Genomic DNA, 120,437 nt, shown 5'->3' with positions numbered 1-120,437 from the left:
AGAAGCAAGGACACTCCAGTAACAATGACCACATGTAGGGACCAGATCATGGGCTCCTAAACACTGTTTTCCACAAGAAGGAACCAGGGCCTTTTAGAAAAATGGCTGGTTCCCAGCTGAGGTAAGGAAGGCACAAAATGAACCTGGAGCATCTTATGATCCCAGAAAGTAAGGAAGTGCTTAAACCATGGGCAACACATCAAAAGACCATAGAAACCAGCTTGAAGGAGCTCCCGCTGGCTACACACGGGACAATCTGAGACTGAAAAGAAATCATGATAAGGGATTCTTTTTTTTTTTTTAAGTAAGCGCTATGCCCAACTCAGGCTTGACCTCACGACCAGAGATTGAAAGTCACATCCTCTACTAATTGAAAGTCAGCCAGGCATCCCAAAACAAATAATGATAATAATGAACTTCAACACATTCAATAAAATAGGAATGAACAGGTCTATACTGATATAAAGAAATAATAGGGGGAAAAGAAATGCTTTCTCTTACAGTAGAATCCTACCCAAGCGGGGGATGGCCGAGCTGAGCAGGTTCAGCAGTGGAGGGCGTGGGAGTCTTCACCACCTTGAGCGGAGCTAGTCTTTGGGAGTCTTCCCTGGTCACTGTCATTTCAGCTCTTCCAGTGTGGCCACGAGATGGCAGGGCATCCTGCAATGTTTTGGTCATAGCAATGATCATGATCAAGAGATGAGAAAATGCTTGAAGAATGAGTACAGGGAATAGAGGACCAAGAGCAGGGAGCATGGCAATGCAATGCGAAAAAGAACTTTTTGATCCTGCAGAGGAATCTGAAAAGTTAATTACAGGCATACCTCATTTAAAAACAAAACAACACAAAAAAATGCTGCCCAATAACTGTAGGTGAGATGAAGAATTTAGAAAATCACTGATGTAGGAAAGACATTATTAGGGTTTGAAGCCGACAGCCAAGAAAGAATTCTTGAGATGGCTTTGGTGCAAAAAGGTGGTTGTATTAAAGCTCGGGGACAAGTCCCGTGGGCAGAAAAGAGCGGCACCGTGGTCATGAGGAGTGGCCCGTTATATAATTTCAGGTTGGGAGGAGGTTAGGGAGAGCGTAAGTCTCTAGGGAATTTTGGAAGCAAGGTTTCCAGGACCTTGAGAGGGCCAGCTATTGTCGGGAAAAGGTCATTTATTACCATCTAATAAAACCTTAGTCATGAGACCCTTCAGATGTATATCGGTGGGTTATGTGCCTGGGGAATGATTGCCAACACTTATCTTGGGAGTGGTTTAGAGGTAAAGGAAGTTTCCAAAGGAATTTTTATATGTTAAAGTGGATTTACAGGATCCTGGGGTGGCGGGGGGGGGGGGCGGGGGGTGGTGGTGTCAGGCTAGGATTGCCTTTTGTCCTTAGCAAAGTATTAACATTGAGACAGTTGAGTCCCTAGAGGAAGGTCACTCTGCTTGTTTCAAGAACTTGTCAGTGGGTTCTAGGTAATAAGGAAATTTAATAATTTTTCTTCTACCTTTGTTTCCCACATCAATCACCATTGGACAAACATCATATTTATAGGTTTAAACAAGAATCATTAATGAATGCTACAACTAATAGATTAAAGTTTGATGAGGAATAAGGTATCTACATAGCCTCAAACTCTTTCCCATAAAATACTTACAAATTACAAAAGGAAGGGGTGCCTGGCTGGCTCAGCTGGAAGATCAGGCGACCTTTGATCTTCAGGTCATGAGTTCAAGCCCTGTGTTGGATGTAGAGCTTACTTAAAATAATAATAATAAAATATTTTTTAAAAAGAGAAGAATTAGTAAACTGAGAGATAGATCTAAAGAAATTTTCCAGGATAGATAAACAGAGGTATAAAAATATTTAATTAAGAAAGGTTTAAAAATATAGAAGATGAAATAAAAACATCTAATATAAGCCAAAAGAGTCCTCCCTCCCCCACTAAAAAATAAATTAAAAAAGAGAATGGAATTGAGATAATATTAGAAGAGCTAAAGGCAGACCATTGTTGACATGTGATTGAGATATGAATCTTTTTTATTTACCTATTATTATCTTTTTAAGTATGCTCCAAACCCAACATGGGGCTTGAACTGACGACCCTGAGATTAAGAGTCGCGTGCTCTACTGACTGAGCCAGCTAGGCGCCCCAAGATATGAATCTACAGCACAGGAAGCACAATGTATACTAAGCAGGATAAATAAATAAGAAATCCGCATGAGACACACTGTGGCGAAATGCACACCACCACAGATAAAGATCTTTCAAGCAGCCAGAGAGAAAAATGTAGAACACTTACAAAGGACCTATAATTCAATCAGTAGCCAGCTTTTCTCAACAGCCATAATGGAAGCCAGAAGGCAGTAGAATTGTATCTTCAAAGTGCTGAGAGAGAATGTCAACCTTGACGTCTATAAAAGTAGCAAGAACTGGGTGAACCAATGGCTTTTTCAGATGTCTAGAAACTGAGTTTACTACCAACAGAAATGCACTATAAGGACCTCTAAAGAACGTATTTCTAGAGGAAAGAAAATGGTCCTACCAAAGTCTGAAATGTGAGAAGGAAGCTGAGCCAAAAAAAAAAAAAAATTTGTTGAATGTAAGATAATAGAAAAAATATAAATATATATTGGTCGCTGCCTCCTCCCCCACCCCAACTCAGCCCACTCCTGATACCCAGCCTCTAGAACCCTTGGAATTCCCTGGGTGAAAGGAATGGCTTTTGTTCTAATGCGGTGACTCTAGGTGGACTCCAGGATGGGGGCTGGTCACCAGAGAGACAGAGCCAAGATTAGAAGCTTGGGATTTTTAGCCCCACCCCCTATCCTCCAGAGAGGGGAGAGGGGCTGTAAATGGATTAATGATCATGCTTACGTGATGAAACCCCCAGCAGTATGGTGTTTGGAGAGTCTCCAGGTGGACCAACACATGCATGTATTGGGAGGGTGACTCATCCCAACTCCACAGGGACAGAAGCTCATGCGCTGTGGACCCTCCCAGCCCCCACCCTATTATGTCTTCATCTGGCTGTTCATCCGTATTCTTTTATCATACTCCATAATGAACTGATTAAGTAAGTGCTTCCCGGAATTCTGTGAGCTGCCTTAGCAAATTAGTCAAACCCGAGGAGGGGGTTGTGGGAACTCCGATTTCCTGCCCATCAGTCAGAAGCACAGGTAGACAACCTGCGCTTGCAATTGGCATCTGAAGTGGGGTGGGGGCCAGTCTCATGGGACTGATGTCGTTTTGGAATATAGGTGAGGTCTGGTGGGGTGAGGTCCGGGGCCGACGACCAAGAAAGAATTCTTGAGACATCTTTGGTGCAAAATGGTGGTTTTATTAAAGCTCGGGGACAGGACCCCTGGGCAGAAAGAGCTGCTGCCCAGGGGTTGTGAGGGGTGGCTGATTATATACTTGGGAGTTGGGAGTAGGGAAAAAGGGAGGTTTTCAAAAGAACTTCCGTCTGCTAAAGAGGACCTACAAAATATTGGAGGCCTTGCCATTGTCAATGTTAAGGTTGTTTTTCCCTCTAGCAAGGCAGTAACATGAAGACAGCTGGGAGCTTCCTGGAGGAACGTCACATGTCCCACCCAGGAGTTGGTGGGGGCGGGGGGGGTTGGGGGGGTGTCAGCTTATGCTTTGTCTTCAGCCAGCCTTCTGCTCCCTCATCAGGACTGAGCCCTTAACCTGTGGAATCTGACGTTGTCTCCAGGTGAATAGTGTCAGGATGGAATTAAACTGAGTTAAACTGTCCAGCACCCAGCCGGGTCACAGAATTGTTTGGTGTGAGGAGAAGCCCCACACATTTAGTGACCGCAAGTGTCAGGAGTGAAGTGTTTTGTGTAAAATTAAAGAAACAGGGGTAGACCGGGTTCTTCTGATATAGTAAATATGAAGGAAAACTTAAACAATTTCATGACTATACTAAATCCACTGAACTGTATTCCCTAAAAGATGCAGTGAAATGTTATCTATCTTCCCAGGAAGTAAGGAGAACCTTCAAAAACGCTTGAGTCCATAAGACCCACTCTGATAAAGATGAAAGAATAGGATTCTTCCACCACCTTCACAGGCCACTAAACATATCTAAAAGATTGAACTGGGGGTGCCTGGCTGGCTCAGTCAGTGGAGCATAGGACTCTTGATCACAGGGTTGTGAGTTCAAGCCCCACGTTGGGAGTAGAGATTACTTAAGTAAATAAACTTTTAAAAAAATCTTTGAGGGGCGCCTGGGTGGTTCAGTCGGTTAAGCATCTGCCTTCGGCTCAGGTCATGATCCCGGCGTCCTGGGATCAAGCCCCGCATCGGGCTCCCTGCTCAGCTGGGAGCCTGCTTCTCCCTCACCCTCTGCCTAGGCTCCCCCTGCTTGTGCTTTCTCTCTGTTAAATAAATAAATAAAAACTTAAAAAAAAAAATCCTTGGGTTGCCTGGGTGGCTCAGTTGGTTAAGCATCCAACTCTTGATCTCAGCTCAGTTCTTGATCTCAGGGTCCTGAGTTCAGGCCCCATATTGGGCTCTGCACTGGGCATGGAGCCTACTTAAATTAAAAAAAAAAAAAAATCTTAAAAAAAATAAAAGATTATCCTACATTTCACGTAGGAAGGGGGAAAAAAATAAGCAAAAGCAATGATCATTTACTGTTCATCAGCTACAGTCCTTTGTATGACCTGTGCGTCCAAGGAACACACAAGCCTGTGGGAAGGGGGAATAAGGCACATGCTGCTGAGAAAGGTAACAGGCTTAAGCCTGAAAAAAAGGTGAAGTCTCTTTATCTGGCATTTCTGATGCAATCGTTGAGCAACCTCCTGATGGATCATCAGAAGCATAACTCCGACCTCGCATGAATAACAGACTATTGTAGGGGACCCACCCAAATGTCCTGCCAAGGGCCCATGTGGCCGCGCCCAGGCTGTTGGCTGACATCCGTGCCCTTCTCTGGAGGATTGCCCTTGGCAGATGGGACCCTTTGCTCTGACAAACTTGGGACCCTCCACCCTGCACCCCATTCCTGGAGGCCAGTGCCTCATTAAGGGACTACAAAGTCCTGTCCCCTTGCTTAGGTCAGGACAATTCTGTGGTGTCATCTATGCTTGGGTCCCCACGTCTAGACTTTACCTGAGACCTCATCTTGATTGTACATTTCCTCTCCCCCTTCTGGGTATTTTCTGAAGACCCTCTGTTGATAAACCACGTGCCACCAAATCCCTGCCTCAGGCTCTGCTTCTGGGAAGCCAACCTGAGACAGAGCCCTTTCTGGGCTTGAACCTTGAACCCACACAGCTGATTCTAATTCTGGGGAGAGGGCAACACCTTTAAGCAGAGGTTAGTTTGTTATATCTGGTCTCACAATATTATCCGGTTGCTCTTTCTTGCTATAATGACACTCAACCAGAAATACATTTCAAATTGGCTTTCTTTTTTTTTTTTTTTAAGATTTTATTTATTAGAGAGAGTACATGCATGCAAGAGCAGGGGCAAGGGCAGAGGGAGAGGGAAAGAATCTCAAGCAAACTCCCCGCTGAGTGTGGAGCCCCACCCCGGACGAGTTCATGACCCTGAGATCACCACCTGAGCCAAAATCAGGACTTGGACGCCTCACCAGCTGAGCCACCCAGGTGCTCCTTGAACTGGCTTTCTGGAAAGTCTAGCTCTCTCACAAATTTGAAGTAAAATGTTGACAGGAACATATGGTTCCACGAGAGAAATTGTTGTACTAAATAGCTCCAAGTTCACACTTCTGAACCCTAAGGCCTCTTGCCAGCAGGACTCAAAGCCTCCCCAGGAATGGAGCTGTTTACCAACGGGTGGAGTCACGGTTTGTCCTTTCCAGGGTGCAGCTCACAGTCTTGCACAAATTCCAGTCTCCCTCCTTTCCTGGTCTTTCTGGAGTCCCGGATCAGGTACTCACCCTGTTCCTAACCGCCGCCCCCCCCGCCCCGCCCCGCCCATGGGTAACGCTGTTCCCCCTTTCTCATCTCTCCTCGGGCTCATGTTGCTATGTCAATAGATTTAGGGGATTTGAAAGATGAAGTTGTAACTGTAACACTGCCCACAATTTTCTACTTTGTCCACCTCTGTTGCACCCAGCTGCCACAGAGATCAAGAGAGATTAAGAAGCAGGATGGAGGTTCCTGCTGGTAAAGGAAGGCGTCAGTTTACTGAGGAGAGGATGGCGGCTACTGGGGCTTCTCCCCATGGTGGGCCTCACACACCCTTTGACTTGTATAGAAAGGAAAGGTTCAAGTCAAACACTGGCTTCCCAGGAGAAAAGTACCCCTTACCACACTTGAGGATTTATACTTGTCCACAAAATTGTTTGCAAATCAGTTTATACTAAAACGTGGCAGGCTTGGGGCGCCTGGGGGGCTCAGTCGGTGAAGCGTCTGCCTTCGGCTCAGGTCATGATCTCAGGGTCCTGGGATCGAGCCCTGTGTCAGGCTCCCTGCTCAGCTGGGAGTCTGCTTCTCCCTCTCCCTCTGCTCCCCCAACTCCACCCCCCCACCACCGCTCGTGCTCTCTGTCTCATAATAAAATCTTAACAAAACAAAACAAAACACCATGGCATTCTCTGGATTATCACCTTCTGGGCAGTCACACAGAGCAGTGGTATGCTTGCGCCCTGGGGACCGGGAAACCATAGGCTTCCTTTCTTTCTTTTTTATTTTTCCCCCTGACCCCCTTCACACACACACACACACACACACACACACACACACACACACACATGCACACATGCATGCACACACACACAAAAAGATCTCAAAGCACGTAGCACATGCAGGGTGATGCATGACAGAGTTTCCATCATTAGGTGACGGTAAGTGCAGGGAAAAACATGGCCCCGCATGCCCTTTCATTCCATGTAGGCACCACACTCCTTCCGAATGAAAGACAAACTTGGCAGAGCCAAACCCATGTCATAGACGGGGAATTTCTCGCCCACAGATGCCTGACTGATCTAAGGGTTGTCTTGGGGTATCCCCAAACTGCAGTGACTGTCAGTATCTCAGAGTTAGGGGCTAATGAAATCAGAAAAATCACTTTAGGTGATATGATTTGGGTCTGAAAGAGAGGTTTGGCGAGGAGGCATTTGGGGCGAGGGAATAGGTAGGTTTCTGACTTCAGCGGATACCATTTCGACAAGCAGAGCATCATCCATCACAGCGCCTGGCTGGGTATAGAGACGCAAGTCAGCTCTCGCTGGGGGCCTTTATGAACTTACCAATACACCCACACAGGAGCCTCTTCCCTCTGCCTTCCTGTCTCCCAGCCTCCAGTGCTGGCAACTAGAGAGCACGTTAGCATTGGGTGAACTCTCTCTTCTTTTTAACCTGTTCTCGCCATTGGGAGCTTCTTGGTCCCTGGAATTTCAGAGTGTGGCCAGGAGAGGCCTCCGTGCCTGGCTTTGCAGAGGTAATCCCACCTGGGTGTCTGAGAGTCCTTCTAACCTGCAAACCCAGCTCCCTCAGATCAGGAAATCCTTTACCATTTACCTGTAATGTACATTTTCATTGTCTTTTCTGGGTGTCAGCTTCTCCCCCAGATCTCTCCCCCACCCCAGTCTGCTTTATAATTCACATCCTAAAAACAGGGTTGTTGTTGTTGTTGTTGTTTCCCTGTGTAAATTATTTGGATCTCAACAAAGGCTATCTTCTTTTTTCAGATTGTCTAGTGAATTTTTAAATTTAAAAAAATCATGGGTTTTGTGTTTCGTTTTTAATCTCAGAACTTCTTTTAAGTTGTTTAAAGTTTTTTGTTTGTTTGTTTAAGTTGTTTAAAGTTGTTTAAAACTGTTCTAACAAAACCCCCTGGAAAGGATTTGTGTTACCCTAGAGTTAGAGCTCCCATCAGCCCCTCCCTCTCTCGCTCACTGCGGTGGGTGGCGCTGGTGGTTCAACTTGACCTCCCTCGATTGTGCAATCCTTCTTCTAAATTAGCCCTCTCCTTTGGCTTGCTTAGAGCTCTGTATTTTCTCAGCGACCAGGCCAGGTATCGAGGATCTGAGAAGTGAGGTAAGAACAACAGTTTCCACATTTGTGGGCAAGATGTGAACGAACAGGACACCACAAGCCCTGTCTTGAAGCCCAGGCAGGAAGTGCTCACAGCTCAGGGGCTCTCGGCAGCTCTACCCCAACGGCAGAGCCCTAAGCACAACCCGGCTGCCTGTGAGGCTGCCCTCCAGGCCTTCCAAAATCTGAAGGCTTAAAGGCTTGTAATTTTATGGACCAGTAGTTGGGGCCGGGGTCAGCTTCCCTCTGCTCTGGCCCGGGGTGACCCCTGCAGGTGCAGACATCCAGGGGCTGGACTGGGGTTGTGGTCCATGATGGCCTCCCTCCTGTCTGGGAGGTCATGTCGGCCCTGGCTCCTGGCCAGGTGTCTCCATCCCCTTCCGTGCAGCCTCTCATCCTCGAGGAGGCTACAGCAAGCTCCTGGACGAGGACCCAAGAGCACACGAACAGAACCCGCAAGGTCACTGGAGGCCGATTGTCAGAAGGCACACAGCGTCATTTGGGCCACGTTCAGGTAGTCGAAGAAAGTCACAAGGCCAGTCCAGAGTCAAGGTGTGGAGAAATGGACTTGCGCTCTTATTGGGAGGGGTGTGTGCATTCTCCGATGGCAGGACCTGCGGCGCCTGGTGACGCAGGGTTCGCACGCCTAACACTGCTCTCACTGTCTGGGGCCTGGCGGGATGGGCAGACACAGAGCTTCACCAAGAAGGGCCCAGTCTTTCTCACGGTCTGGTGTCGGTCCCCAACGGTCTGCACGGGGCCGTAACAGCCCACCTTTGTATGGTGCTTCCTCCGTTTCTCGAACTGCACATTTAGTGAGATAGCAATCTTTATTGGGACCATTGTCATTCCCACGTTACAAATGAGGACAATGAGGCATAAGGGAAGAGTTTAGAGGACTTGTCCCAGCCCACACAGCAGCACTGAGATTGTGGCTTTGCAAGCCACCCTGTGGAGCATTCTACTCCATCACCTTCTGAAGGTCCGCCTCCAAGGCACCTGGAGGTATCTTCCTCCTTGGCACTCCTCCCTCCTTCCTTGTCTAATCCCAGGAATTCAGGGGCATAGTGGCTGGAGCATACATCCCTGCCTCTCTCTCTCCCCAGCTGCCACTCTGAAGTCATAGAGCAGCCAGGGAGGCCAGCAGGTGGGGCTTGGCAAGGACATCTGAACCCCAGGGTTCGCTGGGGAAGGAAGCAGCTAAGCATTGGGTTGGTTTCAGGGCTGAGGTGCGGACTGTCACCGGGACTCAGCCACAGGAGACGGGGAAGGCACGTGCAGTTTCGAGGTACTGACTGAAGGCCATTGGTTCACATTTCCCTCACACACACCTATGTATATACACACACACAAAATTTCAGTGTACTCTCATGTATTGAGCCCAGCTATCAGAGGGCACCCTCACCGCAAATACAGCAAAGTCCAGATAGGTGGTCATGTCGCTAGGCAGGTGAGACGGTGGCCAAATCTTGCCACTGGAACTGTCCTTTAGGGACAACTGTGTCTAGGCTACCAGGTATCTGCCAACAGTCCAGTGGACTTTTATATAAATCACATCAGCGGCTAGCTGAGCGCAAGGTGAATTTGGGAGGACAAACTGGGAGTCAGGGAAGTGAGTTAGAAGATAGTTATAATCCCTATGGCTATTGGCCACTTATAGTAGAGGTGGAGAAATGAGCAGATTTGCAAAATATTTAGCATCAAGATGGCAAATGGGTTAGATTTGGATTCCAAACTAATAAAAAAAAAAAAATAGTCACTGTGGAGGCGCCTGGCTGGCTCAGTCGGTACAGCATCCGACTCTTGATCCCAAGGTCGTGAGTTCAAGCTCCACGTTGGACATGGAGCCTACTTAAAAAAAAAAAAGAAAAAAAAGATTAACGATAAAATCATTTTAAGTTCTGTAATTTTAACATTTTTGTTTCCTATTGTTACCAAGACCAATTATAATTGCACAAAATTTTATCAGTTGCACTGTGTGATACAAGTGGGCAAATTAGCTATTGTCAAAACTAGTTTCTCATTTCATATAAAATAACATTTATGTTTTTCAAGAAATTGACATTTTCAAGAGGTTGGAAAAAAAAAAACCTTCCCATTAATAAGCCTATAGAAAAATATAAAAAAAGAAATCTTTTAACTCTTGAAAGGCATTAGGTTCTAATTGTTTGAGTCACAAATGCTAATCCATATTCTGACTGATCCAGAACATCCCAGCTGATATTCAAAATTTGGTCATCAAATGTGTTTTCTTTTCGCAAGCTCAGTTCTACTCAGCTTCAATTCAGTGCATTAATTTGTCTTTTTATAAATACTTGAAATACAACTGGGACAATTTTCATCATGGCTTTTTTTTTTCCATAAAACAGTTAATCATCTAAAAGAGGTTTTGATTGAAATGACAAAACCAGCCTCTGATACATAATTAGAATATCTAATAAATTTTGATTAGAAACTTGCTTGAAATTCATGCCACTTCAGAGACTGAAAAATAAAAATTGATTTTAGTAAAAATGTATTTTTACAAAGACGCTTACACAAGATTGTTTCAGAACACAGAGTACTTCATGTTTTGAAGTGTTTCTGGTTTTATAAAGCCGTAATCCATTCACATCTTAAGTGAAAAGTATGTATATATATTTTTCAAGACTTTAATTCAACTTAATGATGACCTTATGTTTCTCAAAAAAACTAAGGCTATTTCACATGTAGACAAAAGAAAAAATAACTTCTTATTTTAGAAAATTTCAAACATATACAAAAGTAGAAGAGTATAATGAACTCCCACTGCACAGCTTATATGAATAAACATTGATGTAATTATTAATATAATTATCAACTCATAGCCAATCTTCTTCCATCTGAAGCTCCCATGCCTTCCTCACTTACAGCTCAGATTGGATTTTTTTTTTTTTTTTAGATTTTATTTATTTATTTGACAGAGAGAGACAAGCGAGAGAGGGAACACAAGCAGGGGGAGTGGGAGAGGGAGAAGTGGGCTTCCCACTGAGCAGGGAGCCCGATGTGGGACTCGATCCCAGGACCCTGGGATCAGGACCTGAGCCGAAGGCAGATGCTTAACAACTGAGTCACCCAGGCACCCCCAGATTGGATTATTTTAAGCAAATCCCATGCATCATATTGTTCATCTGTAAATACTTCAGTATGTTTTACTAACACATAAGAACTCTTTAAAATCACCACAATACTATTATCACATCTAAAAAAGTGAACAATTCCTTAGATTCATCAAATAATCAGTTTGTATTTCAAATTTCCTTGATTCAACAATAGAATTTTAAGATAACAAATCAACAATGAAGCCAACATTAAGTTAAAAAACACTGCCAGAGGGGTGCCTGGGTGGGGCGGTCAGTGAAGCATCTGGCTCAGGTTGTGATCTCGGGGTGGTGAGATGGAGCCCCATGTCCAGCTCCATGCTCAGCATGGAGTCTGCTCGAGAGTCTCTCCCTCTCCCTTTGCCCCTGACACTCATGCTCTCTCTCTCTCTCTCAAATAAATAAATCTTAAAAAAAAAAAAAATCGGGCTGGGTGGCTCAGTCGTTAAGCATCTGCCTTCGGCTCAGGTCATGATCCCAGGGTCCTGGGATCGAGCCCCACATCGGGCTCCCCGCTCAGGGGAGAGCCTGCTTCTCCCACTCCCCCTGCTTGTGCTCCCTGTCTTGCTGTGTCTCTCTCTGTCAAATAAATAAATAAAATCTTAAAAAAAAAAAAATCATTGCAAGGGGTGCCTGGGTGGCTCAGTCATTAAGTGTCTGCCTTCGGCTCAGGTCATGATCCCAGGACCGTCCTGGGATCAAGCCCAACATTGGGCTCCCTGCTGAGCAGGGAGCATGCTTCTCCCTCTCCCTCTGTCCCTCCGCCTGCTTGTGCTCTTTCTCTCTCTCTCAAAGAAATAAATAAAATATTTTTAAAAATCATTGCAAGATTAGAGACACATACAGACTGAAAGTGAGGGATGGAAAAACATTTGCCATGTAAATGGAAATGAGAAAAATAAGTCAGGCTAGCAATTCTTACACTGGACAAAATAGACTTTTTTTTTTAAGTTTTATTTATTTATTTGATAGAGGGAGAGAGAGCACAGCAGGGGGAGCGGCAGGCAGAGGGAGAGGGAGAAGCAGGCTCCCCACTGAGCAGGGAGCCCGATGCGGGGCTCGATCCCAGGACCCTGGGATCATGACCTGAGCCGAAGGCAGACGCTTTACCCACTGAGCCACTCAGGTGCCCCTCAGACAAAATAGACTTTAAACTGACTGTGTTGGGGCACCTGGGTGGCTCTGTCAGTTGAGGATCTGACTTTTGGTTTTGGCTCAAGTAATGATCTCAGGGTCCTGGGATTGAGCCCCATGTCCAGCTCTGCAGTCAGCAGGGAATCTGCTAGAGATTCTCTCTCTCCCTCTCCTTCTGCTCTCCCCCTGCTCACACGCTCTCTCTCTCTCTCTAAAATGGATAAATAAGTCTTTAAAAAAAAATGAAAATAAGTATAATGAAGACTATAACAAGAGACAAAGAAGGACCTTATATAACAAAAAAAGGATCAACCCAACAAGAGGATGTAACAATTGCAAAAACCATTATAAGAGCCTGACTTCAGGGGTGCCTGGCTGGCTAAGTCCATAGAACATGCAACTCTTGATCTTGGGGTCATGAGTTCAAACCCCACGTTTGGCCTAGAGCTCACTTCAAAAAAAAAAAAAAAAAAAAAAGATGGACTTCAGCATGGCAATATGAGGGACTCCACAGACCCAGTGTCCAGAGAGACAGGTAAAAAGTATAAAAGGGCAACCATTTACAGTATGTAGAAGTGGTCCTAAAGGCATACACAAATGAAGAAACATCTATTCAAGAAAATCCACTAGGATTTTAGAAGAGTGTGTGGTATTTGAGCCCAAACTGTTCTCTCTCTCCCTACCCCTGCTCCAGATTGGTGCAGCCGAGAACCCAGGGCCCCTCTCCCCTCTCAGCTCCCTGTCAGAGGGTTTCTTCCAGGGAGGAACAGGAAGGACATCAGCATCTGTCATCCTGCACCAGCTCCCTGTTGTTGAGACTAAGTTCTGGGTAAGTGTGGCCAAGAGGTGGGGACTCCCTTCTTCTGTTAGGCCCCCACTCATGGAATGGAGGCTGCGTTGAGAGTGGTGTCACGTTGAGCGTTGTCGTCCCTGCCTTGACTCGTTAAGGTGGTGGTTTCACGCCGGGAGAGGCAAGCTGCCTCCCATCCTTCACGTGCTCAACCCCTAAATGTATCACTCAGAGAGAAGCACACCGTTGTTCCCACCCCAGCTCCAGAGCCCTGGCTCAGAGATTTGGCGGGGGGGTGGGGGGGGGGGTGGACAGAAGCAGGCTATAACATACATAGGTCCTAATCACTTCCCAAAGGAACTGACTTTATTTGCAAAGAGGGTGGAGAAGTTCAAGCCTAAGGGTGCTCTCAGAAACAGTGGAGGTTGTGGTGAAGGGAACTGATAGCAGATTGGTAGATTTGATGAAGATCAAGTGTAAGCCAGCGGGTTTGCAGGAGAGAACCAGGGAAAGCGACAGCTGGTAGGAACCCTCCTGAGTAGGAACACTAACTTCAGGTGCTACTCCTTCAGAGGAGAGGGAGTCTATCGAGCAATTTCTGCCCCAGGGCATTATTATAAACCATAGAGCAATCAGAGAGCAATTAATGGAACCGAACAGCTGGATATGGTCAGGGAAAGAGGTGCAGCGAGCCCAGCCCAAGTCGCTGCCAACCTAGGGTGACATACAACCCAAACCACACTTCCCTGCGGGGCAACATCAAAGGTTTAACACTTCGTGGGAGTCGGGGGTGGGAGGCTTCACTAAAATAAGCCAGCCAGTCATTAAACAAGCAAATAACATGCCTGAGATGGGGAGTGGGGGTCCAGTACCCAGAGTTGCTACAATATATTATCTAAAGTGTTCAGTTTCCAACAAAAACGTATGAGACAAGCAAAGAAGCAGGAAAGCAGGACTCTGCTCTCACACTGGAAAAAGGCAGCTGCAGGAACTGCCTGTGGCTGTGGCCAGATGTTGGATTTAACAGACAAAGACCTGAAGTAGCCATGAGGACACGGTCACATTCAGATTCAGAGGCAGATGTAGCAGCATTAGAATGGAAAACGTCTGCTCTCTCGGGAATGATGAAGGCCCCTGGTGGCGTCAACGGGGTGGGGGGGGCGACAGTCTCAGGGGTGCGGTAGGTAGCCACAGAGACAGCATGGACTTGCCCCAGCCAGAGTGGAGCAGGAGGGGGGCTGGAGCTGACCAAGGACCGGGAAATGGCAGGTGTAGAGAGCTCGGCTGAAGCTGAACGCGTCGTGGCACCATTCTACTCTGGAAGGAGGTAATCCCAGCCCCTGTCAGCCAGGCCAGGGTGCAGGCAGCAGGGTGGAGGGCACGCTGCACAGGCAGATCTCAGAGCGTGAATCCAGGTGAGGGTTTTGCTGGGCAGAAAGCCAGGAACACAGGGGAATCGGGGTTATGATGAGACAGTAGCTCAGATGATGACCCCCAGGGGTCATAATCTTTCCTGCCTGGACAGGAAAGAAAGCTTCAGGGCTGACGTGCTGGGAGGCACGCAGGGGCAGAGAGATGGAAGCTGGGTGAGGTTGTAGGTGAGGAATAAGAACACTGGGTGGACAGGGCGCCTGGGTGGCTCAGATGGTTAAGCGTCTGCCTTCGGCTCAGGTCGTGATCTCAGGGTCCTGGCATCGAGCCCCGCATCGGGTTCCCTGCTCAGTGCAGAGCCTGCTTCTCCCTCTGCCTCTGCCATTCCCTCTGCTTGTGCTCTTCTGTCTACCTCTCTGTCAAATAAATAAATAAAATCTTTAAAAAAAAAAAAAAGAACACTGGGTGGACAGATGGGAGGCCTTGGTCTGAGGTATTAAAGGCATAGGAGGTAGACTGGAGTCATTAACACAGGAGGTGGGGGGCCAACTCCCACACAGGAGGAGAACTCCCCCCACACACACACCTTAAGGCTGGAGTCCAGACAGGTGGAGGCTGGGCTGTGGTGGGAGTCAAGCTTATAGGTTTAAAGATGGAAAGTTGAAGAAATGAATAGTTGGCATTGAATGACACTTTAGACCAGACGGACCTAACAGATATATACAGAATATTCCATCCAGAAACAGTGGAATACACATTTTCTTTTCAAGTGCACATGGAACATTCTCCAGGATAGATCACACATTAGGCCACAAAACAAGTCTCAGTAAATTTGAAAAGACTGAAAGAAGAAGGAGGAGGAGGAGGAGGAAGAGGAGGAGGAGGAGAAATTAATAGTGATTCCCTTTTTCTCTATGAAGTAGGAGAGACATTTGGTGAGAGCAAGGGTGGGCGAGGGATTCACAGGCTCAGAGAGAGGGTCTGACGTTTTATTAACCACTGAAGAAAGGGGATAAGGTGCTGATCAAGGGATAAGTGACATCTACAGGGATTTTGAGGACTAAAACCCACAAAGGTGGAAATGAAAGACTTGAAGCCATTGATTCTGAGTAGTGCCCACCAAGAGGGTAGCAAGGTGCAGCTCACCCTGAGGGCAGTCTTGGAGTGAAGGGAAGAACCGTCCCATTGTGAGTGCCCTCCTGTGACCCCCCCTGAGTTGGCCCACATAGGAGGAGGTGAGCCTGAATGACCCATTCCTGCCCAGAGGCGCGGGCCCCAGCTTCTCGGGAAGTCTCGCAGTGGGACAGATACCTGTTGCTGCGCCCAGACTTGCTCGCATACGTGAAGGACAGGTGAGGGCAGAACATTCCTGGAAGGGATGGGGTCCCTTTCATCCTTGAAGTTCCTGACAGCTGGGGGCTGCGGTATTTCACAAGCTTTGGAGGCCTAAGACCCTGGACTGCCTGCTGGAGAATATACCCTCCCACCTACTGCTCACTCCCGCGGAGGGCTCTGCTTCAAGGGCGGGGCGGGGGGGTGTGCAAAGCTGCCCTGCCCTTCTAAGTGACGCCCTACCTGGTGACACCAGAGGCCCTGGCGGCCCAGGACAGTCACCAAACGAGGGGAGGAATGGTCTCAGCTCCCCCCATCCATTCCACCCCGGCGGGAGTCCTACCTACCCCGCCCCTTCCACCTCCAACCCAGGGTCGGCGCCTCCATCCTCCCCGCCCCGCCTCAGCCGTCCTCGAGAACGCGCCCCTCATTTCTGCCGCACTTCTGGAAGGAGCCGAGGTGCCGGGGCCAGACCCACAGGTCCTGAGGGTCCTTCCGAGGGGAGCCTCCCTGCCGCGGCTTTCCCGGCGTCAGGCGTGCGGAAGCGGCGGGCGCGGGCCGGGAGCCAGCAGTGCGCGGCCCACCCGGCAGGTGGCGGCGTCTCCCGGCGCCCCGCCCCCCTCGCCGGCCCCCCGGCCCGCGCGCGCCTGCCCTTGACCGCAGCGGGACAGCGGCCGGCCCAAACCCCGGCTCGCCCAGGTGCCCGGGGCGGAGAGCAGCGCCGGAGGGGCGCGGGCAGCTCCGCGAGCCGGGGGGCGACACGCACGCTCCCGGGGCCCGCCGACGCGGCCCCCGAGGGTGCTGCGAGCCCGGGCAGGAGCGGAGCGGCAGGGCGGGGAGGCGCCGCGGGGGCTGGAGGAGGGCAGGGCTGCAGCCTCGGGGAGGCCGGCCCGGCTCACCCGGGCCTCTGCCCTCCGCCCGGGACGGCGGCGGACCGGGCGCCCGCGGGCCAGGGCTGCATGGGGCTCCCGCGCGGCCGCCTCTTCTGGCTTCTGCTCCTGCTCGCGGCTGCCTGCTCGGGGATCCTCTTCACTCTGTACTCCTCGGCAGTGGGGCCGTACCCGGGGCCCCGGTCCGGAGCCAGGTAGGGGCTGCGGCGCGGTCCGACCGGGGGGTGGCTCAGGAGACGCGCAGGGGACGCGCGGGGCGCCCAGCCCGGGCCCCTCCGTCCACCCGCCGCGTTGGCCTCGCTGGGGTGGCTCGCAGCGGGGACTCGGGCCGCGGCCTTTTGTCCCCAGAGCCTCCACCCGGGCGACCAACCTGCGCTGCCCGGGCCACAGCCTCTGCCGGGGTCCGAGAGGGACCTCGCCCCTTGCGCAGCGGCCACTCGCTCCCCAAAGCCTTGTGGGTTCATTCCCTCCGGCCGTGATTCGAAACACTTTTTCTATTGTCCAGATTTGGCTGGGTCGTCTGAGTCAGATAAAAACAGCCCCGTTTGTGTCAGGTAGGCTCCCTCCCTAACGTCACATTCCTCTGACTCTACTTTTGGGGGAGGGACCCGAGACTCCCGGTTCCAACTTTGCCGGGATCCTCGGCGCGACCGCGGCGGCTCCCCTTTCCCGCTCGCTCGGTCTGCGCCCTCGCCGCGCCCGGCGCCCCGCTCTTGCCCACGCGCTGTTTGCTCTGTTTATTTTGGATCAAGCGCCGTCTGGGCGCGATCCCGCGAAGCGGCGGACTCCCCCCGGGAACAGGGGCAGAGCCTGGGCTCCATCCAAGTTCCCCTTCTCGAGCCTCCTCCGGGCTCCCCTCCCTCCCGCTCGCCCAGCGCACCTTCCTTGCATTTGTGCTCGGCGAGGATAAACCTACGAGCCTGTGTTTGGTGGGTGATGGTGCCAGTTACTGAGGAAGCCTCCGAAGAATTTGGTTTTCTGTCTGGGAGGTGGATCGAGCTGTGCGGGAGTCTGGATTTGGGAGGCCGCGAGGGCCCCCACAGGCTCGCCCACCGGCCTCGGGGCCGCGCTCTCCCTTCAGAGCACTTTCCCACCTGCGCGCCCCTCCCGAAACCTTGCTCCAGGCATAAAGGGATGAAAGGAAAGTCATCTGTTCTCAGGAAACGTGGTCAAAAGGCAGCTAAAGTTGCGAAGCAATACGAAACACCTGCAACTCATTATGAGCCCAGTCCCACTAGAACGAAGGGTGTTCTAGCCGCTGGTACCTGGAATTACTTCACCCCCCTGTAGTCAGAAATTGCGTAAGGTGAGCGACTGAAAATTTGAGGGTGTTAAGAAAGAGAATCCTTTGTGAATTTTATGTAAAGATGTTTTGAAACACATTTCAACATCCTTTGAAAGTATCTAATAAACTTTAAATGTGAGGTTGTTGAACATCCATTATGCCTCAACAAAGTTTTTAAAGGTCTTTCATCTTTTATTTATTTTTTATTTTTTTTTTAAAGATTTTATTTATTTATTTGAGAGAGAGCACATGAGAAGGGGGAGGGTCAGAGGGGGAAGCCGGCTCCCTGCTGAGCAGGGAGCCGGATGCGGGACTTGATCCAGGGACTCCAGGATCATGACCTGAGCCAAAGGCAGTCGCTTAACCAACTGAGCCACCCAGGTGCCCTAAAGATCTTTCATCTTTTAAAAAGCTAGTACAAGCCAAGAACTTGTCCGTTTTCTTGCTGTTCCCCTAATGTTGGCGATGTAGCTGAACCCCGGGGGTTGGCTGGGAGGGCCTCACTGTAAGAGGAGGGTATTTAGTGCCGGGAGAGGTGGGAAACTGGACCGTCTGGAGCAACTGGGAGCAGGCTGTGTGACCGCCCCCCACCACCGCCCACCTGGGGTGGGAAAGCAGATGGCCTGGCTAGCTGGAGAGCCCCGGGAGGGATGAGGGGTGGTGTTGGGACCCGGTCTTAACCGCACCTGACAGCTCTCATTGAAGGCTAGAGAGTGGAACCCAGCCCAGGAATTTACCCATGGCAGAAGAATCTGGGTCAGGAGTTTCCAGGCATTGGGATAGCTAGACTTGTAAAAATAAATAAATAAATAAATAAATCTTTTTCATTGGTGGGGGAGGGGGCAGTGGTGAGGATAGATCTAGGCCACCACTTAGCTGCCGGTATCTGTTGTCAACATTATTTTGTAAAAGAAAGGACATCCGAGGGCCCAGAGTTCCTAAGCATGAGATCGAAATTGAGTAGATTTCTTTTCATGAGAAATGGCAGTTTGGCTTTCCCCGGTTTCAGTCACCCCCAGGCACACCAGGTCTGGGAGCACATCAGCCTCCTCCTGACATAGAGACAGAGGTCGGTAGGAGCCTAATGGTAGTCAACAATGTGGCCACCGCTCCCCTCCGTCTCTTCACCTGGCCTAGTTTGTCATCTCCCACTGTCACAAGAAGGGTGATATTTACCGAGTAAGATATTTACAGAGACCACACTCACGTTATATTGTTACGATCGTCCTATTTTATTATCAGTTATGGTTGTTAATCTCTTACTGTGCCTCATTTATAAATTAAACTTTATCATTCGTATGTATGTAGAGGAAAAAACATAGCTTGTACGGGGTTCGGTACTATCCACAGTTTCACCCACTGCAGGTCTTGGAGCTTACCCAAGCAGAGGGGAGGTCTACGGTGCAGGGTCCTTATTTCTCCTCAGGCCGGTGACACTTCTGGGAGGGGCATAGGTGGACTGGCTCCCTTGCCCACCCGTTCCAGGCTCTCCACGCAGGTGTGTCTAGAAGCCCTGGGATTCCTAAGGAGATCTGGGAGAAGTTACTGAGCACGGAGGGGTGCTCTGGAGATGAGCAGGCCTCCCTGAGGCTGGGGTGTTCAGGACAGCAAAACAGAACTGGGGTGGGGGGCTCTCCAGCCCGTCCCCAAGCTGCCCTGGCCAGCAGCTCCCTCATCTGGTTCTCAAACCTGGTTCACGCTAGAATCACCTGGGGAGGAAGCCTAGACCGGTCAGATCAGAACTACAGGGGTGAGGCCCTGGGCGCAAGGTGTTTTTCAAAAGCTCCCTGGGGATTCTCACCGGCCCTGACTGGGGTCCCAGTTCCTCTTCAAAGGGGGTCCTGTTATGCTGAGGAGAAGAACTACAGGATGGGGGGGGCAGGTGGCCATCCGAGGGGGAAAGAGGGATGCGGGAAGGAATCATCCCTGCTCTTCCCCGGCTGCCCCTCCAGGGTCCTCTGGAAACCTGAAGTGAGGCAGGTCGCACGCTCCCTTGTGGCCCAACTGGCTCAGCACTGTCAGAAGCAAAAAAAAAAAAAAAAAGCAAGTAACAAGAGACCTTTATTTCCTTGCAAACTGCCTCCTGATCCAAAATCTTCCCCACCTGCTTTCTTGTGACTGAGGGGGTGGGGGGAGGCGGGGGTGGGTGGGAGACAGGAGTCTAGGAGAAGCCTGACACCCTTTTGAATAGGCAAAGGCCCCTAGTCCTTCCGTTCTGTTTGCTGTGTCCTCTGATGTAGGGGCCGCCTGGCAGGTGGGAGTAGGGGTGGAGAGTAACATCAGCCCCTTCCCTCCCTCCCGAAGGGACACGGTCATAGAGGTTGTCACAACAAGGTCCTTTCCCTTCTTCCTTTAGGTAACAATAGCTACCATTTAGAGGACGCTTTTTGTATGAGATAATCTTGAGTCTCTATGTGAACCCTTCCAACAACTGGAGATGTGATATGATTAATAATGATAATTAATCACTTGATTATATCTGCGGTCCAGACAGAGACACTGAGGCTCTGAGAAGTAACTTCCCTAGATCACGGGATACAAACCTAGGGAGTGAGGCTTCAGACCCCTGGCCTCCACCGGGAGCCACAGGGCAGGAGCCAGGAACAACGGCAGGACGACCGACCCCAAGAGGAAGGGGGACCACGTCAGTCATCTGGGACCAACCCCTCTGGGGCCTTGGCAGGGAGCTCCCTCAGATGGCGGCAGGGGGCTGGCAAGCTTGCCTAGTGTATGTTTTCATCCTTGAACCAGAGCTCACTGTTCTGTAAACTCCACATTTCTGCCGCTTGCCATGGGATTTCTTGGATTTCTGGGTTTAGAAGGCTGAGCAAAACATACTAATGTGACAATATTTTTGTTCCTAAAGAGGGAGACATGGGCAAAAATCAGAGCCTGGCAAGATCAAAGGAATGCCATCTTTGACTTTGACAGGCTTTGTCAGCCCCTGGAGCTAAGAGTCAGACAGAAGGTTCCGAGGGACAGGTCCGACCCCTGCTTTACTTCTGCTTCTCCCCCAGGAACGCCACATCGTCTCGAGCATTCTTTGGACGCAAGGCATCAAATGCTGGAACAAGAAAGGTACAATGGTCGACTCTTCTGGCAGTCGAGCATCTTCAAGTTAACGGGGAGGAGGGGCCAAAGAAGAGCAAACAAGAACATTCTTGTGAGACTGTTGGGCAGGAGCTCTCTGGACCCTCTAAACATGACATGTCAAGCTGAGCAGCCAGCCAGGCCTGGCCGCCAGGGTTCCCTGCACCCCAGGAGCAGAGAAGGGGTGTAGCCAGGAGAAGAGTTCTTAGGAAGTCTTAACTTTTTTTTTTAAAGATTTTATTTATTTGACAGAGAGATAGCAAGAGCAGGAACACAAGCAGGGGGAGTGGGAGAGGGAGAAGCAGGCCTCCTGCCGAGCAGGGAGCCCGATGCGGGGCTCGATCCCAGGACCCTGGGATCATGACCTGAGCCGAAGGCAGACGCTTAACGACTGAGCCACCCAGGCGCCCTCCCCACTGGGTTTTAAAAAAAGGACTCGAGGTGGCTTTTGGATACACATACCAAGGCAAAAATATAAAATAGAATAAAATGAAGAAATGGCCAAAGGAAAAATAAAGGTAGGAGAATAAGACAATGTCATGTAGAGAAGTGCATGAACGATGGGCCACATCGTTCCCTATTCCCTATCCTATGAATAAGGAATAGGCTATAGATCTGGCTCTGAGCTTCCTGGTGGCCACAGTGAAGAGGGAAATTTGCCATTGTGTCCATGAGGTAATAGCAAGCCAGCTGCCCAAATGAAGTACAGCCTTTCCCAATACAAAGACTGAAGAGTTTTCTCCTGGCACCTCTTAAAGAAGGTCCTGGAAAACATCCCAAAGATGAACTGAAAGGTAGTGAAATTAGTAGTTGGTTCTGCTACAATGCTTGCTTTGAAAATGTGAATTTGTTCCCATAAGATTGGTATCTTAGGAAACAATTTGAGCATAACACAAACTTTTGTTTGCTTATGAGTGACTCTGTCATTGAGAACACTAAGGTTAAATGCAGAGAACTGCACCCAACCGAAGGGAGCCTCGAAGGAATTCACAAAATGTACACACATGCGCCTTTCAGATACGCACTTCATTGTTCTCTAACTCTCTTTGCACTACTTCACAGTAACTCACCAGCTGCCACCCTCCTGAAGCCCACTCACACAGGCAAACGGCAAGTCTTCTCCAAGGTCAAGGGCCATATGTTTAGTAGAACGTGGTAGATCTTAACCACAGGATGTGTGAGACTGTGCCTCCATCTTTGTTAGGCCCCTCGTTTGTCCTATCATCCATCACTGACAAAGCTTTTGAGTGTTGCGCCACTCATCCCATTTCCCCAAAAGCCCTGTGGTTTTGACTGCACCCATTTTGCATAGTGTGGTGGTTTTTAGGCATCCATAGGTAATGTTATAGCAGAAATTACTGCATAGCTCCTTCCTGCATTGGTCAAACCAGCAGTCTTAACAAAGAGCCCCCTTCAGTGGGAAGGGTAGCCCCACCCAGGGCGAGGCAGTGCAGGATTCAGACATTGGGGGTTGCAGGCAAATGGGGTGGGACCCTCTTCAGTACCCTCCCTCAAGGTCCCTGCGCACAGAGGCACTGTATATTTTCCTAGAGCTTCTGAAAGGAATTAGCACAAACTGGGGTGTTGAAAATAAGAGAAATTGATTTTCTCACAGTTCCAGACTCCGGAATCCAAAATCAAAGGGTCAGCAGGGCCACCTTCCTGAAAGTTCCAGGGAAGAATCCTTCCTTGCCTCTTCCAGTTTCTGGTGGCGCCAGAGGTTCTGTGGCTTATGGCCAGGCCACTCCAGTCTCTGTGTGTCTTCACGTGGCTTTATAAGGACTCCAGTCATTGGATGAGGGCCCACCCTAAACTAGTATGACGTCATCCTAATTAATTACATCTGTAAAGACCATATTCCCAAATAAGGTCACATTCTGAGGTTCTGGGCAGACACAAGGGGGCGGGGGGACACTAGTCAACCCAGTACAGGTACCACCTGGACGAAAATGATCATAATCTTTCCAGCAGCCCGTCCCATACAAATCTTACAGTGAGAACAGCCAGAGCTAGGATTTGGATCCAGGCCGACGGATTCCAAAGCCCAGGCTGCAATTCCTCCACCAAAGGGCAGGCGGGTCTTACCCATTTGGTGGGAAAACGCCCCAGGGTTGCTCTAAGTGTGAAGTGAAGGAGTAAGAGGCCAGAGCCACCAGGCCCTGGATAGGTGGCATCCAGGAGAGAGAGGGCTGGACAGGGTAAATCCAGAAAGCTCTCTGACCCCCACCACGCCGCTGTGCCACAAGCCAGCTCAGCTGGCAGGTCTGGGGGTGGACCAAGTCTGGGGGCGAAGGGTAGCTCTTCCAACCAGCCTGCAGGGCCTTCACGCTCCTAGGAAGGTTGCCACCGGCCACAGCCCCCAGCTAAGGGAGCTCGGCACTCTCTATCTCCTGCCCCACAGAGCCCGCGCTGCCGACACTCACTTTATCTGGCCATCCAGAAGCACCCCCACTTCCGTGCCCTGTTCGAGCTCTCCACTCCAGTGCTGCTCTCGGGGGGCCTCTTCACTCAGGAGCTCTGGGACAGACTGAGCCAGCACAAAGCCCCCTATGGCTGGCAGGGGCTCTCCCGCCAAGGTAATTGGAAGTGGCTGCTGCTTGCCGAGCCCTCTGGCCCCAGAGAATCCCTTCCTCCTGCTTTTGGCCCAGGTGCCAGCCCTGCCGTCACAGCACCTTATGGGGACCCCCCCACACACACCCCACCCCCCTGCCCCTTTCTTTCCAGGAAGGTCTCAGGGCTCAGCCCCCCCGCTGTGTGACTCCTGCCGTACCCACCAGCCCCTACAAGCACGAGGGGGTCGGGGGGGGGGCTTGATGTGCCTGCTGACCAGCGCTCACCTCCTGGGGCCAGCGTCCCAAGGCGGCCGAGAACGGGCTGGGGCCCCTCAGCCAGCCTGCCCATGGTTCCCGCTGTGGGAAACCGCCCAGAGCACCCCCCGCCCTTCAATCTGCCTCACATTATTTTACTGTGGAGCATACGGTCTTGAGAGGACTAGTTATTCGAGTTCTTGCGGTGACTGAGGGGACAGCCAAACCCTCCCCGCCCAGTTCAGCCTCATGGCCCCACTGACGTTTTGCTCTCCCCCCGCCCTCTGTGCCTTGGATGGGGCTGGTGTCAGGCCTCTGGCAGGGGGCGTGCCACAAACAGCCCCGGGACAGCCCCGACCCACATGACAGCCCCGCTCATGGCGCCCTGCCTGGTCTGGCACCCACAGCCGTCAACTCCACCCTGAGCCTCCTGAACGGCTCAGAGAGCTCCGAGCTGTTCGCCGCCTCCGGGAAGCCGCTCTCCACGTGCATCCGGTGTGCGGTGGTGGGGAACGGAGGCATCCTGAACGGCTCCCGCCAGGGTCTGAACATCGATGCCCATGACTACGTGTTCAGGTATGCGGCGCAGGAGCCAGGGAGGAGGTGGGAGAGGAGCTGGGAATGGAGCTAGTCCCCAGCCAGCCCCTGGGGGAGCATCCTCTGGGAGGGCCATGGCCGTCGGGACGGGACCCTGAAGATGGGAGTGCGGGTGCCGCGTGCCAGCAGGGAGGGAGCCGCCGGGGCCAGATGTGCCCATTTCACAGGCCATCCCTTGAGGTCTGGAGGAGCAGGGATGGGCTGGATGGGGCACTGGTGCTGCCTTGGGCAAGGGGCACGGTCTGCACAGAGGCCTGGGGGCAGGCGCGGCAGACCCCCGGGGAAGGAAGTACAAACACAGCATGTGTGACCATCGGGACGCTGACGGACCTCTGTTTGGACCAGACTCAACGGTGCTGTGATCAAAGGCTTCGAGAAGGATGTGGGCACCAAGACCTCCTTCTACGGCTTCACTGTGAACACAATGAAGAACTCCCTCATCTCCTACTGGAACTTGGGCTTCACCTCCGTGCCACAAGGCCAGGTGAGGCTTCTGAGGGGCCTGCCACTGTCACTGACGGTCGGTGCCACTGTTCCCGGAGTCCCCTCTGTGAGGCGAACCACAGCGGCCCCAGTCCAGTAGATGGAGAGTTTGTGCCAGGATCCTGGGTACATGTGATGGGGCCACTGAGGAGGGGGATCTGGGCAGGGACACCCCGTGGTTTCTGGCAGCACAGAACTGCTCTGGAGTAGAGCATGAAAGCCTAATATTCACCGGAAGCTTATGGGGTGCCAGGCTCTTTATGGGATGCCATGTCAGCCCCATTTTACTGCTGAGGAGACTAAGGCTGGGTGCCCTTCCTTCAGCAAGGACTCCCCCCTCCCCCCCACCCAGAGCTCACGCTACACACAGGGGAAGGGTACTTAGCGCCTCTTCTGTTCCCGGCAGTAAACATGGTCAGCTGCCTGTTTCCTGATGGCAGCACATCCATCCAAGGCCACCACGCAGCTAAAATCAGCAACCTCCAGGCCCCTCTGACCACACTAGCACTAGGGCTATCTCCCATTTCCCTGAGCTGCGTTCCTGATCCCACAGCAGCCTAGGAGGGAGGCTGAGGCTCAAAGGCATGGAACCGCGTGCCCAGCCAGGGAGCAGGGGAGCCAGAATTCGAGGCCACCCACTGCCTGCGGCTTGTGCAGTCTCACCCAGTTGCGGGAACACTGCTCCTCCCTTCAAGAGCCGTCTGGGTGCCACATAAAGAGGGGAGATCCCAGGATAAGGGCTCTGTGGTGCTCGATAAGACCGGGCCGAGTTTCTGGAAGCTTCCTCCTCTGAGCAGGAAATCCAGGAGTGTCGTAGACACAGCAGGACCTCTCTTAGCTCGTGACAGAACAAAAGAGAGCAGCTTTTATTTCTGGGCACATTACCCGTATGACTTACCACTGCGTTAATAAATTACCCCAGACTTGGTAGCTTTAAACGACAAACATTTATTATCTTACAGTTTCAGGGGGTCAGGAATTCGGGAACAGCTTAGCGCAATGGTCTTGGCTCAGGATCAGCAGGGGCTACGGGCACTTGAAGGCTTAAAGGAGGCCAGAGTCAAGATGGCGCCTCTCTAGGCTACTAGAGTGTCCCCAGGTCATGGCGGCTCACTTCACCCAGCACGAGGGGTCCCAGGGAGCTTTATAGCCTCGTCTCCAAGGTCACACGCCATCCCTTCCTCTTCTTCCTATTCATTAGTCACTCAAGGGGATGGCAAGTAAGCCTCACCTACCAGATTTGTGACCACGCACTGAAACCACCATGGTACCCAGGAGTGGGGGTGACAGGCAGAGAGCAGAAATTCCCCCATCAGGACAGGTGGCGGGACCGGGTGGAGGGCTGAGCAGGCACTGGACACAGTCTTGTTCTGGGGGGGCCGGGGGGGACTGGCTCAGGGTCTCTGTTGCCCCGACAGGACCTGCGCTATATCTTCATCCCCTCTGACATCCGGGACTACGTGATGCTGAGATCGGCCATTCTGGGTGTGCCTGTCCCCGAGGGCCCTGATAAAGGGGACAGGTGAGCAGCAGAGTGGGTGTGGGGTGTGGTAGTGCTGGGACCACTGTCAGGCTGGGAAAATGGGTGAGGACAGCAAGAAAATCCCCAAGAATTCAGTCGACTGTTGGGGAATTACGCTCTTTTTTCCTACCCCCAGAGCAGCCCAGGTAACCCTCCTGGTCCCCAGGAGCCCGCCTGACGAGGTGGGCTGTAGCCCTGAAGGGCCGCTTTTCTGAGTGGAGCAGGTAGGCCTGGCTCCCCAGCTTCGGGCTGCTGGCCCCTACCCCACACAGCCCCCCAGCCGGCAGCACGGCCCCGCTCGTCCACTCCAGACTCAGCTGGCTTGCTGAGCACACTGTCTGGAAGCAGAGTGGGGGGGCCGGTATCCATGGCCCTCATCCCGGTGGGCACCCTCCCAGGACTGTGCCTGTGAAACGGAGAGCAGGTGATGTGGGCCCAGTGTCCTGCAAAGAGAGAACAAAGGGCACTCTGTCTTTTCTCCGCCACCTTCCCGGGCAGTAGGCCCGTGTCCAGCTCTTTTGAACCATGTCCTGGCCTCAGCCGAACCTTCTCCCTGTGGTGCTGAGACAATTTCTTGTCCCAAAGTCGAGTCCTTAGAAATCCATGCCACCTCTGCAGCCACGAAGACCAGCCTTCCTATCTCAGTGCTTCTGGACCATGCCGCCCACCCCCGAAAGAGCAGATTCTGAGGTCCTTAGGGGTTAAGCCCTCAAAGGCCAGGCCCGCTTACTCTGGCCCACCTGCACCCCCCCCTTGTGACGATCCAACAATCACTCGTGACACCGCAGCTGGTCATAAGGGGGGGGCTTTGTGACACAGGTGGGACTGGGCTCTTGGGGGGGCTGGCTCAGGGACATCGATCGGGTGGTCGTAAGCCTCCCCAACACCAATGAGCTCCCCCTCCCATACCCCCAATCCATCCCCTACCCAGTCCCCCTCCCAGTCCCGGTCCAACCATATCGCCTCTTCCAACCAGCAGGCCTATTCCAGCTCTGGTGGCTCAGCCCCTTCTCCATCCCCCACCCGGGGGTCTTCCTCCCGGCCCCCCTCTCACCCTGCCACCCCATCTGCCTCACAGCCCTCTTCCCGGGCTTCGTCCCTGACCCCCAGCCCTCATATCCAACATGTGCCCCGAGGGTCTTCCCAAAACCCCACTCCACCCACCTCCAAATCTCCTTCCCAATCTGGCTTGAAATCCCTCTCTCGAAACTCTTCCCAAACTCCTCCCGTGCCTATCCCCCGGTCCCCTTCCCACAGCCCTGCCACCTCAGCCTCCTACATCGGACCCATTCGGGCCATCCCCTCCTACATCGCCCCCTACGTGCCCCGCTTCCTGAAGGAACCCCCCTTCTTCCAGCCCCCCACCGCACCCCTGCCCCAGAACCAGTGCTTCCCCTGCTCCTTCCCCTGCCCGGCCCGGGAGCCCCCTCCTATCCCGGACTCTCTCTACTTCCCCCTGCTCCCACCTCCTCCCCACCACCCCCGGGTCAACTGCTCCTTCCCGACCCCTCCCGCCCTGTTCACGCCCCCCTCCTCTCTCACCTACACCCTGCCCACTGAGGTCCTGGTGAGCGGAAAGCCCCACGTGGTGCCCACGGTGTTGCCGGCCACCTTCTACACGCCCTTCTCCCGCTACCACCCCCAGCCCCGCCCGCACCGCGCGCGCCCCCGCAGGCCCAGTGCCTTTCCCCTCACCTCGCTCCCCAACTTGCCCTACGACGGCCCGGGCCGCTCTGTCCACTTCTTTCATGGGTCCTAGGCCTCAGACCTATTTCGGACCAGAAGCCTCTGCCAGGAAATTCAAGCTACTACATCCAGACTTCATCAGCTACCTGAGGGAGAGGTAGGTGTGTGTGTGTGGGGGGGGTGGTGCACAAAGAACAGCTCCTCCCTCCATCCCCCCTGCACACCAGCCCATCACTGCAGGTCCTTTATGGCCCAGACACTGTAACCTACAGCGAGAGCTAACCTGTATTGGGCCCAAACACAGGCAGTCCAAGGCGACCACAGGGAGGAACCTGGAAATACCGGCCTGATCTCACCCCTCCTTCCCTCCCTCAGTCCCTCTCCCTCTACCAGTGGTTCCAATGTGTGTGTGGGGGGGGGGGGGGTATCACGTGCCCCTCTGTGGAGACGTTCTGGTTGTCACTAGGTAAGCACCACTACCAGGTAGACACAGGGATGCTGTTGAGCATCATACAACAAAGAATGTTGCCCCTGCAACAAAGAATTATTTGGCCCAAAACGTCAGTAGTGCCATGGCTGAGAAGCCCTGCTGTCACCCCCTGGCTGGCATCCCCAGAGAGCAGGTGGAGAGTGGCGAGTGGATCTGGGGAGGCCGACTGGAGCCGGCACTCACAGCCCCACTCAGCAGAGGAAGAAACAGGCTCGGAGAGGCTAGGCGGTTTGTCTGGCAAAGCTCAGATGTGAATCCGGGCTGAGGTCAGGCCTGTGGCCACCGCACTGTGGCCTCACTTTTGCATTCTGAGAGTGTGTGCACACACTTCTCTCACCAGTGACTCCAGGCCCAGGACCTGGGTGCCCTGCCCCTCATGTCCCTCATAAGGGATTCTTGCTGGGCCGAAGTCTGTGGAAAGAAAGAAACCTAGGTCTCGGGCTAGATAAATAGGCCACCTGTCCCCTGCGCACTGTGGTTACTTAGCCCAGAGGTGAAGGCAGGGTGTTGCAGAGAGGAAAGGGGACTCAGGCTGGGTTCACACTTCTAGAATGGGAGAGGGAAGGATCATACCTGGGGTTCTTCTGCACAGGCCTGCTCCTCTTTCTCACCCCACTCTGTTACCCACACTTGGGCGTTTGCTTCATTTGGGTTTTTTCCTAAATGGGGAATGGACTGCACTAGAAGAGCCAGGAAGTTCTGAACGGTTTTCCAGGCCATCCGAACTGGTGGCTGGAAAGCCGAAGGGCACAACCATCGAGTGAGACCTACACCTCTTTCTTGAGTTTTGATGCCGCTTTTCGTCTCCAGGTTTTTGAAATCAAAGTTGATTAACACAAATTTTGGAAACCTATATATGCCTAGTACTGGGGCCCTCATGCTGCTGACGGCTTTGCACACCTGTGACCAGGTAAGAGGCCTTCCCTTTCGGGAGCCCACAGCAGCAGAGGACAGGTGTGGGTGGAACCTAATCTGATCCATGATAACCCCTACAGGAGGCCTGTCACCCCCAGGCCTGGGACTCGGCCTCTGCCCTCTGGGGAAGGGATTCTCCAGCTGCAGGAGCAAAAGCTGGTCTCTGGAAGGGGCAGGAGGGAGTGCCACTCCTGAGCTACCTCCACATGGGCTACGCAGAGGCCCTTCCAGGACAGGTGCTGGGCCAGCCTTGCCCTCCTCCAGGAGCCACCTGCCCAGGCACCTCTGTCCTTCACCCCTGTGGTATTTAAGGCGCGTGTTATCAAATTGTTCTTATGAAAGCAAAATCGCAAAAGGAGCGGATAAGGACATCCTTCTAGAACTGGGCTGGGCAGCAGGTTTAGCCTTCCACAACCGTTGAAATCACTGCCTGAGACGTCCCCAGTGCCGCCCACATGAGTCCAGCAGAGGTTGAGAAGCACTTTTCAGAGAAGGGCAGTGAGCCACACTAAAGCCAGTACAGAGCTGGAGATCAAGGGCCACTCCACGACACTGTCCTGTTCCTTTTCCCAATTTGTTTAAAGCAGCAGTCTCTTCACTGTGCTCCCATCAGAACGAGCAAGTAGTAATGGGCTTTTGTCTCTGTCTCGAGCTTAACGAAGGAGATCACGAATCACAGACCCGACTCTGAATCCCAGCCTGGCCACTCGCTAGCTCGTGACTGAGGACATGTCCGGTTATCTCTCCGAGCGCTTCCCCACTTGTAAAATGGGGATAATACCTGAGATTATCCTGAGGCTGAGAGAACGTGTACAAGAGCACAGGGCCCGCTGTTAGCTCGAGCTCCAACTATTGTTTATGTGTGTCTTGGACAAGGTGGTGGGGGGGGGGTACCGTGCCTTTCCCAATTCATGTCACTTCACAATTCTGTCTGCACAGAGCTCAGTAAATGCTAATTCAATGACTATCCTTGTCCAGGTTAGTGCCTATGGATTCATCACAAGCAACTACTGGAAATTTTCTGACCACTATTTCGAGCGAATAAAGAAACCACTGATATTCTATGTCAACCACGACCTCTCCCTGGAAGCCACCCTGTGGAAGAACCTGCACAAGGCCGGCATCCTTCAACTGTACCAGCGCTGACCCTGAGGTACCCAAGCCCTTTGCTTTCGCAGAGCCGTGGACCTGTGGCCCCGGCCCCTCACGTGGCCTAAGCGGCCTCCGGTCTTTTCAGCCTCTGAGAAGGGCTCCAGCTCCCCTCCACCCACCCCTTCTTCTCTAGAGAACATTAAGAGGTGGATTTGTGACTCACTGAAGCTTGTTCATTGTGGGACACCCCATTTTGTTCTTGGGTTTCTCCAAGAAAATTCCACTCTGGGTTGGAGACAGACATCCCGACCTTGGATGAAGGGAAAAGACTGCTCTGCTGGATGTTTTAAAACTGAAGGTAACACAAGATGAGATTGTGACCCTCACCAGCGAAGGGCAAACATACTTCGGAGCAGAGGATCTCAAAGCCAGCAGCTGGTACGGAACCTGAGGATGTTGGTGCAGCGACTGCCGACATGTCCACTGACCAGGGTCAAGCAGCAGTAGGCTCACACACTCCACAGCCAGACCCTCCCACGAGCACGTCCAGCTCCCAGCACCTCCACGACGACGGACTCTTAAGACGCGCCTAAACCACCTGAGAACATGACCACTTTCCTCCTCCTGCCCCGTGATAAAGTGGGAGCACAAAAGGCAGAATGTAATTTGAACTAGGTACTTGCATAAATGACAGGATGACCCTTGTGTCTTTTCTGTGTGTTGGGGAGGGGGCTGGGGGTGGTACACCACAGTGTTTAGCATGCAGATCACTCAGAAAATTCAAGAACCATGGGCCAGCCCTGGCAATTTGACAGGGGTCAACTGCACAAAGGGCTGCCAGCCTAAGTCGTAACGGATGGATTACCACCTGGCCACCGGAAAGACGACACGGTCAGGTAATGAACCCTCAGCTTCACATCATGGCTTCAGTAAATCTGGGCTTAGATGATAGGCAGTTTCCTTTTAGACAGAGCACATGGGCCTCTATTGGAAGGGTAAGTCTCAACTAACCAAGTTATCACTATAGGCCTTAAGCCCTGGGATTTACTGGCCTGAGGACTAGTAGCTCGAGTCTGATCTGCTCCACTGTCCAAAGCCTGCCTGAGGGGGCACTGATCACCACTGGCTAATTCACCAAGGCCCAGGACCTGGCCTCTGGCTCCATGGTTTTGGAAGGCAGATCCTATGAGCATGTTTTAGAGGGATGAACTGTCACTGGAATCAAACTACTTTAGAAATTCAGGTATGTGATGATCAAAGACCTGGGCGTTCACGTCAGAGGCAGCTGCTTGGAACCACCACTTCCTGCGGCTGGCGAGCCGTGTAGGCTGGAGGGGAGTAGCAAGCAGGAGGCCAAGGCCTCTCCCTTTAGCTTGGCAACATCGAACTGTCCCTTGATCTCAAAGACAGCAGTGTCCCAAGTATATTTCTCTGGAAAGAATTATTGGCCTGGGAAGAACACCATCAAATGTGGGAAACCTGGTACCAAGTATCAGTCCATTCTGCCACCTGACAGTGACCTTTACTAGTAAAGAAACCCCACTGCCCTGGTAAGCCAGCGTAGCCTAAGTCAGGACGCCTGGCCTCCTTGTATCCAGGACACTTGTCCTTATTCCCGTCACATCTGTAGCTATCAGAACCTAGGTCTATCCGTTACATTTGAGAAATGCTAACGTTATGTTTGTGGGTGGTAACCCATTAAGAGGGGCAGAAAATCAGTTTAGTGGGGAACCTCTAAAACATCTGATTGCATCCTATGAAACTTGGGGGACCTCAGTGGCTCAGTCGGTTAAGTGTCCCACTCTTAGGGAGAGGAAGTAGACTCCCCGCTGAGCACAGGGCCCAGACGTGTCTGACTCGATGTGATTTCAGCTGGTGATCTCAGGATTATGAGATCGAACCCCCCGTTGAGCATGGAGTTTGCTTGTGACTTTCTCTCCCTCTGCCCCTCTTAAAAAAACAAACAGGATTCTGTGAAACCTTCATTTACACAAGAATGTGTTAGCTAAGTCACAGAGTAAAATCCCAGTATGAGGGTCTCAACATGAAATCCATGTTACAAAAATCCATTTTTAAAAACTTTTATTTGTGCTTCAAAATTTAAGCCCAAGATACATTAACTTCACAGGAAATCCACTCTGAGAAACCTCTTTCTAGGCTGAGCACCTGCTTCCCCTCAGTCTCCCCAAAACAGAGCACATACACATTAACCCTTTTCAGTTCACAATCACTGCCCTCTTGCCAGCACACCAGTTACACCCAGATCAGCTAAACTGTGGCATTCTGGATGTTACACCCTGATTTGACTGCCAGCGGGATGAGCTGTCACTCAAATTCTTTGGCTCCTTTTGAAGACCAAGTCCAAAGAATTCTTCAATTATTCTCCCTTTGGGGGATTATTTTGTAGGCATTAACAATTAGCAACAGAGGCCGTGCTGCTCCACCTGGCATCGCCTGTCCTGAGGAGATAACCTGCAAGACCAAAGGAGAGTCATTTGATGGATCAGTCAAGCAGGGGACTCAAAATTGAAAGCCAAAGTGAATGAAGAAAAGGCAATCGTAGCAGCGCTCATTGTAACCAGACATTAGGCCCATGCTGTTGAGGGGACCACCGGGCACAGAACGCTTCAAAGCAGGCTGCCAGGATTCCCAGAAGACCTGAAACTGCAGCCTGCCCTCAGGAGCTAATGCGCAAAGGGAGCAGGGTCTGGCAAGGGGCCAGGGAAGAACCACCACGAAGCACTGGGGACATTCTCATTCAACCCCTTTCTGGAGGTTAAGCTTTTCAAGTCAAACCTAAAGGTCTACCTGAGTCCCGTGGTGCAGTCAAATCTACTCCGCAGGAACAATAAGGCAAGAAGTCGACTTCCCGACTTGCTAAAACATATACTTTTACTGGGGCCAGTTTTCAGGCTTATTAAATCCCACCCCAAATCTAGCTTTCTTGGTAACTGAACAATTATGTGACCTTAAATACAAAAAGCCATACATACCCCCCAATTTCAACAGAAAAAGGCCATCTGCCCACTCTAAGCCTGGCATTTAAATGGGAACAAAGCCAGACACCCTCCCGGCCCAGTATCACTGGGCTACTTTCTTGTTCGCACCACAGCCCCTCAGCCCTCGGCTACCCCAGGAGCAGCCCCATGCCCATCATGTTGTCCAGACCCGATCTCAGCTAACCCTAGCAGAGCTCCCTGGTGTTGTAAACAAAGCACCTGGAAACCAAACCGCTCTGCTGGTGCCATGCCTTCTTTCCTCAATGTCACCATGTGGTGCAGAGGTAGGTCACAGTCCTGCCACAACTGGCAGACTTCCGACATTCCCGTCGGTTTCAAAGACTGCATTCATTTCCTCGAAATATGGGACAAGCACTCTTTCATTCCACAGTAAGAACATGACCCACACCTGGGCTACTTGCCCATTTCTGCCCCTTCTTAGAGCCTGTACCCCAGGAACATCGATCAAGGGGCCTAGAGTGCGACAGGGCAGCCACACCATCAGTTTTCAAGCTGCAGAGGGACGATGCACTCGACTGGGGTCTTCGCAGGGTAGACAATTCCATCTGGAGTCCGTTCAGATTGATCCCTGATAAAGCCTCAACTTTTAAGAGCAAAGAGCCAAACCCCAACGCCTCAGAATAGATGGTTTCCCCTCAGCCGAGATGTTCAGACAGGGATAACTAACCATCATAGGCTTGTGGGGCTTCCTAGGGACACGAAAGATGGAAACAAAGACCACAAGCAACAGAGGAGTCCTTTCACTTACTTCAGGCAAAGCATGTCAGTTCTGTCTCACACACTGCAGACATCTAGCAAAGAAAACAAACCCATGTTAGGGGCGCCTGGGTGGCTCAGTCGGTTAAGCATCTGCCTTCAGCTCAGGTCATGATCCCGGGGTCCTGGGATCGAGCCCCGCATCGGGCTCCCTGCTCCGCGGGAAGCCTGCTTCTCCCTCTCCCACTCCCCCTGCTTGTGTTCCCTCTCTCGCTGTGTCTCTCCCTGTCAAAAAATAAAATCTTAAAAAAACAAAACAAAACAAAACAAAACAAACCCATGTTAAAATCTCCCTGCCACTCAGCACAATCCTAAACCCGAGGCAGGAGCAGCAAAACAAACATCCCATCCAAGTCTACTTGGAAGGGCTCTACTTACATACGAAAGCAAAGTCTCCGCTTCGGGCCCAGGGCACGGGCTAGGCGCTACCACTGCCATCCGCTTCTGCAGGATCCTTTTCCAGCCTCAGAAACCGAGGCTGAGACTGCACCTGGCAAGGAGAAATTGCAAAAGAAAAACCTACTCAAGACATACACAGGTTAACTCTCAAGTAGCTCACACTCAAATCTGGCCTCAATTTTTTTATAAAGCAAACTTGGGAACTGAGTTTCAGACATCCATATTCCACAGAAAGGCCTTTCTTTGCCTTCAGACAGGGATAACTTTAGATCATCATGGACTCAGCTCCCACCAATCCTCCAGCCCACAGGCTGACACTTCTAGCAGAGGCAGACCACTTTTTCCTTACAAAATTCTGCTTTGCTTCCCTCATTAAGAATTCTCAATCTTGTCTACTTTATTTTTTTTTTTTAAAGTTTTTATTTATTTATTTATTTGAGCTCCCTGCTGAGCTGGGAGCCCAATGCGGGACTCGATCCCAGGGCTCTGGGATCATGACCTGAGCCAAAGGCAGTCGCTTAACCAACTGAGCCACCCAGGCGCCCTCTTGTCTACTTTATTAAAACAACTTTCCTTCAAGGTAAAAACTGCTGATACCTAGTGCCCAGATGTACCCAGCATCCCAGACCTGACTCACTGACACTTCCTGCCCCACCCTTTTAAAAGATTTTATTTATTTATATGACAGAGAGAGACACAGCGAGAGAGGGAACACAAGCAGGGGGAGTGGGAGAGGGAGAAGCAGGATTCCCGCTGAGCAGGGAGCCCGATGCGGGGCTCGATCCCAGGACTCTGGAATCATGACCTGAGCCGAAGGCAGACGCTTAACAACTGAGCCACCCAGGCGCCCCTACTTCCTGCCCTTTTAAAGACAGAGTCTACCTTGGCACAAAGTGCCTGATAGCAGAGTATGTGTGGGGTGTATATTCCAGTGTCAGTAAAATGTGCGGTTACTCCTTTGGGACATCCTGTTGAAGGCTAGCTGTACAAAGGGAACCCGCTGCCAGGAGGCACCATCACACAAGGTCATTTCTCTTTCACTCACCTCTGCATACACAATGATCCACAGAGCTAGATCAGTTTTTTTTTAGTAGAGGATTATAGATCTGCCTCCAAGAGCTACTTAAAAATAGCCAGTGCTATAATCTTGTTGTAATAAAAATCCCTGAGCTATAAGTAGATCAGATCATCTAACTGTTCCTATATGACTGCTCTTGGGATGGCCACACAATTCTCAGGCCTCGATCCAGGGTCATTCTCATCCATGGCTGGAGGTGTACTTCTTACACTTTGTAGGCGCCTTGGATATACAGCCAGGTCTGGAAAGCAGTAACCGGATTTTACAAAGAAATAAGGCTCTGGTGGGGTTATCTGGTAACAGGCTGGGACTAGGGCCCAGATCTCTCATGTTAGTCTAATACAAAGTTTCTTTTCTTTTTTAAAGATTTTATTTATTTATTTGACAGAGAGAGAGAGACAGTGAGAGAGGGAACACAAGCAGGGGGACTGGGAGAGGGAGAAGCAGGCTTCCGGCTGAGCAGGGAGCCCGATGTGGGGCTCGATCCCAGGACCCTGGGATCATGACCTGAGCCAAAGACAGACGCTTAACCGACTGAGCCACCCAGGCGCCCCTAATAGAAAGTTTCGATCTCAGCTCTGACATTCTGGGCGGGTAGTTCTCTGTGGTGGGGGCTGTCTCGTGCATTGTAGGATACTGAGCAGCACCCATTAGATCCCAATAGCATGCTCCACCCCAGTGGAGAACAACTGGGCTAATTGTAATTCAATTATTTCTCAACGAAACTGAAAAAAGGTAATAGCCCCCTCACAAAATTTGCCGTTTTTATGGTTCTTTAAAAAACAAGAAACAGGGCGCCTGGGTGGCTCAGTTGGTTAAGCGACTGCCTTCGGCTCAGGTCATGATCCTGGAGTCCCGGGATCGAGTCCCGCATCGGGCTCCCTGCTCAGCAGGGAGTCTGCTTCTCCCTGTGACCCTCCTCCCTCTCATGCTGTCTCTCATTCTCTCTCTCTGAAATAAATTAAAAAAAAAAAAAAAAAAACTTTAAAAAAATAAAAAAAAAAAACAAGAAACAGGTGCGCCTGGGTGCCTCAGTTGTTAAGTGTCTGCCTTCGGCTCAGGTCATGATCCCAGGGTCCTGGGATCGAGCCCTGCATAGGGTTCCCTGCTCAGCGGGGAGCCTGCTTCTCCCTCTCCCACTCCCCCTGCTTGTGTTCCCTCTCTTCCTGTGTCTCTCTCTGTCCAATAAATAAAATCTTTAAAAACAAAACACAAGAAACAGCTGTATTAACTCTAAGCCTCAGTTTGTTTACTCAGTAGCAAAGGAGAAAATATCTACTCCACTTAAGATTGTTTAACAAGTAGTTTGGGAGACTGCTTGGCAAGGAGGCTAGCAGAGCTCCACACTCCTTCCCTTATCTGGGCAGGAACAATCCTGGGAGGCTCACAACCTTGAAATCTAACTAGACACTAAAGGGACGCTAATCTCTGCAACTCTGCCAAAGAGCAAAAAAAAATCTTCCCATTTATAGAATTTTCATCAAAAAAATCCTTACACTCAATATCTTAAGATGATGGTTTTCACCTGACTTTTTTCAGAGTCTACAATCAACACCTTTAATCTCTAAGGGAAATATACTTCATTCTAACAGAACCGATGTCAAGATGTTATCTCAAGATTGGTATTTAAAAAGCTGAGCCTCAAGGCATCAGAACTCTTCACAAAAGATGTCCTTTCAGACAAGGGTAACTTTAAATCATCCATAAATATTTCTAAACCCCAGCCAACCAAAACCCATTTCTTAAGTCTCCCTCCCGTCCCTGTGTGCAGCAACCCTTTTGATTCCAAACAGTGACACCTAGTGGCCCCAAATCACACTGGCACAGGCCCTGCTCATTTCCGGATTTGGGGTCCATTTTTCTCACCCTAACTGGATTTATGCGTCCACGTGTTCATAAAACTGAACTTAAAACCAGAATAAAGTGTGAGGCTGCGGTAGGCGGCGGGCCTTCCACACCCATCCTTACTCATTTCAGGGATGCATTCGTTACTTTTAAGCTTCAACCTGCAGGTCTGCTGCTCACTGTCTCCGCAGACGCCAAAGAAAAGCCTGTGGGGAATGAAAAAATGAGCTTGGAAGGTGGGTTGTAGAATTACGGCTTTCCAAAATCGACAATCCCATTTACGACTGTCTATAGGATTAAATAAAAACTACTGATTAGGGCCGTCCTCAAGGCACTCTAGGAGGGACTTGACTTGGACGTTAACACTCGATGTGAATTAAGAACTGCCACCCGCAGCCTGCCCCGTGGGCGGGCCTCGGAGACCCGCAGGGCACACGGTGGTGGTGCGACGCACGAGGCTGCACAGGCTGGGAGAACCTCTCCCGCCCCAGGAGGGGCCCTTTAACTCCAAAGGAGGGCCTGAGCGCTCTCCCTCCGATCATCAACACTCGCGCCCTTCTGCGTCGTCTGAGCCGGTATTTCCACTAAGCCTCCCAACCACCCTAGAAGGGAGACCGGTTTATCGACACCATCCCGCCTCTGAGGCAGGGGAGGCCGAATGAAGTTGCGCCGGGTCAAGGAAGATCTCGTTTCCCCACCTCCACAGCCTTACCGCAGCCAAAGGCCCGAGAATGCTCGCCCTGTTGGATCCAGCCAGAAGCCGCCATGCCTCCCAGCCACGCGGCCTGCCCCGAAAAGAAGGTGGAGCCGCGCCTGCGCACACGTCCTCTCAGCAGTCTCGCGAGAGCTCGCGCGATGTTGAGAAAGGGCTCAGGGGAAATGTAGTCCAAACAACCGCCGATGGGGGCGGCCGCATTCTCAGCGGGACTCTGGACGTGGGGGTAAGATGGTGGCCGCCACCAGGGACAGTAGAGACCCCGGGGTGGGAGGCCTGATCTTGGAAGAAAACGAAGATGGACGGTTGCTTCAGCTACAGTCATTTATCTACTGAGTCCACAGATTGTCCCTGGCCGAGACTGGGGTGGCGCAGAAAGTTCAAGGGGGCCTCACGAGGGGAACGGATGAGGAAACCGAGGCCCGGCCGGATTGCATTCTTAATCGCTCTGCGGATTTCACTTGGGGCGGGGAGGGGTCATCTGGGTGGTGGGTTGCATTAGAGAAGGGGCGGCAGATTCCCGGGGGACTGTAGGGTGTCCTGCTCCGCTGCCCTTCAAGTTGGGGTGAGGGCGGGGAGGCCCGGGCGGCAGGGGGCGCCCGCGAGCGGCGGCTCCGAAAGACCCTGAGCCCCACCCGCCGGGCGGCTTTAATTCCACAAGGGAAAAAAAACCAGAGAAGAGCAGGGGTGGTGTGTAGCAGCCACCGCCCCTTCTGACCGTTATTCTTTTCTTTTCTTTTTTTTTAAGATTTTATTTATTTATTTGAGAGAGAGAGAATGAGAGAGACAGCACATGAGAGGGGGTAGGGTCAGAGGGAGAAGCAGACCCCCCGCCGAGCAGGGAGCCCGATGTGGGACTCCAGGATCATGACCTGAGCCGAAGGCAGTCGCTCAACCAACTGAGCCACCCAGGCGCCCCTGACCGTTATTCTTAACACTCATTAGTCAGAACCAGAATTTACACCTATTTGGAAATTAGTTTAAATTTGCAAGACCGGGAAGCCTTTTCTGCATTAGCCTCCCCCCTTTCTCATCAACCTTTTAGCGATGATCTCAGTGGCATTGAGTCTGGATTGTTATTCTGTATGTGGCCATAGGTCGCACGTGTTTATTATCAAGTTGCCACATTTGTTTATGTTTACCTATTTGACTGTAAGCTCTTAAGGCAGGGGATGTCTGTCTCTCTTTTTTTAGATTTATTTATTTATTTGAGAGAGAGAGCGCGCACGCACAGAGGAGGGAATCTCAGACTCCCCATAATCCCACCCCAGGGCTCCATCCCACCACCCTGAGATCATGACCTGAGGGGAAACCAAGAGTCCCTCGCTTAACCGACTGAGCCACCCAGCCGCCCCAGGAAACATCTCTTTTAGTTATTTTTATTTTCTTTTTAATTTCGTCACAGTGCCTGGTTGGTATTTCGCTGCCTCTGCTCACAGAACATACTCAACAGGTAATCATGGGCTCACTTAGCAGTAACTTCTATGTTGTAAAATTGGCCCATAAGTTTCCCTGTCTTACCCTTGAAGATACTGTTTTGTATAATACCGAAAGGGGGAATGGGTTCTCTCCCTGTACACTAGGAGAGGGTGTTTTTGTTTTTTTAAGATTTTATTTATTTAAGAGAGAGAGGGAGGGCACTGAGGGAGAGGGAGAGGTAGAAGCAGACTCTCCACTGAACAGGGAGCCCCATGCGGGATTGGATCCCAGGACCCTGAGATCATGACTGACGCAGGCACCCTTGGAGAGGGAGTTTTGTTTTTGTTTTTGTTTTTAAGATTTTATTTATTTTTCTGATAGAGAGACCGCAAGAGAGGGAACACAAGCAGGGAGAGAGGGAGAGGGAGAAGCAGGCCTCCCTCTGAGCAGGGAGCCCGATGCGGGGCTCGATCCCAAGACCCTGGGATCATGACCTGAGCCAAAGGCAGACACTTAACGACTGAGCCACCCAGGTGCCCCTGGAGAGGGAGTTTTAAGTGTGGAAGTTCCAAACACTGCAGGTCTGCAGGCGAGCGACCTGCTGCCGGTGAACAATAGCCAGAGTGGATACCTCGTGGCACTTACACTATGTTACTCCTGGAGCACTAGACGTGCACTGATTTCTTTAATGTGCACCATCACTACCCCTGTTTCACGGATGAGGGAATGCAAGCATTGAGCGATGAAGTAACTTGCCCAAATTCACACAACTGGTAATTGCTGGAGTCGGGGTTTGAGCCCTGCATGTAGAGTCCGTGCTTTCACCACTAAGTTGTACTGCACCAGGTGTATCTATACATCAGTCTTATTATAGGGCTTCTGGTTGTGGGGGAGAGGAGCAAAGAGGGGTTTTGTGTGTTTGCAGGGGTTGTTAGGGATGAAATTACTGGGGGGAATGATGGGCACCTGTTCCACAGTTTTTGAGCCACTTTATGGCAGGAAGGGTAAGGAGGAGAGGCTGCAGGGGCTGATGGGTGCTAGACCGTGGGGCTCTGGGCTCTAGCAAGGCAGTCTTGAGTCCCGGACTGGTTGCCGCCTAGTGTGTCCATAGTGTAGCTTTCACACCCGACAGGACACTTAGCGGAAGAGCAGCAGGCTCACAGCGGATGGGGTGTCCCGGGCGGCTGGGCAGTGGCCAAGAGGCCAGAGCAAAATGCAGTGAGAGGACTTGTGACTGCGCACCTGTTGGGCACGCTGCCTGGACAGGCCAGAAATCCGTGGGAAAGACCGGGGGGCTCAGGCGGCTAAGCATCTGCCTTCGGCTCCAGTCATGATCCCAGGCTCCTGGGATGGAGCCCCAAATTGGGCTCCTTGCTCAGCGGAGAGTCTGCTTCTCCCTCTCCCTCTGCCCCTCCCCTCCTGCTCCTGTGCTCGCGTGCGCGCGCTCTCTCTCTCCCTCAAATCAATCAATCAATAAATAAACATCTTAAAAAGAAATCAGTGGGAAAGACAACAAAGAATGCATCAGATTTCTGAATGAGCAGGCAGGGGTTCAGAGCTGTCGAGACCAAAGTGTTAGATGTTGTGATTTCTTTTTTTTTTTCTTTTTCTTTTTTTAAGTAGGATCTACACCCAGCACGGGGTTTGAACTCAGGACCCTGAGATTGAGTCGTGTGCTCCACTAACTAAGCCAGCCAGGCGCCCCGAGGTCTGAGATTCTTGAGTTTTATGTGCGGTGGAATTATGATGCAGCCGTTATCCAAGGCTAGTGTGGATCTGTAGTTACTGATATGGACAGAGTCACACAGTCCAGTGCTCAGTGACAGAAGCAGAACACGAGCGGAGCAGGGCCAAAGTCCTCGGTGCAGTGCAAGGGCCTTGGCTCAACAGAGGTGAGATCTAGTCAGTTGGCCTTCTGTGCTCGGGTGATGAGCTCACTGGGTTCCATTCACTGATAGGATTTCAGAGATGGTATCCGAAACCCACATTAATAGGAAGCCGAGTCTTTGGAATATTGAGGTTAATTTCTTAACCTGGAAAGGAAGCTCTACTATCATTAGTAAGAACAGGAAGGTGGATAGGTATGTCCCAAGCAGTTGGCTGCTTATGTCGGGAGCAGCTGACCGGTGATTCACAGGACGTTCATCTGCGTGGCAGCCCACAGCGGTTCTTCCTCCATCTCACAAGCGGAACAAAGCTACTGGCTGTCTTTGTGCTTCGGTGGAGACGGGCTCCTCCCCAGCCCTAAGGGCGTATCTTGATGAGTTGGCACCAGACCCTTACATAAATCTATTCCTTCTGCCAGGAATTCAGAAAAGGGTGTGTGATGCAATTATGCCAAGTTTGGGGAAGTGTTCTTGTTTTTAAAAACAACAGCCTCTCTTCCGGCTTTGGGACGCTGTGAAGATAGGATGCTTGACGCTGTGGCAGCCTTCTTGCATCCGTGAGGCTTGTTCCAAAGCCAGAGCCGAAAGTCTGACGTGGCAGAGCAGAAACAAAGAACAAAGAGTCTTCATGATGAACTGCCGAAATACCAGTCCTAGAGCCCCGTACCTTCAGACCTTTGTTTTGACTCAGAGACACATATTTTAACATTTTAATATTTCTGAATGCGAGGAGCATCTTACAAGCAATGACATGTTAGTTTCAGTGAAACACAGAATCAGAGTTTTTCACATTTATTTATTTTGGGGGGAGGAGCAGAAGGAGAGGGAGAGAGAATCCCAAGCAGACTCCCCGCTGAGCACAGACCCCCCCCCACACACACACACACACAACGCAGGGCGCAGTCTCATGACCCTGAGATCATGACCTGAGCCAAAACCAAGAGTCGGGCGCTTCACCTACTGCGCCACCCAGATGTCCCAGAATGGGAGATTTAAAAAAGAAATCTCCTTACTGTTTGAGCCACCCTAAGTTGGGTGTTCTGTTAGAGTCACAATCGTCCTAAATGATACGATCCACATGTCCCAAATCTTTTTCGTTTTATTATAATTCTCTGAAAGAACAGGTCATGGCAAAATAAAAGGAATGAGCTGACACGTGCATGTCCCCTTTCTGAAAACACAAAAGCTACTGTCTATTGAGTGTTTGCTCTGGGCCAGGCTCTGCTCGAAGCACCTTTTAAGAAGCCAACATATTGAGGCCAGACTGGCATACAAAAACTATACATGCTTAACACCTCAGACTTGATGGGTCTGAACACATTGCATGTACTGTCCCTTCATTCTCCCATCTGCCCTCTTATGATCACCCCCCTTTTGCAACCAAAGAAGCCAAAGGGCAGAAAGGTGAAAGTGATCAGTAAGTGGGAGCGTTGAGATCAGACCTCAGACAGTCCAGCCTCAAAGCCTGTGATCCTCACCGCTGTGCGGAGTTTCCCGGAAGAACACAGGATGACAGTGGGACACATTTTGCTTCACTCCAGTGGCCTGACTTCAGCCAGCCAGAAAGCCCAGCATAAAAGCACAGGGTTTTTTTTTGTTCCCGCCTGGGATTTCTGAAGATCATGAAAGCGTGCCACAGATTGTGTTCAGCAGAAATCTGGGACTGTGGACCACAGCTTTAACCTCCTGCAGGGGGAGAAATGTCGCAAGGCGTATCCCATTCACTGAGAAGAGGCGACCTTGGCATGGCAGTGGGTTGTTTCCTGTGTTTGCTAAGAGCACACACATCACTTGTCTGCTCAGCAGAGCTGTTGCCTCTCGTAAAATTATTGCTTAATGGGTTCTTAACAAATAAGCGAATGAGAAGAACATGTAATATCCTGTTGACCTCTTCTGCTCATCTTGGGACACGTCTCTCCATTCCCAGGAATCCTGCCTTCTCACGAGTGTTGCTCAGCCTTTGTTTATATTGTTTGTTCCCTTTGCCTCGAAACTTCCTTCCCCTCATCCTCTCCTCTGCTGAGCAAATTCCAGCTCCTGTGTCAATACTTCCTCCGCAAAGTCTCACCTGAGAAGCTGCAGCGGTCCCGAGCTCTCTGCTGGGTGTTCTGCCGCAGGCTGGTGAAATCTATGCTCCTCGCCCACGCGGGCTCGGAGCCGTCCCAGCCCTCTGATTCTAGCTCAGTAACCCCGCGTGAACCACTGCCCATCCGTCTCAGCCTCTTTTCTCATCTGGACGTTTAGCACAGTGCACACACAAGCACCTCCACGGGCCGGGCGTGAGGGAGCGCGTCACGAACAGAACCCTTGTTATTTGAGCACACTTCTTAGGATACTCACTGTCATGATTATCTGTTTTCACATCTGGCTTTTCCACTAGACTGTGAGCAAGACAAGGATCAGGTCTTCATTCTTGTTGTTTTTTTTAAACTCTTTTAAGTCATCTTTATTGAGGTATAATTTACATACAATAAAATGCATGCATTTAAAATGTACGATTCAATCATCCAATCAGCCGTACACCCGTATAACCATAACCCCAGTCAGGATTTAGAACATCTCCAGCACCCTGAAGGGCACCTTCCTGCTATTTCACAGTGTCCCTATCTAGCCCTGGCACCAGACAACCACTGATCTGCTTTCTGCCATTCCAGATTAGTTCTGCCTGTTCTAGAATCTCCTATACTTGGATTCATACAGTAGGTGCTCTTTGGGGTCTGGCTTCTCTCAGTGCCCCGTGTTATGACTCATATCGTGGCTCATTTCCTTTTTATTGCTGAGTAGTATTCCATTGTGTGAATACACTGCCCCCTTTCCTATCCGTTCACCTGTTGAAGGATATTTGGGTTGTTTCCAGTTTGAAGCTATTATTAATAACACTGCTCTGAACATCTCTTTGTGTGGACCAGGTTCATTCCTCTCGGATAACTTCCTAAGAAACTGCCAAACTGGTTTCCCAGCAATGTATTAGTACAGGATTACGGTCGTTCACCAACATCTATCATGGTCTTTTAGCCATTCTGGTGAGTGTGCAGTAGTATCTCATAGTGGTTTTTTTTTTTTTTTTTTAAAAGATTTTATTTATTTATTTGACAGAGAGAGACACAGCGAGAGAGGGAATACAAGCAGGGGGAATGGGAGAGGGAGAAGCAGGCCTCCCGCGGAGCAGGGAGCCCGATGCGGGGCTCGATCCCAGGACCCTGGGATCATGACCTGAGCCGAAGGCAGACGCTTAACGACTGAGCCACCCAGGCGCCCCTCTCATAGTGGTTTTAATTTGCATTTCCTTGATGACTTATGATGTTGTGTATCTTTTTATGTGTTTACTGGCCATATGTATACTTTCTTGTGAAGTGTCTATTAAACCCTCCCCCTTTTTGGGGGCTGTCTTCTTATTATTGAGTTGTAAAAGTTCTTTATATATTCTGGATACGGGTCCTTTCTCAGATTTTTGCTTGGCAAATATTCTGGGCTTTCCAAGAATTTCGATAAAGTTCAACTTATCTTTTTCTTTTATGGTTAGTGCTTTTTGTATTCTCTCAAAAGGACTTTTCTTTTTCCATTGGATCACCTCCGTGGTGTCTGTTTTGGCGATCCCACTGATCTGTGTGTATACCCTTAGGAACAGCACGCTGTCCTGAGCTCTGCTCTTGTCTCCTCACCAGAACGAGACCACTGCAGTCTGCTGGGGCTCCCCTCCCCACGCCACAGACAGGGACCTGGGTGAGGCAGACACTGCGGCGGCCATGTGGTCACCATCCTGTGTGGTGCCCGCTATCAAGTGTCAGGTGCTTCTGTTCGGCCATGTTTTCTAGCTCTTTGTGGCAGGAAGCCTTGCTTCATTTCTGCACCCACGAGGCCCAGCATACAGGTGCTCCATCCACGCGTGCTGAGGGGGCGAGTCATTGTCAGCACCTCCAAACACGGTCCATTGTAGCCTGTTCTGACTGGGAGAATCTGGAAGTGGTCCATCCCCTTCATTTTACCAGACGGTTCTTCTTCTGAGGGTAGTCAGGGGTCCCTCCCATCCTCAGCATCAGACCACTTGGGTTCCACACTGCCTGTTAAATGGGGAGACTGAGGTCCAGAGAAGGAAAGCTCATGTGACCAGACAGCAGCCAAGCCAGCACACCTGGGCTTCCTCAGCCAGGTTCTTCCTGTTGTCCCCCCTGGCAGGTCGGGCACCATCCCTTTCGTCACGGTCTGACTCCAGCACCTAGCACAGGGTGTGTACGTCGCAGGCTCCCGATACACGCTTCTTAAATAAATGACCAAGAAGAAATAAAATCATTTCTTTGAATGCTCCGTTCACCTGGCCTCTGCAAACGGTATTAAACCTGTGTGTGCCCGTGTGTGTGTGTGCGCGCGGGCACGTGCATTTGCACGGACACGGGACCGGCCATTCCCATCCAGGTTCAGAGGCCATAATCTATCAGAAAATCTTTTTTTTTTTTTTTTTTTTTCTGGTTTTAATTTTCTCAGCCACCCTCTCAGCTTAATCCCCGCTAGGGGGCATGTGTATCCCACAGAGAGGGTCCGTAATCCCCAGGTATAAGGGCTGGTTTCCAGCTGAAGTCAGCGGGTCCCTCTTGAAGCCATCTCCTTGAAACCGCACACCCTCCCCTGCAAAACAAACAACAAAGCCTTCCTCCTCAAGCTCCCCCATCTCAGGGTGGGCTGCTGGCTACCATCCTCTCCTACCCCCAGGGCTCTGCAACAGAGCCGTAGTGGCAATGAGTGACAAGCTCGATCATGTCTGTCGTCCTGGCTAGGGGCCACTGCTTCCTCCCTGAGGGCCGTGACAGGTCCTGGAAAGGCAGCTCTCCTCACTCCCCTCAGTTGGCAGGCCAGGACTGGCCTTACGGGGCCCAGAGTCTGGCCCAGCCTCAAATGATGAGTTTCTGCAGAGTGAGCAGTGGGAATATCACTGGGCGGGGTCCACAGCTCTCTTTCCCTGTGCCCTGGGGGACAGGTCACACCCAGGACGTCCTCGAGCCCCAGCTCAAGACTTGAGTCAGTGCTCTGTGCCCCAACACCTTCCCAGGCTTTGGCATCACATTGCCCGGGCACACATCCTGGCTTCACTACTCGCTGTGAGTGACCTTGAGCAAGCTCTGTGAACTTCACTTCCCTTATTGGGTAAATGAGGATTACAACAGTTCCTGCCCCATAAATGAGACAATGCATATAAATAAAGCACTTGGCACAGCGCCTAGCACAGAAGAAGTGTTTGAGACACATTAGCCATTATTAATAATATTATTAGTATCATTATATTACTATAAACCTTAGCCATTTCCCTTCTTTCGAGGCTCACAAAGAAGCATTACTTCCCTCTAGCTCAAGGTCTTGGGCTTCTTCCTAACTGAGGTCCTGTAAAGGGTCCCTGGGAACCCGTGGGACCAGTCCTTATGCCACCGTGCCCGCCTCAGATCAGGTGCCACGCCCACCTTGTCTTGGACCAGGGCCTCTGCTGGATGCCCTCGCCCAGAACCATCCTGCCCGCATCCACACAACCACACGTTTGGGACGGGCGGGGTACTCCCCGTGGCAGCATCTGCTCCCTAGGGTGACACAGGACAGCAGCAACTGATGCAGCTGCTATGTCTGCTTCCCACCCCCGCCACCTCATTAGCTCTCCGGTCATGTCCCAGTCTCCAGGAGCGACAGGCAGCAGCCCCGAGAGTCTCAGCCACAAAGGTAGCCAACAACAAACAGCACCTCCCTGCTCCCGCCCTGCCGCGCAGAGCAGCCTTTTCCCTGCCATTCAGGTTCCAACCGGCAGAGAGATTAGAGATTAGCATTCAGGTGGAGGGTGGAAAAGCATCAGGGCCATCACCTCCTGTCTTCTCTAGGAGCTGAGATCCATGCGGGGAAGCAGAGCCCGTTGCAGGGAAGGTGTCCGGGTCAGACCTCCCACTGGAGGTTGGGACAGGGTTCCAGGCACCCAGCAGTGCTCCCTGGTCCAGTCTGCCTGGCTGCCGGGTCCTACCGGGTGCCCCTGTGCTGGGCCGGGCTCGGGCTTGTTTCCAGAACTGCCCATGGCCCCGCTGTTGAGTATGTGCAAAGACAGGGCAGGAAGGGCCATGGGGTGAGGAGGCGAAGGACTAGCTGTTCTGAACCTACCACTGTTGCAAACTGACCTGTTGTTCAGTAGTTAACACCGTTCCCCGGGCTCAGATATATTGAACACTTACTAAGTGCGCTAAGCACTTTAGACACGTCATCTAATTTAACCCTTACAAGAACTCTGAGACAAGTTTACCGTTACCCTCCTCTTAGGAGAAACCCCAGGCAGGGGTGTTCAGCAACCCACCCCAGGCCACAGAACTGAGAAGAGACGGTGGAGTCAGGATTCAAATCCGGTGCCCTGAGTCCGGACTCCTCGCTCTTAGATTCTACATTGATATTTCATGAGAGCCAGCACCCCCCCCCCCGCCAGGGGGGGCGCCAGCTCTCAGCCTCAGCGCTGTCTCTCCGGTTGCCCTTAATCCCTTCCCTCCTATTATGGTCAGTCTGCCAAGCCCCTGGGCTTTCCTGCTCCCATTCCCAAGCAGCAGCTCTTTCCAAGGAAATGGCGGGGGGGGGGAAGGAGGCAGCCTCTTGGGGACACTGGGCCCGCCCCCTGCAACAGGAGATAGTGGGCTGAGGAAGGAGCGCCCCGGGGCCGGGCAGCCTTCTCTAGAGGAGCGCTCGGCTGAGGGTGGCCCCTTCCTGCAGCGGGAAAGGGGCAGCAAATGTGCAAGTTGTGCAGAGAGCCCAGGGGTGGGAGAGCCCTGGGGAATAAGAGGGAGCGTGGGCTGGGCGTGTGGGGAAGGTGTAAACACAATCTGCTCCCACCGAAGCCAGCCTGCTCCCTGGGGGAGAGGGCCCCTCCCTCCCGGCCCACATGGCACCCCAGCTGCCAGGGCCCGGGCAGGCGCCAAGGCCAGCCAACACACTCCCCCCATCCCCTCGCCTTCCCTCCCTTCATCTGGGACCCATGCCTGGAGGAGCCACCATCCCCTGAGCAGGCTCCTAGAACAGTGCTGCGAAGGGGTGTCGCTTTGTGGAGGTGTGTCTGGGCCGCCAGCCAGCCCCTGTCCAGCCAGGTGACCTTGGCCTGACAATTCCTCAGACTAGTGCAAGGAGACAGGCCACCTGGAAACGGTGGAGAGCAGAGCCATGGCTGAAGTGACAGGAACATGGCAAATAAGATTAGAGGATGAATACACAGGTAGGGCTCAGGGACGCAGACTGGGGCCCCAGGAACAGTGCCCTCTGGCCCTCAACCTGACAGCCCTGTCACCAGGAAGACCGCTGCCTGGAGGAGAAAGACAAGCTGACAGGAGCTGAGACAGGTGGTCACGAACTCCTGGCCCGGGTCAACTGCGCAGTGGGGCTCTGTTGTGGTTCCAGCCCAGAGCTCCTTCCCCTGGTGGGACCCTTCCCCTGCCTCTGCCCCGCCCTACTTCTAGAAGCTTCCACAGCACTGCCAGGCTCCCTGCAGGATCAGCAGCCCCTCCCCCATGGCTTCAGTGTGGGTCCCCTCTGTCTGTGGCATCTCACCCTTTCCTTCCCTCCTTCAGATGTGGAGTCACGGCGACAGAGGGGCTTCTGTCTAGAGAACTCCCCATCTCCTGCCTCCTGATGGCAGGGGCCAGCCAGACGGAGACTTCTCTGCCCGCCCACCCGCCTGCCTGCCCGCCCACCATGGGGGCTGGATGGCAAGGAAGGGGGGTGCACGTGCGGGAGGGGGTGGGGGGTGCTTTGCAAGATGAATGGCTTCCAGACAGTCGGGAGCAGCTCCCTGCAGGTCTGTGCCTGGATCCCAGGGAGCAGAAGCGGAAATCTGCTTTGATCTCTGCTCTGGATCGGGCAGGATTGTGAAGAGAGAAATGGCAGAGCAGCTGGGGGCAAAGGAGGCCGCCGCGGTGCTGAGCAGTCAGCGGATTGACAAAAACAAGTGTCATGCTTCTTCCCTTCCCACAAGCTACTGGCCCTTTGGAACACACGCACGCATGCACACACGCGTGCCCGGAAGACACATTCGGAGCACAGCTGAGTGATGCCTCGCTCCAGCTGCAGGCAGACATGTCACAGATCCAACTGGCAGTTCTTGCAGATAATTTCAGCAGAGCGGCCAGTGACAGGGTGCGTCCTGGGGACCGGGGAAGGGAAGTGCCACAGGAAGTGCGTGCCACCCGAGCAAACTGATGCCATGCAGCCTTGGACCACAAGCGTTGGGGCTGCCAGGCCAGGGGAACCCCTTTTCACAGAGCAGTTGCAAACTTCCAGGTGGTTTCAGAGACGACTGGGCCCTGGTGGCTAAGAGCGCGGGTGGCTCTGCAGCCTCCATATGAGGCTGGGGGGGTCCCCCATTAACTAGCTAGACGACACTGGACAAGTTCGTTAGCCTCTCTGTGTTTCCTCATTTCCAAAATGTGGACAATAACATGCCCAGGCTCCTTGGGTTATTGCAAGGATTAAGTTAGGGAATGAATGAGAAGACCTATCAGCGATCCTTTGGCTCTGGGGCTCCCTGCTCCCCGTCTGCTCCTCCTCTAGCCGCCCCAGAGTAGACCCCGCCGAGCCCCGCTCTGGGCCGACCTCAGACGGTCCTCAGGACCTCAGAGGAAGGGAGCCCAGCCCAGAGCAATGAGCGTCTCTGCCCCTCCTGCCGGCCCCAGCCAGGCCTTGCCTCAGGAGTCCCACCACCAGCACCGGGGGCAAAGTGAGGACAGGTCCAGGGGCTCAAAGGGAGGGGTCTACCTTCTTGATGGCTGCTTTTTCCCATTCTCCTGCTTCCTGTTGCTGCTTCCACCACAGCATCCTTTGTGGGTGGGGAGCAAGCCAGGACTTGAACTAATACAGAAAACCAAACCAGATTAGCACTTCCTCCCATGCCAAGGCAGAGGCTTGCATTGCAGAATGGATATTCCAGAGCACCTCCTCTCCCTTAGAAGTCCGCTGGCACTGCCCTCAGGCCCCCCGCATGACCTCCACCTCATCCCCAGCCCTAGAAAATGCTGTTGAGATCACATGTCGTTCCCTTAAAGCCCTTGCCTCGCGGTCTGGACCATAACAGGCTCAAGGTAGGAGCTGATGAGAGTCCACCCGCCTTATGCTCACCCTCCACCGATGACCACAGAGCTGGAGGTGGCCTGCTCTGCTCCCACACGGCCAGACTTGCAGAGTCTTCCTTCCTGGTCCCCAGCCCAGCCCTCTCCCCTCCAAGGCTCGCAGGCCTGCCCTACCTGCTTCTGCCCCTGATCTCAGTCCCTGGGGCCGAGCTCCGCCTGAAGAGGTGACGACTTACTTCAGAGACTCTTTCTCCCTAAACAGAAAAGCATGGGAGTCAGAGGATTGAGGGGGATGTCCTTCCCGTGTTTCCAGACTTCCTCTCCCTTCCGCCCCAGGCCTAGCAAGTCACCCCACTATGGAGGGTTAGGAGCAGCCGGGAAATCAGCTGGAATTTGTGACTGTGGAATTGGAGAGCAGAAATTTCCCTCAGGCCAGCCCTTGAAGGCAGGAGGTGTTAGGTGTTAGGGCGATTTTTCCAGTTAACTGGGTCCCGAGGAGTTAACAGGAAACTGCTTCCTTCTGGCTAGACCACAAGAGGCCAGGCCAGATAGTCCAGATTCAGCTCTCTCCTCCTGACAGGGGGTCCGGGCCTATTTCGTGTGGAAGAGACAGACTGCCTGAAGTCAGGGACCCGTCTGTCCCCATTGGCCACAAATCGGATGGATGACCTTAAGCAAGTAACTTACACCTCCCCGTCCCTCAGTTTCTTCCACCATTAATGAGAGATAGAAACGCTTGTCTTGCCAACCCTCTGGGACTGTTACAACCTCCAAGTGAGTTAATATATGAGAGACCTCAGGGGAAGACTAGAACCCTGATCAAGAGCCAGGTAACAGCAGGAGAATAGCCAGCTACTTCATGCCAAGTGCTTTACCATGATCTCAATTTGAACCTCACCAACACCCCACACCATTCTGTTATTAATCCCAGTTTGTATATAAATAAAAAGGTCACGTAACTTTCCCTGAGTCTCTCAGTCAGTAAGCAGAGAGTCAGGATGTGGACTCTGGCTACACACCTCCAGACCCAAACTCAACCTGGAGGACCAGTCATTTGAGGGCCTGCTCTGTGTGAGGCCTGGGGCTCACCATTTCACCTAGGTCAGCCCATTTCACCAGTAGGGCTACTTGGGCACTTTCGTGACCATCTCAGCTAGCCTAGATGCCAAGGAAGGGCATCACAGAAATGCCTGTTTCCGGCACGTCCCCAGGGCTGCCCGGTGGGCCTTCTGACAGGGCCTGGAGGGATCCCAGCACCGAGGAGGAATTAGGGGCCACACACAGACAGAGACTCCCATTCTTGTGGCTCGCCAGTCTCTGTGTGGCTGAGGGGCACTGCAGGTGGGTCCCACACCCCAAAAGAAGGAGACACTGGGGTGCCCCGGCAGGCAGGCATGCTGACTGCTCAGTCATCCGAGCCCTGTGGGGAGACTCCCTCCGGCCAGGGGCCCTGGAGCCCAAGGGCATCCTGTTCTTTGTTTCACTAGGAGTGGGAGAAGGCTCGTAGATCTTTTGCCGGAGAGAATGTCACTCCACACAGGACTCCCACACTAGGTGGGCCCACAGGCACGAAAGAACATGCAAAACACTATGTTCTTAATAAATAATTGTCGATTTTTCCAGATTTTGTTGGGCACAGGAGCCCCTATCATCTAAGGACCCTGATGACCCAGGGAAGGAAAAATCCAGAAGTTCCCAAAACTTCACCCCTCGTAAAGGCCACATGGTTCCAGCCTAGGGAAGAGTTAACTTTCTGGCCACTGGAGACAGCGTCCAGCCCGCAGGAGCTGCCCAGCCAATGGCACTCCGTGCTGATGATGTCATGCTCCTCCTGCGCCTCCTATTGGGGACTGGACAGCCAATCCTGCTCGCGGCTCGGGCAGAGGAGCCGGGGAGGCTGAGCGGGGGCAGCCGGGGAGGGGGAGGGGGAGGGGAAGGCGAGCCGAGCCGCCAGAGCTGCTTCTGCCCCATCCCTCTCTCCAGTCCCCCTGCGCCTTCCGATAGGACCCTGGGGACCACCCCACACTCGGACAAACAAGGCAGAGCAGCTTTGGTCCAGAGGAGAGGCTGGGGGCTCCCACTGCCACCTAGAGAAAACATTCAGCCTGCCCACCGGGCACACAGGGAACAGGGTGGCTGGGGCGAGGGGCCAGGCTCCAGCGCGCACGCACACACTCCTACACCTCCCCAAGCACGGACAGGGACAGGGAAAGCGGCAGCTTTCTTGGACGCACCCTCCCTCCTCCACCCCCGACTCTCTTCTGCCTTACCTGCCTGAGGACCGGAGGTCTGTTTCCAATCTGCTGCCCATAACGGCCCCGTCTACTCCTCTGGGCTCTCTGTGGGCGGGAGGAACAGGCAGGAAGAGCTGTGGGCAGCGCCCAGGCCCAGACCCCCCTCTCCTGCAGGACCTAGCCACAGTGGGCTGCGGGGCTGGGGGCTTCAGCCAGAGTCTTTGAAGAGGTGCAAACTCTCCCTGCTCTGAGGGGAAGCCTCTCAGGGACTCCCTGCAAATCCACCCCCCACCCCAAAGCCTCCCAGGAGGTCCAGGTAGCTCAGGCCCACCTTCAACTTGGCTCTGGCCCGGCACAGTAGTTCCCCCCCCCCCCCCGCCCCCCGCTCCCCACCCAAGCCCGTGGCCCAGTCAGTTTCTCACGGTTGGACCCGGTTGGCGAATCGGCGGCGCCAGAGCATGGCCAAGGTGCTGAGCAGGAAGAGGGTGGTGCACATGGCTCAGCAGCCCCATCCCCTCCCAGACAAGGTCTGTAGAAGAAGGCCAAAATGGCCCTGCCCGCTCTCACAAGCCACTGCTGTCCGTCCTGAGGTTCCTGCCTGCACTGGATTAGGAAGCTCAAGCTGATTATTGGAGTCAGCAGATCCGACCTTGTGCAGACTGATTAACCTCACTCGGCCCAGGTTGTCTGCCGCAGTGGCAGGGTAAATCAAGCTGTCCGTTCTGGATGTCGATGTGACTGAGACCTGGGCCCAACCCTCAAGGGGCTTCTAGTCTAGACACATGCCCTGGCCAGTTACATAAATGAGCACAATAGAGAGATGTAGGTGATGGAAGGCACCTGCAGAGCTTCAGGGAATGCCCAGTTGGAAGAGGAGCTGGGGGCATCAGAATTTGCAGGTTCTCAAGGAAGGTTGGGCCCCCCGGCTGGAAGATTCTGCTGGGGGCTGCAGACATGAAAGCACAGGGCATGTTCCAGCAACTGGAAGTTGAGTGTCAGCAGAACAATGATGTCATGGGGAGGCATCGGGAGGGGAGGAAGGGAGAAGAATATTAGATGATGAAGCCAGAAAGACAAGGGAAGCCAGGGAGTGAAGGGCTGGCTAAGCGGTTCAGTTCTCCCCTCTGGACAATCCTCTCCAAATGTTACTGATGACATACCCCCTTCCTTAAAAGACGGAATTTAAGTATGCATTGTGAAATAGGTATATGTATCCACTTAGACATTATATACTATACTACTGGGCAAATACAGTCCTGCACCACGAACACACATAAGACTTGTAAAGGATGAGATGAAACTAAATAGAAATAAGATTTCTCCTGCTCACTTTCCCAGTGGAAACCTCCTGGGCAGCTGCTTGGAAGGGCACCACACTGGCATTGGGTGTCCTCTCAGAGGGCTTCAGGGAGGTGGCCAGGTGCAGAGTGCTCTGTCCTGGCCTAGGCAGCCTGTGGAGCAGACATGGGTCTGAGCATCCACCCTCTTCCATCCCTTTCCAAAATCCCCAGAAGAAGGCACTAGATTTTCCTTCCCTCAAATGAGATGGAAGCAGTGTCAAAGAGGCTCCTGCCCAGGATTCCAGGGAGGTACCTGAACCCTGAGCTCCAGGGAGGGCCAGAGCTGGGGCTCCAGCTGGGCTCTCTACTTTGAAATATGATTTTCAACATACCTAAACCAAAGCTGAAGAGGAGAGCCAACCTCTTCTAATACTCACAGTGGGACCCAAAGTCTTGAGAAGGGTGGGGTCACCAGGGAGCGTTCGGGGGAACTGGACATTGGCCTCGGGCTGGGGCTGGGAGTCAGAGGTGGGACCCGGCCGTCCCAGGTCTGAACAGTTACTTGCAGGGTGGGGACCCTCTGGCTCTGAGGCCCAGCCCCCACCTCCGGTCCTGTGGCGCTTACACCTCGCAGAGCAGGACCACCAAGACAAGGATTTGTCTCCTCCATTCGCAGAACCGCTGCCTAGTCTCAGCCTTGGCAGCTGAGATGTCTCCAGGGCCTGGGCCTCCCCAAGATTTCTTGAACCTTCCCCCCAGTACCTCCTTGACCGGCCGGCTGCCTTTCTTGTGGACTTTCCTCCACCAGGGCCGGAATTCGGGGTAGCGCCTGTTTTTTGCTTGCGTGTGTCATTAATAAACCACTCAGGGACTTTTTTTTCCGACGCCATGTGCACGCACAGGGTGGGCGGGGGTGGTTGCTGGCCGGAAGGAAAGGGGACCGCAGGCCTCCCGCGCTGAAGTTCGACAGCCGTCCCCCATCCCCGCAGCGGGGGATTCCAATACGGAATTGGAGCAGGGAAGGGACCCCAGTCCTAAACCCTCCGGAGCCTGGGGTCGGGAGCTCTGGGAGGGGCGCCGCGGCCCCCAGTGGCCGGCTAGGGAGAAGCCGGAGTGAGCGTGAGCTCAGCTGGGACCCCCGCGCCGCCGGAGGGGCTGCGTCCGCCCCCTCGGGGGGGGGCGGCCACGCCGCAAACGCCTGGGAGTGTTTGACTTTGAGTCAGTTCCCCGCCGCGTGAAGGGTGCACACTCGCGCCCGGCCCGACACCGCCCGCAGCGTGAGCCGGGACACCGTGCCCCCCGACCCGCGCCCGCCCGGGGCGCACTCCTGCGCGGCCGGCACAGCCCGGCGCCGCGTGACCGTCCCCTCCCCCCGAGGCCCCCCCAGCACTCCCACCACACCTACGCCCCAGCCCCGCCCGGCGGTCAAGGTCCGCGGTGGCCTCGCGGGCGCCCGCCGCGTCGCCCCCACCCCACCCAGCCTTCACCTTGCCGGAATTGGCTCACCGACGCGGGGTTGGGGGTTTGGAGCGGCTTTATTTTTTTTAACATTTTTCCAGCAGACCACATCCCCGCCCCCCGCTCGCGGTCCCCCGCCCCCCGCACATATACCCTGCACACACACACACACACACACACACACACACACCCGGCGCGCACAGACACGCTCCCTCCCTCCGGCGCGCTCTACCCCTCACTCGCCAGCCCGCCCGCCGCGCACGCAGCCGGCCCCGGCTCCCCGCGCCCGGCGCCCCGCGCCCCGCCGCCGCCGAGCGAAGCCGGGCTGGGCTTGGAGCTGCTCATGGAGAAAGTGCCGGGCGAGATGGAGATTGAGCGCAGGGAGCGGAGCGAGGAGCTGTCCGAGGCGGAGAGGAAGGCGGTGCAGGCTACGTGGGCCCGGCTCTATGCCAACTGCGAGGACGTGGGGGTGGCCATCCTGGTGAGGTAGGTGTCACTCCGGCCCGGCCGAGGCCGGGGGAGGGAGGGCGGCAGCGGCTCCGGGCAGGGGCGGGTTCGGCCCGGGTCCGAGCTCCGGCGCCACCTCTCCAGCTGAAATTGGGGCCGGGCCTGCCCGGGTGCGGGCAGCGTGGGGCGCCTTGGGGTGGGCGAAGCCCTGGCTGAGCCGGTCCTGGCTCTGGGCGTGGGGCTAGGAACTAAGAGCCAGACGCAGGAGGAGGACACCTCGGTCCCTCTCCTCTCCCCGGCCTCAGAACTCCTGGCTGGGCCAGGCATGCCTTCTTCATCAGCGACCCCAACCACCCAACCCAGCTCCCACAGACACACATTTCGATTTGTGTGCTTCAGCTGGGGACTCCCCATTTTAGAGGCAGGAAGACTGAGGCTCAGCCAAGCAGAGGGACAAAGAGGAGCAGACCCCTCTCCAGCTCAGCCCCTTTCTGTGTTCACAGCCTCTTGGAAGGACAGAGCAAAGAGCCAGAGAATAGAGGTCAGAAGGAGTAGGACACTAGGGTCCGGCTTCCCCAGCTGGCCCCTTCCTGCCCCTAGGGGGTGGGCGGACAGGGAGCTCCCAGGTGAGGCACAGGTGAGTGGAGAAGTGAAGGGTCCCTAGGGTACCGTGCCTGCTGAGCTGAGGAGGGAAAGGAAGAAGTGTCAGGAGTCAGGACCCCACCCTGGAATGACCACTTGAGGAGGAAAGGCCGTGTGTCTTGGGCTCAGGGGTTACTCAGGTACCACAAGCCCCCAAAGTAACACTTATTTGCACACCACACACTGGTGGACACATACCGTTGCTCTATAGTTAATGTCCCCACCCCACACAAGCTAGTAACAGACTACAGCCACGGAATGATGCTCTCTTCCCACACATGCTGGTCCCTGGGGCCCCAGACCCACATTCACCCTCAACCCTCTGTCCGAGGCAGAGGGAAACGGCCAGATCTGGGACAGAGCAGGGCAGCCTTATTCTTTGGAGATGGGGTGAGCCCTTGTTTGTGGAAGGGAGAGTTGAAATGCATGCCTGTCTCCCAGTCCTGGCCCCTGGCTCTGGGTTCTCTGTCTCCCTGACTCTCTCTGCCTTCTGCCTCCCCTAAGCCTGAGACCTACCCAGCTCCATATCGATATGCCCTGATTCCAACTTGGAAACAAATTTTGGAGGAAGAAGAGCAAGAGGCACTCTTGAGTTGGAGGAGAATTCCTGAGGAAGGCAGCTCTTTGGGCAGCCCCGAGACCCAGAAACATGGCGGGGGGGTGATGGTGGGGAGGCTACAAGGGGGTTTCAGATCCCGAAGCCATCGGACATTCTGAGACACAGACCTACACGCGGGAGCACCCACACAAGCACACGGTGGGTAGTGGAGTCACAGATGTGCCAGACTGCTGCCCCGGAGGGCGGCTCTTCGCTGTGTGTGTCGGCTCACGCGAGCCCACCAGGCCTTAGGATGCACCCCGGTGTGCACATGGGTCACCAAGAGGAAAGGAGGTGGAGTCCTTAGGGCCTTGGAGATTTGCTGTCCCGACACCCTGCCATTTGCCAGGGAGGACGTGGAGGGGACGTGTCCAAGGTGCAGCTCCTGGGGTACCACCCAGCCTCCCCGGGGAATGGGGGTGCAGAGGAAGGAACTGAACACTACGGCCAGGGCTCTTTCTTGAGAGTCTAATATTCTGACAAGATCTTTCTCTCTATGCCCCTGCAGTTCCCCATTCCTGAATCTTAGGGAGGCTGGGTTTGGGTGGGTGGGGCGGGGTGGGGGGGCATTTACCAATGTGCTCAGTGCTCAGTGAAGGTCCACAATTCATCTGAGAAGGCCTGAGATAGCAGTTAGATCTAGCCTGCTGGTCAGCCCAGGCCACACTCCACCTGACCCACCTCTGTGTTGATGGGAGCCCAGCGCTGGCTCAGCAACTCCCTGCCAGACCCAGGCCCCACCAGCCTGCCCCTCCTGGGTCTCTTCCTGCTCCCTGCCCCCTGACCTGCCAGGTGGGGGAGGCTTGGTTAAAGGGAGGAAAGGGCAAGATCGATAAGCTTCTCGGGTGTCCCAAAGGCCCCTCCCCAGATCCCGTGCACCTCAGTTCTGTCACACCCCGCTCCCCAATTTCACACATATCCACAGGGACAGGCCCCAGTGAGAGCCTGAGACACTAGTCCTCCGGCCCATTGCTCTCGGGTCCTCCCTCCCTGCTGGGCTAAAGCCAGCCGCACCCCCGTGCTCTACTTCCCCCCCACCCAGGAGTTCGCAGCCAGGAAGGTGGTGGCAGTGCTGGAGAAGCTGTCTTTGGGTCTGAGCCAGACCCCACACCTGCACTCCAACTGAGAGGGAACACCCATGCTCTGGGAAGCCTCCCCTCCCGGTTGTAACTCTGCCGCCTTCCCCTCCTCGCACTCAGACGAGCCTATTTCAGGCTCTGCTGGAAGCCCAGATGCCTCTGGGAGCTGAGAAACTCCCCAAGGCTGGCTGCTGAGGTTTCTCCCCGGCTGACAGCACAGGCCTGGACTGGGAGGGTCGAGAGAGTGCCTGCGGAGGGGCCGGGGATAGAGGCCAGGATGAGGGAGCAGAGCATGCGGCCCCAGACTCCCCTGGTGCAGCAGTCGGGCTCCCTGGGACCGTCACTCCTCAGGGCCATCACCTGGCCCCGGGGTGTTGGGGCAGGAGACTCACTGGGTCCCAGGCCCCTGTCTCCCTGGCATAGCAGTCTCTCCGAGGCAGGATGGGGTGGGTAGGGTCTCTCCTTCCTGGCCCTGCCACCCACTTTGCTGGGCAACCTGGGGCATCGATTCCTACAGCAGAACATGGGGATAAAAACAGTGCCAAGGTCAGGAGGCTATTGCAGGATTAATGAAACAATCTAGTAAGTGCTCAGTAAGTCTTCCCTGTTAGCTCCTCATCAGTAAAATGAATATAATGCCTGCTTGGTGGTGGCAATTAAATTAAAGAACAGGTGGAGATGTTTTGCACGTGGCAACACACCAGGCAAACAGCGATCATTATCTTTATGGCAATGTGAAATGCCCACAGCCTAAGATACTCATTTAAGTCCAGATTGGGTTCTTCACATTTGTCCTTCATGCAGTGCCTCTCCAGAAAAATCCACTGTCTTTTCAGACTCATTGCCTCATTTGTCCTCACCAGTATATCTGTGAAGTATCGGGCGGGAGGAACTCCTCTCACACTTGTGCAGACAAGAGGTTGTGAAGTGGTTTGCCCAAGGTCACCCTTGGTCTCCACATGGGCCGTGTCCTAGTCACTCCCCCTGCCAGCAAGCAGCTTTGTCCCCTGAAGGGATGGCCCCAGCCAGATGCTCTTTCTGCATCTGTTCCAGCTCTCTGGCCAAAGGGCTGATTTGGCAGATTATCAGCTTTCTCTGATCACAAAAGGGGACACTTCAGAGTTGTGACACCACCGGACAAAACAGGTTGTCCCAAGACATTCCCTACACGTTCAGAAGTTCTGATCGAGTCTCCGCGTGTACCTCCCCCAACGTCCAGCTCTGGCTGGGAGAGGGGATGCAGAGGTCGTCGGTGTCATCCTGCAGACCACAGGGCCCTGGGCTGAGGTGATGGGTCAGAGGGTGTGTGAGAGCCACAGGCCCTGCCCTTGGGTTGTGGGACCCAGTCCAACAGGCAGAAAGGGAAGAAGCCGTAGAAGGTGTCGGGAGAACCCCTAATGGCCTTAAGGGGAAAACAGTCACCCTGGGCAAGCCCGGGCACTTGGGGGAGGCCAGTCCAACGTGAGAAAGAGTGAGGAAGACATCTCACCTACGGTGTGGAAAGGCTGGCCGGCCCAAGGAGTGCTTTACCAGCAGCTGGAGGGGGCTGGAGGAAGGTGGCTGAGTTGGGACAGTTTGTCGGAAGCCTGGAATCCCAGGTTAAGGATTTTGACTCTGTCCAGTAGGCAATGGGGAGCCACTGAGTGTTTTTTTGTTTTTTTTGTTGTTTTCACTGAATGTTTTTGAGCACGAGAGTGACCTAACAAAAGTGATATTTGGGGCGGGGGGGGGGGGAATTAGACAATCTCAGGTAAACTGGAGAGGCAGGGAGAGAGCTAAAAAGACCTGGGATCTGCCACAGGATGTGCTGAGGCTTCTTGGAGAAGCATGATGTGCAGATGTAAAGTAATGACGGAACCACACTAGGAGGGTAAGACTAGGCCGTAGCTCTAATTAAATTAGCCAATCAATATGTGCTACTGGCTGAGGAGGAAAGCAGGTCGTGAGGAGGGAACAGACGAGCTGGCAGGAGGACTGAGTCGCATTTCTTCCCTCCGTGGACTGGGTGACCTGAGCTAGGTCACTCGGGCTTTACTTTGTCTGCAAAGAGAGCTCTAACTTGATCGCAATAAAGGCTGGCATTTACTGAGCACGCCGCATTCACACTGTGCTGAGGACTCCACCCGTGGTTTCTCAGTTCATCCTCATAGCAAGCCAGGAACAACGATGCCCATTGCATGGATGAGGACACTGAGCCTCAGAAAAGTAAAGTCACTTGCCCAAGGTCACGCTGGCCCGAGATTCCAGAACTAGAGCTCTTACCCTCTCTGCTGGGACTGGAGCCAGCCTTGAAGGGTGTGTCGGGTTTGGAAAGGAGGCCAGAGCAAGAAAGACAGAGGCTTGGGGGACAGAGCTGACAGTATGCAAGTCTGGCGGATGGAAATGGCCAGGACCTGGGGGAGGGGGTTGGGGGAGGTGCACGTACACCAGCCCGGCCAGAGGGAGGGTCTGCACCTGAGGGACAGCTACACAAGGTGGTGAAAACACTTTCGGGTCCTGCCCCTCCTACCCCGCACCCCCATCATCTTGGCCACCTCGGGGTGGGGCCATGGCAGCCCCTACTTCAGCGCTCACCCCCCCTCCCGCCAGGTTCTTTGTGAACTTCCCGTCGGCCAAGCAGTACTTCAGCCAGTTCAAGCACATGACCGAGCCCCTGGAGATGGAGAAGAGCCCCCAGCTGCGGAAACACGCCTGCCGGGTCATGGGGGCCCTCAACACCGTGGTGGAAAACCTGCACGACCCCGAGAAGGTATCCTCTGTGCTCGCCCTTGTGGGCAAAGCCCACGCCCTCAAGCACAAGGTGGAGCCCATGTACTTCAAGGTACGTGGCTAGGTGGGCGTGGCCAGTGCACCACCCAACCTGCTCTGCTCTGGGAGCTCCTGGGGCAACAGCCGGGGACCACTGGACAGCCCAGCCTCTTCCCCCAGCGTGGCTGTGACAGGGAGGGGCGGCAGGATCGGGTCTCAAAGGTGCCTGGCTCCCAAGCTGCCAGGCTGTCGTGTCGTCAATGATCCCCTTGGCCAAACTCTGGATAGAAGGGGTGCTGGGGTTCCTGGGGGCTTGGGGGGGTGCAGCGCACCCAGGCACTTACTTTCCCCTCCTCCCTTTGCTCCCAGATCCTCTCTGGGGTGATTCTGGAGGTGATCGCCGAGGAATTTGCCAATGACTTCCCACCGGAGACGCAGAGAGCCTGGGCCAAGCTGCGTGGCCTCATCTACAGCCACGTGACCGCTGCCTACAAGGAAGTGGGCTGGGTGCAGCAGGTCCCCAATGCCACCATGTGAGGAGGGTTGAGGGTGGGCCGCCTCCCTGCCGTGTCCTCCCCTGCCCCCTGATCTCCCATCTCTCCTGGGCACAGGAGCTGACTGCTGGGGCAGGGACACTTCCGGGACGCTGGGTCTGGGGTCTGACACATTTAAGAACAGGCACGATGGGAGAGGGCTCGGCCCCTACCACGGGCCGGTCGGAGCAGTGAGCCCTGAACAAATTCTCCTTCTCTAGGACAAGAGAGCACTCGGAGACCCCCAAGACCAAGGCCGCCCAGGGCAGCTCTAAAAGGTTCCTGGCGGGAAGGCTAGCTCATCGGGCCCAGAGGCAGGCCAGGCTAAGTCCGACCACTTCCTCCCTGGCTACCAATCACATGGGGCTGTTTTTCAGCTCATGCTGACCAGTGCTCCGTCCTGCCTCTGCCTCGGTAGGGCTGGAGCCATGAGAATCACGAGGATGTGTGCACACAGACGCACATGCCCAAGCCCACGAGGGGCCTGCGAGGGTATCACCACCACGCGTACCGTCAGCAGTGTTTACTTGTAGGCTGACCCTGGAGGCCAGGTTCCCAGTTCTGGGGTGAGGGCCGGGGAGATGGGCTTGAGGAGGGTGGCCAGCCTCAGTGACTCCAGCTGACTCGGGGCAGGAGGGGAGGGCTGGCCCCCAGACATGGTGGCTGGGAACACTCCGGCCTGCCTGGGCCCCCAAGGGGCAGGCAGCTCTGGGAGCTCAATGGAGGGGCGGAGGCAGAGCTGGAGTAGGAAGGAGGGAGAGGAGCGTAGGCGGGAATGGGAAGCAGGGGTCAGCCAGCGGCCCAGGACACGCGTTGTAGAGAAACATTCCCAGCAGTTTCCCATGGAAAAGGCGCGTCTCCTCCCTGGGCTCCAAGCTGGCCCACGGAGCTTGCCGGGACCTCCTGCTCACAAGGCCTCCAGGCCCAGCTCTGGAGGAGGTCCCCTGAGGGCGACCTTGGGAGGCCAGGCCTCCTGACCTTCCTGCTGCTGACCACACCGGCCCCAGCTTGCTCCGGCTCCCTTCCCCCACGGCGGCACCACCCCAGGAGAGTAGAAACCTCAGGAACTTCTGGCTACAGCCAGGGAGCGACTCCAGATGTGCACAGCTGGGCCCTGGCCTACCCCAGATCCCCGGGGGGGGGGGGGGGGGACGGACGGGAAGCCGGCAGAAGATCTTTACCTGCCAGAGGAGGGGCTGGTAGAGCCCGAAGAGCGGCCGGAAGCAGACAGAGGGGCCAGGGAGGGTCTGTGGGGGGAAGGGGCTTGCCCTCCCACGCCTCTCCCCAGGCCGGCTCAGCTCCAGCTGCCAGAGATGAGTTTGTTTACAGCCAGGAGACAACACTTCCTGCTTCTAGAGAAAAGGGCTTTTTTACAGGGGCCTAGAGGAACTGGAGAGGGAGAAGGAGAGAGCTGGCCAGCGTGAGTCCCAGTGAATCAGAAACACATGGACGGCGTTTCCCGACACGAAGCCCTGTCCCCTCCCCTGTCTTGCCCCAGCTGGACCCGTGGGACTTACATCTCACCAAATCCCAAACATTAAGAAACCACCAGAATCTCAGTCTGCCCATTTCTGCTCCTCGTGGAGTGAATGGATGGGCTGTTGTGGGGACTGGCTGGAGCCCTGCATCCATCTGGGCCTGGGCACCTCAAATTTGTGTCTCCCCCCGCACCCACCAGCCGTGAAGTCGTGGGGATTGTCCCCTCGTCCCTTTGCACTTTCACCCCCCCTACCCCGGTCTCCTGAGGGCACGGGTATGGGCCCCGAGAAGGCGTGTCTCCTTGGGCGTGGGGCCTACAGACCCAACCTACTGCTAAGGTCCAAATGGGTTCAGATGGTGGGAGGGAGTTACAGAGCAGAGTTCTAGAAGGCCTCGGTCCAGCTTCTCTTATCAGGGAAGCAGTGGTGGGCCAGATGCCACTGTTTATTGAACTGTCTCTGCTTAAGGGTGTGTGTGCATTTTTTTTTGTGGGTGGGGGAGTCAGGACGTTGGGGGGCATGGTGATGAGTGCAAAAGGGCTGCGTGTGCAGAGAATGCCTATGGGTCACAAGAAGGGTACCCAGACAGGCCAACCAGAGAGGACACGGGTCTCAGAATTAACAGGAGAGGAGCTGATGTTTGAAAGGTTCTTTGTGGTTTGTGAAATGTGTTCACACAGTTGATGTTACTCCATTCTCATAGAGGTAAGCACGGCAGACGTTATTCACATGTTGGAGAGAAAGATCTGGGGTTCAGGTGGGCCACCTGATTTGTCTGAGGTCACGCAGCAAGTTTCTGGCCAAAGGGGGCTAGAACTCGGGTCTGGCGGGTTGCTTCCAGCTGCAGCGGGCTGGGTGTCCCGGCAGATCGTGTCCTGCCTTGCCGTCGTCCCCTGACCCCTCTCCCCTGACCCCCTTATTCCCTGGCCCCACTCCGTGCCCCTTGTAACCTCTTATCTCCATCTCCTATCTCATCCACAGCCCACCAGCCACGCTGCCCTCTTCGGGGCCATAGGACCCCCTCTTTCCTCCCCCTCCCAGGCAGCACCTTGAGCAGAAGGCCGAGTTCTGAAGACCCTCCTTGACCCTCCATTCCTGGGTGCCAAGGAAGCTGGAGGAATCCCTGACTCATCTTCCCGGAAAGAGGCAGCCTCTGTTGTGGCCACAGTTCCCACTGGAGCCGCCGGGAGGTGGCGCTGGCTGTGGGGATGCGGACCCCAGCTCAGCGGCCTGTGGGGGTGGGGGACGCTTCCTCCCTGAAGAGCTGGGCCCACTCTTCTTAGCTTTTCTACTCTCTGTCAGAGACCTAGCTGAGCAGCTGACAGGGGTCTGGGGCAGGTCTGAGTCTCTCCGGGAATAAGGCAGCCCCGTTTCTATCTGCCCGACCAGCATGCAGGTCCCCACATCACCTATCTAGAGCATCATGCACACTCATCTACCATATATACAGATATATTCTATATACAATCTCTATATAAAATATATATATATACATACATATCTATACTGTGTATCTACGGGGCCCAGAGGCACATGTGAAGCCTTGGTTTTGCCCATCTGCGTGTGGGGCAGGGAGGGGTCCTGGTCATGCCTCTGGGCAGAGGACAGAGTGTTCTGGCAGAGACGGGGGTCCCATCTCAGCACAGAGAGAATCTACGCCTGTGGGTAGGGTGGGGGTGACCCAAGGGCCTGGGTGGGCAGGGTGGGGGTGACCCAGCTGGCCAGCAGAGTCCAGCCCTTTCTCCAACCAGCTCCGCACATTCCTGCTTTCCACTTCTAGGTAAAAAGGATTTGGCTTTCCCCCTCTCCCCCTGCCCCAGAAAGGATGTGGCTCCCTGACTTGCTCCAGCATGGGCAAGGGCAGACCGAGGGGCCAGCAGTGTGGGACAGGAGGACCCCCCACCGGGGGAGGGGCCCTGGTGCAGAAACCTCGAATGCCAGCCCCATCTGCCTTTGCTGCTAGGAGCCCAGCGGGAGTGGGGCTCCACGCTGCTGTCAGTGATGACAGGCCAGATGCCTCTGTCCCATCCTGCAGCTCTGCGGGCCGAGGGCCTTCCCTCCCTGCCCCCTGGCTGCTGGCTGCCAGTCAGTCCTGTCCACCCATCGGGGTCAGAGTTGCTGGGGAACCCCCCGTGTGTGCCCCTCGGTCACGTGTGCCATCCGCAAGGATGTCTGGTTACTGTGGCTTCTGTGCCGTGTCCCCTCCTGTCCCATCCTCATGCAGCCACGCGTGTAACTGCCTGTCCTTTTGTAGTTTCTGATGTTTGTAACCAGACCCAGCCGTGTCATTAAACAGACTCCCTCTTCCCGCGTCTGCGCCACTCATTCTGTCTTTTCCTGCCCACTGCCACTCGCCTCTGCCTCCGCTCCTTAGCTCGGGGCTCAGGCCTTTTCTTGAGAGCCACCCAAGGGCCCCCTCCCCTGTGCCTCAGCCGTGGGTCCGCGGAGTTGGGGCTCACACCCGGGGTGGACGCCCCGAACCGTGTAATCAGAAGCACGGGCTGGAGACTGGAAGCGGGGCTGTGGAGGGCCAGGAAGGGTGTCTGTGCTTGTTTTTAAAAAGTCGAGGGGCTTTTAATCTTTTGTTCTGGAAATCTCCTCCCTGGGAGAGAGCCAAGGATTGGGCCCCCACCTGCCCAAGGTGAGCACTGCGCATCCCACACGGAGGGGGGGGGGGTGGGTGGGGGGGGGTGCAGGGAACAAAGTTCCCAGAAGTGCCGGCCGAGGGTGTTTGAGAAAGGAAGTCTGCTTATACCATCTGAAACCTCTAGCACCTTCCCTGAGCTCTCAGCTCCCAGACCCCCTTCCCAAGCCCTGGATCCCGCACCCCACAGCCTCAGGCCGGCCTGTCCCGCCCCACGCATGATGGAGGCAACCGCCAGAGCATCAACTCCCCAAGGAGGGACCAAGAGGTCACCCCCCCTGGGTGGGCTGCAGGAGAAGCAGGAAGCAGCCTCCAGCCACCCTTGGGAGGGCTCCTGGCTGCCAGGGAAGATTCAACTGACGTTCAGGAAGTCTTGTCTCCCAGACCGTGAACTCCTCGAATGCAGGCTACACCTTCATCTTCTGGGCCTGGCACAGCAGAGGTGCTCAATAGAAGTCCAAAGAGTAAATGAATACCACTCATAGAAAGCAAGACCAGTGCATGGGGCCAAGAGTGAGCTGTGTGAATGAGGCAGAAGTGTGGGGTGGAGAGGGCAGCAATGGGCAAGGCCTTTCCAGGGAGGCAGTGCTGCAGGGCAGGGTGCTGCACTCTGGAGCCAGACTGCTCCTAATGCTGTGTGGCTTTGGGCAAGTCACTTAGCCTTTCTGAGCTGCATGGTCACCTCTGATTTAAAATAGGAGTGAAAAATAAAATAAAATAGGAGTGCACAAGGCCGGTTCCTGGAGGAGGAGGATGTAAGCCAGCCACAGTACTGGGGACGTGGGCATGCTCAGGACAGGGTGACTTGACCATCAGACCATCGGAAGCAGCAAATGGAAGGAGGAGAGAGGGTGGGCTGGCCAAGACCAGTCTTGAGAGGAAAGGGGAAGGCAGTGAATAAAGGAGGGAAATCGCAGGAAGCAGGGCAAAGGACAGGGAGATCCTGGGCTTGATGGCCCCTGGTGAGCTCAGGCTGAACCGGAGCCAGAGGGCTGGGGACAGCGGGAGCTGTGAGAGGAAAGGGGGCCTCTGTGCGCAGGGTGGGGAAGAGCCTCTGGGAAGAAAGACTCCCCTCCTTCACTTCAGTTGGCATAAGTGGGAAGGAGCCTCTGAACCAGGCAAAACTGGAATCATTCAGGAATGTGGCCCTTGAGAAAGTTTATCCCCTCTCCCCACCCCCTTGACATGGGACACAGGCAATTAGCGACTCCCCCTAGACCTGGGCTAGAGATGCTGCTGCGTAGGGGTGGGGTGGGGGAGGGACAAGTCCAACCATGGCCAGCTGGGCAGGGCCGGGGTGCCCCCAGTAGGCTGTCCCCTGGGTAGGGGAGCCAGGTCTGGGCTTTTGTGCTCTATACTCAGGGATAGCCTTGTCGCTTAAGAGCTAAGCAACTGGGCCAGCTCCCCCTGGCTTGCTCAGGCTGTGAGTGATGGGGTGACAGGAAGGGGGGTTGCCCAGGCTGCAGCTCCTTCCCCACCAAGCGGTCCTGGCCACGCAGCCCCACAGCGCCCCCTGCTGGCCGCTGGGCGGGACCCTCACTGGGAGGCCGCGACCTTCCCTTCCTACTTCCCTTACCTGTGGGCCCACCTTCCTCCCTCGCTTTAAAAGACGTATCCTGAGGCACAAAGGAAAAATGTGAACCCCCATACCTATTTATGAAGATATCCTCCCATATTCTGAGCCAGGTGGAAAAAGTTAATAAATGCTCTATTAAAAAACAGACGAGAGATAAAGCACCCCGGGTGCCCAGATTGTTGGCTCTTCTTTGTCAACACCTACAAACTCACTCATTTCTGGTGGCTCCGGGTGTCCCTCAGCTTGTGGCCACACGGCCTTCTGTGTGTCGGCCTAAACCCAAGATGATCTCATCTCGAGATCTTTAACATCTGCAAAGGCCGTTTCTCCAATAAGGCAGGTTCCCGGGCTCCATGAATCTGGAGGCCTCCACTTAGCCCGCTATACCCGTAAGGGGAGGAAAGAGCAAGGGAACAAGCAGGGACCCACCTGCTCCTCCTCCTATAAGCCAGACACTTGCGGGGCCCTGCAGGTCTGGCCGGGCCCTGCTCCAGGAATTGTCCATCCTGGCAGGGAGGAAGAACTTGGTAATGAATGTGTGAACAGTGGGGTAATTTCAGACCAGTGAGGACAGAGTCTTGGGGGCAGGAGGGAGCTCCTCTAGAAAGGCCTCACCTATTTTCCTCCAACACCCTCAGAAATGCACCTCATAACCCCATTTTATGACCCATTTTATAACAGGATGCAGTTAACAACTTGCCCACAGTCACAGGGCAAAGCAGGAACCCCAGGCTGACCCCAAAGTCTGAGCACCGCCCCCCCACCCCAACTCCCATCATTAGCAGAGAGATGCAGAGTGAAGCACCCAGAGCAGAAAAAAAAAACCCATCACCCCTGGCCTGGCCTCCTAGCCACTCTCCTGCTTTCATAGTCTGTCTCCACTCAGCACCGGGCAATGCTTTCTCCAGTCTTGTCGGCCCCAGTGCAGACCTTCCAACGGCTGCCAGGTCCCAGATAGCCCTCTGGGGTCTAGAAGGCCCTATAAAAGGAGTAGCTAATAACAGGGGAGGTTAATGAAGTCAAGAAGGGATCTGGGATCTGAGACTGTTGGGAGAGGTGGGACGGCCCCACACAGAGCTTCAGAGAGACAATGTGTCCACAGACCTAATGTTCTGTTTCTCATTCCTGAACCAAGATCTGGGCTGATGGTGGGGGCCCAGGTGTTCCAAGCTCGGGAGGAGCGGCGGGATCCAGACCGTGCATTTACTTCTACATCCCCTTGGATCATGGAAAAGACTTTGGGAGCCTGAGGGAGCAAAGCTCCTCCAAAGAGCTTTTGTGGGGCACCTGGGTGTCTCAGTCGGTTAAGCGTCTGCCTTTGGTTCAGGCCATGATCCCAGGGTCCTGGGACTGAGCCCCGAGTCAGGCTCCCTGCTAGGTGGGAAGCCTGCTTCTCCTTCTCCTTCTGCCCCTCGCTCGTGCTCTCTCCCATATAAATAAACAAAATCTTAAAAAGAAAAGAAAAGAAAAACAACAGCTTTTGCATTTCTCCAAACAGAGGGAGGGGCCACCGTTTCAGACTGGCATCAGGAGACTCTTGCTGGGGGCGCCTGGGTGGCTCAGTCGTTAAGCGTCTGCCTTCAGCTCAGGTCATGATCCCAGGGTCCTGGGTTCGAGCCCCACATCCGGCTCCCTGCTCAGCAGGGGAGTCTGCTTCTCCCTCTCCCTCCCTCCCCGCTTGTTCTCTCTCTCTCTGTCTCTCAAATAAATAAATAAAATCTTAAAAAAAAAAAAAGAAATTCAGACATATACAGAAAGCATTTGGAGAATGCCTGGTGTTCATGGGGCATCTTGAAACAATTTATGCAAATGGAGTCCTAAGAAATAACGGCGGACACATATATGGCATATCTCCTCTGCTCACGTACACACTCCATTGTCCCATTGGTTCGCTTACAAAATACAAGCTCAAAGATAAGAGTATTAGACAAATAGACAGCAGAGCGTTAAATCTGGTACAGACCCCTTCCGGGGCACCTGGCTGGCTCTGTTGGTTGAACACGCAACTCTTGGTCTCAGGGTTATAAGTTCAAGTCCCACGCCAGGTGTAGAGATGACTTAAAAATTAAAAAATAAAATAAACAAAATAAAAAGAGCCCTTCTGAGCACAGGGCTCTGTGCTGCTGTCCAGGTCACGTGCCCATGAAGCTGGCCCTGCCTCTGGACAACAGCCTCTGGACAATAGCCACTGGGGGACCGAACCCACCAATGAGCTTGGAAGTGGATCGTCCCCTAGCCAGGCTTGAGATGCCCACAGGCCCCGCTAACACTTGGATGATAGCCTCACAAGATACCCTGAGCCAAAGAACCCAGCTGAGCCACACCTGGGCTCCTGAGCCACAGAAACTGTGAGATAATAGTGTGTGTTGTTTTAAGCAGCTAAGGCTGGGGGGACTTGCTAGGGCAGCTGATACCTTTCTGTAAAGCAGAGCTTTCCTTCCCCCAAAGTGGGGCTATTTGGTTACTTTGAAACACTGTTCCTACTGAAAAGATAGATGGATAGATGCTTGAGATTTTCCCTTTATTCACTTTTTTTTTAGTCATCTCTCCACCCAGCGTGGTGCTTGAACTCACAACCCCGAGACCAAGAGTCACACGTTCTACAGACCGAGCCAGTCAGGCGCCCCAACACCAGTTTTCAAAGTAAGATATTGGTTTAGTAAATGCCCCACTGGGGGGTCCCAAGAGTTTCTCTGATTTCTTCTGTTGAAGTTTCTTAGGAACACACAACTTTTCACGATTCCCGTGCATTTCAATCATCTACGATCGTTTTTCTTTTCTTTTCTTTTTAAAGATTTATTTATTTATTTGAGAGAGAGAGAGAGCATGAGCAGAGGAAGGGGCAGAGGGAGAGGGAGAGAGAATTTCCAGCAGACTCCCCACTAAGCTTGGAGTCAGACTCGGGGCTCAATCCCACAACCCCAAGATCATGACCTTAGCCAAAATCAAGAGTCGGATGCCCAACCACCCAGGCACCCCTACAATCATTTTTCTTTTTGATGTTCAGATTGTTCCAGTTTGGCCAGTGGGAGTCCCTTCCAGCTGGTTCCTGGGTCCTTCTTGCATGATGCCATTAATCTTTGAAGGCTTCCTTGCTCTCTGCCACAAACAAGGTATCTCAGGCTCCCCAGGCACTTTCTCCTGCCCCAGACCCTCAGCCCGCCGTTTCTCAGGGGAGCCCTGATTCCTTTGGTGGTGCCTTCTATTCAGACACTGAGATCTGGATGCTAGGGGTCATCATACTTACAATTTGCCTTTCCCCCCAATTATTAGTGGGCTTGGGCATCGGGTATATTCACTGACAATTTTCACTTATTCTTTGAATTACCTGTTCTTATTCTTTATCCAATATTCCTCTTATGTTGTAATTTTTAAAAAGATTTTATTTTTAGGGGCGCCTGGTGGCTCAGTCGGTTAAGCATCTGCCTTTGGCTCAGGTCATGATCCCAGGGTCCTCGGATCTTAAAAAAAAAAAAAAATTTTTTTTTAAGTAATCTCTACACCAAATATGGGACTCGAACTCATAACCTGAGATCAAGAGTCGCACGCTCCCCTGACTGAGCCAGCCAGGTGCCCCTCTTATTTTGTAATTTTAAAATTGATGTGTAGGACCTCTTTTTTAGTTTCTAGATATTGATCCTTTATCAGTTACAACCATCGGAAGTACTTTCTCCCATTGCGTGGCTTCTCATTTTATCAAGGGCATCTGTTATGGCACAGAAGTCTACAGCTTTTATGTCATCAGATCCGTCAATCTTTTTGTTTATGGCTTCTGGGTGGGGCTCCTAAGGGGGGAAGTCTTCCTAGGGAGGCCTCAGCTCCTCAAGGTTAGCTAAATTGCCTAATGTAAGTCATCAAACAGCTAGTTAGTGGGTATACTGGAGTATCTGTCACCAAAGCCAGTGTCCCCCCAACCCACGGCCCTCCCAGGGTGACTGCAGCCTCCAAGGTGAGGGAGGGAAGATGCAGCAGCGACCCGGGGTCTGCAGGATGAGCCCAGCCAGGATACGGAAGGTAATGTGGGCTCTGGAATAACATTCAAAGTCCGTTCCCAAAGGCCAGTCAAAATGACCAGATCTGGGATGAGACTAGGATGCCTCAGAGGAGGGCTGATAAAGGACTGAGAACAGCACGTGCAAGGACCAGACTGCTGGGAGAGAGGCAGAGATTTCAAGGTCACCAGGGGGGAGGAGACAGCACCCCAAAGAAACAGAGCTGAAAAGCATCTCGGGGCCCCAGGAGTCTGACCACATCAGCCTCTGGACACTGGACGCCCCAGTGTTTCACCTGGGTGGCAGGCAGCTCTTAAAATACCTGGTGCACCCTAATAGAGAGAGGGTCACTGGTGCCCCTTCCTGGGCATGACCTTCTGAAAGGAGGGCAGGATGGCAGAGAGAAGTTACATAGGCTTTTGCAGCTTACTAACGCCGATAAGCCCTCTGAAGAGCGAGCCTGTGGCCTTAATGCCTGTCGTATTTAGGTGGGGCTGCCAGGTTTTCTGGTGAGAAAGCAGGTGGAGGGAGTAAAGATGAATCATGCCTTCTCCAGGTTCCCTAGACCACGTGGGGCTCCTTGGTGCAGCACCCCTCATCGCCACTAGGTGGCGACTTTGCACCATCAATACTAACGGCCAGGGCCCAGCAAGATACTGGCTCCCTTCTCCGAAAAATCCCTCAACTTCACCCCGCCCAAGCTCTCTTTCTTGACTTTGCCCCCCTAGAGCCCGTGGGTGGGGGGATAAGCCCAGAACATAAATGGAGAGGACATCTGAGGTCCTGGGTCAGCCAAATTCTGGGTAGAGGGGATGCCTTTCTGATCCTCTTCTCCGCTCAGGTCCCCCAGCCTCTTTCCCCATCCCTTTGACCTGGACCTTTTTTTTTTTTTTTTTTAAGATTTTATTTATTTATTTGACACAGAGAGAGATAGCGAGAGCAAGAACACAAGCAGGGGGAGTGGGAGAGGGAGAAGCAGGCTTCCTGCCGAGCAGGGAGCCCGATGTGGGACTTGATCCCAGGACCCTGGGATCATGACCTGAGCCAAAGGCAGATGCTTAACGACTGAGCCACCCAGGCGCCCTGACCTGGACCTTTGCAGTAGCCTCTTCACTAGCCTTGCTACCTTTGCCAAACCTGTCTGTCCTAAGCACAGCCAGAATGCCCCTTCTGAAATACGGGTATGGTCCAGGGTGGCTGGAAAGAACATGGGCCTTGGCACCGTACACAGCTCGGCTCTCTACCGGCTGTGTGGCCCTGGGCACAGCGCTAAACCTCTCTGAACCTTGACAAGAAAGTCAGCATCTCGTCATTCAATAGGGCTTCATTACGTGTTCTACATTTCTTTGAATCTCAGCTAACAAAGAGACCCCTAGTATTTTACTCCCCTGGACAAACACAGGGACATCCTTCAAAGGTGTATCATCAGAACCTTTCTGAGTTCGCCAACTTATGACTTCAGGGTCCCCTTGCCCTTTTCTTCTGGGGGTCACAATGTCTCACCTTCTTGATCTGAATGTCACGAGGGGGTCTCAGGATTGCTCAGACACGAAAGAAAGCCTATATTATTCTCATGTGTCAGGGAGCTGGTGGCTGTTTGCTCCCTTCCCCAGCCTTCCCGCAAATCAGTGCTTACAAGGGACAAAGTGTTCTCATTTTAAAACTCTTGAGTGTGTGGTCTTTATTCCACAAAGCCTGTTTCCTCATCTGTAACGCTTGGTTTGCCTACCCTGCAGGATTGCTGTCAAGATTAAAAATGTAACCATGTCTATGAAAGCAATTTTCAAAGAGTAAAATATGAGATGCAATGTTCCAATTTAAAAACTCCCCACTGCTTACAGAAAAATAAAAGCACCTCTCCTGACCTAGCAGAGCTTCCAGCGTACACCTCCTGCCTCCCCACACTTGTTGCCTGTCAGCCTCCCCGCACGTCCTGGGATGCCAGAACCCCCCCCAGCTATAACCAGGGGCCCCTCGTTCCTGTGTCTTTGTTCTTGTTCTTCCCACCAGCAATTCCTTTCCTCATCCTTCCCTGTCAAGATCCTCCTGACACCTTTAGGCTAATTTTGTTTAAAGATTTTATTTATTTATTTGAGAGAGAGAGGAAGAGAGAGCACAAGGCGGGGGGGGGGGTGCAGAGGGAAAAGCAGACTCCTCACTGAGCAGGGAGCCCGATGTGGGACTCGATCCCAGGACCCTGGGATCACGACCTGAGCTGAAGGCAGATGCTTCACCCGACTGAGCCACCCAGGCATCCCCCTTTAGGCTAATTTTAGAAAAAGTTTAGACTGTGTTTTCTGTAAGCGATAAAAGTAATACACGCACATGGTATGCGATGAAAAGCAAGTGTCTGTCCCGCTTCTCTCCACTACCCTCCCACGCAGGGTCACCCCACACATGCACTTCCAGAATGTGTTTGTGGATCTACCGGCAAATACATGGATGTTCTCTTTAAACGTAGGTAGATGGAGTTACGTTAACATGCACCTTGCTCTTTTTCACTTCATGTATCCTGGATGTATTCCTCATCAGCACACAGAGTTGCCTAACTGCTTTTAACAGCTGTGTAACATGACCGCAAACTATACCCCTGGTCTATTGGACGCCCTTCTGCCCTCCGGCTGCACAGGTGTCTGGAGTTGCAGCCAAGGCCCCGCTCAGCCTCCCTGCACCTACATCGCTGGGCGGGGTGCTCTGTTTCTAGGGGGCAAATCCCTGACGGCTATCAGCACCATGAGTCCCTCTCCCCCTGGGGGCTCCTACAGTTTCCCTGGTGTTCCTGGGCTGACCCCATGGCTCAGGTATCTGGACCATTTGCTAGAGTCTAAAGTCAGATTGTGAGACTTGGCTCAAACCCCAGCTTCTCCACTTCATCTCCCTCTGCCTCAGTCTTCTCATCCCTAAAATGGAGAGGATCACAGTGGTACTACTTCTGACTTGTCACAAGAGTTGAGATAACACATTACAGCCCTTCGATCAGGCTGCCCTCATCCTTCCTCTTATAGCCCCTGTGTATTTCCACCTCCGTGCTACCGAGCCCCAGCTCTTCGCACACAGGCCCTGGTCTTGTTCCTCTCTGTGCCCACGGCCCCCAGGCATGTGGTGGGTGCACAATAATCCGCCCATGCATTTGCTACCGGGGATCAACCCTCCAGCTTTGGCCCTTTCCCCACCCCCAACGCTTGGGGGATGGGGACGAGGAAGGATGCCTTTCCTCTGGATAATCCCCAGCAGTCAGGAGCCCCTCCTCCTCTTTTCACTTCTTAACCTCCCACCCCCATCCCACTTAGGAGCTCTGTAAGGGGCCAGGCTGTCCCCTGAGACCAACAGGACTGCCCGATTCTGGTCCCATAGGTCCAGGCCCCTTCCCCCCCAGCAGAGTCTCCCTTCAAACTCTGCTCCTCCAGGCAAAGCTGGTAGGGCAAGATAAGCGCCTCCAGGGCTGAGAAAGGGGCCTGCAGACCTTGGAGTTCCTCCCAGCTCCCCTGGCCACAGTTTTGTCTAGGCCGAAGGAGGAGGCTAGGCCAAGTCCTCTTCCTGCTGAGGAGGAAGAAGCGTCCACCGGGGGAGCCAGACTCGGGCCAAGGGGCCAGGAGAGTGGAAGGACAGAGCGGCCCAGTGCTCGCAGGGGTTAGCGAACACTACACCCAGCCCGCACCCAGCCCGCACCCCACCCTGGAGGGAGTTGGGCGGGTCCTGTCAATGCCTTTAGGAAGGGGGAGGCTCACCAATTTTGGCCCTGGCCACAGGGCTGTTGCAGGTGGGACCCCACAAGTATGGGTGCCCAGGGGGCGAGGGAGAGCAACCCCAGGGGAGCCGCTGAGCTAGGGAGAGGCTGGGCCACAGGGAGATCAGGAATCAGAGGCCAGCTTCTCTGGGCTGAGAGGGAGTAGAAATTGGCTCAGAATTGATGAGAAATGGGGTCCTAGTGTGACAATAGGAACAGTAGTATCGACAGTAACCATAGCACATGCCAGGTGCCCCTCCCCTCCCCCCGGGGGGGGGGGCTCTTCTTACAAGAGGCAGGGCCTATCATGACCCCCATTTACAGAGGAGGAAGCCGAGGCTCAGGGAGGTTGCAGGATTTGTCCAAGGCCACACAGATAGCAGGAGGCAGGGTCAGGATCTGAACTTAGGTCCTCTGGCTGTCGGCCCCCACCCTTATGATAATAACCCCACTAGTTAACACTTGGTGGTGCAGCCTTTCACAGGTTCTGTTCGCTGCATCCCCACTGCCAACCACGTGAGAAGGCCAGGAAGGCTTTGCAATTTCTCAAATTAAGAACAGGGTCAGAGGGGCTAGGGCCTGGGCCGAAGCCACCCTGTCCTCGAGGCTGGGCCCACCTAATCTCCAGATCCTGAGCGCTTTCCTCCCCTGCTGCAGGTGCCCGCGTGAGCCAAGGTTCTGCCCCATCAGGAAGGTTGTGTGTCGCCGGGCCAGAGACAACGTGAGTTTTCACTGGGTGGCCCTAAAGGAGATTGCTGTGACTCCTCCAGAGACCCCGGCCACCCACGCAGGCACCCAGCGCGGGCTTCTCCCAGGGACCAGCACTCCTGCCCCTGGCGGCGGGCGGATGGGAGCGGGGGAAATTGAGCAAGACCCGGCCTAGGAGGGCGCCTCCGCCCCCAGGAGAATGAGGAGGGCCGAGATCAGAGGCTTCCCCGAGGCGGGAGCTGCAGCGGGATTTGGAGTAACTGAGATGCTCCAAATGCTTTACAACGAAAAGGTAAAGGGCTAAAGGCTCGAGGAACAGGCCCACTTGGCCTTAGAACGAGGGAGCTGGCGGGAGCGGATGGGAGGTGGTCGTCGTTGGAGTGACTTTTCTCGCGGGGTGGGGGGGTGACGTGATGGCAGTGCAGACCTAGATCATGCGCTTTGTCCGGGAAGGAGAGGACGGCGCCCGGAAGAGACCAGCTCAGGCGGAAAAGAGGGTTCTGCCCAGACGGGGACCCCCCCCTCCCCAGGGGCGGAACACCCAGCAACCCGCGCAAGTCCAGGGCGCCGCGGGGCTGGCCGCAGCGTCCCGCACCAACCTGAGCCCTGGCCCCGCCCCTCGCCCCGGCCCCGCCCCCAGGCCCGCCCCCGCCCCAGCCGGCCGGCCCCGCTCCGCCCCCTCGGCCCGCGCGCAGGTAGGGAAGAGGCGGAGCGCCGGGGCCCCGCCCCCAGGAGCCACCGCCCAGTCGCTGGCCCGCGCCGCTCGGAGCTGCGTCCAGGGGACGTGGGGCCGCAGGGAGGTGAGCGGGGGCAAAGGGCGGAGCCCGGCACGCGGCGGCCGGGCCGCAGGCGCCGTAGGGGTCCGCGGGGTCGGGCCCGAGCCTCGCCCGGGGCGGCAGTGCGCGGCCCGCGAGGGTGCCCGCCCTGCCGGAGCGCTCGGGCCCCACGTGGGGCGCGCCGGAGGCCAGAGGTCGGGGCTGCACCGGGTCTGCCGGTCCCTGGGGCGCGGCTGGGACAAGACGCCGAAGGGGTCCCCTGGCCACGGGTCACCAGATGTGGGAAGGGCACGACGATTGGGCAGAAGTTTAAGGCTCCGGGAGGAAGAGAGGGGACTGGCAGGGGACAGGACCGCGCGGCCCCGCCTTCCTCCCAGAAACGCCTGGAACGCAGACCCTTCCCTCCCCTTTCAACTCCGAAGCGAAGTTTGTGCTTTCAGCCTCGCCAGGGTGGAAACCGGTGCGAGGGAGTGGAGTCACAGCAAGGCTAGATCGAAGCTCAGAGATTGGACCCAGAAGTCCTGACTTCTGGACTGTGAGGGGCTTGGGAAGGTTGGCCCCCGCTGATGTTCCTCCAGGGCCTTGGGTTAGGTTAGGGTTAGAAAGGGTTGTGTCTGCTAGACGCACCCTCCCATCCCAGGGCAGAGGGGAAGCCGAGGTCTCAGCCCCTGCCTAACCGGGTGAGTCTAAGCGGAGAGAGCCGAAGGGTTGGAGCTCCTGAGAGGGTGTGTCTGAGTGGGGGAAGGCTTGCCCAAGACCCCACATGTGCACTGGCTGCTGGCTCCCAAGTGGCTAGATTTAGGGCCCCGTTGTTGGTGACATTGGCTGTTAAAAAGGCTGAGCCCAGCATCTGTGTTCCTGTTCACTCTTTAGGTAGTGCAGAGGGAAGAGTGGAGAGTGAAGCTTGTTTTAGAGCAGTAGGAGGTTCTCAAGCAGGGCACTGATTTTTGGTGCCAGGAGATATTTGACAATGGAGACATTTTGGTTGTCACAACTCAGGAGAAGGAGGGGAGTGCTGTTGTTATTGGCATCTAGTGGGTCCAGGCCAGGGATGCTGCTAAAACATCTTACAGCACGCAGGACAGCTTCCCACCAGAAAGAATTACGCGGCTCAAAATGTCGGTGCTGTGCTGAGGTTCAAAGACCCTGGAGCCGCATCTGCTCCATCAGGTTACTTCTCATTGACTTCCCCTGCTTGCCTCAGTTTCCCCAGGAGTTAGGGGAGGAACAAAATAAGCTTAAATGAGATAAGAGGTGTGAGGACAGTTATTCCCCTAGCAACAGGCTTCCTTTGGTGCCATAAAACTGCCTCTTCCCTGCTCAAACCACAGTCTCTGCAGAGAGCGGGTCTGGGTGCTGTGGGGGAGGAGCTGAGTCCCAGGGGCTGGGAACAGGGCCCTCTCACAGCTCAGTCCTGGAGTGCCTCACCCCTAAGGCAGCCTCCCATGCAGGGTGAGCCAGGGCAGCCCTGGAGCTCAAATATCCCCCTGGGCGGGGGAGGAAGGGGGGAGCTCTGTTCTCATAGATTTTCCCAAAGCTGGATTGCTGAGACAGGCATGGACGCCTGGCGCCATGTGACCTGCTGGAATTTTCCCTTCTAAACTGACACCTAACTCTTCCAGTTATGTACACCAGGAAAATAACATCCAAGGACTAACAGGCTTCTAATTCCCTGTGGCTCCCCCAATCTACTTCCCTCCTGCAAAAAAAAAAAAGAAAGAAAGAAAGAAAGGTCCTCTGTGGCTGTGGGAACCTGGGTTAGACAAGAGGCCCCAGGGTGGGCCCCGCTGCTGGCAGTGCGAGGCACCCCGTGCTCCTGGTGTTAGCCAAGTGCCAGGCCAGGGGGACCCCGGTAGGGACGACTCCGGTTTGAGTTGGGCTCAGGAACGTTGGCCCAGCTCTCGGGGGATGGGGGTGAGGGGGCTGTTCTAGAGAGGTGGGATGGAGTGAAGCAGCTGTCCGTCCCCAGGAGCCCAGGCCACCCGCTGCCCTCCCTTCCTGTTTTCTGACAGTGTCCGTTGCTCCCATCCTGTTCACTTCTGGACCCCGGCCTCCTGGCCTGGGAACGATAGCAGGACAGAAGGAGAGCAGGTGGTAGTTTCTGGTTGGTTTTTCTGGTTTTGTTTTTGTTTGCTTTTAACTTGAAAGGGCTGGAGTGACACTCCCGTCTTTTTGTCGAACAGAAAACTGTAATAGTGGCCCGTCTTCAGTGTGTCTGTCATAGCACAGAACAGCAGAGGCTGATACTGAACCTGGGCTGTCACTCCCGGGCCCGTCCCCAAAGCCTCGTGCCTACCTGCTGCTGAGCCACTCCTATCTGGCTCGCTCATGTGCGAGCTACAGCTGTACGTGGTGTAAGATACACACACAGCCCAGGAGGGGACTTCTGTTCCTCTCGCAGGAGGGATTAGTCACACCACAAATACAGCATGGAGGCCCCTGGGGTCTGGGTCTGGCTCTTCCTCAGTGGTAGTGTTTTTACTGGTGGCCAGACTCTTCACAGCGTTCCTGTCAACTTGCAATAAACCATGCTAGATGAGAGAGCAGATAAGGGCAGGAAGAAGTCAAGGGGGTGTGTCCGTGCATGCACGTACCTGTTCGAGTCCAGGTGACTTGAACGAGGGTGCCTGGCTGGCTCAGGAGGGCATGTGACTCGATCTTGGGGTCATAAGTTTGAGCCCCATATTGGGTATACAGATTACTGAAATAAGACTTAACAAAAAAAAAATCCTGAAACAAAAACAGGTGACTTGAATGAGCCACCTGGCACTTCTGTTTGGTTCAGAATGAGCGGTGGCAGGATTGGGGTGGCCCCAGCCTCCTGCCTGCCCCATGGTGCAGCATCTGGGGAGATGAACTCTCTGGGCTGCCTCCCCCAGCTCCACACGTCCCCTCGGGTCTGAACCACCCACTTTGGAGCAGTCTTCAGTGTTGTCCTGGCCACCCCTGGGGATTTCCAGAGTGAGCTCACACAATTGCTCCCAGTTTCCTATCCAGCTGAGCCAGGCTGGGGGAGGACTGGCGGGGTCATCAGGGCCCGCTGGGAGTGTGTAGGCTCGCCTCACGCATGGTGGCTAGGTTGGGGAGGTGCCCAGGCCAGGCCAGCTCTCGGGATAGAGGCCAGGGGGAGTTGCCCCACCTGCCCCATCACTGGGGGAAAACAAGGGCTTTTCCCCCACAGCCCATAAAGTTACTGTTGCTTCCCTATGGGAGTGAGATCTGAGTGTAAAGAAAAATTCATCCTCTCATCTTCGGGGAAGCACGAGAGCCACAGTGTTCACATTCCGTCATTGTGTAAACTTATCCAGGGACCCAGACACAAGTCATTTGTTTGCAGTTCAAAAGCTGCCAGAGGCATGTTGTGGGGGTGGGGTGCCAGGAGAGTGGTTGCAGCTAAGTGGGCAGTGCCAGGCAGGGATGCTGGCCAGGAGGGTGGGAGGACGGTAGGAGGGTGATGCCCAGCGTGGGGAGCCAAGGAGCGAGGCCCAGAAGCTGGCAGCCACGGTGGCCCGTGAGGTAGTGGTCAGTAGCATGAGGGTCACTTGTGGTCCGGGCTTCAGTCTCCTCAGCTATACTGTGGGGTAGTGTAGTCCACCAGGACTGGTTGCTGTGAGGATTCCAGGGGTGATGCATGGGAAGTCTTGGGCCCGGAGTCTGAGGTAGGAGCCGTCGGGCCTGGGGTTAGGAGCGTGTCTGTGTGCCCTTGGCACAGGCTCGTGACGATGACAGGGGCCTTGCCTCGTGGGCCGTTGGGAGGGCTAGCTAAGAGCATGTCGGAGAATAGCAGTGCTATAATTACTCCGCAGAAGTGGCCCGGTCTGGGGTGGGGAGCCCCGCTCCGCGGAGGCTGAGGGGACGGAGGGTGGGCTTGGACGTGGGAGGGGAGCCTCAGGCCGGGACGTGCTGGCTCCTCCCAGCCAGGGCTTCTCCCTGTCTGCCTGCATGTGGGTCATGATGAGGGGGTGAGGGGGTCATGGAGGCGGTGACCCTCAGCTCTGCTCCCTCTGGCCGGGCTCGCAGGGCCAGGAACAGGGTAAGCCTTTCAGGGCGTTGGGCATCATCAGGTGGTCCTGCCCCTGATCCAGCCAGAAGCCTCTCTTCCCTCTCCAGATGGCCCTCCCCAGGTCAGGCCTGCAGGGTGACCTGCAGAATGCCTGGAACAGGAGGTGGGGACCCCACTGTGGGATGGGGCAGGAGCAGGACTTGGCATTGAAATATGGCCTGAGCCCTTGCTCCTTGTCGGCCACTGGTGATAGATCTGGACAGAGAGCGTGAGAGAAGGTTTGAGAAAGCCCTTTGATAAGCTGAGAGGGACTACCTAAGTGCCAGGTGATGTCATTTCTGCCTAGGGGACTGGGAGGCGCTCAGGAGTCTCAGAGGCCCACACCTAAACTCACCCCCAGCACCTCGGTCACCACCCCAGGCCCATATTTTGGCCGCTTTGCCTCTCCAGGTACGGGGTGGCAGAAGGCACCCCCCCCAACAATGAGACCTGGGACAGGTGACTTTTGACGTGTCTGAGCCTCAATTTTCCCACCTGTCAAATAGAGATCTGTATCTCTGGGGCTCTTGGCTCAGATAGACTAAGTGCGCAGTGGTCAACCAGGAATAAAAGAAGCCACCAATTAGTAGCCGTTGATTGTGCGCCAGGCCCTGTACATTCATAATCTCATGTCATCTCTGCTGGATCGGCAGGTTTGGGGGGACATCACCCCATTTCACAGCAGAGGAAACCGAGGCTCCGAAGTGGTAACTTGCCCAAAGTCTCCCAGCAGGTAAGTGGCCAAGCCAGGGTTTGAGTCCTCGCAGCCCTCCTTATTCCTCAACGACAGAATCCGTGCTGCCCCAAAATGAGGCAGGGGGCTGTGGTGAGTAGGGATTTACAAAGCCCTACACCCCCAGTCTTAATGGCCTGGATGGGCCCATGTCCAAGTGCCCTGAAGCCCAGTCGTCATTGGCGCCGGGGCCAGCCTCTTCTGGGGAAGCAGCAAGCTCCGGGGCAGGGTTCTGGGAAGTCAGGTTTATTAGCTCCTTAATGACTGTTTACAAGCTGAAAATTGTTTGCCTGGCATGATCCCTCCCAGCTGTGGGGCCAGCCTGGGCCTCCAGAAGTGAGGGGCACCCAGAGCCCCAGCCTGAGTGGATCAAGATGAGGGACTCAGGGCAGCCCAGGGCCTGACTTCTGGCTGAGTGACCCTGACCAGGTGCTTACCTCTCCATAAGCTATGGTAAGGCTTTGTCCCTCAGCTGCGTGTGCACCCAGGGTGAGCCCCAGCTAATGGTGACAAAGCCACCCAGATTTTAGACTCCTGGGGGGCTACTTAGCATCCTTTAGCATAAACAGACTAGGGTCAGAGATGTTAAGTGGCTTGCCTAAGAGTTCACAGCATTTAGGGTTGGGCCCAAGACCCGGTTCCCTCAGCTGGACAGTGTTTTCACTGTCTGGAGCCAGGCCACAAGGAGCCCGGTGGATATTAGGTGGACCCCACCCTTGCAAGCCCAAGACAGAGCCCTGCTCTGTGCACTGAGTGTGGTCATGTCTGGAAACAGCCTGTCACCCCTCGGTGTCAGGGAGCTTCCAGCAGGAGTGAAGTGGGCCTCCCCTGCTCCCCAACCCATGTTGTACCCCATCCTTTCCCTAACCACCGAGCACGTGCTAGGCCTCTGCCACCACCAAGGACCAGTGAAAAAACCCAGTTCGCAGGGGCTGCTCAGTTGGAAGAGCATGTGGCTCTTAATCTCAGGGTTGTGAGTTCCAGCCCCACGTTGGGTGCAGAGATTACCAAAAAAATAAATAAACTTGGAAAAAAAAAACAACAGACAATTCCCAGTACCTCAAGATCTTGAGAGGCAAACCCTCTTGCATGTTTGGAGCAAAGCCCCTGGCGTCAAGCTCAGGTCGACATGGTGTCCAATGGCGCATTCTCCCTCTCCAGGAGCCCTCCTGTGCCCTGGTATCAGACCCAGAAAGGACGAGGGCCTTCTGGACCCCCAGTGCCGCCCCTGACTCCTCCCCTTCACAGCAATGCTCAGGGAGCAGCAGAACTGGGACAGAACGTGTCTCCTTCCCAGAGGAGGCTGGGCTGTTGGGCAGGGCCCCCTGGGACCAGCCCCTGTGCTCCATTCCCTCTCTTGTCCCCAAGCTGCAGTTGGCCCCCAGGCTCTGGGAGCTGCTGCTTTCCTGGGGTGTGGGAGGGCGCCTGCATCCCTGCTCAGCCGCTATCCCCTTGTGTGCTTCTACGGGCAGTTTCTGGAGTCCAGAAAGTTCCAGAGAGCCCTTGGGGAGGGCACCTAGGAGGGCAGGATCCAGCACTGTGCCCAGCTGGGAACACCTGGTGGCATTTAGTGCTGCCTGCCCCTGCATCCCAGCTCAGCCAGCTTCCCGGACCAAGGGCCCCCTCAGAGGATGGGGCATTCACGTCTCTGCCTGCCCCCCTGGCGTGTGGTCCCAAGAAAGCCTGATGGGTGGGACAAAGTGGTGTTGGGGTCTGCACCACTCTAAGAACTTGGCACCCCCCCACCCCCACTCCCACAAGCTCCTACCCTGGGCCTGGAGCCCAGCACCCACTTCCCGTGTCTGTGGTCGGCGTGCCACCCAAGCACCGTAACTGGGTCACAGGGAGTCCAGAACCTGGGGTCTGGTGGGGAAAAGCCAGTGGGTCATCAAGCCCCTGAACCTGCTCCCCTCTCCCCATTCTTTATCTTCTGAACTGAGTTTGAGCAAAGCCTTTTAAGGTGTCGGGGGTGGAGAAATAGGGGCTCTCCCTGTGGGAGGGGCGCAAACCCACAGGTGCTTTCAGCTTTTCTCTCCGTCGAGCTGACGCGCAGCCTCCCAGCACAGCAGTGCAGCCGTGTCCGTGGACTGGCATCTCTGGGGAAGTGGGCACTCGCTGGGAGGGAAGGAGAGGGACGGGGCGACTTGCTGGCTTCTCTAACCCTGACCAGCAAGCGAGTTAGAGTTCATAGCCTCCGAGGGGGACACCGTGTCCCCTTCCCTTTCTGTCTCTGCATTCTCTCTTCCTAAGTCCTGTCCCCACACCCTCGGTGTCTGCTGGGCACTTCCCAGCCCTTTGCTCCGGCCCCGCTCTTGGCAGAGCAGGGAGGTGTTGGGGTGAGTCACGGGCCATGGGGAGACCAGGTTAGATGACAGCCTTTACATAAGCTGCCCCTTCCGGGTCTCGAGGGGAGCTGGAGCAACTTCCCCGAGGTCAGCAGAACTCGGGGCTTTGCTGGGGTTTGCACAGTGTGTGAGGGCCAGCTTCCTCTCTGCAGCTTTCTAAAAACGCCCCAGTTCCCAGAAGGCTGTGGGGAGGGACCAGCCAGTTTCAGTTTCTGTGGCAGGGAAGCAGGGGAGAGAGGCCACTTCCTTGCGCCTGGCTGTCACCCCGTCATCCTGTGATTCATCAGGGGACAGACAGGTTCCCAGCAGCCCCGGGCCATCTTCCTTCCCTCTGCACTGCCCACTCACCCACAGCTCCAAGCCCAGGCCAGGGGGCGGTTTATTTCCTCGGTCCAGGGGACCTGTGCGCTCCCCCACCCCCCACCCCGGGAGGTCCCGTTCACTTCCCGATGGAATCTAGTGGTTGGGAGTGGTCTGCCTCTTTCCTCTGCTGGAGGGGATGCTTGTTACCCCTTGTCCAAGGGTCCCTTCCTTCCTTTTGTCCCCAGTTCTGGCCCTGATGTCAGGAGTCTCCTGTTCCCGTCTGGAGCTGCACCTGCTGCTCACTCCCTGCCCTGGTTCATGAGGGTCCTCAGAGCCTGGGGATTGCGGAGACCCCATCGCCACCAGCAAGACCAGGGAAGCCTTCAGAAGCCTGCTGGTGTGCGCTGGTGGCCTGCAGGTGGGGAGGGAGAGAAGGGATTGGAGCCAGACCCCTGGGGGCAGGGGGGGAGGGGACAGCCGGCCCATGCAGGCTTGAGGGGAGGGGTGCTCCCCTGGGCACGCCCAGGTAGAGCTCCGTCGGGGGACCTCTCTGGCCGAGGCCTTGCTTGCCGTGGCTTTGTCTGTCGGGATAGGGCTTGGCTGGCAGTGCCCGGCCCCACCCTTTGTGGGGAAACCAGATTCTCTGGCGGCATCAGTGAGTGCTTTCCGAGTCTGCCTTTCTGTCATATGTGCCTGATCCAGGCTGCTGTCAGCCAGATTACACCACTGGGGGTGGGGGTACAGAAATGTCAACCCGTAGGATGATTTGAACTCTGCACTTCACTTTTTCTTTGAATCTGCCCCACCCACACCCCATGATGGACCTCACCCTAAGTCCCCTTCCTTTACCCAGGCCCAGCTCCTCTGGGCTGGGGCGGAAGGCCCCACTGAGGCCTTGGGCAGGTGGCATTGGCCTTGCTGGGTGGGGCAGCCTCTCAGACCTTCCACACAAGCCCCCCACCCCTCCCCAGCCCACAGGTTGGGTGCTGCGGTAGCCCTGGGGTCTTAGAGAGAGCAGCGGATGTGACTGTGGGCAAGGAGGAAGCCTTGTCCCAGGATGTCACAATTTCCTCTGCAATGAGCAAGCATTTCTGGGGCGTGGGAGATATGTGTTGGGCGGGGTGCTCCCAAAGCTCCAGTACTTTTTTCCAACTGGGTTCCTCCATGCCCTAGACTTGGGTTCAGTGCCCCCCCCGTACTGCCAACCCTACCCTCTGCCCCCCACCACCCCAAGGAAGGAACTGGGCTTCTGGTACACCTGTCCACCATTTCTGTACAAGTTGGGGGCAGTCTCAGGAGCAGGCTGTCCCCTCCTTGGTGGAGAGGGGCTGTGGGAAAGTGGTGTTTTGTGCTGAACTGTGGGCCTCGTGGGTGTCAGAGCTGGGCCATCACCTTGTCCAACTCCCTTGCTTAACAGAGAAGGAAACTGAGGCCAGGGGGTAAAGCTAGCTACAGGCCAGGACTCAGCATTGCCCATGAAGATGGTGAAAATAGCTCTCTTGGATACCACGCTCCTCCCCAGGAAGGTGTGCCCCCAGCCCTGCCTCTGCTCTCCAGGGCCCAGCCACTTCTCCCTGTGGCCCCCAGAAGTGCCCTGGGGCCGGTCCAGTCTCCCCAGTGTCAGGATGTTGGCAGAGATGGCAGCAACACAATGGGGGGCTCTGGGCCGGGGGGCCCAGCCCGGGTGCTATGGCTTTGGGATGGAAGGGCAGGCCGGGGGGCCCGGGCTGTGCTGTGGGGAGAGGGGAACAGGAGGTCCAGTGGGGGCTCATCCTGGGACTGCATCTGCCGTCCTCGGGCCACAGCAGGGCAGAGGGCACTTCGTGGAGCCTTCCAGAGTGGGCCACTCCCTTCCTGGGCTGAGTGTAGGATTGGGGGGATAGTTTTAGTCCAGGGTCCATGTGGACTGACCATCTGCAACCATGCATATGCCCCCCCCCCCACCTGCCTCCCATCCTGTTAGCCATTAGTGGGAACTATCTGTGCCAGACTGGGTGCTGCTCGGGTAGGGGACCCCTACACACAGGCAGGTGTCTGCACTATGCTAGAGGAGGCAGGTGAGAAAGTGGTTGATTCTGTCTGGTGGTGACAGGGCAGACTTCCTGGAGGAGGTGACATTTCACCTGCCATTGCCCAGGCGGATGAGGGGGAGGCTAGTGTGCCAGGTGCAAGGCCTCCAATGAGGAAGTGGGGGCCAGGGGACCTGCAGGGCATGTGTGTCTGCTGGGGGTGGAGTCAGGTTCTGAAGGGCACTGGGTGCTTCCTGTGGGAAAGTGTGATCAGCGCGGAGTTCCAGAAGGAGCCTACGTGCTTGGTGACCTCACCCAAGCTCGGACTCCGCAGCTCTACCGTCCCAGCCTTCCTCCACCGCCTGCCTCCTTCCCTTCCTGGTGCAGGACAGCACCTGCCTGGTGCCCTCTCACTGCACCCTGATCCCTAAGGAGACCAAACGAGAACTTTCCATCCAGGGGCCCCAGGGGAGGCTGTTGTCTTGGAGCTGTCCCCAGAGTAGAGGCAGGCCCATCTGCCCGTGATCTCTGAGGGGCCTTGTCACCCACTGCCGGTCTGCCCTGAGGTGTGAGGTCAGGACTCCCAGCACTTTGGGATAGAAGGAAGGATGCCTGAGTTTGCTGGGCAAACCCTGAAGCAGAAAGCGTCCTGGGCCCCCAGCTCTGCCTCAGATCCCCCCTCGGGCACCCCCTCCCCAGCTGGAGTCCCTCTCTCCTGTGGCTGGAAGACTTTGCCGCCCCTGTGAAATCAGAGGGAGGGCACAGACCTGCCCCACGGCAGCCCCCCAGACCCCTCTGGGTAACCCCAGGCCTCTGAGGAACAGAGTTTGCAAAGTGCTCTTGAGTAAAACTAAGTTTCCCTCCGGACTGGACTCTACTGTGTCACCCTGATAGGGGGCTGTCCAGCCCCCAGTGTGCCCCGTAGCTTTGGTGGGGGGGGGAGGGGTGGCTCCCGTTTCCTGACGAGATCCATCTGCTCCCCTTCCGAGCTGTGTGAGCGTGGGCAAGTTCCTTAACCCCCTGAGCCTCCCTCCATTCCCATCCACAAAATGAGAGCAGTGGTAGATGTCTACTGTGAAAGGTGTTTTGAGGACAAAGTAGGATAATGCACGTGAAGGGCCAGGCCTGGCGCACCTGGAGATGTGACCTGCCCTGCCCCGGGTTCTGCTCGAGGAGGGTCTGCTGCAGGGTTCCTCTGTGCAGGACTTCCTAACGAGGAATGCCGCAGTTATTCACTCTTAAATGCTTACCTTTATGTTGTGTGGATTTGACCTCAATAAATTATTTAAAGAGCTAATACAACAACAAAGAAACATTTCTAAATCATTTGAACGCTGCCTTAAATATCTGCCTTACTCTATTCGAAAGGAAATCTTAATCAGAAGACAGCCAACACTTTGTTTTTTTTTTGTTTTTTTTTTTTTTTTTTTTTTTTAAGATTTTATTTATTTGACAGAGAGACACAGCGAGAAAGGGAACACAAGCAGGGGGAATGGGAGAGGGAGAAGCAGGCTTCCCGCGGAGCAGGGAGCCCGATGTAGGGCTCGATCCCAGGACCCTGGGATCATGACCTGAGCTGAAGGCAGACGCTTAACGACTGAGCCACCCAGGCGCCCCAACACTTTGTTTTTAAGTTAAATGTTTCTCATGAAGTTAGGTTAACACAGAAAAAAAAAAAAAAAGTAGAGACCGTCCTGATTTGGGGTTCCCAGCCCAGAGTGGGGGTCTGCAGGTGGTTTTTTAGGTAAATGCTCTGAGGCTAGAGCCCCTGGCTGCCTGGCAGTCTGAGTGCCCAGCCCGTCAACAAGGGGTCCTTACTCCGGGTGGGGAGAACAGATCTCTTAATCCCTCACCCATGAAGCTGGTGGAATTATCCCCATTTTGTAGATGCAGAGACTGAGGTCAGGAAGATTGAAAGGGGCATTGTTCCCAACACGCCTGCTTGAGCCTGCCCTTCCTTCTCTATAGGCTGTGCGCACCAAGGGAGCAGCCCTGTTTGGCCTAGAAGCCTCTATCTTGGCATCTGTCCACCTCTGCACGGAGCTGAAGCTTGACCGACCCCAGAGCATCTGTGTAGAGTGAGGGAAGGAATAGAACATGCTCTGAAGACCTCTGCAACAAGCCCCAGGAAGCAGTGAGCTCAGTCCAAACTCGGAAGGTAGGACGCCAGGTAGCCGGGTGGGCTGGACCCAAGGCACAAGCCGCTTCGCTTGCTTGCTGGTTTTTCATCCAATATGTACCGATACTAGCTGTGGGCCAGTACTGCGCTGGAGGTGGAGATGCAGCAGTGACTAAGGCAGAGAGAGGAAGATGAGCAGGGTAAAGCGATGGAGAACCTTGTAGCAGGAGCAGGGAAGCTGCTTCGGGCAGTCAGGGAGGGCTCCTCGGAGGAGGTGGCACCCAAGCTGGAACCGGAATGATAGGAAGGAGCTACCTGCTCCACCGTGTGATGATCTGATACGGGGATGGAGAGACGAACACAGGCAGAGGCTTAATGTTTATGGAGCACCTGCCTGAGACTTTTTTAACAGCTTCATGGAGCTGTAATTCACATTTAATCCACATAAACCATATCCATTTAAAGCGTACGACTCAGTGGTTTTTGGTATATGCACAGGTCTGTGCAATCATCAGCACGGGCAGCTTCAGAACGTTTCCATCACTTCAGAATGAGACCCACCCTTTAGCTGCTGTCCCCCCAACCCCCTGCCTGTCTCAGACTTCCGTATGAATGGACTCCTAGAACATGTGGTCTTTTGTGTCTGGCTTCTTTCGCTTTGCATAACATCCTTAAGGTTCAGCCACGCTGGACCCCACGTCAGTGTTTCACTCCTGTTTGTGGCTGCCTCATAATCCCATCATGTGGATGGAACACATTTTGTTTCTCCGTTGGTCTGTCGATGGGCCTTTGGGTTGTTGCCACCTTTTGGTTCTCATGAACATGCTACTGTGAACATTCTAGAACAAGTTTCTGTGTGCACACACTGCCCGAGTGTGCATCATGCATGCTCTCATTTAATGCTCAGGGCGCCTCTCTTGGGGGAGGTCTTTCCCCCGTTACAAGGTGAGGATGTGGGTGACTCGTGGTCAAGTGCAGGTCAAGGCCAGACCACCCAGCTGCAGTGTGCTTTTGACCATGACCCCTCAGCACCTCCTAGCAGAGCTTAGCAGGTGCTAGACAATGAGGGGCCTAGAGTGGCCGAGTCAGGGGCAAGGAGGACACAAAGCCACTCGGGGCCCAGAGGCCCCAGTGAGAAGCGTGGACATTAAGTGAGAACGGGAAATCCTGGGACAGTGTTGAGCAGAGAGTGACGTGGTGTGATTGGTGCTTTTAAAAGGTGATGTCTTTGCTGCGTGGCAGATGGTCACGAGGGTGGGGGCTCGAGGGGCAGCAGGTGGAGTGGTCAGGAGGCCGCTATGATCCCTCAGGTGAGAGAGGTGGCTCCCGGGGGCCGGGGTGGAGGGGACCGATGGCCTCGGGCCGCACGTGCCTGCTCTGTCACCCTTCCAGCACATGTTGGTCCCACTCGCCCTTACCTGGAGGGCTCCCGTGTGACTCGCCACGGGTCTACGCACACCCGGGGTCAGCACTGTGTCAGCAGACAGATGTGGAGTCCCTGGCCTTATGCTAGGGGAAGAGAAACCGAACTCGCTCCAGCAGCTTTGGGAAGTAGGGAGAGGATTTTAGGCAGAGAAAGAGCAGAGTGAGTGAGGAAGGGAGGAGAATAGAACAGGCAGAGTGTTGATTCTGGTGGAATCAGAGGGCAAGTGGGAGTCGGTGGGGGGGGCGCCGAGCAAGTGTGGACAAGCCCCAGATTTGGGCAGGGGCGGGGAGGGGGGGTAAATTGCCACCTCCTCTTGGCAGGGCCATTTCACAGGATCCACTGAAATTCAAGATGTACTTACTCTTCAACCCAGCAGTTCCACTTCTAGAAGTTTGTCTTGGGATACCGCTGGGACATGCACATGGTCTAGGCAAGCGTGTCAGTTAACACTGGACAGGAGTCCCTGAAAACACCCTAAACAGCCATCAGTCTGGCATTAATTAAATCTTGGTGCATTCCACTCAAGGAAATCTTTGCGGTCATCAAGAAAGATAAGGTAGGGGCGCCTGGGCGGCTCAGTCGGTTGAGCATCCGACTCTTGATCTCGGCTCAGGTCTTGACCTCAGTCAGGGTCGTGAGTTCAGGCCCCACATTGGGCTCCACGCTGGATGTGGAGCCTACTTAAAATAAAAAAAGATAAGGTAGATCTGTCTGTATGCATTGATGTGCACCCTACGGATGAAAAGGTATGGTGTGAGCGTGTAAAATTTTAAGTACGTGTATCCTTTTCCAGGTGCAAAGAGGCTCTTACGTGGAAGACAGGGTGACAAGCAGACTTTGAGTTCACTCTCTGCTTTATAATCACTGGAGTCTTTTTTGTGTTTTTACAATGAGTATATGCCACTTTTATCATTGGGATTAACATTTTTCCTCCATGAAAAGAAAAGAGTACCAAACAGGTGGCAGTTTCAGTTACCTTTGAAAAAGGAACCAGGCAGCCCAGGGGACAGGAACCAGCATGGTGGCTTTCCCATCTGTCTGGTAATGAGGCTGAGCCACCAACCGCTTCCTCTCTAGAAACCCAGGGACGGCTACTAGGAGAACCACCTGCTGCCTGCCCAACTGTGGACCTCTTGTTTGCGGCTAGGGCACTGGGTTACCCTGGAGCCGCCTTGTCCTCCCCCAAGCCCTGCCCCAAGGTCAAAGAATCTGCCCTCTGACCCCTGGCCTACCTTGACCAGGCTGACAAGGCGGCCAAGGTCACTGCAGCTCTGTCCTTTGCCCTCCGGCTCCTCTCTGGGTGTGGTCCTTGCCTGAAGCTGAGAGACCACCAATGGAAGGAGGTGGAAAGGTGGGTATTCCCCAGGCCCCTGTGGGCCTGGATTGCAAACAAAGGACAGAACTAGACCTACTTGCCTTACCCCACCCAGTTCAGGTTCAGTCTCTGCCCCGTGGTTTGGAACCCAGCGTTAGGCTTGACTGACTTCCTGCAGGTTGTTCTGAGCCCGGGCCGCCCGCCCTGGCACCAGGGCCCCCAGGTCCCTTCCTGTCTTGCCACCTGTCGACACACTCATGCCCCCTCTCCCCGTTTCCATTCCAGCCGCCCTGCCCCTGGCCCACCATGGCCTCCGCTGACAAGAATGGCGAGAGCGTCTCCTCTGTGTCCAGCAGCCGCTTGCAGAGCCGGAAGCCGCCCAACCTGTCCATCACCATCCCGCCACCCGAGACCCCGGCCCCTGGCGAGCAGACCAGCATGCTGCCCCAGGTAAGGGGGCAGCCTGGAGGCTCGCTGGGGAGCGACAGCTGTGCACACACCGTTTGGGCGGGGGAGGCCCCCACTGCCTGTGTCACCCCTCACTTGGGCCTGCACCCCCTCTTCCCCGGCCCCAGATGTCACAGGGAGTGGGCCCTGAGCGCAGGAGCCGCGTCTCCCGGTGGTCGGTGGACGGGGAGACCAGAAGCACAGTCCTCAAGAGAGGCTCCCCGGTTCCACCAGGACCGGCTGTTTGCATTTCCCGCCCGGGGCCCCCCGAGGGGCTGTCAGACTTGGGGGAAGAGACCCCACGTGCTGGGCATCAGCAGCCTGACCCCTGTGGAGAATGGGAATGAAGACAGGCTGGACCAGCGCTCCATAAAGAGCTCATTGAGAGTGTCCTGGGGCATAAAAGGGGTCCTGTGTTGGTGCCACCCACTCACCCCGGGGGCCATTTTGCGTACAGAGGGGGGAGTGGGGGGGAGGGGAGCACTGTGTAGGGAGCTGGGAAATCATGCTAGGGTTCATTGAAGAGTGTGAAGGATGGTGACTTTACTGTCGGAAGGAAAGCAGCTCAGGCGTGTACATTAGGGGTGAGGTGCATTCTCAGGGTTCTGGCGCAGGGAGCCAAAGAAGAGCGAGCCCGGGATCTGGGCTCCACCAAGTCCCAGCCCGTCCTCCCGCCCTGCCTCCCGCAGAGGCCCAGGAACCCAGCCTATGTGAAGAGCGTCAGCCTCCAGGAGCCACGGGGACGGTGGCAGGAGGGCAGCTCGGAGAAGCGCCTTGGCTTCCGCCGCCAGGCCTCCCTGTCCCAGAGCATTCGCAAGTGAGCACCCTTCCCGCCCCCGCCCCCCCAGCAGCCCTGGGGACTTTCGCTGGGCCTGGCCCTGTGTCCCCTTCCTAGGAGTAGGCAGGCCTTCGTGAGCAGCACTCCCCGCAGGGCTGGAACGTGCATGTTCCGGGGGGTGGGATTTGAGGCCCAAGGGGGACGTGTGCCTTGTAGAAAGTCACAGTGTGGAGGCTGGGGGGTTCAAGGTCAAGGAGCGGGGGCTGCAGAGGAGGCCCTGGCCAGCCCAGCTTCAGCCCCAGACTCTGTTCCTCCCCTCTCGTCTGGTCATTGGGTACCTACCCGGGGGCAAAAGGGGGAGCCGATCTGCCCCTTGCGCTGGGTGCACGCATGCGCTGTAACCTCCCATGCCCTCCCCTGCACACACCTCCCGTCACCCCCGCGTGCCCTCCCCTGCACACACCTCCCGTCACCCCCGCGTCCCCTCCCCTGCACACACCTCCCGTCACCCCCGCCCGAGCGCGGTCCCTGTCCCGCCGCCCCCGCCGCCATGGCGGTGGGCGCGCGGCCACGGCTCTGTGTGCGCTCCTCAGGGGCACGGCCCAGTGGTTCGGGGTCAGCGGCGACTGGGAGCTGAAGCGACAGCACTGGCAGCGCAGGACTTTGCACCACTGCAGCGTGCGCTACGGCCGCCTCAAGGCCTCATGCCAGCGCGACCTGGAGCTCCCCAGCCAGGAGGTGCCTTCCTTCCAGGGCACCGAGTCTCCGAAACCCTGCAAGATGCCCAAGGTGGGCTCCCCCGGGGCGGGGGGGCGGCAGGTGACTTAGCCCCGGCCCGGTCGGCTCTGCTCACTCCCCCCTCCCTCCCTCCAGATTGTGGATCCCCTGGCCCGCGGACGGGCGTTCCGCCACCCGGATGAGGTGGACAGGCCCCATGCCCCACACCCACCCCTGACCCCAGGGGTCCTGTCCCTCACCTCCTTCACCAGTGTCCGCTCCGGCTATTCCCACCTGCCCCGCCGCAAGAGGATGTCTGTGGCCCACATGAGCTTTCAGGCTGCCGCCGCCCTCCTCAAGGTAAAGATGCCTCCCCGCCTCTGCCCAGCCCCCGCCATCCCTCCCTCCCTCTCTCCAGAGCACCCCTCGAGAGCTCACCCAGGTACGTCCTTCTGTGCCAAGGGTGGTGGATGCACCGGGTTACCTGGCAGAGAGGGGGGCCCTGCAGCTCAGGAGCCCGGCCCACGTCCTTCCAGCCCCAGTTCTCCATAGTTTGGGAAGCCGGTTTCTGCACTGACACGAGCTGGGAAAGTAGGACACGTGCAGGCACCACCCTTCACCCAAGTTCACTCAGCGCCTGTGTTGTGTTGGGCCCGGGGACTGCAGAGGGAAACGAACCAGTGTCACTGCTCTGGAAGGGCTCCCAGCCCTGGGCGGGCCGATGTCACTACTCAGTGTGATGAGTGCTGGGGCCCACACAGGAGAGGGGCTGATGTCAGGACAGGCACTTGGGCTGAGCCCAGAAAAATAAGGAGAAGCTTCCCAGGAAAGGAAGGCAAGGAACAGTATTCTCAGCAGAGGGAAGGGCCTATGCAAAGGCCTGGAGGTAGAGGGGGCGTGGCACATCAGGGGAAGAGCACGTGGTTTGATGTGGTTTTAGTGAGGGGTGCTTTATAGGAGGAGTAGCCGCAGATTGGGGTCAAAGAGGCAGACAGGGGCCTGCTGTGCTGTGCCAGGAAGCTGCGGCTGGGGGAAATGGCCCGAGTTTGGGGAGTAAGGGTGCAGAACGAGTGGTGGGGAGCTAGCTGCCCCAGCCAGAGGGCAGGAGGTCAGCAGCGTGAGGATAACCGAAAATCTTGAGAAGAGCCATGGGTTCGGGGCTGCGGAAGCTTTCTGGCCTTTTTCCGCAGACACTCGGTGCTCTGGGCAGGGTCCCATCTCCCAAGGTGCTGCCCCGGGAGGAGGGGCTTGACAGTTCCTTTGGAGGGGGTGGGGGGTAGAGGCACCTGCCCCAGGCCTGACGCCGGGCCCTGCCCTGCCCTCTCCAGGGGCGCTCCGTGCTGGACGCCACGGGACAGCGGTGCCATGTGCTCAAACGTAGCTTCGCCTACCCCAGCTTCCTGGACGAGGACGTGGTGGACGGAGCAGACACATTTGACTCCTCGTTTTTTAGTAAGGCAAGCATGGGGTGTGGGCCTCAGGGACTGGGTACGGGGTGGCCTGGGAGTTAGGAGAGGAGACCCGGCCCTGATCATGCTCTGCCAGGAGCCCCTGAGGGATCCAAAGGCCCACTGGTGGGCTGGGACGTGGCACCTCGTGGAACTCCTGGGCGCCTGTCTTCCTGCTGGGGACCCGGCAGGGCAGGGTGCCAGCCGGGAAAGCCACCGTCAGGGCTGACAGGCACGTGCCTTCCATTTCCCTCCCAGAGAGCCTGTCTAGCTTTGTTCTGTCCTTGAATTGAGGTGCTGGGAGCAGTATGGACAGTGACTGCTCACACTGTCTTTTTCTGTGTCCCCCACTCCACCCCACCCCAGGAAGAAATGAGCTCCATGCCCGACGACGTGTTTGAGTCTCCCCCACTCTCGGCCAGCTACTTCCGGGGGATCCCGCGCTCGGCCTCCCCGGTCTCTCCCGATGAGACGCAGACCCCTCTGTGAGTTCTGGGCACCCTTCCTCCGGGTGCGGGGGGGCGGCACAGCGGGGGAGTCCGTCCCGAGCCCCGTCCTGGGGTGCGTGGGGGGGTGGGCAGCGGGCTGAGGGCCGTCCCCCACCAGGAAGGAGCACGGCCGCGCCCCGGTCACGGCGGTCCGGCGCGGCAAGCGCATCGCCTCCAAGGTGAAGCACTTCGCGTTCGACCGGCAGAAGCGGCACTACGGCCTGGGCGTGGTGGGCACCTGGCTGAACCGCACTTACCGCCGCAGCATCAGCAGCACGGTGCAGCGCCAGCTGGAGAGCTTCGACGGCCACCGGTGAGGCTGCTGCGCCGGCCCGGCGGCCCGGGGGCCCCGCTCTCGGGAGCCCCTCGGCTGGAGGCAGAGGGGAGAAGGGCCGAGAACCAGACCCCCAGGACCCTCTCCTGCGGCACCCCCTTTATTCAGCGGGCGTTTAGTGAGCAGCTCGTGCGGGAGAGGAGAGCGGGGACAAGTCCTCAGGGTGGCCCCATGGGACACAGCCCCACGAGCATGCGTGTCGCCTGGGAAGGGTCCTCGGCGCTTGCTGCCTCTTCACCCTCCCGGCTCTCTTGGCCTGTGTCCTTAGCCCAGCTCCCAACAGCGGTCAACAAGCCTTCCTTGAGCGCCAGCACACAGGCCCTGGAACAGCTCCAACAGGAGGGACAGGGAGGGCAGGGTGGGCCGGAGGGACAGTTAGAAGCTCTATGAGTGAGGGGACCGTGGGGGGAAACCAGAGGACTGGGGAGGGGCAGTTCTCACAGTGTGCCCCAGGCGGCGACCCGATCGACATCAAACCCAAAATCAAAAAACGAATGACAAGTGTAGCAAGTGTCCCAGGAGGACAGAGAGTGAGTGGATGGCTGGTGGGGAGGGCTGCGGTCAGCACGAGCAGGAGTTAGCCGGGCAGAGAGAGATGTGAAGAGCGTCTCTGGCAAAGGAAATGCCGTGTGCAAAGGCCCTGGGGCTGCAGGGATCATGGTTTGTTCTAGGAGCTGTAAGAAGAGAAGGTGGGTGGGCGCATTAAGGCCCTCAGGAGGGGGTGACATTAGACTTTATTGCAAGGGGAGCAGGAAGCTGTCTCAGGGCGTAAGCTGCGAGAGAGATCTGTGAAGGTGCATTTACAAAGTCACTGTGGTGAAGGACGAGTTGGAGGGGAATACAAGGGGAGGGGAGAGAGCAAGTGAGAGCTGATGGGGGCTGGGCTCAGCAGGTGAGGGTTGGGATGTGGGTTCAGCTGGGCTGACCCAGGGCCTCTGTCCCCAGGCCCTACTTCACCTACTGGCTGACCTTCGTCCACATCATCATCACACTGCTGGTGATTTGCACATATGGTATCGCACCCGCGGGCTTTGCCCAGCACGTCACCACCCAGCTGGTGAGTCAGGCTAAGGAAGGGGTGCTCCCCTCTGGGGGCCCCAGCCTCTCCTGAGAGGCATCAGCATCATCGGCCGCGGAGTCCCTCCCTTGGCCACAACCTGGCCCATGCGGGAGGTGCTCCGGGCTCACCATAGCTTTACCTCTCAGCCCCACTCTGGGGGCCATACCCTGGGATGGGGAAACCCCTGAACCCCCTACCCTCTGCCCCTGCACCAGGTGCTGAGGAACAAAGGTGTGTATGAGAGCGTGAAGTACATCCAGCAAGAGAACTTCTGGATCGGCCCCAGCTCGGTGAGGGGCCCAGGGGGATGGGACAGCATCTCAGCAGGGAACCCTGGGGCCCTGTCGCCCCCAGCTGGGCAGGGGTCAGCTGGCCCAGGAGCCCCTCTTATCGGGGGACCTTCAGGGGAAACTCAAGAGAGTGGCCAGCTCTGGACCCAGGCTCGCTCTTTCCCCTCCCCCAGATTGATTTGATCCACCTGGGAGCCAAGTTCTCCCCCTGCATCCGGAAGGACCGGCAGATCGAGCAGCTGGTGCTTCGGGAGCGAGACCTAGAGCGGGACTCGGGCTGCTGTGTCCAAAACGACCACTCGGGCTGCATCCAGACCCAGCGGAAGGACTGCTCGGTGGGGCCAGGCCCCCTAGCCCCTGCCAGCCCCACTCTGGTCCTGTGCACCATCTTCACTTGCCCCAGCATAGGGGAGGGGCCCTCAAGGACAGTGACCGCATCCCCTCCCTCCTTCCTGGCCCCATACAGGGAGAGTGCGAACCTTCGCAGCCCCGGAGGAGTGAAGGAAGTGATGTTCCCAGGTCTTGGGAACGTCAGCCAGGGGTGGAGGTCTGGGAGATGAGCCTGAGCCCTGGAGACCAGGGGAAGAGCCCCCGTCCAGAGGGTCCCTTGCCGACTCTAATGGGGATGGTGTTATCCCAGTCGCAACCAACCCTCCTCTATCCTCCAGGAGACTTTGGCCACTTTTGTCAAGTGGCAGGATGATACGGGGCCCCCCATGGACAAGTCTGATCTGGGCCAGAAGCGGACATCAGGGGCAGTGTGCCACCAAGACCCCAGGTCCAGTCTCAGGGTGGCCCAGCTGGGCTGTGAGAAGATGGGATTGAGTGTCCTGTCTGTGCTTCCCCCTGGGGATGTCAGCGGGTGGGTGTGGCAGGCTGGGGGGGGGCACAGCTCCTCATTTTGCCCCTTCTGACCTCTGCCTCCAGAACCTGTGAGGAACCAGCCTCGAGTGGCGCCCACATCTGGCCTGATGACATCACCAAGTGGCCAGTGAGTGTCTGGGGTGGAGAATGGTCTAGGAAAGGCAGGGAGAGGGTGAGGGTGCCGCCGCTGCAGGGGCCCAACCCAGTGTGGGCGTGTCGTCCCCCCCCGCAGATCTGCACCGAGCAGGCCAAGAGTAACCGAACCGGCTTCCTACACATGGATTGCCAGATCAAGGGCCGCCCCTGCTGCATTGGCACCAAGGGCAGGTAAGCCAGCTCCTTGTTGCCACCTGCCACGCGGGCTGGTGTCCTCCCTCCCCCACTCTGGGGTCGCCCGTGGTGTGAGCAGGATGAAGGGGAGCCTGCCCCAGAGCTCGGGTCCCCACAGAGGGGCGCCCCTCCTGCCAGTGGGCAGGGGTACTCGGGGCTCTGATGTATCCCCTTGCCTCCCTGTCCCCCCAGCTGTGAGATCACCACCCGGGAGTACTGTGAATTCATGCATGGCTATTTCCACGAAGAGGCAACACTCTGCTCCCAGGTGAGGCAGGGCGTGCGGGGGCCCTGAGGGTGAGCAGGTGAGCCCGGCAGCGTGCTGGAGCCGGCCTCATGCCTCCCCTCCTGCAGCAGGTGTCTGGCTCTGCACACACACCCCCCCCGCCACATCGGGGCCAGCTGGGTCACAGGCACTGACTGCCCCGTGCTTGCCCTCAGGTGCACTGCTTGGACAAGGTGTGTGGGCTGCTGCCCTTCCTCAACCCCGAGGTCCCAGATCAGTTCTACAGGCTCTGGCTGTCTCTGTTCCTCCACGCAGGGTAACAGGCCCCTCGCTGCCCGCCCCTCCCCCCCACGCCCCTCTGCTGCCTGCCCCCCGCCCCTGGGCCCGTGGAGGAGGACTCCTGGCTGGCAGCCGGGGGCAGATATGGGACGGCTGACGCCTGCTGTGCCCCCCTCCCCAGCGTGGTGCACTGCCTCGTGTCCGTGGTCTTCCAGATGACCATCCTTCGGGACCTGGAGAAGCTGGCCGGCTGGCACCGCATCTCCATCATTTTCATCCTCAGTGGCATCACCGGCAACCTCGCCAGCGCCATCTTCCTCCCGTACCGGGCGGAGGTAGGGACTCGGGGGACGGGGCAGGGAGGAGGGCCAGCTTTGCTGCTTCCCACCCCTTCCCGCCCAGAGCCGCCAGAGGGACACACGGCCCCGCCCGGGCCAGGCTCGACAGCAGATGGACAGCTAAGCTGTGGGCTTATTAGCTGATCCCCTAATCCCTGGGAGCAAGGAAACAGCGATGCTTCTGCGTCATGCTCAGGCATCACCTCCAGAAAGACTTCCCCAGACCCTGTCCCTCCCTTTGTTCCCCTTCTCTGCTTCATTTCTCTTCGTGACCGTGACCCTTGCCTGCCTACCTGCAAGTCACATAGCTGTGGGTTGAGCTGCATGAAATCTCCAGGGTGCAAACATTCATGACCCACAGAAACAGTGACAGTTTTTCCATTGATTCGACCCCATGCCCTTGGCTTGTTCGGTGTCTGTCCATCCTGCCGTACGCTGCCTGGCGTAGGCCTGTCTGTCCTGCTTACTGCACAGACTAAACACTGGGCACGTAGTTGGTCCTCAGTGTTTGCAGAAAGGGTGGGTGCCACAGGCCCCACTTTGGTCCGGGAGCCTCAGCTGCCGGGTCCCCACCCCTGGGAGAGCCCGCCCGTAGGAGGACCCGGCTGCGCCCCGGCTTCGCACCTGGCACCCCGGGCTGACGCCGCTCCCCGCCCCGCCCCAGGTGGGCCCAGCAGGTTCGCAGTTTGGCCTCCTCGCCTGCCTCTTCGTGGAGCTCTTCCAGAGCTGGCAGCTGCTGGAGCGGCCCTGGAAGGCCTTCCTGAACCTGTCGGCCATCGTGCTCTTCCTGTTCATCTGCGGCCTCCTGCCCTGGATCGACAACATTGCCCACATCTTCGGCTTCCTCAGCGGCCTGCTGCTGGCCTTCGCCTTCCTGCCCTACATCACCTTCGGCACTAGCGACAAGTACCGCAAGCGGGCCCTCATCCTGGTGTCGCTGCTGGTCTTCGCCGGCCTCTTCGCCTCTCTGGTCATCTGGCTGTACGTCTACCCCATCAACTGGCCCTGGATCGAGTACCTCACCTGCTTCCCCTTCACCAGCCGCTTCTGCGAGAAGTACGAGCTGGACCAGGTGCTGCACTGACCCCCGCCAGGCAGGCCTGGACGGGCTGCCTGTCTGCAGAGCGCCCCAGCCCGCGCTCCAGAGACCCGCCGCCGGGGGCCCCGGCCCTCCCCCCACCAGCCACACTGACCCCGCGGTGACAGTCACAAAGGCGAGGTCCTTGGGGGAGTGAGGCCCCCCTTCCTCAGTCTGGGGGGCCCTCCGAGCGTGTGCTTCTCCACAGCGCCGGGACTCAGACCCTGCCTTCCTGCTGCTCCCCTGCCGGCAGGACCCCTGCCGAGGGGTGGGCTTCTCTCCTTCCCAAGGTCCCCGGCTTTGCCGATCTCCCCACTCAGCCCCAGCTGGGGCCTGCCCCCCCCCACCCCATTACTGTGGCCGTGCCCTTACTGGGACGTGGCCAGGGTTCCCACCAGGTTCCCACCCCTGCCTCACTGAGGCCTCCCCTCCCTGCCCTATTAGCCCGTGCCCCTTATCCAGCAGTGGCCTGGTGAGCCTGCCCTTAATGCTCCTGGACCAGACGTGTGGGAAAGGCTTTGCCGTGGCCTGGGGCAGAGAAAGAGCATGGAGACGCAGCAAGGCTGGGAAGCTGAGAGCCTCCACTTGATGGTCGCAAACAGAGGCTGTCCCCTCTCTGTCTGTCCTGGCCCTCCTTCTGAGTCAGTGTTCTGCCTTGTGGGGCTGGCTGAGAAGGCCGGCCCTACCCCACTCTGCCTCACTCCTGCCCAAGTGGGGGTGGGGGCTGGGCCACCTCAAGGACCTGCTCCCAGGGGTTGCCCAAGGCTCAGCCAGGCCCATTTTTTACTGGTTTATATTATGGTTCTAATTTTTAAAAGTAACGCTAACTTTATATGGATGATGTCTCGAATGTATTAAATGATATTCTCTAAAAGTATCATTTTTTGACCTGAGAGGCTCTGGCAGAGTGAAAGCTGGGACTTTTTTTTTTGTTGGTGGGGGGTCAGCCATGAGCTCAAGGGCAGGGCCTTGGCCCAAAGGGACGGTGGAAAACTTGTGGGGCATTTGGTTGGACCGGAAGCCAGGTTTGGGGTCCCATGGAAAGCCTCAGGGGGTCCCTTGAGAGGGCCGGGTCAAATCCTTGGACCCCAGGGGCAGTGAGGGGCTGGCTTTCCCGGCAGAGACGGCGGAGGGGGAAGGCACAGACCTCATCCCTTCACTGTGCCTCGCCCGCAACCCTCACCCCACACAAGAAGCCACAGGAGGTTATGCGGTACAACTATTTTATTAGAGGGAAGAGGACCCAGGGTGTCCGAGGCAAGGGGTGGGGGCACATGGGGGGAGCTGGGAGGTAGCCCCTGCACTTCCCTGCTCCCAGCTACCCCCCATTCTGGGGCTGAGGACGAGAAGGGAAATCCCTGAGGCTGGGGAGAATAAGGGCCTGAGCACCAGGCAGCTCGCATGAGGCGAGGAGGCTGCCTGCCCAGAGGGTCCACCGGCTCCTGAGAACGACGGGGTCACCGAGGCGGGTCGCAGGACACCTCCTGCCGCCCCCAGTTACCAACCCAGCCCCGCCTCTGGCACGGTTGGGCATCCAGCTGGGCTGGGGAGAGAAGGGGACTCCGGGGCCGGGTGGCTGTGGGCACCGTGGGGACGGCCGGCGTCAGCAGCCGCTGTTCCGACGCAGGGATCCGTGGCCTTGCGTGGAGCACTGGAGCTCCATGAAGGTGAGCGAGCCCAGGGTGATGGCGCACGGGCCCGTAAGGCGGAAGCCGAGCCTCTGGTAGAAGGGCACCAGCCCGTCCTCACACATGAGCACGGCCCGGCGCGCCGCTCGCTGGCCGCCCACGTGCCGTAGGTAGCGCCGCACGAGCGTGGAGCCCTTGCCCTGCCGCCGGCAAGCGCGGTGCACGGCCAGCACGCGCAGGTGGACCGTGTGGCCCCCGGGCCGGTGCAGCATCAGTGCCTCCTGGACACAAGCGGGGCTGTGAGTCCAGGTCCTGCTCCGCCCGGACCTGCCTCCCAAACCACCCCCCGCCGGCCAAGAGCAAGTGTCTCCTGAGTGCCTGCAGCCGGGGCTCCCTTCCCAGCCGCGGAGGGCCCCAAATTGGGAACTCTACCCTCCACCCCATGGGGGACCCTTCATGAAGGCCTTTGAGCCCCAAAGAGGTGAGTCCTTTTGACCCGGGAGAGGACCAGAGGAAGAAACTCCAGCCCCTGGCCTCCTCTGCCTCCATCTGAGCAGGAGAAGCCAGGGCCTGGGGGTGACAGCCCCCCTTCCAGAGGCTTTCCAGCGGCCGAGCGTCCCAGCCCCAGCCTGCCCTCACCTGAGTGAGTCTCTCCTGGTCCCAAAGTGAGCCGATGATGAAGGCCACGAGGCAGCCCTCCTGGAACCAGCCCAGGGACAGCTCTGGACACAGGGTCAGGAAGTGCTTGACCTCATCCAGATACAAGGGGCAGATGCCCAAGACAGAGATGAAGGCTGCAGGAGGAGGCGCGGCAGGTGACTCAGTGGTCACCACGCCACATGCCACTGGCCACCGCACACCAAGCATCTGCTCAGAAGCCCAGGTGGGGTCTCCCACCCCCCCACACACCCGCCCTCGCCCACAAGAAAACGGGATTCAGGGCTGTTCCCATCCCCGCTTTCCTGACCACGCATGCATGCGCGCACACAGAAATACACCTCCGATCTGATCCTCTGGGGACCCAGCCACCAAGGACAGGGGCTCCTCCCCACAGGGCAGCTGCGAGGCCCGCTCACCTTCGCGCTCGATCTCAAACACGCTGGCAGCGTCCTCCAGAGTGAGGCAGCGGAATTCACTGGCGGGAAGCGTGTGGCGCCGCCGTTGCTGGTGGCTTGGGGCCTCTGGGATCCCAGGCTGCAGGTCCAAGACCTTGGGCTCCAGGTCGTCAGTGCTCTGTGTGGACATCTTGGCTGCTGGTGCCTCCTTGGGATGCCCCAACTTCAGAAGCGGCCTTCGTCGCCTAAAAGGGCCCTCCCAGCACCTATTGGAGAGGAGTGAGGGTCAGGGGTATGGTCCTCAACTCCAATAGGGGCAGGCCAGGGTGACGGTGCACCTTGCCGCTTTTGTAAGCGAGTCCCAGTGCGGATTCTGGGGGCTGTAAATGTTGGTGCCGTCTCCCCATCTCTCCCTCTCAGCCAGAAGTACCCGCAGAACAGCCCTTCCAAACCTCCAGATCCTGGCCTCACTGCCCTCCAGGTACATCTAAGTCCCAAGAGGCAGTGGGAGGGGTGGGCAGGGCCCCATGGAGCCCAAGGCACCGCCCGAGGTTGGAGGGGTGACCACCGACCACGTCTAGCACAGCGATGAGTGGGGTGGGTCGGTCTGACTCACCTGCCCAGAAGGGGACTTGCCAGTTCTTTGGGTGTAGGACGCTAAGGCTTCAGCTTTTTAGGCAGCGTCAGCTGTAGGCCCTGGAGAAAAAGACCCTTAATCAAAGTGGGTCCTCAAGGAGCCTTCACGTTTACTCAGATGGCCTCAGACTGGACCACGCACACATGAGGGCATCGGGAGGATCGGGGGAGTCTGAGGAGGTAGGGAGGAGCGGGCCAGGAGGGCATCTGACTATGTCCCTACGGCACTTTGTATCTCCCATGATGCTCTTGCAGATTCTTCCATATTTGCCTTGCCCTCCCTCCTCCACTTTTTCTCCCTATGCCCAGAAGCCCCAAGCAGAGTAGCTCCTGTTCCTAAAGGCCGGGAGCCAGGGGTGGGAGGGTGGGATGGGGGGGCCCACGTACCAGGACTCTGAGCAGGGGCCCAATGTTCCCACCGCAGAGCCACTCACGCTGGAGGTAGTCTGCAGGCGTGGGAGCCAGGGAAGCCTGGGACTCCGGGCTGCGTGGCTGTTGCAGTGGCTGTCGCTGGGGGACATGTGATGTGCTCCCAGATTTATAACCCCCGCCCCGCCTCCATGTTACGCCAGCAGGACAAAACCAGCAGGCCGTGACCCTGCCTGCTGAGGGTCAAACATCGGTGTGACACACTGGATGCGCAGGGGATTAAGTGATTGATTGAGGGCCCAGAATCCGGGGGAAGAGCACAGGGCTAAACCTCAGGGGTCCAGCTCTAATCCCTGTTCCGGCTTTGCCTGACTGGGCCGGGCATTTACCCTTTGTGCTCCGGACGCTTGGACACGCTCAGCTTGGAGTGTCCTTCCAGCCCCTGTAGCCCAAGAGTGCTACCATTTGCAGCCCTTGCTATGGGCTGAGCCTCAGGAAAGAATATCCTTTAACCCACATGAGAGCCCAGTGAATATTAACCCCATTTTACAGAGGACACCGAGGCTCAGAGAGGCTGAATTACCTGCTTAGAGCCTCCCAGCAAGTCGTAGCGGGGCAGGAGAGGCAACCGCATGTATGTCTCCAAGCATCACGCTGTTCCCACCAGGGCTGTTAGGCCCCGTGGATTTTCCAAATGGCCGGGACACGTCTTCACAGTTCTACCAATCATCAGACTGTATCCTCAAGTCAGGGTCTACCAAAGCAGGGGGGAGCCAGTGAGTGACCCTTCGGCCTTGGGAGGGGATGCCCAAATCTGGCTCTTAGGATGTGTCGTCTACTGGAGCCAGAGAGACTGGAGAGGCAGGCAGTATTCGGACCTTGCTGTGTAGATGGAGGCAAGCCCCTGATCACCAGACAAACCCCTCTACACCCTGCCCTCATAAATTACCTCCTCCATGGATGCAACCAAGCATACCTCTTTCCAGAGCGCTCTGGAGAAAATCCCCAGATCCAGAAGTGAGAGTCAAATCCTCCTGCGTACCAGCTGGTTCCCTGTAGCAAAATCCAACCCAAACAAGCAAGAGGTCCTTAGCAACTCACACCCTGCTCCCATCCCCCTGGTACCCTGCCTAGTCTCCCACACCTGCCATTACCCTGAGGTACTTAAATAACCCCAAGGGAGTGTGGCTGCCACTTTGGAAGACTTCGAAGCACCCGCTAAAGCTGGACTCATGCCCTGGACCAGCAATCCCCACTCAAACACCAATAGAGCTAGAAGGTTCCCCAAATGGAAACAGCCCAAATGACCATTGGCGGTAAGGGACTATGGACTAGACACAAAATGGAGGATCATCCAGCTGTGAGAGCAAACGACCATGAGGACACATGGCACAGGGAATGAAAGAAGCCCCCAGACAAGAGCGGTTCTGAGTCCATGGATTCTGTTCTATGTGTTGGAGGCAGTAGCTGCCCAAGGGGGGCTTCTGGGGTGCCGGTAATATAACATTCCGTTCTTTTTTTTTTTTAAAGATTTTATTTATTCACTTGAGAGACAGAGAGAGCTTGAGCAGGGGGAGAGGCAGAGGGAGAGGGAGAGGCAGACTCCCCGATGAGCAGGGAGCCCAACGTGGGGCTCAATCCCACGACCCTGAGATCATGACCTGAACCAAAACCAAGAGTCAGATGTTTAACCGATTGAGCCACCCAGGCACCCCAAAAATACAATCTTAAAAAAAAAAAAGTCAAACACCAACAACGAGAGTGACTGCATGTGTTTCTAGTCCCAGCCTTGCTGAGTGATAATCTGCTAAGGCATTTCAGAGCACTAACTGGGTCCTGACACCAGGGCATCCTCCCCCAGGGGCTGTCATCAAATTCATCTGACCAACAGAGTGGCCTCAGGAGATGTACCTTGTGAATGAGGTTGCCAGATTTAGCAAATAAAAATGCAGGAAGCCCCGTGAAATTCAAATTTCAGGTAAACAATTTTTTTTTTTAAGATTTTATTTTTAAGGGGCGCCTGGGTGGCTCAGTTGGTTAAGCGACTGCCTTCGGCTCAGGTCGTGATCCTGGAGTCCCTGGATCGAGTCCCGCATCGGGCTCCCTGCTCGGCAGGGAGTCTGCTTCTCCCTCTGACCCTCCCCCCTCTCATGTGCTCTCTCTCATTCTCTCTCTCTCAAATAAATAAATAAAATCTTATAAAAAAAAAAAAAGATTTTATTTTTAAGTAATCTCTACACCCAACGTGGGGCTCAAACTCACCACCCTGAGATCAAGAGTTGCATGCTCCACAGACTGAGACAGCCAGGCAACCCACAAATAATTTTTTAAGTATAAGTCTGTCCCATGTGATATTTGGGGCATACTTTTACTAAAAAATTGTTTATCCAAAATTCTGTTTTCTACCTCAAACTAATGCAACATTATATGTCAACTTTATTTAAATTAAAAGAGAAATTTTTAGGGGCGCCTGGCTGGCTCAGTCAGTAGAGTATGTGATTCTTGATCTCTGGGTCATGAGTTCGAGCTCCACGTCGGTGTGGAGTTTATTTAAAAAAAAAAAAAGAAGTGCACATTCTCTGAGCTGTAATTTGGCATCCTATTTGTCTTTCTTGTGGGGAAAGAGTGTGCCCAGCTAGACATGTGCATAGAGCAGGGGTTCAAACCTTTGTACCCCTTTGCAAGTGGAGTCTTCGGCGGAACTCTAGCATGTAAAACAGACCAAGAGCCCCCCTCCCCCCGCCCCCCCACCTCCCACCCCCCGGGCTGGAACTCCTGCCAATGACATGAAGACTCTGCCAAGATGAGGTTGGAACAATATGGGTCCCACCAGGGGCCCCTGGAGAGAAATGGACTTCCCTCAGAGGCGCAGACTCATCTTAGAGCGCCTGTGCCCCGTGTGGCCCTTGGAACACCATCCCCATGGGCAGGTCCTGAGGCTGTGCCAGGCTCAGGGGGGCAGAGAAGAGTACCATCTATCTGAGAGGCATCACAGGGGACATTGCAGACGCTCCCACAGCAGAACCAGAGGTGAGCTGTGTATCTGATAGAGAGTCAGTGTAACCCATTGTCCCGCGTGGGGACCATTGGCTCGGGGTGCTTTTCATCAGGCCCCCTATTGATAAAGTTTTGCTCTTTATGCCAGTCTTCTCCTTCCAGCACCAGCTCCCTGGAAAGGGTCCTGTAATAACCACTGCTCCCCAGCTCTGATTCTGCCCATTGGCCTCCATACCACACTTCTTCTCCCGGCACCGCTCCCCTTAGGGGTGCTACCCTCACTCCCTCCATCCTGGCCTCCCAGTCCACCAGACAGGTCCACGCGCGACTGAATGACAGCTGTGGGCTGGGCTCCAGTTCTCTCCCACAAGGCTCTTTGGTCCCAAGCAAACCACAGGCTGTGGCTTGGCTCCTGCTTCAGGGCTCCAGAACATTCTATGAGAGTTTGGAGCCAGGTTGTGCAAGGCACACAGAGATCCCCTCCAGAGGGCCGTGATACCTAACTCCCCACCTGTCCCGGCACAGCCTCACCTCTGAGCCGGCCGAGCCCCTATCCCACTGACGATCTGAAGCAGCAAGGATGACGGGCACAGAGGTGGCTGTCCTCATGATCGAGTAGACAACGGAGGTCTCGGTATAGGAAGAGTGTTCTGAGGGGCTGCATGTTGCCACAGGGAAGCTAAGGGATGTCTATTCTTCGGAGCGGGAGCAGCCTCATGGTGACAGAGCAGAGGTCATCTGTTAAAGATACACTGACCCTTTGGCATGGCTGGGGCAGCCCCCATGTTCTCCCTCCCTCCCCCACTCCCCCGCCACCACCACTGGCCCCCAGCCTGCAGCAACTCTGACAAACTGCAGAGCCTGGCCCCGCGTGGCCATGAGCATCCCTCCGGGCCCAGGACCTCCGGGAGCCCCTGCTTCTCTCTCCTTCTTCCCTCAGCGTGACAACTGCCCGGTTTCCACTGCAGGGCCCAGGGGAGTCCACCTGGAGGAGACTGAGAGGTGGGCCCCCTGAGAGACGGGGCCCAGAGACACTCTGATGATGTTTCTGAGACCCCAACTTCCCACACAGAGCCACTGGAAGGCCATAACGGGCAGGGAAGGCAGCTCTCTGTTACGGCGTCTGCTCGACCAGTTGCATTTTTTGGTGGTTTTGAGGGTGGTTTCTTTCTCTCAACTCCTTCCCTGGACCTAAGGTCTGCCCTGTACACCTGGCACTGAGCACATTTTGCCTAATTGTATTTACCTTTTCAACCTTCGTCTCTTACAGGCAGGTTCCCCAGGAAACAGAAAGCGAGATGGAGGACTGCGTGCAGGAGGTTCACCAGGGAGCAGGGGAAGCAGCCTTGGGCAGAGGGAGAAGGCAGTCACGTGGATGTGGTTGCCACAGAGGCCTCAGCCCATCTTGTGGGAGCTCAGGAGCCAAGAAGCCCTTCAGAGACACCCAGCCTGAGGCAGGGGGCAGACCCTTCCGCCCTGCGTTGACCTTGGTGAGGCAGCTTCCTGAGCAGAGGGCAATCCTGCCAGCCAAGGGGTGGGTGCTCTGGATCACTCTCGCCAAGCTGCAAAGAGCTGCCCTAGCAGAATGCTAGCACCAACTTCCGGGGGCCTTGCCAGGGTGATAAATCCTGTGGCGGGGAAGAGGGTTCCCAGAACAACACTCTTGTCCAACTTAATGTTCTGCCTCTCTCGACCCAGTATCCTTGACTCCAGTCCCACATTCTCCCAGCTCCTGTCAGCACCGTTGGCCAGGACCTGCAGTCCTTTCCCGATACAGCCTTTTTCTCCCTTTCGGTGGCCCAGCATGCACTACCAGCCGAGTTAAGTTGTGATTTAGACCCAGCTATTGATCTGGGGCAAAGAGGGGAGATGGCATAGATCCTTGGGGTGGGGGCAGGGGGAGGGTTGGCACTTGTCTCACAAGGAAGAGTTTTGTCTTCCAGCAAGGAGAAAGCACTAACCTGTCACAGGCACGAGAGGGCCACATAGGAGGGGGCCACAGCTGTGAGGGTCCAGAAGGCTCAAGGAGAACCTGGCGCTTTGAGATTTTTGAGTCCAGTGACCCAGATCTCCCCAGATGTCTCAGAGTTCCCCCTCTTCCCAATTAGGGTCCTCCTTGACATAGCTGACTCACTAAGGTTGGGGATTCAACCTCTTTTAGGGCCCTGCTTCCCCTATTAAGTCCAGAACCTGACTCTCTATTTGTCTCTGGTCCCTGACTTCAGGAGATAAGTTTCATTACATGCTGCCAAGGAGACCCTCTGGCTTTTATACTGAGCCTTCGAGTGGTGACCCATCACCCGCAGCTTTTCGCTGTCTTTCTCCAGTGTGACTGCCCCCAACAATAGTCATGAGGTCCCATGGTCCTTATAATGATTGCTCTCCCATACACCTGAGATTATTCACCACTACCGCAGTTCCTTCCACGGGTTCACTGCCCACAAAAGTTGTAATGATTGCACCACTGTAGTGTGCTAGGGCCCAGAATATTACACCTCCCACTACTGGTGGGGATCCTCATTAACAGGCAGGTGATCCAGCTCTAGAATCCCATTTAGAGTCTGTTTCCTAACACCACACTTAGCACCAATGGTGATGGGTCAGATTCCCCAGGAAATAGACTTAAAGACTCAGATCTGCATGAAGACATTTACTGGAAGTGCCATCAGGGAGCAAGGTCAGCAGAGGTGGGCAGAGGACGTTAAACTGTAAAGAGCCAGTTCCAGTGGAGACCTCAGCTGATCGCAGAAGCTCTGAAGCTGGGGTGCCCCTTCCCAGGTATCCTGAATGGAGGTGAGAGGGCCAGGCTTTGTTCCTCCTTAAGGACAGTCATTGGAGAGGTGAGGCACCTTCTTTCAGCCAAGGGCAATCCCTGGAAAGGTACCAAAGCTGCGAGGCTCAGCAGCTAGTGCCGGGCAGCTGGGGAAGGGCCCCTGGGATCGGGACGTGGACTCGGGCTGTGCACACAGTATCCACTGACGCCCATCTCCCAAACAGGCTTTATAAACGCCTGGAAAACAGAGACCATATTGAAAGTGGGGCATGTGCCCCCCCCCCCCCAGAGTAGCTATCAACTAGGTCTTGATTCTTCTGTTGAGAAGGATAGCATTTAGCTTCTTGACTTCCTGTGGATTTATTTTGAAGCCTCATTTGCGTAAATAGGCTGGCTTCACTGCATGGCTGAGTGGAGCCCTGTCCTTATTTGGGGTTCAATATCTGACATATGACACAGGCTGTTTCCTCAGGAACCTTCCAGACCTTTCTGGAACGAAGGTGTCAAAGGCAGGGAGGGATCGCCACCTCCTGGAGAAAGAAGGGACCTACGGCTCCCTGAGCATCGGGAGCCCTGCGGTCCGAAAGGTCATGTGAGCCCATAATGTGATTTTCGTTTTATAGTAACCACATTAAAAAGAGCCAAAAGAAACAGGTGAACTTGATTTTAATAATATATTTTATTTAACCTAATACATACAAAGTACTGACATTTCAACAAGTAATCAATATAAAATTATTAAGAAGATATTTTAGATTCAGAGGGGAAAAAATAACAACCCACAGGTATTACCAGGTAAGTGGGAGAAATAATCAGGGGAACGGGGTGCTTGGAGGACGTCATAGATAAGAAGGCCCGATCTGGGTTTTGTGAGATGAAAAGGAGTTCTTTTGGTAAAAACAGGAGTTGAAATCGAGGCATAAAAACTTACAGGCAGATGGTGAACAAGGGAAAAGACACCAGGCACCAAAAATTGGGGTCCTGAAGGAAGCGGCCAAGGCTGGAGCACGGAGCATGTGTGCAGGGCACAGAGTTGGCACACAGGGTTAGAGGTAGGTAGAGAAGATAATTCCGGAAGGGCTACCGTGTCATTCTCTGCCGGACCAGGAGAGCCCCAGAGACATGGTAAGCCAAGAAGCTGGATGATCCTGTTTGCATTTTCAATGTCCCCGGGAACAAGGTGGTGGATGGATTAGGCGGCGGCGGGGGTAGGGGAAGGAGGCTCCAGCCCTGGTGTGCGCGAGAGATGGGGATGAACTCATACCAGCAGGTAATGTTTATCAGGCCCCACCACCTGAAGAGGCCCTACACAAAGCACCATATATTGACCGTGCCAGTTACATTGTCAACAGCCCTAGGAAGTAGGTACTATTATTACTCCTATTTCACAGAAAGGAAACTGAGTCTCAGGGAAGTGAAATAGCTTACCCAAGGTCACATAGTGAGTCAACGGTATCTATCACAGGCCTCAAACCCAGGTCCATTGATTCTGGAACCCCACTCTTAGCCACAGCACCACGGCGCCACGGCACCACCCTATCTCCCCGTGGAGCGGCCCCCAGGGGAGCCGCTCTGGACCTGAGGGGGCTGGAAAGAGGGTAGAGGGGCCATGACCTGGGCTTTGATCGCATGTGGCACTTCAGATCAAGGATTAACCCTCAGGTGGCCAGCTTGGTACCCAGGGAAGTGATGCTGCCATCAACCTGGATGAGGAGTCTGGGAGAAGACACGGGTTTGGGGGAAATGGGTTTGTGACATCTGGCTGGCCATCCAGGAAGTATCCATGAGTTGGTGCTGAGGGGAAGGCCCTGGCGATCTGGGACTTGGTGGTGAAGAGTGGGAATGGTGGAGTGACTGCAGCCCCACTGTTCTTCAAGCTGGCCCGGGGGATGTGCTGTCCCTGGCCCCTGTACCCAAAGGAAGGAGGGAAACAGAGTACACCTGCCAAACCTGGGCTCTCACTTACTGTTCAACCTTTTCACTGGTGCCCCCGGCACAAACTAGTTTGCCCCGTGGATTGCAACCATTCCTGAGTCAGGAGTGAGAATGGCTCAGGGCCGGCCCATCTGGGTCCTAATCCTGACCGTACTGCAGGGTGATCTTGGGCAAATCCCACGGTTCTCCCAGGGCATCAACACAAAAAGGGGTAAGGCTCCAGGGGTAAGAAGGACCCGTTTATTTCCAAAAGCCCATGATTCTTGAGCAGCCACCAGCTGGAGCCTCAGGCAGAGGCATTTCTCCAAGTAGGCTAGCGACGGCCCCCCAGGGTAGGTCCCCTCCCACTCCACCTTCCTAGCTGAAGACCCCGGTGCTGAGGCACCCTAGAGCCTGCAAGCAGGCACTTCAGGGTAGAAGGAGTTCTCTGGGCCCATCTGGATTCTTTTGCACAGGGAAGTTTGGAGAAGCCAAGCGGGCTGGGGCTCCCCCATGAGGCAGTGTGAGGCCCTGAGGCCCAAGCACACTTCTTAAACCAGTGGCCGTTTAAGATAGGGATAAGACAGGGCCTGCTTCCCAGAGATCAGCAGCCCTCCCTGCTCCTCCTGTACCCTGCCAGCCCCTTAGCAAGGGGAGTGGCCAGACTGGCTCAGTTTCTGGCAGGCATATCTGTAAATAAGCAAAATTCCCCGGAGAAGAATCTCTATTCTCCAAGGAGGGCTGGGTGTTGGGGCCACGAGAGGAGGGGTTTCTCCACTGGGGAATGAAGGTGTTTTTTTTTTTTCATTCAGCAATTATGAAACTATAAACTGAGCCAATGCTCCCATCCCAGCTCACCCCACTCACCAGCTTGGGTGTGCAGACTGTGGTTGGGGGCTCGGGGACTGGGAAGGGGTCAAACCTTGACTGGAGCATCTCAGGTCTGAGTGAGGTGGGGAGGAACGTACTGAGCCTTCTTCTAAAAGGACTCTGATACAGCTCAAACTGGGGGCGACAAAAAAGGCTGAGAGATAGCAGGGGCAGCTCCTTGGGTGTATAGGGGGAGGACGGGAAACTGACCAAATGGAGGGACAGGAATCTCAGGCCTTTGACCCCCCCCCCCCCAGGTATGGTACATCACTGAGCAGCCAGTCTGTACCAGGCACTGTACTAGGCACTGGGGCAACACCCATACCTAAGACACGACCCACACGCTCAAAAGGGGTTTAGTTAGTAAGGGAGAGATCAGCATTTGGAACCGAGGGCTCTTACCTACAACCTAGCAGCTTCCTGGGGGAGGGGGCAGCCCAGCGTGGGCATGAACCTTCACAAAAGGGGGGCTCATACTTGTTCTCTCACAGAGGACTAATCTATGTAAAGGTGGATAATCTATGTAAAGCACTTAGTATAGTACCTGGTATTAAGTTACAGCTCAATAACTGGTAGCTATTATTAGCCATTATTACAAGAAGCCACAGAATAAACATGGCACGTCTTCCTGGACTGTGCCAATTTTACTCAACGATCAGGGAGGAGGCATTTTGTATTAAAACGAACACACACATAAGCTGGAGTACAGTGCAAAACCCACTTGGATTTTTGACATCAACGATTTGGGGCCCGCGTTGCCCTGCCCCTTCACCCTACTTGCTCGCCCCCTCCCCCATCCCCTGACAGACCCAGGGACTAGAAAAGCCCCTGCACTTGGACTCAGGAAAACTGGATTCCAACTTGCTCTGCAGATTACTATGTTGTGAGCTTAGGCTCTGAATTCCTGGACCCTGTTTCCTCATTGATAAAATGGGGTTACGTACTCCTATATCCAGGGGAGCCTGGCTGGCTCAGGCTCAGTCGGTGTAGCCTGTGACTCCTGATCTTGGGGTCATGAGTTCAAGCCCCAGGCAGGGCCTAGAGCTTACTTCAAAAACAAAAACAAACAAAAAAACGTACACCTATATCCACAATTGGGATAACAAGATAATATATGTGAATGTGTCTGGCACAGCACCTGGTCAATAATAGGTGCTCAATAAATGTTAGGTTATCAGGGGACTAAGGAGACAGGGCTAAGGGAACCGAAGCTACTACATTATTGCTGTTAAGCCTGCCAGGTCTTTATCGGGGAGGGAGTGGGGAACGGAGTCCTCCCAGCAGTGATTCCAGACGGCCACTCTTCACAGTGGTCTGGGATGGAAAGGCCGTGGTTCGTGAGCCCAGCTTTGCCCCTAAATTGTATCCTAATTCCCCTTCAGGTCATTTAGCCACCGTTTTTTTCTATACCTTAGTATGTGAGTTTTCTTTTTTTTTTTTTAAAGAACACGTATCTTTTCTTTTTTTTTTTTTTTAAGATTTTTATTTATTTGCGAGAGAGAATGAGAGACAGAGAGCATGAGAGGGAGGGGGGTCAGAGGGAGAAGCAGACTCCCTGCTGAGCAGGGAGCCTGATGCGGGACTCGATCCCGGGACTCCAGGATCACGACCTGAGCCGAAGGCAGTCGCTTAACCAACTGAGCCACCCAGGCGCCCAGTATGTGAGTTTTCTAAGATCTGGGTCCATTGACAACCACCCCAACCCCAATATTACATCAGTATTCTCGAAGTGCTTGGCTCAGGACACATTGTATACTCGGGCTGCCATCAGTGCTTCATGCATGTTCTTAGGATTTTTCCAGGAGTATAGTTCTATAGCCTTGGCAGTCTGTAAAATACTCAAAGAACAGGGATCCTGCCTTTTAAAAAGAACCCAAATACTGTAATATTGAACCATCCTACCAATCTATCTTTAATGGTCTTGCAGGAAAATGTGGAAAAAAATGATTTGACTGAGAAAGGTTAGGACCATAGCCTAAGTATTCTTAATTGCCTTCTAACAACCCATTATGAATTTGAGGGGTGCTTGGGTGGCTCAGTCGTTGAGCATCTGCCTTCGGCTCTGGTCATGATCCTAGGATTCTGGGATTGAGCCCCGCTTAGGCAGGCTCCCTGCTCAGCGGGAAGCCTGCTTCTCCCTCTCCCCTCCCCCTGCTTGTGTTCCCTCTCTCCTGTGTCTCTCTGTGTCAAATAAATAAATAAAATCTTTTTTAAAAAAAACAAACCCATTGCGAATCTGTCCTCTGAGAATGTTATCTAAATCTTTTGGAACTTACTTAAGGGACACATTAGTATAATTACTTTTTATATTTTAAAATAGCAATATGGAGCAAACCGTAAGTATAACAGTTCTGTCTGTCTAAAATTTTAGTCTAGGAAGGGCGGGTTGAAATATTATAGTAATGGTTAAGCTTTTTGGAGGGAAATGTATGTCAGGCACTGTTCTGCTTCCTTCAATCCTCCCAGTTGCCATTTGAGATGCCAATGGTATTATAACCCCAATTTTACCGATGAGAAAATTAAGGTGAAAAGAAGTTTATCCGCTTACCTACCTTTATAAGATTAGTAAGTGGCAGCAACAACCATGGCTCCCACTGCTAACTACCTCACCATCCCACCTCTTGCCATGTATACTAAGCCTCATGGAGCTTTGAGCCCCTCTAGATGGTTTTAAAGCCAAACGATAGAGGCCACTAATGCTTATCTTTCTGATCTTTCTCTGGACCTCCTTCACCAACCCCATGACCCATCCCTGAGGGGTCATGACCTTCCAAGCTTTGCATGTGATTTCCTAATACAATACACTCTAGATGCGCTCTTTCTCTGTATCTTTTATAGCCTTGCTTACAAGCTGCCTTGGAGTTGCTTTTTAGCTATTTATTATGTATATGTTTTGTCTCTCCAACTAGGCTGTAAACACCTAGAGGACAGGGACGGTATCTTGCTCTTTCTTACCCCTCCCAGTGCGTAGGACTAGGCTGGAGACGCCAAGGAGGCTCATTAAATGTTGTTGACAGTCCCCGGACCATCCTTCGCCCCACCTCGGCCACTCCCCTTTTCCTCGGTGCCCATTGCACTTCCTCCTCCCGGGTCCCCACCCAGTCCCGCTCCCCTAACTTTTACCCCCTCTGGCCCCGCCCCTCCCTCGCGAAGTCCACCGTCCCCCCCACCCCCCCACCCCCGTCCCCTGCAGCATCTCCAGCGTCCCCCAGCGACGAGGCAAGAGCTCCTAGCAACCGCATCTCGGTTCCTTGACGACGGCGGCACGCAGGGCCACGTCAGCGCGCCGTGGCCCCGCCCCCGCGCCGGCTGGCCCCGCCTCCCCGTGCCGCGTTCGCCGCCGCCGCCGCCACCGCCGCCGCCGCCACCGCCAGCACCGCCACCGCCGCCGCCCGAGACTCGCGCAGAGCAGTTATGGCGGATCCCGCAGCGCCCGCGCCCGCAGCTCCGGCTCCCGCCCAGGCCCCGGACGCGGCCCCGACCCCGGACGCGGCCCCCGCCCTGGCGCCCGGCCCGGACTCGGCCTCCGGGCCGTCCTCGGACTCCGGCCCCGAAGCCGGCTCGCAGCGGCTGCTGTTCTCTCACGACCTGGTGTCGGGCCGTTACCGCGGCTCGGTGCACTTCGGGCTGGTGCGCCTCATCCACGGCGAGGACTCGGACTCGGAGGGCGAGGAGGAGGGCCGCGGGAGCTCGGGCTGCTCCGAGGCGGGGGGCGCGGGCCACGAGGAGGGCCGGGCCAGCCCGCTGCGCCGCGGCTACGTGCGCGTCCAGTGGTACCCGGAGGGAGTCAAGCAGCACGTGAAGGAGACCAAGGTGCGGCGGGCCGGGGCCGGGGCGGGGGCCGGGGCGGGGGCCGACGCGGGGACGGAGTTGCTGCCCGAGCCCTAGGCCGGGGAGGGGAGGCGCGCGAGGCGCTGGCCGGAATGGTGCAGCTGCAGTGGGCCGAGGCGAGAGGACGAGCCTCCGCCGGGGGGACGCTCCGGTGCAAAGTCATTGCACCAGCCCCGGGCCGCCGGGCCCCGGGCTTCCCCACGCGAAGGGACTTCCGAGCCTTGCGGTGCTGTGGTGTCGGCCTCGAGATTCTGTACGTGGACCCACTACCGTGGGGGACTCCTCAGGCTCTGGGGCACGCTCGGCATTACACCAGTGCGGCGTTTCGCTGACCCCCGAGGAGCTACATACTGCATTGTGCATCCAGGAAGGGAGGCCGTGCCGGGTCCGTGCGGGAAGGGTGGTGGGCGTTCCAAAACAAGGATAGAGGTGAAAATCTCAGACGGCATAAAAACCCAGGAAGTTCCCTAGATGACAGAATGCGTTATAATGGGTAAAGAAACCCGACCCCCTCCCCCCGCCCTTTTTTTTTTTTTTTTTTTTTTTTTTTACCTTGTTGCCTTGTTTTAATTGCTGCGGGGAACTTTGTGAGTAAAATCATTAACGATCAGAGCCGTGGTATTAATAGTACGGGGTGGGGGGGATGTGACAGCTGCGACTGGGATTGATGACTCCCAAGTGCAGTTGGACTTCTTGAAGAAAAAAAAAAATACTGTGGAACCATGGATGGACAAGAGCCACCCATTTGGAAACCCAAGGTTTTTTCCTGACCTGAGGCTGTCAGGCAAACATCAGACTCCCTTACGCTGTTGGGGTGAGGCTGGTGAATATTGCAGTTTTACAGACAAAGGGGTTTATCATCTTAAACCTGAAACCTTGAACCAAGGTTGGTTTGGTGGCTTCTTCTGTCTTGTTCTCCTGAGTGTGAATTCCTATCAGTGATTCACACACGCACGCACACACCCCTGTATCTTTCACACCTTCCTCGTCTCCTCCTCCTTCTCCCCTTGAAGAAAACATTTCTAAGCAGGAATCGGGCCTGGGCTGTTGACAGGTCTGATTTCAGGGGAGGGCACTTGAGAAGTTAATCTGGGTTTCTCACACACTGGGAGAAAAGGCCACAGAGGAATAGGGCTTGCCACGCTACAAAGGGGGTTTGTGATAACAGCTCTTGGCAGGGGAAGAGGCCCCACTCCCAGGAAGAGCCTGTGATCCACTTCCTAGTGGCACGAGTGACTTGATAGCAGCAGGGTCTTTCTCCTTCCAGTGTGCACACATCCACAGACACAGAAATCCGCATACAGGACCCCTGGCTTCCCCTCAGAGAAATGCAGATCAGGCATTAGCCGCTCTGACTCGGGAAGAAATTTTAAGTTCGTTTGCAAAAGTATGTGGAAAATTGTACCTTTTATAGTGGAATGCTTGTTAAAAATTACCACTGGTGTTGTTACGTCGGAAAGAGAAGATTTTTGCTCTTTATACAGTGTTTCTACATTGTCTTAACTAACGAATGGCTGCTGATGTCTTCCTGTGGGTTTTTGAAAAATGTTTTTCCCTAAACCATCTTCTCTAGAGGTTGGTGACTCTTGAAATGCAACTCATTTCACTGTGTCATGGCCTCCTGCCCTGGGACTGGGCGGGCAGGCCAAGCTCCACTACCGGGAGCTGCCATGTTTATCAGTTGTTGTTTCTGTTCATCTTGACTTTGGTGGTTAACTTTATTTACAGTTATGTTCTGTCTGCCTCCTCCCGCCGTGTGTAATTATACCAAGTTTGACTTAAAATACCTATCTAGGAATTAAATAGAAAACAAGTTTAAGGCACCAGCTTGGATACATTTTGAAGCTGCCCTCTTGTGATTTGCGTTGAAGTTGTTGAAATCCATTGTGGCTCCAGTGGTGGTGTTTTCTTTGCCACGAGTGTCTGAGCTTCTGAGCTTAGCAAAAGCTAAAGGGCATAGGAACTGTAGGAAGCGGTGGCGTGTAGTGTCCATTTGTGGATGGCAAGACCTGGTTCTTGTAGGAATGAAGAGTAGGTTTGTTTGGGGGCTTGGGGGGTTGTATACCTGATAGGTAGCTGTAGGTCACCATGAACCCTAGGCACAGATGACCCCAACTAGGGTGCTGGGTGGGACCTTGCAGTCTAGGAAGTGGTAGGAAGATTTTTTTTCTTCTCATCTCTCACCCCTTATAAATCCGTGGAGGTGACAGTGTGCTGTAAAGGAGAGACCGTTGGCTGAGCATTTAGGTTCTGATTCCTACTCCATCACTAATTTGGTTATGAGATTTGAGAACCCAGTTACTGATAGAATAGGGTGGTGACAGTATTGAGAAACATACTTCTTTTTAGGGCTGCCACCTATTGGAATTTTTTTTAATGGTACCCTTTTAATGTGGAGTGTTTAGTAGGCTGTGGAGTATTTTTGTAGTTTTCAGGTTAATTTGTTGGGCAATGAGTAAAGGCTTAATACTAGTCTCTTAAGTTTTAATGAACAAATTCATAAAGAGATGAAGAGGCTGGCCAACAAGGTCTACCCCCTCCTGGCCACTTCAATGAAAATTATCAACAGAAACAAAATAAGTAGGGGCGCCTGGGTGGCTCAGTAGGTTAAGCGTCTGCCTTCAGCTCAGGTAATGATCCCAGGGTCGGGATCGAGCCTCGAATCTGGCTCTCTGCTTAGTGGGGAAACTGCTTCTCCCTCTGCCGCTCCCTCCTGCTTGTGCTCGCTCCATGTCTCTCTCTGTCAAATAAATAAATAAAATCTTAAAAAAAAAAAAAAAAGAAATAGCTCTTCCTTGAAACTGCAGAATTTATGGTCCAGTTCCTGAAGCTTCCAGCAGCCAAAGTCAAGCTTCTTTAGGACTTAAAACAAGCACGTACCTTGTGCTCCTTCCTTTCCTCAATCTCCTGTCCCCTTCATCTGACTTACCCACTTGTAACTTTTCCCATTTGCCCAGAGATCTTCTATATGACTTACCCTTTCCCTCTCAGTGGCCATCCTTGAGTAACATTTTGGAATATAGCCAAATGCCGCCAGTCTCTTTGCCTTCTTGAGCGCTGGCTAGACATGGTGGGTCCTTCCGGTCTCCACCTGTCATGGTTGGACAGAATGGCCCCTGTTAGGAAGAGAACAGACTGCTGTTTGTCAGTCCAAGTTTGGGGGCTTCCTGTTTATGCTTTAGTTTCCCCATCTCTTGTGTGCTGTCTTTTGCTTAAAGTTGCCACAACATCCAGAGTCTCTCCTGATTTGAGATTTAATGTCTTTAAGTTAAAGCTGTGTCTGTGATCACTCTGCTTTTCTAAGGCTCTGTGTGTGTGTGTAGCATCCTTCATGACAGGTCCCTTAGGAATTGGCTTTTCAGTTTATTTTTGGCTTCTACTCAGGCCAACATTTCCCTGGGGAAAACTATTTAGATGTAGCATCATAGCATGTGAAGGTTGCTTGCTTCACTTGTCCAGGTGCTGGACTCATTAAAAGCAATTGTTCTTAGTGATGTAATAGGAAGAAATTATGTAAGGTTAACCAAGATGCAGGACTGAGTGCATCTAATTGCATTTTATTCAGATAGGATCACAGCACTTGCAGACTGGCACAGCTGTTCTGTGATTTTATTCTTTGTCCTTTGGTTCCCCCTTTCTAACTCCTGGGACTCAGTGCCTTGATTATGTCTCTGTCTGACTTGCCGCTTCACTCAAGGGCACTTTCACCAGATGAGGGATGTGTGTTTGTGTCCTGTGATTGGAAGTCAAAACCCCTGGGTGCTCTTCCCAGCCGTCACCTACTCTGAATCACCTTGGCCTAGTCACTGCCTCATTTTTCTCACTGCAATAAAAGACAAGATCTGTCTTTCTAGCCCCTGAAACGAGCCTGAACCAGAAGCGTAGCTGGGTGGTATGGCCACTTGGCTATTAGCCGCCACCATCCTGAGGTCCATCAGACAGAGCCAGCCCCACCCCTTCAGGAGATCACTTCTGTGCATCACAGAGAGCCACACCAGCCCCACCCCTTCAGGAGATCACTTCTGTGCATCACGGAAAGCCACACCAGCCCCACCCCTTCAGGAGATCACTTCTGTGCATCACGGAGAGCCACACCAGCCCCACCCCTTCAGGAGATCACTTCTGTGCATCACAGAGAGCCACACCAGGCCCACCCCTTCAGGAGATCACTTCTGTGCATCACGGAAAGCCACACCAGCCCCACCCCTTCAGGAGATCACTTCTGTGCATCACGGAGAGTCACACCAGCCCCACCCCTTCAGGAGATCACTTCTGTGCATCACGGAGAGCCACGCCAGCCCCACCCCTTCAGGAGATCACTTCTGTGCATCACGGAGAGCCACGCCAGCCCCACCCCTTCAGGAGATCACTTCTGTGCATCACGGAGAGCCACGCCAGCCCCACCCCTTCAGGAGATCACTTCTGTGCATCACGGAGAGCCACACCAGCCCCACCCCTTCAGGAGATCACTTCTCTGCGTCACAGAGAGCCACGCCAGCCCCACCCCTTCAGGAGATCACTTCTGTGCATCACAGAGAGCCACGCCAGCCTCACCCCTTCAGGAGATCACTTCTGTGCATCACAGGGGGCCATGCCAGCCCCACCCCTTCAGGAGATCACTTCTGTGCATCACGGAGAGCCACGCCTCCAGAGGCAAAAGATGCCCCAGCGGGGTTTGTTTCAGTGG

The 120,437-nt window shown here is 55.0% G+C and overlaps 7 protein-coding genes, 2 long non-coding RNA genes and 1 other non-coding gene across 18 annotated transcripts in view; 7 read left to right on the top strand and 3 right to left on the bottom strand.

The window, feature by feature from the left end:
• The first annotated feature begins 16,597 nt into the window (after window positions 1–16,597).
• ST6GALNAC2 (ST6 N-acetylgalactosaminide alpha-2,6-sialyltransferase 2) lies at window positions 16,598–31,309 on the top strand. Its single transcript, XM_036088748.2, has 9 exons — window positions 16,598–16,835; window positions 20,944–21,004; window positions 23,418–23,592; window positions 24,231–24,399; window positions 24,766–24,904; window positions 26,322–26,425; window positions 28,185–28,268; window positions 29,412–29,511; window positions 30,495–31,309. Exons 1-9 carry the CDS (start codon window positions 16,711–16,713, stop codon window positions 30,660–30,662), a joined length of 1,125 nt encoding a protein of 374 aa, XP_035944641.2. The 5' UTR covers window positions 16,598–16,710; the 3' UTR covers window positions 30,663–31,309.
• Window positions 17,229–20,026, top strand: LOC144380897 (uncharacterized). The gene is made up of 3 exons (XR_013445221.1): window positions 17,229–17,947; window positions 19,292–19,424; window positions 19,879–20,026. It is a non-coding gene; the product is annotated as an uncharacterized LOC144380897 (long non-coding RNA).
• On the top strand, window positions 26,432–28,184 carry LOC144380896 (testis-specific serine/proline-rich protein). The gene has a single exon (XM_078066144.1). It carries the CDS (start codon window positions 27,315–27,317, stop codon window positions 28,182–28,184), a length of 870 nt encoding a protein of 289 aa, XP_077922270.1. The 5' UTR covers window positions 26,432–27,314.
• A 1,366-nt stretch (window positions 31,310–32,675) lies between the features above and the next one.
• Window positions 32,676–55,053, bottom strand: LOC118533426 (photoreceptor disk component PRCD). Its single transcript, XM_078066146.1, has 8 exons — window positions 53,445–55,053; window positions 53,059–53,127; window positions 50,963–51,042; window positions 38,419–42,315; window positions 37,830–37,912; window positions 34,763–34,874; window positions 34,377–34,419; window positions 32,676–33,080 (listed from the first exon to the last, which is right to left on the bottom strand). Exons 1-3 carry the CDS (start codon window positions 53,516–53,518, stop codon window positions 51,021–51,023), a joined length of 165 nt encoding a protein of 54 aa, XP_077922272.1. The 5' UTR covers window positions 53,519–55,053; the 3' UTR covers window positions 32,676–33,080; window positions 34,377–34,419; window positions 34,763–34,874; window positions 37,830–37,912; window positions 38,419–42,315; window positions 50,963–51,020.
• Window positions 34,987–35,068, bottom strand: LOC118533433 (small nucleolar RNA R38). Its single transcript, XR_004916229.1, has one exon. It is a non-coding gene; the product is annotated as a small nucleolar RNA R38 (small nucleolar RNA).
• Window positions 38,552–45,121, top strand: LOC144380898 (uncharacterized). Its single transcript, XR_013445222.1, has 3 exons — window positions 38,552–38,647; window positions 39,827–39,874; window positions 44,636–45,121. It is a non-coding gene; the product is annotated as an uncharacterized LOC144380898 (long non-coding RNA).
• Window positions 55,054–55,927: 874 nt separating the features above from the next.
• On the top strand, window positions 55,928–65,591 carry CYGB (cytoglobin). Of its 2 annotated transcripts, XM_078066145.1 has the most exons (5): window positions 55,928–56,246; window positions 61,116–61,347; window positions 61,644–61,807; window positions 62,029–62,085; window positions 64,267–65,591. In XM_078066145.1, exons 1-5 carry the CDS (start codon window positions 56,104–56,106, stop codon window positions 64,298–64,300), a joined length of 630 nt encoding a protein of 209 aa, XP_077922271.1. In that variant the 5' UTR covers window positions 55,928–56,103; the 3' UTR covers window positions 64,301–65,591. The 2 variants fall into 2 exon arrangements, with proteins under 2 accessions (XP_077922271.1, XP_035944408.1); XM_036088515.2 differs by lacking the exon at window positions 62,029–62,085 and having other exon boundaries at window positions 55,934–56,246.
• An 11,045-nt stretch (window positions 65,592–76,636) lies between these two features.
• RHBDF2 (rhomboid 5 homolog 2) lies at window positions 76,637–100,554 on the top strand. Of its 7 annotated transcripts, XM_078066140.1 has the most exons (21): window positions 76,648–76,732; window positions 81,404–81,483; window positions 84,377–84,549; window positions 88,109–88,298; window positions 91,286–91,450; window positions 92,062–92,264; window positions 92,819–93,014; window positions 93,099–93,302; window positions 94,271–94,399; window positions 94,757–94,875; window positions 94,997–95,191; window positions 96,158–96,269; window positions 96,488–96,562; window positions 96,736–96,897; window positions 97,231–97,340; window positions 97,490–97,553; window positions 97,659–97,753; window positions 97,949–98,024; window positions 98,198–98,298; window positions 98,443–98,596; window positions 99,264–100,554. In XM_078066140.1, exons 5-21 carry the CDS (start codon window positions 91,307–91,309, stop codon window positions 99,681–99,683), a joined length of 2,559 nt encoding a protein of 852 aa, XP_077922266.1. In that variant the 5' UTR covers window positions 76,648–76,732; window positions 81,404–81,483; window positions 84,377–84,549; window positions 88,109–88,298; window positions 91,286–91,306; the 3' UTR covers window positions 99,684–100,554. The 7 variants fall into 7 exon arrangements, with proteins under 7 accessions (XP_077922267.1, XP_077922266.1, XP_035944413.1 ...); XM_036088520.2 differs by lacking the exon at window positions 84,377–84,549 and having other exon boundaries at window positions 92,137–92,264; XM_078066138.1 differs by lacking the exon at window positions 84,377–84,549.
• Window positions 100,555–100,883: 329 nt separating this feature from the next.
• AANAT (aralkylamine N-acetyltransferase) lies at window positions 100,884–107,692 on the bottom strand. Its single transcript, XM_036088597.2, has 8 exons — window positions 107,609–107,692; window positions 106,894–107,100; window positions 104,342–104,418; window positions 103,949–104,119; window positions 102,977–103,056; window positions 102,382–102,626; window positions 101,945–102,099; window positions 100,884–101,586 (listed from the first exon to the last, which is right to left on the bottom strand). The coding sequence occupies exons 6-8, from the start codon at window positions 102,548–102,550 to the stop codon at window positions 101,281–101,283; spliced, it is 630 nt and encodes a 209-aa protein (XP_035944490.1). The 5' UTR covers window positions 102,551–102,626; window positions 102,977–103,056; window positions 103,949–104,119; window positions 104,342–104,418; window positions 106,894–107,100; window positions 107,609–107,692; the 3' UTR covers window positions 100,884–101,280.
• Window positions 107,693–115,258: 7,566 nt separating this feature from the next.
• The window catches only part of UBE2O (ubiquitin conjugating enzyme E2 O), a 56,929-nt gene continuing 51,750 nt past the window's right edge, over window positions 115,259–120,437 (top strand). For both annotated transcript variants that reach the window (XM_036088743.2, XM_036088742.2), the window contains exon 1: window positions 115,259–115,732. In XM_036088743.2, the coding sequence (XP_035944636.1) occupies window positions 115,334–115,732 (399 nt within the window). In that variant the 5' untranslated portion in view covers window positions 115,259–115,333. The remainder of the gene's footprint in view (window positions 115,733–120,437) is intronic.

The sequence above is a fragment of the Halichoerus grypus genome, chromosome 2 (assembly GCF_964656455.1).
Source record: "Halichoerus grypus chromosome 2, mHalGry1.hap1.1, whole genome shotgun sequence".
Taxonomy (NCBI): Eukaryota; Metazoa; Chordata; class Mammalia; order Carnivora; family Phocidae; genus Halichoerus; species Halichoerus grypus.
The sequence above is the reverse complement of the archived record's forward strand: the minus strand, read 5'-3'. Positions and strand labels throughout refer to the sequence as shown.

Bases quoted from the DNA above. Each gene is read 5' to 3' on its own strand.
- ST6GALNAC2 (XM_036088748.2), top strand. From the start codon at position 16,711: ATGGGGCTCCCGCGCGGCCGCCTCTTCTGGCTTCTGCTCCTGCTCGCG. The intron at 23,593-24,230 runs GTAATTGGAAGT...TGGCACCCACAG, and splicing joins GCAGGGGCTCTCCCGCCAAG to CCGTCAACTCCACCCTGAGC. The intron at 28,269-29,411 runs GTAGGTGTGTGT...TTTCGTCTCCAG, and splicing joins ATCAGCTACCTGAGGGAGAG to GTTTTTGAAATCAAAGTTGA.
- LOC144380896 (XM_078066144.1), top strand. From the start codon at position 27,315: ATGAGCTCCCCCTCCCATACCCCCAATCCATCCCCTACCCAGTCCCCC.
- LOC118533426 (XM_078066146.1), bottom strand. From the start codon at position 53,518: ATGTGCACCACCCTCTTCCTGCTCAGCACCTTGGCCATGCTCTGGCGC. The intron at 53,128-53,444 runs GTGAGAAACTGA...TCCCGCCCACAG, and splicing joins TTCGCCAACCGGGTCCAACC to AGAGCCCAGAGGAGTAGACG. The intron at 51,043-53,058 runs GTAAGGCAGAAG...TTTTCTGTTTAG, and splicing joins GACCTCCGGTCCTCAGGCAG to GGAGAAAGAGTCTCTGAAGT.
- CYGB (XM_078066145.1), top strand. From the start codon at position 56,104: ATGGAGAAAGTGCCGGGCGAGATGGAGATTGAGCGCAGGGAGCGGAGC. The intron at 56,247-61,115 runs GTAGGTGTCACT...CCCTCCCGCCAG, and splicing joins GGGGTGGCCATCCTGGTGAG to GTTCTTTGTGAACTTCCCGT. The intron at 61,808-62,028 runs GTGAGGAGGGTT...CTCCTTCTCTAG, and splicing joins CAGGTCCCCAATGCCACCAT to GACAAGAGAGCACTCGGAGA.
- RHBDF2 (XM_078066141.1), top strand. From the start codon at position 91,307: ATGGCCTCCGCTGACAAGAATGGCGAGAGCGTCTCCTCTGTGTCCAGC. The intron at 94,876-94,996 runs GTGAGTTCTGGG...GTCCCCCACCAG, and splicing joins GATGAGACGCAGACCCCTCT to GAAGGAGCACGGCCGCGCCC. The intron at 95,192-96,157 runs GTGAGGCTGCTG...CTCTGTCCCCAG, and splicing joins GAGAGCTTCGACGGCCACCG to GCCCTACTTCACCTACTGGC.
- AANAT (XM_036088597.2), bottom strand. From the start codon at position 102,550: ATGTCCACACAGAGCACTGACGACCTGGAGCCCAAGGTCTTGGACCTG. The intron at 102,100-102,381 runs GTGAGCGGGCCT...CTCCTCCTGCAG, and splicing joins GTTTGAGATCGAGCGCGAAG to CCTTCATCTCTGTCTTGGGC. The intron at 101,587-101,944 runs GTGAGGGCAGGC...GCTTGTGTCCAG, and splicing joins ACCAGGAGAGACTCACTCAG to GAGGCACTGATGCTGCACCG.